Source organism: Trichomycterus rosablanca, chromosome 7, assembly GCF_030014385.1.
Source record: "Trichomycterus rosablanca isolate fTriRos1 chromosome 7, fTriRos1.hap1, whole genome shotgun sequence".
Classification (NCBI taxonomy): domain Eukaryota; kingdom Metazoa; phylum Chordata; class Actinopteri; order Siluriformes; family Trichomycteridae; genus Trichomycterus; species Trichomycterus rosablanca.
In genome coordinates, this window is record NC_085994.1 from 33,883,117 (window position 1) to 33,995,070 (window position 111,954).

Below are 111,954 nucleotides of genomic sequence, written 5' to 3' on the forward strand. Positions count from 1 at the left end.
TACTTGGTTTTATAGTGGATTTTGGAATAACTTAGGAGAATAGCCTGTAGCAATACTTTAAGAGCATAGCCTTTAGCAAAATGTATGTTTGCATGTCCAACTGCTCTGGTGTGCACTGCTGTCAAATTAGAAAGAATATCTTCATAAAAGTATTAATTCGATCAGTTCAATAGTGCTCCAGGACCAGGGCTGGAAAGCACTGCATTATCTCACTCATGCATCCCTAATTTTGTAATTGATATTAAATAGTTTATTATATTTCAGAATTCAGCACTACATTCTTTTGGCTGCACCTGTTTTTTTAGGGGTTGCTAGCACAGATTGTTCTGGTTCACATACTTGATTTGGCACAGTTTTACGCTGGATTCTCTTCCTGATGCAATCTTTCTTTCCAGTACTGAAAGCGCACTGACAAGTGCACCTCTCAATGGCTAGGCTGTTCCGCCGCCCCCTGCCCCCATGCTCCAGACATAGCTACGTCATGTCTGTGAAGATATCTGACCAGCATTAACAGGCTAGCATATTTTACATGCCAGCCAAGCGCCCCAGTTGCTGTCATTCTAATTGTTCTAATCGATCATTCTAATAAGTGTGTTAACTTGGTTCGAGCCAGGGGCCTGGTATTGTTGTGCTGGGGGCCCTTAAACTGTATCTTTCATTCCAATATGAAGAAAACTCAGAGACACTGGCAGCTGAGACACTAGCATCAGTCTCACTTACCTCAGAATTTGAGTTTTTGTCTTTGGACATAAGGAAAGAAAAAGGAGACCGTTGGAATTCACTGGGCAAGCAATAGTTGGGCTGAACAAAATTCAACGTTGGTATGCCTGACAAAGACTTAGCATCGTAGGACGTAGTGTCTACCTCGCACTGCCACATACTCTTTGCCATTACTTGATCAGAACTGTTGCCCGACTCACTACTTAGCTCTTGCCTGTCTGTCGTACTTTCTGTCTCATTCTTTTTATCCCTTTGTCTGCTTCTCAGTTTTTCCCTTTTGTTTTTCTCATGAGAAAACAGCCTGTCCTTCTGTATTTCCAACTCTTCATCACTTTTCTTTCCTTCTCCTTCCCAACCCTGACTCTGGGTCTGTTTAGGGATGGGCAAATTTGTATTCTCTCTCTCCCAAGCTCCATGTTGCTTCCTCTCCACTGTCACATTCTCTCTCTCTCTTTCACTCTTTTGTTGTACTTTTCTTTCCTCGCTTTTACTCCTTCTCTCCTTTTCCTCTTTTTTTCCCCTCTGCCTGTGTCTTCCATTGGCTGCTGGTTCAGTGTCATCCTCTTCCTCGCTGTGTCCTTTGTGCCTGTTTTTGGGTAAACTGTTGAATCCTTGGCTTCTCCTCCTGTCCTTTGACCTTTGATCTGTACCCTGTGTGCGGTTAGGACTCTCCTCCGATCCCTGATGCTCTGTATTTGCTCTCTGGCTGCGGGTTCTACCCGCTCTTGAAGGGTTGGATGTGGTGTCCAAACGGTGGTGCTGGTGTCGGAGATTTATTGCAGCCAGATGCGACTGCAGGGCTGAGGGCAAGGAAGAGGTGAAGGTTGCTCTGTGATCATTGTCTAGAGATGGTCAAAGATTGAAAAACACAGTTAGAAACGGCTAACACAGTACCACACTAACTTTGTTTGTTAACGTTTGTTTAACGTCATGTTTTACACTTTGGTTACATTCATGACAGAAACGGTAGTTACTCATTACACAAGGTTCATCAGTTCACACGGTTATATCGAACACGGTCCTGGACAATTTAGTGTCTCCAATTCACCTCACTTGCACGTCTTTGGACTGTGGGAGGAAACCAGAGCACCTGAAGTAATCCCACACAGACACGCAAGAGAACATGCAAACTCCACACAGAAAGGACCCGGACCGAACCCAGGACCTTCTTGCTGTGAGAGACAGTGCTACCCACTGAGCCACTGTGACTAACTTAAACTTACTAACACTAACTTAAAGACAGCAAAAAAGTTGTAACCTTAGATTGATGAAAAAGAGTTAGATTGATACACAAACAAATTCTGTCTTTTCATGTTTTTGTTAATAGCAAACACATCAATGGATATGATTATTTGTTTCCTTACAAATGACAATGCTTCCTTAGCTTTATACATAGCCTGGCAAAAAAAATCCCAGTTTGAATTTAAATACGGAAGCATTTAATAGCCTCTCATCATTAAATCAAGAGCTTTGCCAGAAATTAATGGAACTTTGGATGGAAATAAATGGTGTAATATCCCATAAGGTTGTTGAAACAATGCCAAGACAAATGGCAGCAGTAATTAAAGCTAAAGGTGGTCCAAAAACATAAGAAGGTACAACTATTTTTTGGCCAGCTTGTGTGGTTAATGAGTTTTTTTATAGATAGGGTTGGTGATGATGTTGGTGTCTATGAGCAATGCTTATTCTCTTTAAGCAACGCATTGTAATCTTCTTATAAAAAGTACACATTTTGACTATCCACAAAACACTGTCGCAAAGCCTTTCTAGAACATCTTTGTGGTCTTTTGCAAACTTAAGACATGGAGTAATGCGTTCTAGACAGAACACCATGTAACAGATCTAAAATTTATGTATAAACTGGGCTCCTCTACAACCAACACTTTTAATCCTGTTGCATTTATTGGAGCAACTGATATGAACAGGGTTTGTTAGCCGGAAGGTTATGTACCGTGAGACCTTTGTGTATTTTACATCCTCTGTTATAGACACTTCATTTAATATATTCTCAAGCATTTAGAATCATGTCAATCTAGAATCAGGTATATAACACTAAACAATTTTCAGCATTTATTCATTATACTTTTATCCACTTTACCTACAGTGTGCCACTACCTTAATCTAACGTAGCTATAACGCAACATCCCAGTATACAACACTACTCTGGATTTTTTTAACTTTTTCTTAATGACATCCACATATTTAAAAGTTGTGGATAAGTTGAAGATCGCTGTACCACTGTATAACTCAGGTATCCAAAAATGTGACTCTAACTGGAAGACATGCAAGCACAAGAGGAAAATTACAGTACAAAGAAAAAAAAGCTGTAGATAGAAAACAGAAAAAGGGAAAACTAACAGGAATGACTACCAACCGCGTGTTCTCGGTCCGCCCGATCACATAGAAGCAAGGCTCGCCCAACTTGGAGTTGGTCATACAGAGAGAAAGACTGGAAAGCTCCACTGAGACATAGAAGAAGAGAAAGAAATTGGATAGAAAGAAACAAGATAAGGAAGATTATTAAAGGGTTAAAAGATGTAAGTAATGTTTTTTAAAAGTCCAAGAATCCAAGAAACAGAAAAAGAAAAGGAAACAGTGCAGGATGAAAAGTATATGGAGCTGAAGATAAAATAAAATAAATACAAGATCTGACGTGAATATAAATCATGAAGTACAAATGGAATGTGTAATAGCTACATATTAATAATTTAGAAATGAACAAAAATGATGTATATAAGAGAACTGGGGTTAGTATGTTGTTATTAAAGAGAATAAGAAATACACCCAGAATATAAAAACCCATTAAAGAAATGTTTTAGTTATATCAAGCAAAATATGCTTACACCATTCTAACATTGTAAACACTTAATTTGGGCTTAATGAGCCCGGGGGATTCGAACTGTAGATCCCAGTCTAGTGTATTATTCATAAATTAATTGTTTATTTATAATCTGAATGATCCAGGACTAATAAGACGTTGAAACGGTGGCTCATGGCTAATAATGTAGGTAAGCCTTACCATAGTCAGGAACATATCCGTTGCCTTTTTTCAGCACAAGCTGAATCTTGTGGCCTGAATTTCTGATTTGTTCTACGGCTTGACTGTGGCTCATTCCTGCTGTGCTGTTCCCATTGATTTCCACCAGCTGGTCACTCACCTGCAACATTTATCAGTAATCCAAAGTGTTAGGAATAGTAAACAAGGCCCACAAGTAATGAAGCAAATTTATTGTAAGACAAATAGTGAAGTTTTTATTTACGTTATTTTTGTAATTATTTAGTGCATACAGAAACACCCACAGCGCCACCAACCTGCATCTTGCGACTTAATGAGGCTGGTCCTCCTTCCATCAGGCCAAGAACATAAAGATCCATGTTATATTCACTGCCCCCTCTGAGACTAAACCCAAATCCAGTGGATCCTCTCTCCAGCTCCACACTGTAGTACTTAGATGTGTCCTGCTGTGTGTCGATGTGTGTTTGAATGAGAGAAACAGAGAGAGCGAGAGACATTAAGTCGGTTTCAGATAGTCATATGTTTACAAGCTACAAGTTCATAAAAAAACAGTAGAACAGAGTTTTGTTTACCTTTGGTTTGGACCTGTGAGGCTTTCTGCTTCTGTGATTAGCATCATTGTCTGAGTGCTCAGTGGAGTCTTAATAAAAGATAAAGGACAGGGAAAAGTGAGCAGAGTAGCAAGGATAGTTCAAATAACAAAACGTTATTTACAGAAAAAGAACCTGCTGTAAAACTATAACAAAGTATGATTTAATGCTATTAATAACCTTTTTTAATATTTAATATCAAGGGTGGTGGAGTGGTGCAGCACTCTGTTATGCTAGCCCACCACCACTGAGGTCTGGCTTTAAATCTTAGCAGCGTTATCGGCTGGCCGGGTGTCTGATTGATTAGCCGAAGCCCTGCAGTAGATTGGCGCCCTGTCTCAGTATTCCTGTGAAACTAGACCCTTGTAAATTTGCATTAACTGTTTTTCACTACAAATTATTTACTGACTAATCTTTCCACCTTAAATAAACAGAATGTTTACAGTGTGTTTGTACCAGTATTTATCTGATACAAAAGGTTGCAATGGCAAAAAAAGATGACCAACCCTGTGCATTTTGTACCAATGTTAATTTTAAAATGATAAAAAAATTTAAAATCTTGCATTAGCCTAAAAAAAGAAGAAAAAAAGAAAAGTTCTACAACTGATGATTGTTAGTTTTTTTAATTGTTTTATACCTAGGCAAGTACAAAGGTCAGTGTATTATGTTCAGTTAAAATTTTTTTATATTTTTATATTTACATATTTATTTTTATATTTATTTTTATTTTACCGACGTGCATTTCACATCTGCAGTATTGTTTACAAGGTTATTGTATTGTGAAAACGTCGTACTGTATCACTTCTGTTCAAGAGAAAGTGCACTTTATATGAGGCAAAACAAAACTCAAAGTAAAAAAAACCCACTAAACCAACAGAAACTAAAATCAGCTACATTACAACTTTGTCAGAACCCTTCAAGACACCATTTAAGGCATGAAAATATTTGTGTAATACATCACTGATTATAAGAACTCACGAGCACTGGAGCGTGGGACAATGGTCAGACGCAGTGTGTTGCCTGCCCTCCTCAGTATCTGTGCCAGCTCCCTGTGGGGCAGGTTGACCACGCTGCGTCCCTCCACTGACTCCAACCGATCCCCGGGTCGAATCAGACCGCTCCGAGCTGCAGGACTGCCACGGCGTACTGTCACAAACCGGTGAGGAAGCAGGGACGTAGCTAAAGAGACGGAATAAATGTATTAAGTTCAAAATTAAGTTCTGTTTATTTTGTTAAACCTTTGTTCAGCTAAAAACTTTCATGATTTGGCAGCATTGCAGAGCAATTTAATAACGTAACTATAGTGACCACTGTTGGACCTCTCTTTGTTGATAAAGGCTGATACTGGACAATTACACATGTCTTTCAGGTCATAACCGCAAAAGGTAGTGCTCATGTACCTAATTATAAGTATTGTAAGCAACTGTTGAAAAAGATGTGTTGGCCAACTACAAGTGTAATGAAGGAAGGAGACTATTTTAAGGTTCATGTTCATTTAGATTAAAGCAAAGTGTTATATATGTTTCTTTTATGGTGGGTATCACTGCATACTTTCATTTTTTACTTCACAAGTTAAAAGAAATATTTCTATTTATAATGTTCACTACACATATTATTTAGTGAATTAATGATTCCACCCAAACAGAATGTTTATTACATGTGTTTACATCGTTTTTGTAATAAGCTAAATATTCCACTGGCAAATATTTAGCTTTTCTTTACTACTGATAAATAATTTGTAAGTGTTTAACCCCAGAAAGTAGACAGGCTAAAACAAATGATGGATGTGCTAGAAGTATAAAAAAGTGTGGAGCATTTGAAGGGAATGGGGGAGCAAATATGTAAGTGCAATCATTCATCAGCATTGCCAAAAATCTTTCTCTCTCTGTCTACAAATCTTTCCTTAAGCCAGACTCATTCTGGGGTGACCTTCAGAATCAAATCAGCGCACCTGCCAACCACTTTACAAAATGATTTACATTTATAACTGATATTTCCAGCAATAGTTTATACTTTTTTGCTGCGGAGCAACAAGCCACTTGTAGTGAAAGATTTCTGTCCCAAGACAATGTCCATATTAAAATATTTTAAGTTATTTTGTTATAAAATCATTAAGTTTACAAATCTATTGTCTTACAATCGTCAAAACAACACAAAGCAAGACACATGCCTAAATGATGCAGACCCCACGTTCATCTATTGAGCTCAGGTGATTCTGCCACACCTATTGCTAACAGGTGTATGAAATTGATTATATAAAACGTGGACGAACAAAAGTGGTCTGCACAGAGCCTTAATCTCAAACACATTGAATTAAAACATCAATTGCAAGCCAGACCTTCCAGTTCAACATCAGTGCTTGACCTTATAAATCTTTTAACTAAATGGACACATGTTCACAAACATAATTTTGTGGAAAGCCTTTCTAAATAGTAAAGACTGTTATGGCTGCAAAATGAGTTAACTTTTAATTTATTGGAATTGGAGCTTACTGTCAGGTGTCCACATAGTTTTGGCCATATAGTGTATTATACAATATATCTCAGCTGAAAAAGAAATCATAGGTTAGTGGTACATACTATGGTAGCGAATGCAAATGTTACTGCAGACACTCTGCAGGCCCCATTGGATCCACACTTCTGTCCCTAAATACTAGTCATTATTATACTCCATTACCTAAAACAGCCTTGTCTTCTTCTGACCTACCTAAATACACACACACACAATTACCTGCTTAGTCTCTCAGCCCAAGCTCTAAGAGGGCAAAGATCTTCATTGATATTTAATGCACCATACAAGGGGATGTTAATGTTAAACTCTTACTATGCTGCAGTACCTCTGTATACACTGATAAGCAAAACATTATGACCAGAGTCTTAATATGCTGTCAGAAAGCCCCACTAAGACACAGACTCCACAAGACATCTGAAAAAAAAACCTGTGGTATCCAATAGCAGAACAGTACCAGCAGATCGGATCAGTCAATCTTCTTTCATTGTACCAATATTTCGTTTATGCTTTTGATGCTGGACTGGAGTCAGCATGAGCACTCTGGTCTGCAACTACGCAGTCCCATACACAGAAGGGTGATGCACTGTGTGTTATGACACATTCATCTCATCACAATCTGAGCCACAGTAGCCCTTTCTGTTGGTCTGTACACCAAGCACTATATCATCATGTTCTCTAGCATTAGCGGCTCTTGGCTACCCAACAACCTCTCGGTAGTTCGTGGCTTGTCCCTTCACCACATGATTTGGCCCTTACTAAAGTCACTGAGATATTTACGCAGCCCATATCAGCTGCAATTAACAAATATACTACACGTAACTACCATGAGCCCAACATTTAATATATTCCTGACTGTGACATACATAACTGTTACAAAATAGGCATTGAACATTTTTAAGGACACAATTAAAATGTTTGTACTTGTTTGCCATCACCCCTCTCTCCAGGGGTGTAACTACTTTCTTCCCTTCATCAATTTTCTTACAATTACTATATTTATTCCTTTCCCCTGTCATTTCCTTTCGTAACCTATCATCTTTCTGTTGCTTATCACTCAGCTTGCTGTCATTTTCATTTTCCTTTACTGTTCCCTCAGTATGCAAATCATTTGTGAGATAGAATCAGTCATTATACAAACCAACAAACCCAGTAAACGCCACAGGCGTTCTAAATGCAACTCATCTGAACTGACATTTAAACTCACATGCCATCCTCTGAGCTGTCTCAAAGGATACACTCAGCAATTAGCTCTTCACACATTGTCAGAAGATTGCTGTTTATCATTACACTGAATAAAACAGTGTAAAGCTGTAACATATTTAAAATGTCATAATGTTTATTCCACAGCCTCATTTTAATTGTTCGGTAATTAGATGTTAGACAGTTCACAGTTTAAACTGTAAGTGTGAGCATTACTAAACCAACACAGTCATTGCACAGTTAACTGCTGTTTTGGCTTAATAAGATAAAACATAAACTATTGTTTTTGACCTTTTTTGAAATATAAACCGTACAAAGGTCATTTATAAATCTGTGTTTTTTTTAATTATCATTTTTATATACTGCCCTAACTTTTTTTAAATTGGGGTTTGTATTTAACCTTTCCTTATTTTTAAGCATTGCAAGATGTTATACTACAATTCTCATTTTGTGCTGTTGTTCTACTAAAGCATTTTAGCGTTTTTTATCAACTTTAAAATAGAATGCATTTTATTTTACCTCAAGAAATGTAGGCTTTCAAATAGTGTAGGCACATTTTTCATTTATCTTTCAAACCAGACACAGTGCAGGCTGTACTCTCAGGGCTTAGAACACACTGACCCATAAACACAGCTAATGCTTTCTAAAGCCTTCACAAAGAAAAAAGCTGACCTGGAACTGTGAAAGCACCAAAAAATTATTTTTCTTTTAGGCTTACTATTGTAAAGACTATGTGACTGTAAAGATTTAGACAATATGGGTCAAAAAGCAATATTATATGGAACAGAAATAAAATCTAAAGATTTTAATAAAGAGTCCAGGGCATCCAGTTTCACTGGGAAACAGCGGGAACAAGGCAGAAATACCCTGGACAGGCCACCAATTTAAAGGAGGGCTTTATCCGACCCCCTCCCTCGGACACAGCCAATCATGACTGTACAGACGCCCAGCCTACCGCTAGCACCGTTGAGATTCTAACCTTAATCCCGCTAGTGTAACAGACCACTGCGCCAACCAAGCACACAATCAGCAACATAAATATACATGATAATCTTCAAAGAAATACATCAGCATTAGTGTTAACTAAACCAGGAAGCTTCTCTTACTAATTCCTATTAAGCTGAATTTTTGTTCCCCAGTTTTTAAACAGTTCTAAGTTTCCCACAGTTTCACTGTAGTTAGTACAGTTTTAGTCCAATAACACCAAAGTCACTCTTCAGAAGGAACCTATGATTTCCCTAAGCACTGAAAATATATTACACATGACCAAATCCCTCCTCACCAATGCTGAGAATAGCTAGAAGGGACACTGCTGTTAACATAGCTTTAATAATTAATAACATGGTTCATATAACTTTCCAGCCTGAACTCTGGAATTGTGTTTAATAAAGGAAATACAATTCTTGAAGCTTGCTTGTTTTTTACTATGACCCAAGCTATACTGACTTTACACATTCAAACAAAATAAAGTGGCAAAATTCTGAGTTACAATTTTTGGAGCTACACTCTTAATTATCCTCTAATGTCCTATTGTCCTCTATAGTATGAGACATTTATTCTGGGAAACATTTAGAGCTCAAGGACTAAAGAAGTCAGTGCTATATATCAGCTGTCCTTTATGGTAGGTCAGCAGTATGCTACACTCAGACCATTACAGGTACAAACACCATGTTTTATTTCTGAACTGTTGTATCAGTGAGTGTATATTAAACTGTTTAGCTTGCTGGACACCTTGCCTTTATAATGCTTGTGTGTTTGTGAATGTGAATATGTATGTGTGTGTAAAATATAGCTAGTGAACCCTTACTCTCATCAGTGAAAACAGTAAAAATCACAATCAGCTCTGCTACTACAGTTGTCCAAAAAAATCAACATTTTGGTATTCAATCCTAATACGCCAGATGAGCATGTTGCCAAGTGTTTAATCATTAAATAGAAATTACACTGGGTTATTACAGGAATATGTCATCTTCATCCTTAAACACAGCCTTTAGCTAACATCCAGCATAATGAGCTATGCCCACAACTAAGAGTTCATTGAAAGTAATGGGCTACTAAGTAGCATAAAAAGTTGCAGTGTTTGTTAGAATTCTGCTATATAGAATAGCAAATAATAAACAGTGTTTAGCTTAAGGACTACTACTACTACTTCTCTCATACCTCAATTTGAAGTAATCAGTCACTCAATTAAAGCTCATTCACAGACACTACAAACATGACCAAACTTAATTGGTGTTTTTCGGTTCTTTATTTTGTGTCAGTAAGATATGATTGAACTATGCTAAGTAGGGCTGTACGATATGGCTAAAATTTATATCACGATATAACTCCTAATTTCGGTCGATACGATATAATTCCGATATCGATATGAATAATACAAATGTCAGAAAAACACCAAAATTGGATGGCTGTACCTGCAAACCTCTTTTCTGGTTTCTGGCAAGAAATACAAGCTGAATACACGACTGAATTAGTCCTTCATCTCTTATCAGCTATTTCATCTGCTTCTTTTTCAACTGTGGACAGTGGTGGAGCCAGACAATTTTCATAGGGGTGGCCAGACTGAGACCACTGCTCACACAGGGGTGGCACAGAAACTGTCTGATACCTTATTTTTTTATGTGGATCTAGTAATGTTTTGGTCACTCACTCGTTTACCTATACAGGCAGTGAGTGCCATGTAGAATTACATCAAGCCTAGCATAATAAGCTTTTTATTTTTTCTCATTTTCCCTGACAAGTAAAAAACTAAAATATAACCTATAACCTTAACATTACGAGGAAGAATTTCAAAGATATTCCTTTGCAATACTTGATCATTTGACTGCAAACTTGTGTGTACTGGTGAGACTCATTTGAACCCCAGAACATGCTAGCGTGAATGCATGGAAAACAAATTTTAATTTTCTTTCAAGAATATGATACAGACTGACCAACACTATCAAGCCAAATCAGCATTGAAAATTGACTTTACTTTTAATAGCCTTCTACAATGCTGGGGCTTCTTAAAACAGAATATTTTCTTTTAAATAGAAGTGTTATTTAACTGCTATTATTATTTTTTTTTAAACGTCCAATTTAGACGAAAATTGCCCAATCTGGCAACACTGGATAAACCCCTATTTTTAAATGAGGTTTTAGTGTAAAAGAAGGTCTGGTGTGTATATTTTGCTAAAGAGTTGCAATCGGTTTAGCTTGCCAGCCACTTCTGGGTAGATTTGTCCATTTGGATATAATAATTCTAGCTAGGAGAGTGCTAGATTGTTATAAATATGATTACGCAATGCTGACTGATTTATTTTATGATTATAGCTCTCAGCTCTTTGATTTTTTTAAGTCCTAGCATAGTTCTCCTTTAGAAACTTTAAGGTGACTGCTTGATTGTGATGATAAGGTTTAAGATGAGTACGGTTTAAATTCTACATGGTTGGCTGAAATTACATGTTCAATCAGCTAAACTGGCTTACCATAAAAGTAAAAGAAAAACTGACACTGATGCACTGATACTGCAGTGTCTTGGTTAATTTGAACTAGCTAATTTGTCAACTGCCAAAAATGTCAGCTAATTCCTATACCCCCAGCATTAGTAAACAGTGGTAGCACTGTGTGTGTATGCGCTGCTGATATTGATTAAGCCACGTTGCAGTCAAAAGAATGAGGTAGTGAATGCAGTGGGGATTCTGTGTGAACAAACAGAGGAGGAAATCCCCCCATGACCGGTCCTGCGAGAGCACTTTGTGTGCTGTGTGTGTGTGTGTAAGAGAGACAGAGAGGATTTCATAGCGCTTTAGTTCCCTCCAATCATGAAACATTAAATCAGAAAATCTCATAAATCATGATGAACTAGAAACACTGCAACCCAACCAACATATAATTACATCCAGTAATACAAGTAGTCTATACACACATATATACACAATAAAATACATATAAATCTTTATACCAAAAACTTCTGATCAATTCACATTCACCATAAAAACCACAAGTGATGAACCCATCATTGCTGCGCAGTTAAGCAAGCCTGCAGACTGTAAAGCTTTACGGCATGTTGCTCTCATTACAGCAATCTGCCCAAAATTCTGATTTACTACACCAGGAGATGACATCTGCTCAAGACCAGCACAAGCAATAAAAGAGAGAGATGAAACAGAAATAGTTACGTTTGGTTTCCTTTACACTTTTAAGAGCCGACTGCAGTCTCTCCAACATGGCTTACTGTGCGTATGTGTGTGTGTGGCAGCAGGGTCCTGATGCTGATCACACGCCTCTTAAATCCCAGCACGTGCAGGACTAGTTACACCAAAAAATTCTGCTCACGACATGGACAAAAATGTGAAAAAAATAAGAAAAAAAATAAAAGCACGTCTGCATGTTTCGCGGTGAGAGAGCTTTATCCGATAGCGCACTCATTTTTAACTTCAGCATCCAGGAGCAAAGAGTGAGAGAGACAGAAAAGAGAGAGAAAAGAGAGGTAGATAGAGTGTAAAGCCACCGATTTGTGGGAAGGAGAGAGAATCGACAGTGAGGTAGCGAGGAAGAGTGATTGGGAGGAGCGAAGGAGGGAGAAAGGAAAGAAATTGCTGCAGAGCAACTGAGAGGGTGGTGGGACAACAGAGGTACATTGAAATATGACATGGAGAAAGAAGGATGAATGAACGTTTGTGCAAGTGGCTGATGGAGTGATGCAGGCGATGCAGCAAGCGACTGTAACTGAGACGATGAGATGCTTAGATGCAAATTAGCTTGCAGTGGTGAGAGTATAAGACACATGATCCCTTATTATAGTGTCTGTGCTTATTTATAAAGGTAGCAGATTAGGTAAGATAAGAGCATTTCACAGATCAGCCTTGAATACCATAAAAAGATTAAAATGCAAACTACACTGATCAGTCATAATATTGAAATGAGTGTAGGTCCCACTCGTGCCCCCAAAACAGCAGGTATGTAAATGCAATAAGGAAACACTTCATGTATTCCTCAGAATAACACTGCAGCCTAAACATGCAAGGTTTGGGCCACACAACCTCAATTAGGAACCCTTACAATGGGTGTGTTTGAAAACCTAGTGAGCGCTCTACATAAACAGCATTTTATATGTCATCCTACGCACGCTCCCGAGAAGGAGGCTGTTCGAAATCCTAGATGCCTTAATATGCTCACTAGTTAGGTATCTTAAAATTCAAACGGTATTTTGACTCAAGAACAAGTGAGCATCCGATGCTGCCTTAGCAGTGGAGGCAATCCCAGCATTCAGTGCGGCACAACTTTTCTCACAGAAAAATACAAAATATGCCGGACGGTGCGGAGAAACAGAGTTATTTTCAAACGTAAATAAATTATTATTGATCTTTAATTTGTATAAACTTGCACAAGTGTATTTATTTGCAAATTCTGGCTTTTCGGTACATGGAGGGAGATGTTAGTTGACATGCTAGCGCATTGTGCCACCCCATCCCATTGGTTTGAATGGCATGAGGCTAACTGTGTAAGCTTAATTAGCGAAAACTGATGGAATCGCTGTCTAATGCCAAGTTCACACTACACGACTTTCCAAGTGGTCAGGTCGCTGTACAGTTCACACTACACGACTTTCCAAGTGGTCAGGTCGCTGTACAGTTCACACTACACGACTTTCCAAGTGGTCAGGTCGCTGTACAGTTCACACTACACGACTTTCCAAGTGGTCAGGTCGCTGTACAGTTCACACTACACGACTTTCCAAGTGGTCAGGTCGCTGTACAGTTCACACTACACGACTGAATCTCTTGCACTTGGGAGTCTTTCAGTCGGTGTATATTTCACAATACACGACTGATCGGCGATAGGGGGTTTCACACTACACGATCCATCACCAACTGGAATCACAGGCGAGCTTCTCTGGTCTCCTTTTTTTCTTCTTTTAAACAAAAACACACGTGAGAAGTGACGAGGGTTTTAATGACACCACGTCCAAAAATGCACGTCAACAAGTAGCGAGAGATCAAAGCTGTTTGTGGTCTGATGTGCAGCGTAAAATCAAAGAGGAAAAATAAATGAATCTGAGTGGATTTGGCAACACGAACAGTATATGGCTTGTTCTGCAGTAAAGTGGATGTTAATTAATAATTTTGTAATGCAGCGTGGGTGTTATGTTTTGTAGAGGACGATCAAATCAGAAATACTACGTGTGTGTGCCGGTGTATCCTGATATAAACTATATCCTCTCCTGCATTTCCCCTCACGCTGTATCCTGTGTTCTCATTGGCTGTTCGACATGTCACTCATTCCCAGTTGCCCATCTGAGATCAGATATCTGACATGCTAGAAAACTCAATCTAGTCGCCGAGCGGTCGGTGAGCCGGTCGGGTCGAATTGTTGGATAGTTCACACTTAGCGACTGAGAGCCGAGTTTTGATCGCCGAGTGAACGCTGAGTTGCTCCCGACCCGGAAAATCAATCGCCGACCAGTCGCCGGGCGAAAATCAGGGCAAAAATCGTGTAGTGTGAACCAGGCATACGTAGCGCGTTCAAATAACCTGCCTTAAATGAATCCGCTCTACTGAGGCAGCTGCCTATGTAGGCAGTAAGACAGCAAGGCAGCTCCCTAGGTGTTTCAACACACCCTATATAACACCCTATATTTTATGTATGTGAGAAACATGTTAATTTACACTAAAAGTATTAATACATAATCAATTACTACTTAAAACATGTAGATATGCTTAGAGCATGATTGCCAGTAGTCATTTTCCAATATTCCAGGAATACGGCTACTACAGACTTGCCTTGAATACCATAAAAAAAAACATTAAAATGCAAACTACACGAATCAGCCACAATATTAAAACCAACTGTCTAACATTGTGTAGGTCCCACTCATGTCCCCAAAAATGCAATAAGAAGACACTTTGTTTGTCTTTATGATGCCTCAGAATAACACTGCAGCCTAAACATGCAAGGTTTGGGCCACACACCTTTCAATAGGCAGCCATTATGTTATTACACATAATTACTTTTCTTTTTATGATGTGTGGGAGAAAAATCAATCAATTAGTACTTAAAACATGTAGATCTGCTTAGAGCATAACTGCCAGTAGTCATATTCCAATATTCCATGAATACTGCTACAATGGAATGTTACTGGAAAGTGGTGTACGTGACAAGAAGTGCGTCAATTACATTGTATGACCTTTAAAACCCAGTTCTAGCATGTTTAGACCAGTTCCTATGTTCTAGCTATGAAATCTCTGTGGAAACGATGGACTTATCAACTGTCCTGCAAGGTCATTGATGGGAGTATAATGGAAGATTATTTTCTTTCTCTTTATTGCACTCTTCGAGCTTCAATGTAAGACTTTGTAAGTGCAATCCTTCTCTGCAGACAACAATAAAACTCATAATCCAGTCTCTGAGGTATTTCATTAGGAGTTTTCCACCATGATTTGAACAGTAAAACATATTTTGCCAGCTCTAACTGAAGTGTTATGCAGAAAGTGCTAAGAAAGTGCTGGGCAGTGCTAACAAAACCAGTCAGGCTAAATTATTAATTTACACACCATTAGTTCTGGACAACATGCTAACTCTCTCTCAAGGGGACACTGGTGCTTAACTGGCAAAGCACAGCCTTTTACCCAACATTAATCGTGTGTGGTTTATAGATTAGGTAAATATATAGCCTGTGTATGCAATGCAGCAGAGCGTATAATGATGTTAAGTGACAGAAGTGCAGTGATGTGTGAAAAACACAGTCAATAGGACCCTTAAGTCACATGCATAAAAGCTTCAGCCACACTTCCTTCCTAAAGACGTGATGCTTCAGCCTGGATTGCATTAAAGGTTCTAGTAATTAGTAGTTAATCAATTTGTATCTCAGTTAATTAATTAATCTCTTGTGCACACATTGCACTTAATGTTTCTTTCCTTTTGTTCAAACATTTCCAGCGCCAGTAAACTATTAAAAAAGTCTGAAAAAAAGTCTGAAAAAACACAGTGCTGTATTTCGGTCTGGACATTCCACAAAAATATGTCTCCAAGTTTACAGTATTCACACATTATGTAATTATATATGCATTACCCATCTCTTAAGGTTTTAGTCCTTGTAATATTCCTGTCCTTATTTCACATGAACACTATACTGTCAGCTCTTCCTACTGATCTAAAGTGACCCTGAAAAATACAGTTCCCTTTAATAACATGTTCTTTCATAGTAAGCACTAAAACTGAGAAGGGGGCATCTTAGGAGCTTGTGCACTTTAAGATGCAATGGCCTGATTAAAAATCAAAAGAGGACAGTAAATTTAGGTCATTGTGAGCTTATGTAAAGGAGAGAGGTAGAAGGGTGATATGTGTAGTAATATAATAGCAGAATAATTGAATATTGTGAAAATAGGACAGTATTTTGTTCAGATCCTATATCCAAAGTACTTGCTGTTCTACATGGCAATGCAAATGTGTTTAAGAATCACTGTAAGAGTAAAGAACAGTAAACTGGGGGTTATTAAGCCATAATCACATATTAAAGAACATAAAATCATAAGAATTTTGGCTCTAATAAGTTTCTCAAAATAAAATCACTCATAATCAAGGAGCTCCGGACTTTGCATATATCAAAGCATATACAGTATGTTGTCACTGATTCACTAAATGTCATTTAGTCTTCGCAAATTAAAATGTATGTCACCTAATGTACTGTATATGTTATTTCATAAACATTTTGATAAATAAGAAATACATTACAACCAATACATTTAAGTTACTAATTTACACTTCATAATTGTACAATAATATAAACTATAGGTGGTGCAGGAAAAACAACCCCCCCCCCCTCTCTTATATAAATACACCAATATCATAACAATATGACCACCTTATATGACCATTGTGTTGGTCCCTCTTTTGCAGTCCCATACGCAACAAACTGTGATGCACTGTGTATTCTGACACCTTTCTATCAGAACCAGCTTTAACTTCAGCAATTTGTGCTACAGTAGCTCGTCTGTTGGATCGGACCACACGGGCCAGCCTTCACTCACCACGTGCATCATTGAGCCTTGGCCGCCCATGACCCTGTTCCTTCCTTGGACCACTTTTGATAGATTCTGACCACTGCAGACCGGGAACACCCCACAAATGCTGCAGTTTTGGAGATGCTCTGACCCAGTCGTCTAGCCATCACAATTTGGTCAAACTCACTCAAATCCTTACGCTCGCCCATTTTTCCTGCTTCTAACACATCAGCATTAAAGATGAAATGTTCACTTGATGCATAATATATCCCCCCACTAACAGGTGCTGTGATGAAGAGATAATCAGTGTTATTCACTTCACCTGTCAGTGGTCATAATGTTATGCCTATGTATGTCTGTCTGTATGTGTGTGTGTGTGTATATGTGTATATACAGTATGTATGTACAGTGAAGCCCGAAATTATTCATACCCCTGGCAAATTTTGACTTAAAGTTACTTTTATTCAACCAGCAATTTTTTTTTTGACCAGAAATGACACAGGTGTCTTCCAGAAGATAATAAGACGATGTACAAGAGGCATCATTATGGAAAAAAATATTTCCCAGCTTTTATTTACATTTGAACAAAAAGTGGCATGTCCAAAATTATTCATACCCTTTGCAAACTGTCACAGTCTATGGGAAAATCCAAAGTTCTATACCATTCCAAATAGTCCAAGCTGTTCTAAAGCATCCTAATTACCCTGATTCATTGGGAACAGCTGTTTTAATCAACTCAACAGGTAAAAAACAGCAACTCTCTGCAGTTGGTTTGTGGACAGTCATGGCTAAGACAAAGGAGCTCACTAAGGACCTGTGGCTGTGCATTGTGGCAGCTCACAAGTCAGGAAAGGGCTATAAGGCCATATCTAAATGTTTTCAAGTTCCAGTGGCTACAGTGCAAAGTATTATTAAAAAATACAAGACATTCCGCACTGTGGAAAATCTCAGAGGACGTGGTCGGAAGCCAAAAGTGACACCTGTGCTGGCCAGGAGGATAGTGAGAGAGGTGAAAAAGAATCCAAGGATCACCACCAAGGCCATACTGGTGAATCTGGGCTCTGCTGGTGGCAACGTCTCAAGGCAGACAGTCCAACGGACACTGCACACTGCTGGGTTCCACGGACGCAGACCAAGGAGGACGCCACTTCTTCATACCCCTGGCCACTTCTCCAGAAAAGGCACACAAAAGCTCGCTTGGCCTTTGCAAATGCTCATCTGGACAAAGAAGAAGACTTCTGGTCTTCTGTTTTATGGTCAGATGAAACAAAAATTGAATTGTTTGGCCACAATGATGTATCCTTCATTTGGCGTAAAAAAGGAGAAGCCTTCAACCCTAAGAACACCATCCCCACTGTCAAACATGGTGGTGGGAACCTAATGATTTGGGGGTGTTTTTCAGCCAATGGACCAGGGAACCTAATCACAGTAAACGGCATCATGAAAAAAGATCAATACATCAAGATTCTCAACAACAACATCAGGCAGTCTGCAGAGAAACTTGGCCTTGGGCACCAGTGGACATTTCAGCACGACAACGACCCAAAACACACAGCAAAAGTGGTGAAGAAATGGTTAGCGGACAAAAACATTAACATTTTGCAGTGGCCCAGCCAGAGTCCTGACTTGAATCCAATTGAGAATCTGTGGAGGGAGCTAAAGATCAGGGTGATGGCAAGGAGACCCTCCAACCTGAAAGAGTTGGAGCTCATCGCTAAAGATGAATGGGCAAAAATACCAGTGGAGACATGCAAAAAGCTGGTCAGCAATTATAGGAAGCGTTTGATTGCTGTAATAGCCAATAAAGGCTTTTCTATTAATTATTGAGAAGGGTATGAATAATTTTGGACATGCCACTTTTTGTTCAAATGTAAATAAAAGCTGAGAAATATTTTTTTCCATAATGATGCCTCTTGTACATCGTCTTATTATCTTCTGGGAGACGCCTGTGTCATTTCCGGTCCAAAAAAAAAATTGCTGGTTGAATAAAAGTAACTTTAAGTCAAAATTTGCCAGGGGTATGAATAATTTCGGGCTTCACTGTATATAACTAGAGACACTAATTCTTTCCATTCTTGCTTGATATGACACTTTAGCTGCTCAACAGTCCATGTCACTGTTGTGTAATTTTACTTTTCCTAGGTGATTTTGTGTGGTAATGCAAACAAATATGTTTTATTTTGCTTTGCATACATGATACTGCACATTTTCCCAAGCAGAAGACTAAAATATAGAGGTATTTGTGAGATTAATTATTGCCTTTCCTCTTTCCACTTCCTGCACTGAATATCTATGTACTATAGCTCATCTACCTCTCTTCAATAAAAACTGCATTTTTTATTTTTTTACTTCAAATTCACTGAGAGGTTTATATTGGTTTCCTTCTAGTACATCCCAAAACATGCGGCAGATGTACTGGTTGCTTTAAATTACCACTGGGTGTCAGCAACTGAGCGAATGGCTTAGTGTATTCCCTGAAAAGGACTGCTGCTCTGTCCAGGTTGTATTTCTGCCTTTTGCAGAAACACATTGTTACAGACAATTTGTTAAAAAACACTTCCACCAATTTGAGCTCTTTAAAACGTTTGTTTTGGGTTTTCCAAAGATTGGACAAAATCTGCTGGGTCATCAAAATGTACAATTACACCCAATACTGGGATATATTTGGTTATATTCCTTTGATCTTTCCACCTTAATCAGCTAAATTCGAAAGCCATCAAAAGGCTGCTGGTACAACTCTGGTTGGATCTTTGATATATGATGCATAATGCAATAGCACCTTCACAAACTTGACCTGAGCTTGTTTGTTCATTTAAATGCAGCCATATCAATCACAACACAGTATAATGCAGCTTCATACCATGACCCTACCATTTTCTTTTTCATATTTGGCAGAGACAACCTGACATCTGTTTCAGACAAAACAAAGCTTAAATGTGAACTCACCTGACAACAAAACTCATTTTAACAGTGGAACAGTGGTAGCCTAGTGGAAAGAGCTTTGGACTATCAATTGAAACATTGAGAGAATATAATCCTAGCTCTGCCTTGCAGCCACTATTGGGCCCTTGAGCAAGGCCCTTAATCGTCTCGGCTCTGTACAACGGCTGAAAGAATTTCGTTGTACTGTACACCTGTATATGTATATATAATTTGAAGTCTATATGAGTCCATGTGGCTTTATTTATCACAGTAGCATGATTTTCTAATACAATGCAGTCTGGGGGTTTGCTTTTATACCAAATCATGATACCCTCAGGAATTTCACCTGCTTATTGTGAATTGTTTCAAAATGGTGACACTTGAACATGTTATAAACTTTTCAGTCTTAATTTGCTCTGTCCCAACTTATTAATGTGTTGTGGGGATTACATTTTTTTTAATGGTTTATATTTATAAAATACAGTTAAAACAGTAAAAGTATTTTTTGTCTTATTGTTAGTTAAATACAGTAATAAGTGAAAAGTGAAATCAATGAAATCCTAAAGTGTAAACTTTAAGTACACTAAAATCACTAAATTCACTGTGTAAGCCTTACACACAAGAAGCACGTGTGTATGTCAATTAGCCAAGTCGTTAAAAAAAAAGATCTGTAATTTTTCATAACTCAACCCATCCAAGCATCATAAAAATGACCATAAGCAGCAAGTAGAGTAAAGTCAGAGAACAGTAAAGAACTCACCTCTGCCATTTTCCACATCCTGCGATGCTATTACAAATCCAAATCCTTCTCCCGGCCGCCTCTTGAGCTCCACCTCAAACCCTCCTGAAGAAGGTGGCTGGATTTTCTCCTCAGTGTTCACTCTGGGACTGAGTGTAGTCCCACCCTCTTTAGTACTTATCCAATCGCGAGGCTCCAGTGTTAACGTGACGGGTACAGAATCCAGAAAGCTGGTGCTCTGAACCAATGAGGAACGCACTAGTGATTGAGGGGGTGGCGTTATGGAGTTCCGTGGCAGAGGTGGAGTGTGGTTGAAGGGGATCTGAGAGGCAGAGTTTGAACGTGGTCGAGAGGGGCTGTGTTGACGGTGTGTCGAGTTCTGAGAGATGGTAGAATATATGGGTCCTGCAGGGAAAAGATAGTTATGTGAAATTCTACATTGTTTTAGAGAATTATTTATCCAACAGAAAAAAACTATTCAGTCTGTCACTTGCCTCCTCTCTGAACTAGAAGGATAACCTCTCCATTCTTGGTGTGCTCTTCCAGGACCCGCTGGACCTAAAATAGTATTTAAACTTTCAATTGTTTTGCTGCATTTTAGTAAAGTATAAACTCCTTTAAAAGGGACATTTTGGTGCTGGTGAGTAACTGTTAATGAACCAGCCATGTTGTCATGTATTGTCAAGTATTGCTCCAAAAAAAAGTTAGTATATACTCTACAGTTAAAGTATGTCTGTCGCCTTGGGACAATTTCTTTACGCATCATGGTGATTCTACTCTACTAATGTACTTGCTAGAAGTTTGTGATTGCATCAATCACTTATGAATGCTATCTATAGTATTTTTTAAATGCTATTTAATATAGTATGCATACAAGCACTATTGATAAAAATGGTGACTGCTGGGATTGTTCGTACCTGAGTGAGGCTGAGGCTTTGCACATCCGCTCCGTTGATCTTAACGATAGCGTCTCCAGGCTGGAGGCCGCTGCACAGCTGTCGGTCCCACACTCTCTTCACCAGTGCCATCCTACCTCCCTGACCACCCAACATCAAGCTGAACCCTAAACCTTCCTCTGACTGTGCCACGGAAACAGGCACCAGCTCCCCGGCCCTGCCCCCGCCACCGCTTATCTGCCCCGGTGATGCGACGCTGCTGCTGGGGCTGGCGCTGTTAGCACTGCCGAAGGTAAAGTACGGACCGTCCGACTGGGCGCTGATAGGGGGGGTGAGCAGGGGGCGCTGGCCATTACGGAACTGGGAGTAGCGCCGTCCTCCACCAGGAGAGGAAGAGACAGAGTTATGGCCCGACTCTGTGTGGGGTAGAGGCAAGCGTGACAGGGGCGGGCTTGGGGCGTAGGAGGAGAGGTCACTCTCCGAGGACTTGGCAGAGTAATAGCGTATAGGTGACGGTGGGTAGAGGGAGTTGTTGTTGTGGTTTCGAATGTAGGAGGCCCTAATAGGACAGAAGAGAAGAAGTTTAAAAAACACAAAGTGACTTAAGCAAAAAGCATGCCGCATACATTTTAGTGTAATGTTACCTGTGTGATCCTATAGCTGATACCACCTCACTGTCGCTTTGGCTTGCCAGGTCTGCACTCTGTAGTCTCCTGATCCCTCTCGGGGAGTAGTACGGCCTCTGAAAGTCACTGTCACCCCCACTAGGGTATGGATAAGAAGATGGAGTCCTTGGAGGTGGCGAAAAATGTGATGCGTTTCCGTTAGCATCCAGGCTCAATCTGGATGCTCTTCCCCTGAGGGCTCCGGGATACCTCCCCTCTGCACGGTACATGAGCTCGTTCCGGTGTATTTCAGCTTGAGGGCGTAGATGCTGGGCTTTGGGCTGGGTGGTGGTGGGCAGAGACGGAGATTTCGAAGTGGGATCACGGAACAGTCTGGGGCTGCCATCAGGGTCATAGAGAATGGGGTAGCCTCTGCGGACCACGATGTCCACGCTCTGGCCAACAGGCACGGCTTTTAGCATCTCCACCACCTCTTTATAAGAGGTGCCCAGCACACAGGAGTCGTTAATGTACACCAGGATGTCCCCTAGAGCAAAAGACAGAAAATGATTGACGTGAATGGTTGTAATCAAACCAAGAATTTGTGATTTGTTGATCCTCTTAAACCTGATGAAAGTACAAATCCTATTATTAAAAAGGTTGGGATATTTTGTAAACTGTCAATTTTGATACCCTTCCCTGTTACATTTGCACCTGCTTATTATGGAATACTTCAAAGTAGTGTTAAATGTTTATACTTTATAGAATATAAAATATTTTTTATAAAACGGATAGTTCCGGTCCTAAAATCTGATTGGCTGAGCCGCGTTCTAAGCCGTTGTAAAATCCCAGATAAACGCACACCTATGACCACCTCACATCATTCCATATTAATACGCCACTGAATAGAAAAAGTTAATGTTATTTTCGCCCTCATGTTGCCTAGCAACACTGTTATCGAACTACCTGTGGTCGCGGAAGAATGCTTTATTGTAAGTTTATACACAATAAATACATTTATGAATTAAACATTGTTGTATTTATTATATTTTATGTTGACCGCCGTTTTATAAAAGCAATAAGCCACTCGAGACCGTGCGTTACTGCTATGATACTGCTAAAAACGTCATCCCCGTGCTAAAATCACAGTAACGCACGGCCTCTCGTGGCTTATTGCTTTAATAAACTCTCATTTTGCCCCTGTCCCAACTTTTTGGAACATGTTGCAGGCATAACATTTCTAATTTGTTAATATTTACAAAATACAGTCAAACTGGACAGCCAAAAGTCATTTCTTTGCACCTTTGTTGGTTAAATAAACGTTTTAGAGAATTAAAAATCCCACATTCTTTGTTTTTTTGCATTTTACAAAATGACCCAACTATTCAGAAGATGAGCTTTGTGATCAGGGAATAAACTATTTATTTTTTACTACAACTTTTAGATGAGATCGGAACACTGGTAGCTTAGTGGGTAGAGCTGTAGACTATCAATCGAAAGGTTGAGAGTTTGATTCCCAGCTCTGCCATGCAGTCACTGTAGGGCATTTGAGCATGGCCCTTAAACCTTTCGGCTCCAATGGCGCCGTACAGGGGCTGACCCTGCGCTCTGACCCCAGCTTCCAAACAAGCTGGGATATGTGGAAAAAGAAATTCGTTGTACTGCACACATGTACATGCATATATGACAAACAAAGGCATTCTATTGTTAGGTACCTGTGTTAAGTGTGGATGGCCCTTCAGATGTGACGCTGTATATCTGTAGGAACTCGGTGGGTCGGCTGCCCCCGACAATGTTAAAGCCGAAGCCCTGAGGCCCTTTACGCAGCCGAGTGTGGATGGAGTATCCTCTTAACTCGCTAGGCTGGTCTGTAAACTCTCCCACTATCAGAAAAAGAGAGCGACATTTGAATAAAAGAAAAACACCTAGTTTGCATTTGCTTAATGTACATTTAATATTGTTCATTTCATAACAGAAACATGTATTTCACTTATTGTTATTAATGTAGCCGGTTGGTACTTTAAAATAGAATCATAACAGATTTAAATATAACAGAGAATTAAGTTAGTGCTTACGTTCAGTTGTGCAAACAGTCTCTCTGCTGGATGTGCGCCGACTGTGCCAGGAAACCGGCTTGGGCTGATGACTGTAAAAACAACATGACAACACAAGATGTCAGTGTTTGTATTGAAAACAAACCGGGCAACCCTGGATGAAATTCTACAGGACTGTATTGTGCACTACTTCATAAAATAAAGTAGAATGATCCATAATGATTTTTTATTAAACATAAATATTACAACACCAACACCATACAGCAGTATAGATAAACATCGATATATTGCCTTACTCTGTATAGAAAGGATCCCCTGAATCATTGTAGGTCATTTCCCAGGTTTCGAGTCCCGCCCTTCTCCGTCTTCTTCTGTGCCCAATTCCATTGTCAAAGGCACTGCTATCCCCTTCGTTAGAATCACGAGACCGGCTGGGGGATGACATGGGTGCAGGGACACTGCTAGCACCTCCTGACCCGCCTAAAACATTTACAACAGGTAAAAAAATCAGAATAAATAGAATAAAATACTGATACTGTAATCTTGAAACAGACACCAACCTTCTGATTAATAGTCCAGTACCTTAACAGTTAAGCTACCCCTGTGTAGCTAGTGTTTACTGTATCTCAGAGCTTTCTTCATCTGACCCAGTTTACCCCATTCACAGGTGAGTTATAACATCCAGTGGCTAGTCACGTAAAGGTGTTCAGAAAAAAAAAATGTGGCAATAGTGATACTATTATCTTTTCTTTCATGTGTCTAAGAACCCTCCCATTGTTCTGATAAACAATAAAAGTTTAGGTTTCTCCTAAGGTTGTTTTGGGTGGCTCATAGTAGCTCCTGATTCAAAGTGTCTCAGGCTAAAATTCATGAACAATGGTGAATGTGTAAAACAGGTTTATGTTACAACCAGCAAAAACCTTCTACCTCAAATTAAAATCCGGTCTGTGTGAGAACAGGAGGAGGTTCAGTTCCCTGATCTAATATACAGCTGAACTCAGTAGTGTGTCAATATCTACATCAGAGCAAGGTCAGGATCTCACCCCCACACTTTGATTGAGGGGAAAGCGCATATAATCCATAGAGACAGATCACTATGCAAGCCTCCGCTGCCGATTGGCTGCCATAGGATGGCTTGATCAATGTCTTTGGAAAGTCTATGCCACCTCCCTTGGGACAACAGGGCCAATGCAGTAAAAGTGCACAGCCAAACAAAACTAAAGTGAACTTATGAAATAGATGAATGGACAGTTTTAGTGGACTGTGGGCTAAAGCGACACCCATTTACACAAAATAGCTTTGAGAAAAAAACAGCAGTGAGAAAATAATTGATTAGTTAAATGAGAAGAAGAAATATTTATTCACTGACTTGGTTAGTGCTTCTAAAAAGAGGCTGATTTGCTAGATAATGTGCTACAAAAATGTCCATTGAATAAATTTGAGTCTAACATTATTTGTGGCAAAATTTGTTTATTTTTGGGGTGGGCATCAAGTAGCACAACAGAAAAGCATTTGCTGCAGAAGTCACAGGTTTGTGTGCCAGCTATCACGAAAGCCAAGAAGCTGGGAGTTTATCGTCCTGTCTTTTGGGTGGAAGAAACAACCCTTCTTTCTTTAGACAGTCTTGGGTGTCTATCAGGTAGACAGTAAGGGCCTCCACCAGGCTTATTAATCTGCCTAAGGGCACTTAACAGGAAGCTAAGGAAACTAGCAAAATAAAGTAAGACATTGCTGTGATTCTTCATTTAATGCTCTGTGGTAAAAAATAAGAGTAAATGTTTGCTTGTGGTCCACAGTGTTGTGAAACATTCTGCCCTGGCTTTTATGTGAAATGTTACATGGGAGATATGATAACTATCATTAATAATTATCATCAGTTATGATTGGCTGTATACTTACAATAAATGAAAAAGCATTTATGGCCAATTTTTTATGTTTAGTGCTGAAATAAGGTGACAAAAGAACAACTGTGAAGCCTGTAAATATTGTGACTATTGGTTGAATTTGCACATTCTTTGAGTAACTATGTAATCACAAGTAAATACATTATTTTCTGGCATAACACTATATCTCATTTTCCTTTACAGTTATAAATTATATTTATTCTACAGAAGGGTTCTGAATATGGAGTTTGTTCAACTGTGGTCATGTCCCTATATTTCTTAAAATTCATCTCTTGTATTGTGGTTAAGTCTAATTACATCTGAAACCATAAAATTTATGTTAATTAAAACAACTGTTCAAAGACCCTGCAATGTAGCATTTAATAAAGCCTGGTTGTAGCGTATATATTTTAAATTCATTCATTTAGACCATAAGCATCCCCAGCTGGGACCAGGAACAGCTGCAAGCTGCTCTTTCTATGCTAAGCTAATAAACATGCTCCCAGTACAGACATTTACTAAACACACACACACACATATGCATGTGACCGTGGGGATAGTATTCTTCTGGTCATAAGCCACGCCTTTTTTGCACCAGACAATTTACCGATCCATATGGCTAAATGATTCCTCTTTTAAATCTTTACTTCAAAGAACTTGGTCCCACAACTCTGTAGGCCTATCCTCATTCCTCCTGGAGTATTCCAGTCAACCAATCATTACTGTGCTTCTTGCTCAGGAGTGGTGTGTCAAAATATAGTGATGCCAGCATCATGCTATGGGAGTGCTTTACAGATACAGGGACAGTGAAACTGTTAAAAATTATACTGTAGTATGGATAACAGCATCAAGCTTTCTATATTAAATTTCTGCCATACGTAAATGTGATATTAATGTTATTAACACTTTTTTGTGTTCCAATAATTTTGGATACTAAATTGTATTAGTCTAAATACCTTAAATACGACTGCATCTAATTTTACATCTCATCCCCCTTCCTACCTGATAGCCCTGAGTCTCCTTCACTGTTGTAACCCTCTTCTGCTGCTTTCTCCAGGTTGCTGAGGGATTTGCTGCGTGTGCGGAAGTTTCTCAGGAGCTTGCGGTGTTCCTGGTATGTTATGGGAGGGCTGTCGGGACCGATGTGGATTGGCCGAGGGGTTCCATAATAGTTACCTGAAGAGATGAAGTAAAAGAAGAAGAGTTAATTAATTAAGAGTTCATTAGTTAATTAATTAATTAATGTAGTTTGTTTATTGCTCAAAATGCAATTTCTGCTTTTAACCCTTTAATGCTTGAGCTTACTTAGAGTCTAAATACTTAAAATAAGCTGTAAAAATAAGCTGTATTCAAATACGGGCCGTATCTTCTCCTTGGTTGACGTGATAAACTACAAAATATTGGTAGATGACACTGTGGTTTAAAAGAAAACAGCCTTTCTTACATTTATGTCAACTTGAAGCTAGCAGCTGAAAAATCCTTCATGAAAAGATGCATAATTTTTGGATCATATCAACTGTTTGGAAGAGGCTCATTAAAAAACTGTGTGCACTAGTAATAAAATATAATTTTTTTGTTGTTGGTATAGTCCCAAGGTCTTGGTGAGACCATTAAAGGGTTAAGCTTTTGTGTAAGGTTTAACTTTGGTGTAAATGTGAGAGATTGCACCTGAGTGCTAGAGTTGCCATGGTGATGGTGGACGCTGGCGCATTTGGCTGCCGCTACCGTTACCGTATTTTACCGTATTTTACCGTATTTTATTGTATTTTTATCGTTTTTCGTTTTCATCTTTTTACACACCTTGTGGATCTATTTCTTTTATGTTACTTTTGATACTTTTATTTGTGCTTTTGATACTTTTTGTTCTTTCTACTGTACATCGCGTCTGCGGCCGGTGGTGAACGGTGGATGAGTTTTCCTGGGATCGGCACGATGTTGAACTATTCCGTTGACCAGCTGAGGAAGTTCAACAACTGCACTACTCCATCGTGTATTTCAGTCATCAAACAGCTTGGACTCCTTCGCCGGCCTCGTTATATTCACAGGGGCTCCCGGAGAAAGCTTGTTTATCTTCGAAACGGTAACGCTATTCCATTCTTCTGGTCAGCCGTGCGCACTGTCGCTCCGCAAACACGTCATCAGAGCGCTGCTGCCTTGCACACCAGTAGCGGTGTAGTCTCCATGACAACGCTGTCCACGGAGTGGGATGGGAAACGCGGAGTGGACTTAGCAAATCTCCGTTCTCTTCCTCGTTCATCACAGCCAACTACACAACAATACCACTTGAAAATGGCATTGCTTAATGTTCGTTCACTCAACACAAAAAGTACTGTACTCAGTGAATTTATATCTGACAGTGAACTAGACTTTTTCTGTCTCACTGAAACTTGGCATAAACCCTTGGATTATTTTACGTTAAATCAGACCACGCCAATGGGATACTCGTATATTGATGAACCTCGTATGGAAGGGCGAGGTGGTGGTGTTGCTGCAGTCTATAGGGATGATATTAAAATAACCACTTTGTCTTTTCCTGCTGCTCTTTCTTTTGAACACCTGGCTTTCAAGTTGTCAGGGCCTACTCCTCTGGTCACTGCTGTAGTTTATCGTCCGCCAAAGCCAAACGCTTCCTTTCTCTCTGATTTTTCAGATTTTTTAACCCAGCTTAGTGCCCTCTCATCCTCTGTACTGCTTATGGGTGATTTTAACATCCATATTGATGACAACAACTGTAAATTTGCCAGGGAATTTTTGGAATTGTTACAGTGTTTTAATTTCACACAACATATACATTTTCCAACTCATAAAAAAGGTCATACTCTTGACCTTGTCTGCTCTACTGGTGTCCTAGTTCATCAGCCGTCCAGCCATGACCTTACTGTCTCTGATCATTTGACAATCATCATGGACATTGAGGTCACTAGGCCCATCACTAGAGCTAAACGTAAAATATCCTTCAGGAATCTTCAATATATCTCTCCCTCTCCCTTCTCAGATTCTCTTGTTAAAAAGTTGTCTGTCTGTCCTGTACTGTCTAGTAATTCATCTGACCTTGTCGATTACTATAATGACATACTCGCCTCATGTCTTGATGAGCTGGCTCCTTTGAGAACCAAATTTGTTTCATTTAGTCATTCTGCACCATGGTATACAATTGAGCTTCACCAAATGAAATCCCGTAAACGCCAGCTTGAAAGACTTTATAAGAAAACCGGTCTAACAGTACATTATCAGATTTATTCTGATTATCTTCAACATTACAAAGACGCTCTTACGGCAGCCCGATCCACTTACTATTCCGAACTCATACATGCTGGATCAACAAATCCTAAGACTCTCTTTTCCACAATAAATAAACTTCTCAAACCAGTTGACAATACTACCAATTCCTTTACAGTTGACAAGTGTAACTCTTACCTCTCATTTTTTCAAACAAAAGTTGAGAATATCCACAATTTTCTGACAGTTTCCCCTGTCATCTCTGTTTCTCCGCCTATCTCATCTCAATTTATTACCCAGCCTCTGTCTCAGTTCTCACCTGTGTCTCTTTTGGACCTATCTGAGATCTTAACAGGGATGCGAAGCTCCACTTGTGTTTTGGATCCTGCTCCATCAAAACTTGTTAAGGGTTGTTTTCCAGTTATCTCATCACTTATCACAGAGATAATCAATTCCTCTCTTAGTTCTGGCTCAGTCCCTCAATCACTCAAATTGGCTGCTGTTACTCCCATACTTAAAAAACCTGGACTTGACTCTAACATTATGAGTAACTTTCGGCCCATTTCCAATCTTCCATTTCTGTCGAAAATACTGGAACGTGTTGTTGCCTCACAGCTCAAAGATCACCTAAATTCCAATAATCTATTTGAATCATTTCAGTCTGGTTTCCGCCCCCAGCACAGCACTGAGTCAGCCCTCCTCAAAGTCACAAATGACCTTCTTCTTTCCTCAGACTCTGGACAAATTAATATTCTCGTCCTCCTTGATCTTACTGCAGCTTTTGACACCATTAATCACTCCATTCTTCTGTCCCGCCTTGAATCCTCTGTCAACATCACTGGTACTGCCCTTTTGTGGTTAAGGTCATATCTCGTAAACAGACAACAGTTTGTTAATATCAACAATTGTAGTTCTGCCATTGCTCCACTGTCCCAAGGCGTTCCCCAAGGCTCAGTGTTAGGTCCCCTTTTGTTTATTCTTTATATGCTCCCCCTTGGTGACATCATACGTCGGCATGGTTTACATTTCCACTGCTATGCTGATGATATTCAGCTTTACATCTCCTCCAAATCCATTAATACTGAACTTCACTCCACTCTGACAAATTGCATCACTGAAATGAAATTGTGGATGAAAGCTAATTTCCTCAAATTAAACTGTGAAAAATCTGATATGATCATCGTAGGTCCTACAACCCTGGCAAAAACCACAAAAAATTTTCAAATTACCATTGATAATGACACTTTGTCTCCGTCTTCTAACATCCGAAATCTTGGTGTAATTTTTGATAGCAACCTCTCTTTTGACCGCCATGTAAATCACATCACCAAAACTGCTTTCTTTCATCTAAAAAACATAGCACGTCTACGTCCATCACTCTCCTTTTCTGCCGCCGAAACCTTGATTCATGCTTTTATTACATCCAGAATTGATTATTGCAATAGCATCCTTTATGGTACATCTAACAAAATCCTAAAAAAACTTCAGTATATCCAGAATTCAGCTGCTCGCCTCCTTACTCATACTCGCTCCCGTGATCATATTACACCTGTTCTACAAAAACTTCATTGGCTTCCCGTTGCTCAACGCATTCAATTCAAAATTCTTCTATTCACTCACAAAGCTCTCCATAATCAGGCCCCATCCTACCTCACCGACCTGCTCCATCAGCACATTCCCTCCCGTAGCCTTCGCTCTTCTGAGGCTAACCTACTGTCCATACCCTCTAGGACCAAGCACCGGACCTGGGGTGACAGGGCCTTTTCCATAGCTGCTCCATCTTTATGGAATGCTCTCCCCAAACACCTACGAGATTGTCCTGACCTGTCCAAATTCAAGTCACTTCTCAAAACTCATCTATTCAATATGGCATTTAACTTGTAACAACACGAAATAAATGCTTTTATTTTTGCTATTCTTTTTAATAGTTTTTATACTTAGATCACGACAGAAATGTGAAGTCCTAGATCCTAAAACTTGTAAAGTTTTCAGTTTCCTGATTGCATGTAAATCTGTCCTGTTTCTGTCTAATTTTAAGAAATTGTTCTATATTTGTTGTTCTCTCTCATAATTTAGCTAATTTTTAATGAACTGTCTTATGCTGCTCTCTTTGTTTTTATCTTAATTATTCTTGATGTTGATGTACTATTTTGATTTTGTACTATGATTTGATTTGTATGGTGTATGTACGTATTTGTTTTGATTATTTGTCTTATGTAAAGCGTCTTTGAGTATCTTGAAAAGCGCTATATAAATAAAATGTATTATTATTATTATTATTAGATGTATAGTGCCATAATGGCTTCCAGGTAACCCAAACTACATTATTTTTAATGTACGATTAAGATTAAGATTAAGAGCGTTTATCTGGGTAGATGTGCTGAGACTACAGGGTTATTATATAATATAGTGCTAATACGAAGCTGGTATGTGATAATCAATAACACATAAATGCTGAACCCACAAAACCCTATAATACTATAGAATCATAGATGTATACTCAAGGGGTTTTAACCACACATAATACTGTGCTTAGTGCCATTACTTCTTTTTTTCAATTTTACAGAAATGGGAGATTGAACATATGATCTACTTGACATTTATAGCACTGGTTAATCAATACAAGAAAACAAAGCTGCAGCATTTTTAAGGCCATTCTATTCCAGAAAAAAATAAAACATTAAGTCCATACTGTTTTACTGTACATCCTGAACTGCATATTCACCTTTTAAAGTCTTGCATCATGTTCACAACGCTGGCTGAGTAGATTGCTAGCAGGTCATAAATCAGAGCCCTCATCGGTCTGACAAGGTGAGAACGACGTTTATGGTGCTAGGTAAATGCTGCAACATCTTTTATGCTAATACTTCTCTCTCTCTTAATCAGGAAAAGGGAGGTGATCCTGCCCCAGAGAGCCGTAACTCACATGTGCTCCCCGCGAGCATTACAAGGCCGAGAACACCGGTGCTGAATATTAACGGCGTGCTTAAAGGCATGAGGATTATTTGCTATATTTTTTCCTCAATATTGCAATACTGTATGGTGTGGTAGTACAAGCGTACAGTGATATTAGTTTATCTGCTGTTTTGCATAGATGGTAAAACATACAGCTTTAGATACATGCAACATTCTGATTATCTTGGATTAATGCTCTAGGGTTAGAGGAGGAATTTTATTGCTAAAACAAATTACAATAACAAATGACAAATTATCAAATGGTGTTATAATAGAAAATTAATGCTGGGAAGGATTTTCTATTTTATTTATACATTTTCTCCCATTTTCTCCCAATGTAATGTAGTCAATTTATCTTCCGCTGCTGGGGGATCCCTGAATGCAGTCGAGGTGGGTATATTGCTGCTCACGCCTCCTCTGACCTGTGTGCACCCTTTTTCACCCATGCACTCTGCACAGGCACCTCTCTATCTGCTAATCAGGGTTCTTACACAGCGTTTGAAGACCCCACCCACATAGTACGGTCATCCCGCCCTAGCAGAACCGTGTCTGCTACAGGCACTGCCAATTATGCCCGTTAGATGGCGCCCAGCCGACCGGTGGCAACGCCGAGTTTCAAACCGAGGAGTTCAGAATCTCGGTGTTGGTGTGCTAGCAAAATATCCCGCTGCACCACCTGGGTCCTGGGTGTCTAATCATTAAAGATTATTATATATATACTGTTATTACCTAAATATTTTTTATTATTATTGATTAATAAGTTCTATTTATGATTCTTGTAAACGGTCATTTATTATCGGGCCGTTCCTCTTGATGCGTTTGACACGTACCTATTTCAGTCACGTGATACCAAAAAATTAAGCCCACAAGCTAGCTAAAAGCAGGGTTCCCACTGACTTTCCATCATTGGTGAGTAGTATCGTTATGCACTTTGTGTTTTTTATTATGCTCGTTTTTTGCACCTGTTCATGGTGCCGAAAAGGTTGGGGACTGCTGTTATAAACAGTGTATTTATTTTTACATTACATATGTCAATGGCTGCTGACAATGTGGTCTCCATGTGTGCTGTTTCACATCAGTAACAAGCTGGTTATGCGATATATTTGTTACCGAACTGTTTCTAGTTTAAACCTACAGATATTGGCATCAGATCATACAGAATATTATTGGCTCTTAGTACAGCTGATGATGTTTTTAAATTCTATCTATTATTCATGACAAAAAATACAATCCTCTGTTTGGATCATGTTGGCTGCATGTAAGTACAAGGCAAAACAATCCTACTGTAACTGACCTTTGAACTTGCCACTTTCCAGCAGAGCTCCTGATTCCTCTAGAGAAAAGAACTCCTCAATGGACACAAAGTTATAATCCACTCCTGAGATTTCCCCATCGCGAGGCTGTCTGGTCGTACCTACAATATATATCAGAGCACAGTAGATGTTAAATAATAAACCTCTGTGTGTGCTGCTGCTTTTATTAAAACACGATTCTCTAAAGACTCCCAAGTGTCTATAGTTGAAGTGAATGCATATTGTAGATGAATAAATTATTATATGATGTTTAAGTGTAGGAGCGCTGTTCACACCACCTTGCTAATGGTAATTGAGTGAATACATTTACTAGACAAAGACAAAGAATTTCTGCAGTAAAACAAGCATACAAAATAATGCTGATGCCAAAAGCTTGTTAACAGTTATCAAAAGGAGCTAATTGAAGTAAACAGAGCTATAGGACATTGTATCAGAATAAGTCGCATCTCACTACTCACACAAGGTGAAGCTCCAAAACTGCAAGAATAAAAAGAATCCAAAGATGTTTGAACCAAGGTAGAACAGCACTGTGGCTAAAAACCAAATAACAAGAAAGGGGAGAATCGCAAATAAATAAGGTGGCCAAAATAACAGAAACAAAGTAACAAATGAAAGACACAAAAGCATCCGCAGCCTGCAATGGAGACGGGGGGTAGAACAGGGACTGCTCCGGCCGTCTGTAACAACTCAGTTCTCAGCAAAAAGGAAAAATAGAAAACCCTCAGAACCAACCAGCACCCCAAGCACACCAACTGCCACACTAATTACATGGATTTATGGGATGTCACGCTGCCTCCAGGGCAATCCAATCTCCCAGGGCCGTTCTCTCGTAAGGCCCGAAAATGCCCAAAAATAAAAAACTGGACAGGCTTTAGAGAAACGGCAGGTTTGCCAACAGAGGAGCTGGCAAGTGTGGAATAAAGAAATGTATAGAACTGTATCCACCTGGAGTGAATTAACGCTAACAGCTGCAGGTGATTGTCAATTAAGAGAAGCTGACACATTAATCATCTGTGCGTCCGTGCCTAAAAATAGCAATGTGGAAGGACATGACTCTCAACATGACTCACAACATGACTCTCAACATGACTCACTGCCGAACTCATTCTCTTGACAGTAAATTTTGGCATATTATTTAAAAATCCCACAAAAAACTATTAAATATCTTATTTTCTGTTGGGTTTCTTAGTTTTTTTTATTGAAATGATTGAAATCCTAACAAGACTGTTGGTCTGCAACAGAAAAGTCAGGCAGAATATTGTACATTTGGTTTAGGGGTGACCCCTTACATTGTCAGGTTAGCAGGCCTACAATGACAAAACCTCTAACACCCCAGACTAATCATGTTGTTTAACTACATGCTGTCATGGAAATCCTATTAAGGCTTAAGTACAAAGCTGTCTAATTTCTCTCCCTTCCAGAGTGATCCCTGTAGCCATTTGCCATTATACTGTATATTTATAAAGCTGCTAAATAATATTTAGAGATGTTTAAGAGATTATCTTGAATTCTATAAATCAATATTAAATCTGAGAGTGGGCATCTGTGTGCTTATCTGTCATCCTGTGTATGAGATGCCTTTCACGGTCCTACAGAAAAACATGCACACACTTAACACCCCTGGGGTCACCCATCTTATTGGGCAGGCGACCCATTATAGGCCCTTTCCCCTTCCCTAACAGCTTCTGGTCGTGCGGTGATTGATGTGTGGTGGGTGTGGTAAAAAGCAGTTTGGTCTTGGCCTCTGGTCATGTGAGCCGAATATGCCGCTGCCCACACACCCACAATCTAATAAAGCTCAGAATGCAGCACCTCGGGGGGGGTTGAGGACAAATAAAGCTGAGATGATCATGGGACTTTAGAATCAGATTCTCAATTCGATTATAAATTGTGTAAGAGAGTGAGGAGGATAAAGAAACCAGAGATTGATGGAGCGACAGTCTTTAACCATTTGGAGCCTGGAGAACCCCACTGAGAGATGACAGGACATGGCAGAATGTAGGAGTTTAAAACAATCAATCACTGACAGTACAGTGGAAATAAAGTCCCATTTGTGAACACATTTTAATTTACTACAATACTGAAGAATTCATTACATCACTCTATAAATGCAGAAAGAAATTTATAACATCCTTCTCAATCCTAATTGTGTTAGGTTATAACAATCTATTATGGCTTTATATAATCAGAGTTTAATTCCTCATGTGTGTTTCTGTCTGCATTTTATAGAAGTATTTTAATCTTACTGCCCATCTCTATGTATTTCAATGTCATGCCCTCACAATATATATTGTTCTCTGCAATGGAACATGGACAAAAATACCTGTATCTAGGTTGTGAATGTATGTGATGACAAACAACTAAGGAACTGCAAGTCCCACTTTTTTGAAAAAAGTGAGGTTTCTGAATCCAGCATTGGATAAAATCTGGGGGAAAACAGTGTAATAATTAAAAGCCATCCAGTGTGGCTGATATTAAGCAACTTAGCGAAGAAAAGAGGGTCAAAAATTCTACTCACAATAAAGTTAAATCAGTTTAAGCTTTGATTAAATATATAATTAATGCTTGGTTAATTCTTTCAAAAATGGCACAAGTTATTTAGTGCAGGGGACAATTACATTTTTACATGGGTGATATACGTAGGTGTTTTATAACTTTTTTAACTAATTAAGATAACTGTTTAAAACTGCATTTTGTGTTTACACACACATTTGTTTAACTAACAAACTGTTTAAAGATTTATAACAATAAAGTGGGACAAATATGCAAATATGCATGACCTTGACCAGGACAAAGCAGTGGTAAAAACATAAAATTAAATTTAAAATAATTAATATGCAAAAAAATTGAAAGGGGGCAAATATAGTTTTCATGGCAATAAATGTATTCAAACAATATATTTTTTTACACAAAGTGTTTAATAAAACGGAATAATTGTAGGATTAATAACTAATAACTGTCCTCTGGCCTTGTTTGTTTGACAGTTAGGCTGTTTTTAAGGTGATTTATGTGTATTTTTAATGTATTGTGAATGTGTTACTTAGAATATAATACAAATATGCAAATATAAAGCATTTTAAATCAGCTTTACCCACCACTGGTTAATGAGGAACCATGCAAAACCATTTGAACAGAAAATGTAATCCATTCTTGAGTAATTTTGTCCATTTTACTAAATCATTGGACTACAATTGCATACCACTGCATATATTAGTGATAAATGTTACACACCTTTAGATGCTTTAAGTGGTATATTATATTATGCCCTACTTTCAAGCAGCGTGTCACATGTGACGTATTTTCTCTCTCTCTTTTATTCATTAAAATATTTCATTGTTGGGTCTAATGGATGAACAGTAATAACAGCAGACAAATGCAGCCACTTCTCATGCATTGTGAAGCCACATTTGAATACATTACAGTTTGACAGCATGCAGAGAGATGGGGGATAGACTTAAAGAATTACCCATTAACCCACCACTTCACTGTATATCAGTCTAATTTTGTTGTGCATAACTGCAGTGATAACTGCTGACAAACTTCAAAGCGTACACCCTCGACACATGTGAAGCTGAAGTCCTGACTGTGATGTGTGATGCCTCAAAAAGCCCTTTTCCACCAACAAACACAAGGAACAGAGTTTCCTTCTACGTCTTCCTATAACCAAAAACGAACATCTTTAACAACAGCACAAATGCTCGCAGGTAGGGTAGTAACAAGGTCCGTCACCTTGTTACTACTCTTTACTTTCGTTGTGCAATGCCCACCATTGATGACGCATCCTTGGCTCTCTGGTGGAAACGCAAGCCGGTTCTCTAAACAGCACCAAGGTTCAAAGAAGCCTGAACAGAACCGGTTCAAGAACCAAAGTTCTTTTGGTCGAAAAGCACTATGTGTGTGTTTAAAAAACATGCTTCTTGAGTCTTTTAGGCATTAAAACATAATTATTAACCTTACAAAAACACAATATGTAACACTAAGCTCATCAAATGTGTACTTTTCCATACATACACCGATCAGGCATAACATTATGACCAATTATGACTAATATTGTGTTGGTCCCCCTTTTGCTGCCAAAACAGCCCTGACCCATCAAGGCATGGACTAGACCCCTAAAGGTGTGCTGTGGTATCTGGCCCCAATTTGTTAGCAGCAGATCCTTTAACTCCTGTAAGTTGTGAGGTGGGGCCTCCATGGATTGGACTTGTTTGTCCAGCACATCCCACAGATGCTCGACTGGATTGAGATCTGGGGAATTTGGAGGCCAAGTCAACACCTCAAACTCGTTGTTGTGCTCCTCAAACCATTCCTGAAGCATTTTTGCTTTGTGGCAGGGCGCATTGTAATTATTGAAGTTAGGTTGTAATTATTGAATTCATGTGGTTTCAGCCACAACAATTAATAATATGCCTCCGACAGTTTAGGGAAGGTCCTTTTCTGTTCCAGCATGACTGTGCCTAAAGCAAGGTCTATAAGGACATGAAGCTGGGCCAGCATGAGTGCATGGCCATACGAATGCTCTTCTGAATGTAATTGGCTTTTTTGAATCTTTGTGATTGGTTAAAGTCAAAAGGTCATTTTTTTGTCCATACACTATATGGACAAATGTATTTGGACACATTTGTAATTATTGAATTCATGTGTTTTAGCCACAACAATTAACAGTATGCTGTCAACAGTTTAGGGAGGACCATTTTTTGTTTCAGCATGACTGTGCCCCTGTGCCCAAAGCAAGGTCTATAAAGACATGAAGAGAAGTTTGACCAGCATGAGTGCCTGGCTATACAAATGCTCTTTTGAATCTTTGTGTTTGGCTCTTTTGAATCTTTGTGTTTGGCTCTTTTGAATCTTTGTGTTTGGCTCTTTTGAATCTTTGTGTTTGGCTCTTTTGAATCTTTGTGATTGGTTAATAACTGAACAGTTATTATATAAGAAGTGCCATACCCTTTCATTAGACATACATTTTTAAATAAATGTATTTTTTGTTTAGGAAACGTACAACGCTGCCAAACCTATGGTCAGCTGGAACTGCACACAGGCTGGATAGAGATTCACAGTATAGTGCAGCACAAAAATGTTCTCATACGCAAACTGCTGCCATGCTTACTCAGGCTTTATACATGCATTTTGTATTGACATCCCATAGATTAATGACAGTACAGTATGGCGCCTAAAGACTTCAAGGCAACGTAATTCAGATTGCTTACTGGTATCATATATGCTATGCAACAACCTGCAATATACAATGAAACCTAATATCTAAAACTGCTTATATACTCCAAAACAACCTGACCACAAAGAAAATCCAGTGAATATCACACACACAATCAACACACAAGCTTGTTCATGGCCAATGAACACACACATGTGTAGCAGCATGATAAATATTTGGAGAGTAATATCCCAGGGGTTTGTACTGTACAGCCACATGACCTCTGTCTCCATGGATACGACCTAACAAAGAGCAGTCTCATCTATCTGTTTATTTTACAGTGCAAGCATTCACAGCTATTATGACCCATTACTAAAGTTCATTCTGCTTAATTAAAGAAATGCTTATTTGCACTTTAATAGCCAACGATGAATTTCATAATTGTTTAGCTCCAGTCACAGTTGTTGTTACTGCAACACGTTTTGAACTGTATCCAAATAGTTTGCACTCATCTTCCCCAGGCATATTAAGTCAAACTAATGAAGCCACCCTAAGGCATCTATATCCATCCTGTCTGCTCGGTTTAGTGTTAACAAACAGATTGCAAAAAAAAACAGTACAATGATTACTGTGTTTAGAAGACCATGCACACACACACACACACACACACACTTGTTTTAAAGTTAAACTAATTGAAACAAACCATGAAAAGTCTGGTACTGATGCAGATTTTTTAAATACATACTGTGAAGTGAAAAGTTTACATACACTAGTACGGGACATAAACAGTGGGGGTCTCAAATCTGAGACCACTGGTGAACATGCATGTAATTTGCGTTTTTCTTAAATTTATAGCAATTAACTTTTAAATTTATGGCCGCTCAGGTGGCCGTTCAGGTAAAACACGCTAGCACACCAGAGCCGAGATTTCGAACACATCGTTTCGAATCTCAGCTCTGCCATCCGGCTGGGCTGGACGGTTACATGAACAATGATTGGCTGTTGTTCATACAGGGTGGAAAAGCCGGACCAGGGTTCCTCATAAATGATGCCGGCTGATTGAAGGCTCCGTACACAAAGCTGATACGCATATGAACTTGCCTCATGCAGGTGAAAAGATGCAGTCGGTACTGCACACGTGTCGACGGGGGCGTGTGTCAGTAACGATGCTCCTCAGTCAGCAGTGGAGGATAGTATCGGTACAGAGGAAGTGTAATGCAATCAGGGCAATTGGATACGACTAGATTAGGAAGAAAATTGGGGTTTTCCAAAAAACTAATTATGAATCAGCATAACAATTTGGGTGAAAAGTTAGCTTAAAAGAAAACATTAAATACATTTGAGAATATCTTAGTATTTGGCACTTAATGAAAAGTAAGTATACATAATTGTGAAACCGACATGTCAATTCCATATCAATACTTAATTAAACACTTTGTAGAAGCCCCTCTGGCAGAAAGAACAGCTGCAGATATTTCACTATAAGCTTTGCACATTTGGATTTGAGTAGTTTATTCTATCCTTTATAGCAGATTCTCTCAAGCTCCATCTAATTAGATGGCAAGCATCTGTAAACTGTCATCGTCGGGTCTCTCCACAGATGTTCGATGGGCTTTAAGTCTGGATTTTGACTGGGCTACTCTACGGCATTTAGAGATTCATTCTAAAGCCCTGATGGTAAAAGGTGAACTGAGTTTTACTAGTGGTTTCAGACTTTAGGAGTATGTCCAATGATTCAGTTACAGGAAAAAAAACAATTGCATAATTTTTTTAAATCACTAGGCTGTCATGAGTTGGGATGAGTAGGATGCTACTACTACTACTATCTACTACTACAATTTCTCTGTTTAAACATTAAACTTGTTGTGTTTGTTGAACGTAAGCTTATCCATCTGTGCCATCAAGCCCAAGGCGTGGCAAATGGCATGTCAGAAGTGATTTTATGAGTGTGTGAGTGTGTGTGTCTGTTGATGGCAAATATAGTAAGAAGGCTTGGCAAGCTATGGGTAACATCAAACTTGACATGACCTATTTTACATTAGAAAGTCATTACACAGTCCTGTCCCTGTAACCCTACACACACACACATGCACATACAAACACACTTACACACACACACACACACACACACACACACACACAAAATGAACCTGAATAAACTGTAAGGGTGCTGTTATTTTTGTACCAAAAATAAATACATGAATGAATTAAAAAAAGACCAGACTTTATTTCAAACATTTTAAATTTTAAATGTAATAAAAACATATTTAGGACTGACACCACCAGGATATGGTATATATATATATATAAAACAGCAAAACACATTAAAATACTGTATAATCATATATATATAAACCTAACCCTAACCCTAAATGAATTCCACATAGTAAAGCAACTAAATAAATAACTCTTAATAAGGGTTATAATGACACTGGCATTATTTCTCCTGGTATCAGTTCACTTTCTCAGTAACGTACAGCAACATTAGGTATTCTGTAAGTATTCTGGTTTAATTTGTCTCTTTAATGTCCCTAGATGTAAATAGGTAAGTGGATGTGTAAGTGTGTGTTGCACTGTGATTAACTGGTGCTCAATTTAGGGTGCATTTCTGCTCTCAGGGTAGTGCCAACCCCACCATGGCCCAAACCAAGGTGAAGCAGTTATTGAAGAAATAATGACATTAAACACACAGTAAAATTAGCTAAAAAATACTTAGATGGCAATGAAGTGAATTACAGATAAACTTTTACAATAATTTTAAACTACTACTTTTCATTCCAATTTTGACATTTTGAGTCATTTAAATAATTAAAGTTCATTAATTTCATTCCTGATTGGTCTGTAGAAACATAAAAACATTAAGAACACAGTAAGAATATCCTGAACAAGGCATCAGGTTTGTTAAAATAATACATGTTAAAATATTTTTATTCCCAAGTTACTAATAAAATCACCTTTGCCTAATAAAGAATGCGAGAATATCAGGTCATGAATAAGCATGATATGAAAATTATAACAGCCCCAGCATAAAGGCACAATTTGACACACCGGGGAGAGCTGTTATTACTCTTTTATCCTTGGTTACATGGCTAGGTCTATATTTTTTATGTGCAACTAACCATATGTTTACACACATGCTCTGCATGTAAATGTAGCAGTTTCTCTGGGACTGTAATTAGATTAGTTTAAATTATATCTCAGGATTTCATGAACCATGCTGCATAAAAACATACAAATGAAAAATATGAAAGCAAAGCTTTGCATTTTTATATGTACTGTACAATAATAATCAGATATTATTATTATAAATAATTATCTATTTAGTCAATATATGTAAATACTCATGTATAGAGTACAGCAATTCCACGTTTACAAGAAATCTGATTAAACTGGCTAGAATTTTAGAATAATCTTATTAAGAGCATGTAACCTTCATTCTCTTATTTCTTTCATTTCCTCACTTCACTAAGCTCCCTACCAGAAGCATTTTAAGATCATAAATCAAGTCCCTAAATAGTTTGTATAATAAAATAAATAATGTAGTTGCTATGCTGGCATAAATACATTAGTATGTGATTTGGGAAGTTGCCATGATAAATCTACAAAGCATTTACATAAGTAAACACTTGTACTTATTTACTAACATTTTGTTCCATTCTTTTCCATTTAAAAAAAAAAAAAAAAAAAAAAAAAAAAAGCAGCACTTTGGTTCTAACAGGTTTTAGCAGATTTGTGTTCTTTGACTGTTGTTTTCCTAAACTTGAGAAATGAAATGTTCACTATAGAAGCACTTCTGTAAGTCGCTCTGGATAAGAGCGTCTGCTAAATGCTAAAAATGTAAATGTAAATGTAAACAACAGCTTTACTACATAGTAAATATGCTATTCAGAATAACTGAGTGAATAAAGTACATAGACATAAAATCAATTGCAAGTTAGGTTAATAAAATAAATAACACCTCCTGTTTACTGAGAAAAGCTTCCAACAGGTTGTCACACTACCTCTCCGAGAAATCCAATTAGTCACTGAAGTTTCTAATTTTCAGAACACTAATGTACATGTAATTTTAATAATTGTGTTATTTCAAAGTCTGAATCTGATTACTTTGTCATGATAAAGCAGATATTTTTTAATATGTTCTTCTTTATAAATGACCAGAACCCCTATTAAAGATTTTCTAAAACTAAATCCAATTTTGTCTCTGATCAGAATGTGAGTATTTGAGAGTCATGCTGCTCCTGTGCTTGTGTGGCATAATGGTAAGAGTTGGAGCCCACAGACTGGGCTCACAAATGCCATTGAATATATGCATATCAGTGCGTCCTGATGCCAGTCCCAAAGCGTTGATAAACAGGAGTGTCCCATCAGGAACAGTAAAAACTGCCAAATCAAATATGCGGGCGAATAATCCGCTGTGGCGACCCCTAACGGGAGCAGCCTGAGAGAATCACGAATCCTAATGCGAGTATTTAAAAGTCAAAATATTACACAGAAGAAAATTAAGTTAAAGCCATACAGGAGCAGAGGGAGCACCAAAAGCAAAAAGCAAGGAGCAAAGGAATATTAATAAAAAAAAACATTATTATTATTATAAGTAAGTAAGTAAGTAAGTAAGTAAGTAAGTAAAGTTTATTTATATAGCGCTTTTCTAGGACCAAGCCACAAAGTGCTTTACAATGCGGTCAAGTATAATACAATAAAAAACACAAAAATTAATAATCATAAAAGCTACACAGTGACATAAAAACATTAATACAATAGCACAAATAAAATTTTTAAAGAAATAAAAGCTCTCACTTCATATTCTTCTGTCTTTTGCACACTATTCCCACAAAGGTGTCAGTGGCATATTTTAGAAGAACAGATCTCACACCAATTAAAATCAACTTGCGACAATCTTGAAGTTGGTTTGTAGACTCCATGTGTTAGACATGAGATAGCAAAGCACTGCTAATATCATTTAACTTCAAGGTCCTGGTTTTGGTAAAGAGGATTCTTTTTGTCCAACAGCCTCTATGCTTATGGAGTTGTAAAGCTTGCTTGACTATGAACTGTGATCTCTGTGTTGTAGAAGCTTCTAAATTATGCAGACCAGTTGTTGGTAGCTCTTGATTTATCGCTGACCATTCAGATAAATGTGCTCAATACAGTAAGTTGCTAGTTCTTTTTTAAAATAAAAAGAAATCACTGTTCAGCTTACCTTTTAATGAATGTAGTCAACTGGCCATGATTATGTAAGTATATAGTAAATCGTAATCACCAGCAATTAGATCGCCATTCAACAACATTTAATAACATTTCACCCAATTTCTAATCTAAGAATATTATTTGATGAATTTATCAATGCTTTATTAGGACAGTTGACATCTAAAGGGTATATCTACTTGTAAGGAACATTTATAACTTTGAACTGTATATACTGAAGTGTGTGTGTGTGTGTGTGTGTGTGTGTGTGTGTGTGTAAAAAGAGACAAATAAGACCAGTACTCACATGGTACAGCACGTAGATATAGATTTTCTCGTATGACTTGTTGAAGCTGACTGTCCATTGAACCAGGAGTGAAACATTTACTCAGATATAACCTCAGATCTTTACACAGAGTGGAACCTGTACGCAAATAAAACAACAACAACAACAAAAGTTTCAGAAATATAAATATTTATTCATCTTAGGAGCTATCTTGATGAGGATCATAATCCCATGATGCAACACTAATTAAGGGCTGCTTTATGCTACTGATTGTACAGTCGTGCAATGTGTGAGGCATTTTGAAAAAGTCAAACTCTCCATCCACCTCTGCACTGATAGATTAGAAAAGATGTGTAAACAGCTGCAGGTGAAGATTTACCTCCACTTTTGCATGAATCTGTGCATGAATGTGTTGGAAGTTGATGTAAGCTGCATACTACTGTACTAAATAGTACACTAAAGTACATAGTAGTGTAGTTATATTGTTATACTTGTTAGTACAGTAGTATGTTGTTTGGAACAGAGGTAGGTACTGGGTTCGATCCCCAGGTGGGGCAATCCAGGTCCTTTGTGTGTGGAGTTTGTGTCCTTTGTGTTCTCCCCGTGTCTGTGTGGGTTTCCTCCTGGGCTCTGGTTTCCTCCCACAGTCCAAAGACATGCGAGTGAGGTGAACTGGAGACACTAAATTGTCCATGACTGTGTTTGACGTTAAACTTGTGAACTGATGAATCTTGTGTAATGAGTAACTACCGTTTCTGTCATGAATGTAACCAAAGTGAGTAAAACATGACATTAAAATGCTAATAAATTAATAAATAAATTTGGAACAGAGCCTCTGTTTTGGAAATTTTGGAAATGGATTACTTTTTAAAAAAATTAAAAACGGTTGTAAAATTAAACGGTTGTAAAATTGTAAAAATGAAGTTGTAAAAATATGATAAATCATTTTGTCCATTTCTGGCCAAAGGAACATAACTACTGTTTACTGTCAAAATAATAATATAACTTTATTCTATTGCTTTATTCCAGAGAACCTGACTGACTTGACTTGATTATAAACTCATCATAAAGAAAACAGACACTAACTATTAATCAATACTGTTTAGAAGGAATACTTCAGGCAGTTCATAGTTTTTGACTTGGGTATATTAGGCCATGTTTATTCTTTTTATTCACACTGTGTTTAGAATGTCTTGTAAGGTAAAACAGTACAAGCTATGGGTTTTTCATTTTCTTACCAGCTGCTCTCTAACTCATATTGCAGTCTTAACTGTTCTCTCACATATATTTGGAAATAGTCAACCAGAGCCAGAATATACATTGAATGTCTATAGTCAGTGTAATAGGAATGCTAATTTATGTACATTGGTCTGTGGTGGCATTTCTGGATATGGAACAACACCATCCTCCACTCAGCTCGATTTATCTGCTGTGGAGTGTTTTATAGACTCTGATGACAAACCACTTGGTTGTTATAGATGAGGCGCATCCCTCTTCTACTTGTCAAAATAACAGACAGCCCCCAGGATGAGATGACCCAGCCCCTCACTGGCATAGCATAAGCTCCGCTAATAAAACATATTTTCAGAGCTATACGAGAACATAATTACTGGCACCAGTCAGACATGCCTGGAACACACCAGCTTATTGTAATGGATTAGAGAGGGGAAAGGTAACAAAAACCGTACTCAAATAAAAGTGCTGATCAGAAAAAATAAATACTAATCACCCAACATAGCTATTTAAGTAAGCAATAAAATATTACCACATTACTCCTTTCCCAATTTAACATATTTAACAAAAATAAATTAAAACAAAAATATTATAATGTGCATGTATGGCATGAATTACATCGAACTGATGGCTGCATTATGTGCTCACCACATGTCCGAAATAAACATGCAGTTTACTAAGGCACCTGGCATTACCTACTAACTGTGCTGTGCTTGGAGTGCAGGGTTTAAAAGTTGTGTTAGGTAACAAATAGGTACGCTGGCTACTTAGAGTTCTTTTTAAATAAAGTCACTCATATCAGAAGAAGTAACAGTGTAAACTGCATTTATAAAATGCATAGTGTTAGCAGATTGCATTGTCACAGATAAATGCAAGTTTCAGTTGTTTAAAATGTTAGGGATTCAGTGAATCTTTTCACAATATAATGCATGGTAGATGGTGAAAGACCTAATTATTTGTAATCTTGCGTTTAGAAATGTTTTTGTTGAACTAGTTGAACTAGACCTCGGAGACATTTTCACTGGACGACTCAAAAAGAAAGCCAGCTGCATTTTAAAAGACCCCACTCACCCTGGACATAATCTGTTCTCCCCCTTGCCCTCTGGAAAGAGACACAGATCAATCAGAGCCAAAACAGATTAAAAATAGCTTTTACCCACAAGCAATCAAATGCATAGCCCCTCTACCCCACACATGAGTCTGGTGTTATGTATTTATTTTTTTATTTATGTACTTATGTACTTATTGCTGGCTTTATTTATTATCTGCCTTCCCTGTGTGTGTCCTTGTGACTCAATGTATACATGCACCTGCTGCCAATCCAGAGCTGCTAAATGGTTTTCCGTTGTGTTGAACAATGACAATAAAGATCTAGTCTATTCTATTCTTTTTTAGTTGACAATTCTCTCTTTAAATTTGGCACAAAGTGGTGACCAATTAAAGCCACGACCAATCTCTAGATATTTTTATATCTAAATTCTACACCCTCTATATTAATGCTAATTCGAATAAAACTGCAGTGGGAGGAACCTAGGCCAGTGTAAAAAAGAAAAAGCACATAATGATCTACTGTATATAAATTTACTAGAGCAAACATTGTGCCCAGTTAAAATTACTCATACAGGTACAGGTTATTCAAAAGTTACCTCAAGTCAATGTAGCTACAAGTAATTACAAGACATTACTATCCCTTCAAATAAATATAATGTCTATTGTCAAGTTCTACAGATACATTTCAGTAGAGACAACACACACTAAACTACACTCCAAAATAACAAAAACAATTATAATAAACTGATATCCCAAAGACCGGGGACATAAGCCTGCAAACATACTCAATGTCAAATTATATACGCTCACCCAGATACACAACACAGCAATTTGTGGTATCAACAGCTTGCATAAAACTCAATCTAGTAGTAAACTCTGGACCAGAGGTTGCAGAGGTGAGAGATGGTGACAGATTTATTCAGAAAGAAAGAAAGAAAGATGAAGAAGGCGCTGAGGAAGCGCTAGTAATCAATCTAAGCTGTGAGGGCAGTGGGAGTCACGGTCAGGTGTGACATATTGTTCTGAACTAACACATCTATTACAGCAGTGGTTATCAGAGCTGCAGACAATTTTAGAGTGAGATGCACACAAAATCAACCCCTCTTAAATATTTGAAGCTTTAGCTTGATAAAGGTTAAGCATAAAAATTGGCTTAGCATGAGTTATTTTAAATAAAAACAAACTATAAAAGGCCTACCTGCCATGGTTATTGGCGGTAGGGCTTGGTTAAAAAATCATGTCCTCCTGCCTTGTCAAATATGGCTGGCAGAGGGGGCTGATGATTGACTTGTCAGTTTCTTTTACCTGACAGTCACCTGAGCCTCAATAGGCATTAATTTGCTTCTGGGGAAGTGTTTCTATTCATCACCGGTTCTTCCTTACAGATATGCAAGCTCCTCTGTTGGAAAACCCGCATCTTTCTCAAATCTGTGATGTCGGGCTCAGCCTGGTCTAGTAACTGATATTCCTTTTACCAAGTTTGGCACAACGTGGTGAGCCATAACCCATCTTTGCTTGTAAAGACTGTTCCTTTTGTGGATACTCCTTTTGTACTCAGTCATGATGCACCAACTGGTACCAATTCACCTGCTTATTGTTGCAAAATCAGTATTATGTAAACGTTTTATGCTTAGTTTGTCCCTATCCTAATTTTGTGTTGCACAAATCAGATTCAAAATTGTATCTATTTACATTTACATAATAAAATCACATTAGTAAAAACATCATAAATAAAGTGGGTGGTAACTGATGTTTTTATTTTTTTTAAATGACCATAAAAGACAATTTTAGACTTTTAGATTAGTTATTTTGAGTTATGTAACTTCCAAAACGAAAGGAGTAGCTATTCAACTGATTTGCATAGGCACTGATTGTAGTGTACTACCTGATGGAACAGTTTTCATGCGAATGGGGTGTGGGCATGAGTTGAGCACCCCACGTACATCGCCTAAGGTCATCCCCAAAACAGGTGTTCCACCGATCTCCAAGATGATATCGCCAACTGTGATCCCACCTCCAGGTGCAGCAGTGACGAATGGGAACTCGCCATAATCAGCTCCGCCTCCAATGGCTACGCCCAGTTCACCAGAACTGCCCAGCAATGGCACAAAGCTCTCCTGGACTTTAGAGCGCCAGTGCAGCTTTTTCACAGCCACCTTAGACATTGCAACCGACCTAAAAGAGAAAATGAGAAAGACAGCAAGAAAGCGAGAAGGAATAAAAAAAGAAAATAATTTGTTTAAAATTCCAGTAAATGAAATGTAGAATATATTGTTTTAGACAATGGAGTATAAACAAGAACGGACCTTATCAGGTAATATCATTAACCCCAGAGCAGAGAAAGCTAGCCTTAAAAACAGTATAGGATCCGTAAGTCATGAAGTCAATGTCAGCTCCGAACAGCACTATATTGAGCTCCTTCTCATTTGCATGCATTTTGTGAGGTACATTTGGGACTCGGCAGACGAGTCGGCAGATGCACACTCCGTAGGAGGTAGAATTAACACTGCATGCACTGTAGTTATGGTAAGATGTGTAATTTATTATTTAAGAATACTACTGAGAATGAATATACAGAACATGTGTATATTATTTACTCTTTGGTTGCTAATTAGTGGTGCTACAGTGCCAAGTGTTGACCTTGAAGTCAATAACATAGAGCAACTTAAAGCAGTGTGCAAAAACACTAGTAACTAAAAACACTTATTGTGTAATGCACAATAACAGCAGAAATAAATTAAAACAGGCAATGTATCCACGATTCAAATAAAGAATTTTTATTTTATTATTAAGTAATGTATTGCACAAAAAATAGAACAATTAAATAAGGCTAATTGAAGACTATTTTAATTTAAAATGGCTTTTACTTTACTTTGTTAACTTTATAACTGTCATCATCATTTTTTCTGGATTCTCCCCCTTTTATCTTAAATCTTGTCATTTCCAATTCCCGACTGTGAATCCGCTGCCACTTGCACAACCCTTGACCTCATCGAGAAGAGCTGGATCACCATATGCTCCCTCCGACGCGAGTCCAATCTGCGGCAGCTTCTTATCACCTGACAGTGCCGAGTTCCCACATAGAGCCGTATCATGTACGCATTGCTCACTGTAAATAAAACGTGCACTAAAATGCAGGAACAATTTTACCCCTAAACACCTTCTGATTTTAATTACTTCATCAAGACCAAACTAGATTGAGACAGTACAAGCCAACCATAAAGTGACATATTTATCCCTCCCTACACACATGTATCAAATAAAATCTGCAAGTGTCCCAAACCACAAACTACATACAAAAAGGATCCCTGAACAGACATAATGTGAATGCTGTTTAGTACAGTAGTAGCAGTTTTGGACATAGCTATTATTGTTTTTTAATACCTATATAAATTAACCCTTAATAAACAATTTTTTAAGCATTTTAACCAATTTCTCTCCCAATGTAGCATAGCCAATCCTCTGCTGGGGACCCGATGGCATCCAAGGAGGGTGTATATTCACCTGACACACAACTTCCTCCCATGTGTGCGCACTTTACCAATCCCTTCTTATTCACCCATATTTCGGTGGATTGGCGCACAAGGTCGGCTTCGCATATAGAGATCTCTGATGTTTGATCTCCGCCACTTTCTGTACAGTCACCCTGGGCAACCAAGGTCCTTAAACAGTGTTGAGAACGCCACTCATTAGTCCGGTCTTTCCCACACAGCAGACTGGACGCCAAGATTGTCTGCCCAGCCGACCGGTAGCAGAGCCGAGATTTGAACCCAGGAGCTCAGAACCTCGGTGCTGCTGTGCTAGCAAATTATCCCACTACACTGCCTGGGCCTTAATAAACAATTATAAACAGTATATACAATGTGACTTCTTAAGTTACTGAGTACTGAGTGAAAAAGCAAAATCCTGTCTTTTCTCACGCCCACCCAAATACCAAATTTCCCCATCACTGTGGTGGGTCCAGTTTCCCCAGTATCACTGGGCTCAATGTATTAAATCCTAAATCCCAAAATTAGGTCTATATAGGTGTGAAGGAACTTCAATAGCCTGCACAGAGCCCTGACCCTAGTCCTACTGACCACCATTGAGATAAATTGTAACTTTGATGGCACAAATGCTATTTTGTATAAATAGACACAAATTCTCACAGACACACTTTCAAATCTTATTGAAAGCCTTTCCAGGATAGTAAAAGTAAGAGAATGTTAAAGTTGCAAATAGGTGTGTGAGTGTGGCTTCAAATAAATTGCCATGATTTTGGTATGAAATGTCCTATAAAACCAGACACTTTAAAAATATCTGACACCCAAACCATAAGCCTGTCCCTGCCACACAATTACACAGAAAACACTTCAAGTAACTATCAAACGTGTGAAGCATCCATTTCTTTCCATGAGACAGATCCTTAAACAGGTTGACAGACAATGCTGGAGGACTTTTGGCTTGAGAAACGCCTTTGTGATTAAAAGAATCTCAGCTGTGTGACAACCGGTGTGAGGGGCTGGTGTATTTGGAATTAGAGGATCAAAAGACATGACAGTATGAGAACAGTGCTGTCAGTTCAAGCCCTCAAGAACAAGGAGGGGTGGCCAGCTTCACTGTGGTAAACAACAAAAGGAAAATAAAAAAAGAGATAAAGAGAAAACATATGGTGAGGCTCACAAAATGTGAGAGCAGAGGACATACATGTAAAGAAACTATTTAGAGTTGCATATGGGTGTCAGATAGGAAAAGAAACAGTGGTAGAATGCCTAAAGCGGATTTGCAATTTTTTCCCCTTTTCTCCCGATTTTAGCGTAACCAATTAGCCTTCCAATGCTGGAAATCCCAATAGAGTCCGAGGAGGGTAAATTCGCCTGCCCCACGCTCCCTTCGACACGTGCACAGCCCCTTGACCCCTTCTTATTTGCCCATACTTCAGTGTATTCGCATGTGAGGCCGCATATACAGTGCCTTGCAAAAGTATTCGGCCCCCTTGAACTTTTCAACCTTTTGCCACATTTCAGGCTTCAAACATAACGATATGAAATTGTAATTTTTTGTGAAGAATCAACAACAAGTGCGACACAATCGTGAAGTGGAACGAAATTTATTGGATATTTTAAACTTTTTTTAGAAATAAAAAACTAAAAAGTGGGGCGTGCAATATTATTCAGCCCCTTTACTTTCAGTGCAGCAAACTCACTCCAGAAGTTCAGTGAGGATCTCTGAATGATCCAATGTTGACCTAAATGACTGATGGTGATAAATAGAATCCACCTGTGTGTAATCAAGTCTCCGTATAAATGCACCTGCTCTGTGACAGTCTCAGAGTTCTGTTTAAAGCGCAGAGAGCATCATGAAGACCAAGGAACACACCAGGCAGGTCCGAGATACTGTTGTGGAGAAGTTTAAAGCCGGATTTGGATACAAAAAGATTTCCCAAGCTTTAAACATCTCAAGGAGCACTGTGCAAGCGATCATATTGAAATGGAAGGAGTATCAGACCACTGCAAATCTACCAAGACCCGGCCGTCCCTCTAAACTTTCAGCTCAAACAAGGAGAAGACTGATCAGAGATGCAGCCAAGAGGCCCATGATCACTCTGAATGAACTGCAGAGATCTACAGCTGAGGTGGGAGACTCTGTCCATAGGACACAATCAGTCGTACACTGCACAAATCTGGCCTTTATGGAAGAGTGGCAAGAAGAAAGCCATTTCTCAAAGATATCTATAAAAAGTCACCTGGGAGACACACCAAACATGTGGAAGAAGGTGCTCTGGTCAGATGAAACCAAAATCGAACTTTTTGGCCACAATGCAAAACGTTATGTTTGGCGTAAAAGCAACACAGCTCATCACCCTGAACACACCATCCCCACTGTCAAACATGGTGGTGGCAGCATCATGGTTTGGGCCTGCTTTTCTTCAGCAGGGACAGGGAAGATGGTTAAAATTGATGGGAAGATGGATGGAGCCAAATACAGGACCATTCTGGAAGAAAACCTGTTGCAGTCTGCAAAAGACCTGAGACTGGGACGGAGATTTATCTTCCAACAAGACAATGAACCAAAACATAAAGCAAAATCTACAATGGAATGGTTCACAAATAAACATATCCAGGTGTTAGAATGGCCAAGTCAAAGTCCAGACCTGAATCCCATCGAGAATCTGTGGAAAGAGCTGAAAACTGCTGTTCACAAACGCTCTCCATCCAACCTCACTGAGCTCGAGCTGTTTTGCAAGGAAGAATGGGCAAAAATTTCTGTCTCTCGATGTGCAAAACTGATAGAGACATACCCCAAGCGACTTGCAGCTGTAATCGCAGCAAAAGGTGGCGCTACAAAGTATTAACGCAAGGGGGCTGAATAATATTGCACGCCCCACTTTTCAGTTTTTTATTTCTAAAAAAAGTTTAAAATATCCAATAAATTTCGTTCCACTTCACGATTGTGTCCCACTTGTTGTTGATTCTTCACAAAAAATTACAATTTCATATCGTTATGTTTGAAGCCTGAAATGTGGCAAAAGGTTGAAAAGTTCAAGGGGGCCGAATACTTTTGCAAGGCACTGTATATGCTCCTCCACTCCTGTGCCTCAAGCTGCTAACCAGACCCCGTCCAATTATTAGTCTGGTCTTTCCCATTCAGCAGACTGTTAGCCAATTTGTCTGCTGCATTCACTGCCAATTGTGTAAAATGTGCCCAGAAGACCGGTAGCAGAGCTGAGGTTCGAAATCGGGGATATCTCGCTGCGCCACCTGGGTGCTTTAATTCTTATTTACTTTTTCAAATTCAGTTGGTTCAACCAGAAACTGCTTTAACACAACACTCATTTTCCCAAAAATACCAAATTAAGTAACTTTGCAATATTCTAGTGTATTTGAGTCTCTTTCCAATCAGTCCTGACCAGATTTACCAGTCTCTACTTCCAAAAAGCATTCTAATAAACTTCTGTTACCACAACCGTATTTTTAACCGTATTGGTGTGATGTTATCTGGCTGTTGTGCCTTTTTATATTTACACCACACATTCTTCTTAGGATTTAGACAGGATTTTTTTCTATTGTGATTGAAAAGCCTTATCATCGTACTGTCTGTGTTTCTTTATTTCCCTCCTCTTTGTTCAGCACACTTAGGTGGCCACCTCTTATTGTGTGTTTGTTGTGCGGTAACGGTTTAAACTGACAGCATGTTCTTATACTATCATGTCTTTAGAGACTCTAATCCCAAAAGTACCAGTGTCTTACACTGGTTTAACGAACTGTCATGTTTCTGGGTCTCTGTCACTCCCGTAGACGTTTCACAAGCCAGCGTCCTCCAGCGTTGACAATCACGCTCTATAGGGATCTGCCACATGGATAAAAGTTGACGCTTCACTGAGTTTGATCGAGTTTCCTGCAGTATTTTTTGTGTAATTGGGTGGCAGATGTAGGCGTACAGTAATGCCATATGTTTTACTTGTATTTCACATAAAACGGTGAGTCAGGAGATGGGTGTGTGGGTCTTGTAAGAAGCTTTGTTTGAATTTGCTTCAATCACTGTGGTCAGGTCTGCCTTATGTAAGCAAAGAAGCACCTTGAAGCATCTTATTAAAGGCCCTGTTGGTATAAAACCTTGGATATGGTTGATCCAGAAACATGACTTGTGCATGCAACTCAGTTAGTTGGTGTCACAGTAACCATTCTAACAACTGCCCTCTAAATCGTTGACTATATTTTATAGAAAGGCCTGACTTTGGCAATATGGCTGTAGTTTCATATTTTGTCCACTTCTTATTAATGGACTATTTTTTGCTTCTTATAACTACATTACTGTAACAGGCTTAGCACAGTTGACTGACAAGGCGGTTTCTCTTGACTGCACATCACTAATTCAAACCAGATATAAGAGTTTATATTTATCAGTGTCTGAAGCTTTCACACTGCTTTCTCTAAAACCATGATGCCAGGTTTAATCTGGTTTTTCGCTGGTGCATGATACCAGCACACTTTTTCTGGGAACTCAGCCAGCTACACAGTCCTTTTTCAGGCACCATAAGGGAACCGCCCTGCCCACATATTTGGACACACACTGAGCGCAGGTTGTGCCATTTGGTGGGGTGTGGTGCCGGCTTGTTCTTGGTTTTCTTTCCCTCCTCTTTTTCCAGAGAGTTTGGTTGTCGCAGACGCTCTGAGTAGCTTGCCATATTGTGAAGACAAGTTTCCAATTCTGCGCTCACCCTATGAAATCCCCTTTCTCCATTGTGGGCTGCAGATGTTTTTGTGGTTTACAATTGTTCATCTGTTCCCAATATTTTGGCCACTGTTTTTATTTTCCCTAGCCACAGTATTGCTCTGTCACATTGGGTTCATTTTCAATTCTTGCAGGTGCACAGCTACACCCGGCATCACAGTGGCGAGGCACAACCTACCCCATTACAATTATTGTTTTGAATGGTCTTTGTCTTCTGATTTGTCCTGTGTAGGACTTTACAAAGACACTGGTAATTGTCCTTGCAGAGGAATTGAAACCTTTATAAAAATCCAGTGTTTTCGTTTACATAAACTGTGTAAATGCAAATTAAAAATTTAATTTACTGGGACAAGTTCTCGGGTAAAATCTTAGCACACCACACTATAACCCTAAGAAAAATAGCCAGATTAGAACAGTTGGTTGGCCACATGACAACACTGTTATTATAGCCTTCAGCACAATCTTAGACTTTCTTCTTGTTGACACTATCAGTAGGAGAAAAAACAATATAATACTTTTAAAATTGTGAGTCACACAGGAAATAAATACATTTGGCTGGAGAATAAAATAAATAAACATACAATGGCTGTACAATCAGTCGATCTGATGCTGGGACAGTGGAAGAAATGACAGTAGTGCATGTGCCTGCAAACCACCTTAGGCAAGACTACCCACCAGGCTTAACTAGGCTAATTACACAGCATGATGAGCGACCAAGAAGACATGACTAATTATTTCCACCTGAAAAGTTGCCCGATTGGTCATCCTCTCAGCCCCACCTACTATAGATAAGGCACCTGATAGGAGGAGAGGTTTTTTTTCTACAAAGACTACAGAGACAGAGATAGATTGAGCCATGCACCATACCGACTGCTGCTGGCACAGGAAGAGAAGTCCTGTGCATGACCTTGGAAGCTTGGGTGTTTAAAACTAGATAAGCAGGATGAGAGATGCGTGAATGTCTACACATTTGAAACACACATAGCTCTGAAAAGGCATTTAGCTTGATTTTATATTGAGCAAAGCACAGTCAATAGGGTAAATGATACAGTGATGGAGCTGAAAGTCATAGGGATATTGATATATTTACACACAGATGCACACACAGACAGACTATTACTCATGCCCCATGTATCCTTCTCATTCACTGTCCCACCGTGAAGCCTTTTGTGTGTAGAATACTCTAACATTTGCAGATACACACATTTGTTTACACAGCAAACCCACACAGCAACCTATATTCATATGCATTCTGCTGACAGACCCCTTGGTCTCAATGCACTTTATTCACAATGCAGAATGCACTTTATAGCAAGTCTTTCAAGTGGTGGGTCGCAACCCAAAGGTGGGTTGAGGTACCATTATGAATAGGTCACAGACATTCAATAGGAAAACTGATAACCAAGGAGTGTAAGTCCTGCTCAAATCAATAGTTTCTAAACATCTGTTAGGGGCCTAGAGTGGGGGCCAAAAGTCTGTGACCACTAGTGAGCATCTAGCTTACGTCATGTTTACATTGTTTTTCCTTACGAAACATAATGACAGCAATTTTCATTTACATTTTCCGCATTTAGCAGACGTCTTTTCTTTATCCAAAGCGACTTACATTACAGATACAGTATACAGTCTGAGCAACTGAGGGTTAAGGGCCTTGCTCAAGGGCCGAACAGCAGCAACCTAGCAGTGGTGGGGCTTGAACCAGCAACCTTTGGATTACTAGTCCTGTGCTTTAACCACCAGGCTACGGCTTGCAATTAAAGTACATATAAATAAAATACATTAAAAGTATTTATTGTGACCGTATTTATAATAGGTGATCACTGGATGCAAATTACATTAAATAGGCTTCTGATAAGAAGATTTAATCAACACACTCACATGTCATATAGCTTGGCAGGGTGACACAAATTACAGTATCATGCCCACCTGCTATGCTAGAATGAGAGACTGGCAGGGCCATTCCTCAAATCAGCAGTCTCTGCACCTCATTAAGCATTGAATCACTACTGCTGAAGAAGTCTCTTTATAATCCTGGTCTTGGGTCAGATCCTAGCTGGCTTTCCTGTTTTATCTTGACTTCTCTCTGAGGCTGTGATGCTGGATTCAGTCAGGTCCAGTTTTGTATTCTTTATCTTCTTTCTAGGAAACTCAGCTGGTGTTGCAGTGTCATTTGACTCTTTTTATGAGTAGCTGGAACATTTGTGACTACCGGCTTTCATTCTGTCTCTATCTCTTTCCTGTCCTCTTTCTCCACTTCAGGCTGCAGGTTCTCATTTGGTTCTCTTTTTATACTGCTATAATTTGGCCATAAAGTATTTTTATTATTAATTACTTTTTATTGTGACTCTTTAGCCAGTGGTGTTTAAGCATCCTGCAAGTTAGGTTCATTTCTTATAGTGTTGCAGGTGCACTGCATACAGTGCATCTAGATAAATTGAAAACACACTAATTAAATGTCTGTTAAATGTGAGCACACATGAGAAAATAGGCAAGATGGTAAAGATGAATGTTCTCTGGGATTAGTAGAACCCAGCCTGACTCACAACCCCCTCTGAACACATATTGTCCCAGTTGTGGTGCAGAGACTCTTGACAAAATAGATAAATAAAAAAAACAAACCTAAAGCTGCCAGTTCACCTTGTGGCATACGAATTTTACAATCTTTTATCTTATTTTGATTAATTAAGATGAATTATGCAACTGCAGACATAGATAAAATGACATGCATTCATATAAACCTTATAACCCTCAAAGGTCATTTGGCTGAAATGTTTAAAGGTAATAGTGAGAACGAATCCAAAGTGTGTATAATATTTGACAAATCTCAGGTGTTAACTCCATGTACTGATAAACACACAGGGGTACACATCTGTAGAGATTAGTGTCAAATCTCAAACACATTATAATGATTATCTTAACAGCTCAAAAAATCAGATTTGAGCATAAACTCAGAATTAAGGACTAAATCTTGCACTGTGATCATAACAGACTGTTTACCATATGCAGAGTTTGCTTGGTATAATTCCGCTCATATGCCTGGCAAACAAAGGTATTAGGCTGTGACACCCCCTTCTGTGTTTGTACCAGTACATCCAACAATCTAGAAACGCCCCTGCCTGGCCATCTGGACAACGTTTCTCTCAGCATAAAGTGACAGGTTGTGTTTTCTTATTAACCAGCAAGAGACCACTGTTCCATGTACTGTATAATAAAGGTAGTCAAACAAGCCCCCTTTATATGGGCACAGAGAATTTACCAAATTTTGCCAATCCAGAGCCATGCCAAAAAGTCAGTTTTAAACATTTCAACTTTCAACATTGCAGTTTGTATATTTTTGACCTAGCATGTTATTTTTTTGGACAAAGATGAATGTATTACAATTACACAGAAAAGAAAGAAAGAAGAAAACAATTGTTCTTAGATGACATGTTAATTCTGTTTTGAACACTACCCCAAATGTTGTGTCATTCGCGTTTCCTCTATAACAATACAACATCAGTGTGATAGTAAACCTGTGAAGATTAGTGAGTAGTAGGGAATAAATAAAAATATTTTTAAATAGTGGTTAGCAACAATATTAACCTCAAATCATTCACAGAGAGCTACAGTGATCCATTTGACTTAGTTGCCCATGCAATAAAATACAATGAAAACCCAGAAGATCAAAAAAACTGATCAACCTAGCAATTGTTATGAATCACTCACTCACTCATTCACTTTCTTAACTGCTTATCCAATTAGGGTCACAGGGGTTTTCAATGAGCGCAAGGCACACAGTAACACCCTGGACGAGGCACCAGTCCATTGTAGGACAGACACACATACACACACACGTACACTCACCCATTCACCTATAGGGCAATTCAGTGTCTCCAATTAACCTGACTGCATGTTTTTGGACTGTGGGAGGAAACCGGAGCTCCCGGAGGAAACCCACGCAGACACGGGGAGAACATGCACAGAAAGGACCCTGAGCCACCGTACAGCCCTGTTATGAATAATTTAGTCAGTAATTCTGTGATTTACTGGAATGAGCTACAACCAACGTGTGTAATTTTTCACCAAAAAATAGTCAAGGTTTATTCAGTCTTTCTCTACAACAGCACAACATCCTGCTTATAATGAAATGTATCACAGTTTGCAATGACTGGTCTTACTGTGCTGTGTATTTTTCTCCAGTGTCCAATGTTCTACATTCACTTCAATCTGTACTGAATAACAATCAGTACAGTTCTAATCATTTAAAACATGGAGGAAAAACCATACAATACATACTGTGGAAATAACACAGTTCTGCAGAGAATTTCTATACCTTTAGAAAATGTTCCAAAGGGCACTGTACTGTACATTCTGACCCTTAAGGCCAGGAAAGAGCTGACCCATCTGTATCCAATTCCACATACTTTCTCTTGTGATTTGTTTTCTTGGCCCAATCCGCACAGCCAGCTTTATAGTGAAATGTCATACCCATACCAAGAACAATAAAAGATGGTGTTGGTGTTGCGGTAAAAAGGTATAATTCTGGAATATGCCTTTTTTTGTGTGCATGAACTGCTGATATAACCTATAAATCACTTGTATTTGTATTTGTGAGCTTTATAATATTTCTAAACACAGCTGTGTGGAAAATGGCAGATTACATTGGGTAAATATATAAAATAAATATTAGGAAGCACTTGGGTGGTGCACTGCTGGGATTCATTGATGGGTTTCACATCAGAAATAGTGGTGCTATCACCCGGGCAGGCGTCTACATACAGACCTGATTTGCTATGTCTGAGGGGGTGGCCGAGGACCCGAGATGAATTGGCGTTCTGTCCAGGGTGTGTTACTGCATTGCACTAAGTGATTCCAGGAAACTGAACCCACCACGATCCAGATAAAGAGGTAGTAAAAGATAAAATGAAATTAAATAAAAATGCATCTGAAGGCAATGAATGTCCCTTTCTATGATTATTAGTAATGTTTATGCTAATGTTATAAGCTAATATTTGCTCAGTCACATATTACTATTGATGAGCCTAGAATGGGGGCTTAAAATAATTCAATGTATTTAAATACCAAATCATTTAGATAGCATAACTGTTCAATTTTTCACCCTGTGTCCATATAAAAGTTCTGTTGTTTTACATTTTACACTAAACTTTTTATAATCAAATCCTGTAGCGCTTAAGGACATTTTTCACAATATAATTGTGAAACAATTAGTTACTCTACCCACCCCAGGTGGCATGAGACATTTAGCTGAATTTGCTCTGTGGTTTAACCATTGCTGATTTATGGCTTTTAAAGTGCCAGATTTCTATTAAAGTTATTATTCAAGCAGCCACACTTCAGTGAGAATGAAAGCTTATTATAAATAAAACCAATTACTTTTTATTTTTGGGTGCTAATTAAGCTTCCCAGCATTTATTAGCTCTGCGAGCAGGCCCATTAATTGGAAAAAGATAAGGAGATGCCCCTGTCCCTGAAATATAATTGAACAAAATGAAGAAGATTGCTGATAAATGCAGCATCACGGACAAAACTAATTTGAAAGTTGTGCACCACTTACAAACTTTAATGATGCACTGATATCAGGACATGTTAATCTGAAGGGACAAAAGTGTTTAATCTGTGCTTCAAGGGGTCTTTGATTTATTTATTTCACACAATTCCACTGTGTCTAGATTTTAAGTTCTGGAAAGGGGGAGTTAATGTGCATAATCCTCTCAACAGGAGCTGAATGGATCGCAAATTATCCCCTTTTACAGCAGCTAATGAGTTCATTTAAGCACTCTAAAAAGCAATGCCAGGCCAAAGTGTTAAAAATGACAAACACTACCTACTTTTACAACACAGCCGGTGTGCAAATCATTAAGATTCATAGTGTAATCATGGTATTAAAGGGTAACAAATAAAAAGCATGCCTATTTGAATTCCACTTTTTGCTAGCCCACATTACTTTTGTAATTCATTGTTAATTAAACCGTGTTTGTGTCTATACATTTGTTTAAATATGTTTACAGTACGTTTGTTTCTGGATGGTAAACTGGATGGATATACACTGCTCGAAAAATTAAGAGAACGGTATAGATATCAATCTGATGAGTTAGGAACCATAACAATAAAATGGTTTTCGTAAAAAGCTTCCACTGCATTTTTACAGCACCACTGGATTGAATCAAACTTGCATGACATATGCTAGACCTGTCACATTCATGAAACGTTATCCTTCATTAAAGATAACCTAAGATCAGTGATTAATAACAGTCTGGCTGAATTCTCTTCCTTGCTCTGACCGTGATCATCCTCCAGCCGAGACGCTTGGAAGTCAGCCAAACTGTCTTCAGTTACCAATGACCTCCAATCTGTCGCAGACGCCCAGGCACTTGCATGCTCCTCATGTGAGCTTGTCATAAAGTTGCACAATAATAACCAAAACTATAACATAAATCGTGATTGTTTAGCTAAGATTTGGAATCACACAATCATTTATCCCAGTGAGGGAACAAAACAGTTTGTTTTATTTTAATGAATGGTTTACATTATAAGCCTATGTTATCATATGGTCTGTTATATGCAGTGATTTTGGAGAACTATAAGCCATAGCTAAATTGCTTTTTAATCTTAAAATTACAACTTTCCTTTTTTTGCTTTAGTTTAAGTTTACATTTTAAATATTTATAAATAATTTATTTGGCCAAAACATAATTTGAGGTATATAGTGTACAGCAAACAAATAATAAATAATAAATAATAAATACAGAGACCTTGGCTTTTTAACAATGAAACAGCGTTTTTGTGTCTGGTCATCTGACAGTACTATATTGGTCATAGGGGTATGCTGGAAAATCCCTGTTGAATAAGGCTAGTGTTAAGGTCAATACACAAGAAACTGCAATGACCTATAAAAAAAACCCAGAAAATTTAATTTTAATGGACAGCAAAGCATAGACCAAGAAGTCTTTCCCAAATGCTAAAACATGCAGATGTTCACATTCTGGCATAAATACAGCTGACAAAAGCCCCAATCAATGTGTTGCCCTTACATGTAATATACATGAGCTGCAACATAAGCTTCTAATCACAGTGCTATCCTTCATGGCAATTCTTTGCTTCCTGCTTGTGAAGACGCAGCATTCATAGACGCATCCTTATTAGAATGGATTTGTAATAACTATGCAACTGCATCACCCACTATGCAACTGACAAGGTGTGATTACCACATTGGAGGCTTTTCCTTTATCAGGATTTTACACAAGCTTCAGTTAAACAGCACCAGTTATGGAGACATATTAAAGGTTATGGAGTCAGTCATCTATGATAAACAGCCAGAGCAAGATAAAGATGGATAGTGACACTAAAATGCTGCAAAATGGTTCTAAAATGCTACAAAATGACTGAGGTAGCTTAAGAAAGAAAAAAGAAAAGCCTGAAAAAGGTGAGGAAACAGAAATAACTAGAGATTTGTGCACAAGAGAACATCTGAGTACTAGCTGCCAACTCAGGTTTGAAAAATCAGAGATGAGGTGTAAATGAGAAACAAGTAATACAGAGAAATGGTACAGAAGAAACAATAAAACAGTATCAAGTTGTAGTGCAATAAATGTATTCAAAGTTTATTTTTTGCTGTGTGATTATGAAGACCAACACTTCTTTACTGTAAATCTGGTGAATTGAAAGAGATGAGAGGACAGATCCGCTCTGAAGCCATACATTGATGAATGGATACGTGAATGAAGGAATACACTGTACTCATTCCAAACAGCATAATAAATATTGGTCTACATCAAATTATTTTACTTAGGGTTGCAGTTGTCTACAGTTTAGCATACAGCTTTTCTCAAATACAGAAAACCTTTTCTTATCATTGTAAATGTTCACAATTATTGTGACAAGTGTTGTATTTCTCTTAGATGTTTAGTGTCAACCTTTTACCCATCTTTACTAAGGGTGCCAGAAATTCTGAAGCTCACTGCACTTGTATTTCACCGTAGCTCAGAACTAAACTACAATGCCATTGGGCTTTAATCTCATTATTTTGATTCAGTGTAAGATGTACAGCAATATGATAATAAAGTAACGTTACATATGCAGTACAATGTATATGCAAACTCTTGGGGCCTCTGAAGGACTTTTTCAGAGCAGATCAGGACCAAACCTTCTCAAATCTGATAATCTGGCAATGCAAATCAGGTGTCCAAACTTCACAAAAAATAGACAAAATGTCAAGGTAGTGGCTACCAATACTAAATACTAATATAAATCTGTTTATTTAGTACTATGTGGTCTAGGAGATGTAGCATAGCATGTAGTCCCACAGATGAATATATGTCTATTAAACAGCATATTCATATGAATACAGAATAAGCTGTTTGTTTTACATTCCTTCATGTAAAACATTCACATAAGATGTCACACTGGACAAGTTAAATCATATTATCTCATTTATGTTTGCATTTTTATGACATTCTATATTTTATTGAATTTGAACCTATTGAAAGATGTATTGTGATAACATATTCACCATATTGTCTAGCTTTATGGCTGAAAGATGTGTAAAGAGCTGGGTAGAGATGGAGAAATAAAACAAAAAAAGGCTGGGTCCATGAGCCCCCAGCATGCACTGCTAGGTCACAGTATAGTAACCTGAGTGGGAAAGAGAATATGCTGAATCAGTCCCCATCACTGAAGGTGACCCTCTCTGCTTTCCTTCTATCCCCCCTTCTCTTTTCTCCCTCCCACACAGTTTCTCACTATCCTTTACCTTTATCAGCTCTTGCTCTCCTTCTCCCTCACTTATCTCCTACATACTTCTGCTTACTTTGCTCTTTCAGCACCACACCTTAGTCTTTTTTCTGCCAATGTGTTTGTCTCTCCCCATCTCTCTTTCCATCATACCCTCTTTTTCTTGTCACCTGATATTGATCCTGACCCCCTCCTTTTCTAGGCCACCATGCTAGCTAGCCTCCAGCTCAAGGCTATGAGTGGGTCTTGCTTGTAACAATTTTATCAGAGTCGCTTTGCTATAAATAGCTGCCTGGCCCGTACTATCCATCAGCCCTCTGATTTATAATCGTAGTTGTTCCATGTAAGTTGTACCACTTCAAGGCTTATTTAAACAGGCTTTTAAAGGAAGCAAATTGTCTCCACAAAGTTCAGGCAATACACATTTGTCAATCTTGGCCTAAGTAGAAAAGTAATGAATAAATTCCTAAGTGGTTTGACTAATATGAGCCATATTCAGTGTTTACATTTGAAGTTCATAATCTACAGCATTTATGTAAAGCTTTCTGAGAACCAACTACCTAAACAATGGTCTGAAACAAAAAGTAAAATATAATATAGCAGCTTTGAACAGGCTTTAATAGATTAATACAGCATAAGGGAGTTATTTATTAGCTATTCCTACAACTGTTGCTACATATATACAGAGGAGAAATAGAGACTTTAGGGCCATTATGTTGACAATTTATTCACATGACCTGAACACATATAGCACTGAATCAAGTAATGTAAAACCTTATTATGTGACGCTCCCATACGATCCAAGTGTATTGCAAGTGTAATGTGTGAAAAATATCTATCATGCAAGACATATTTTATATGCATTAATCAATTAGTCATCTATGTTTGTAAACTAAGTTTTTCTGTATAACTAATTCTTTTTGCAAAACATAATAAATTACCACAGTTCCTACCATTTAAATATACAGCAGCTACAGTATATAAGTTTAGATCTTTTTAAGTTTCAACAGAAATAAATGACATTAATTTCATATTAATTACAATGACATATTAATAACATAATAATTAAAGTTATGTTAAAATAAGATTTTCAAGCCGCTCAGGTGGCGCAGCGGTAAAAAGAAACGCGCTGCAACCAGGGCTGGATTCTGAGAGCGTGGTATCGAATCCAGCCTTGCTTTACCGGTTCGAAGCTGAGTGGCTATATGAGCAACGATTGGCCGGTTGCTCATGTGGGGGGTGGGACAAAGAACCGGATGTGGGTCTCTCTCTGTCAGAATGCGATTGCGTTCTCTGCCGGCTGATTGGAGGCGCTTACACAGAGATGGGAGAGGGTGCCCTTAGGGTGTGTCTCTCCGCATGCAACGCTAGGTGGCGCCAAACTCGTCAATGTGTGGGTGGCAAAGATGCATCTGGCTGCTGCTCGTGTTTCGGAGGGGATACGGGTTAGCTTCAATCACCTCCGTCAGGGCAGGGTTCGGCATAGACAGAGAGGAAGCACGATGCTAATTGAACAATTGGATGCGCTAAAAAGGGGAGAAAAAGGGGTAAAAATAAAATAAAAATAAAAAAAATAAGATTTTCAAATTGGTCTATTAAATATGTGTTTTTAAATGCAGATGTTACTGTAAAATGTAACAATAAGACAGAACCTAATTCACCAGTTCTGTCTGGAACTTTCTTAACTTCTTAAGATTAAAAAACTTCTTAAGATTAGAATTAGAAGATTGTAATTTTTTGTCACTTAATCTGCCTTGTTGCTTTTTACTGTTGATTCCAGAGGAAGATGCATTTGCATCTGCAACTACTTTTTACTATATTGTTCCAATGTCTAAAATGTAAATAAACTAAATAATAAATATTCTTAAGACTTAAACTCATATCTGTCTAATGCTATGACATGTATTGCCAGAATATGATGCTTGTACTTTGTAGTCTAAATATGCATTGTTGTGTAATATTAGTAAGATAATGACTGTTATTATTATGTATGTTTACAGTGAATGGATCCCTGTCCTATTCTGCCAAGGTAATCTTTAGTCTGCTACTACACCATCTCTCATTCTCCTCCCTCTCTCCCCATCAAGCCCCATCACCACATCTCCTTGAATATGTATGAAGGTGAGACATGCATCCTGCATATAATCAAACAATTAATACATAGGCACAACAGATAAACTCTGTAGCATTAACTGAACATCACACGCTATGATTAATTACAACCTAAGAGGTAATTGAAGTAAGAGGTAATTGAAGTGGCAGAATTGTACATGAATATAAATGGCTACAGGCATACAAGCACACACAGTACCAGATATGGTGATTACAGTTGTGTAATAGCTTGTCCTGGGTGTCCAGAGCCAATTCCTCCCTCATCTATTCGCCTATCGTCCTCTGCTTTTAGTGTCATGCCAAATGAATAATTGATAACCGAAGTGTAACCTTCACCACACTTACAGCCTGCCTATATGCAAAGAAATGTCAGGGTAACAGAATTCATCACTTTAATTACTTTACGACTGAGACACACCATCCATTAATTTGCCGACAAATACAGACAGAAACACAAAATACATTCACACACAGAAAAGTAAAAATTGCTCTAAAATAATTCTTCTGTCAGAAACAATTATATGTATGCTCCAGACACACAGCACAAACCAGATATACACTGGAAAACAGGGGCTGTTAGAACTAACTCTCCCATGAAGACTTTTATTATATACTTGTAAATTACACACAAGTTATGTAAGATTATGCAGGCAATGTTGATGGTAACACATTCTGACATATGTGACCAGAACTACAGTGGTTTACGCATATCAAACAAACCATTCGGTATAAAAAATAGATTTTTTATTTTAGAAAAATACTAGGATTTGATGTGCTCTCCAAACAGTCTTAAGTCTTTAAAGCAAAGATTCCACAAGGTGTTGGAAACAATCCTTTAAGATTGGTTCATGTTGACATTACGTATTTACTGCAGATGTGTCAGCTGCACATTTATGCTGCAACTCTAATGTTCCACATCCTATAAGCACTCGATTTGATTTAAATCTAGTGTCTGTGTGAGGCACTTAAGTACACAGCACCTACTGCCATGATAATAAAAACATATTAACATTACATGGAAGTCGCAATTATAAAATGGTTATAACTTGTAGCATTCAAACAATTGTCAGTGTGTGCCAAAAAACGGATTTATGTGACCTAGGACAAGCTACTACCTTGCCTTAAATGACTAAAACTACTACTAAAACAAACTAAAAGCATGTCTAGTATGTTTTATATGACATACAGCTGTTGATTGTCTGTAGTTAGGTAGCACTATGAATTTCACAAAATGATTTACATTATCTGTGTATTACAAAACAGTTTTTTTAACTCTAGTCATGTTGTCAGCATTTTCAAAGAGTTGTCAGACAGACAAAAATCCTTATCTTCAGTGAAAAACATTCAGTCCCATTCACACAGGTGTATAAAATCAAGCACCTGCTTTAAAGCAGCGGAACCATGTTTTATAGAGGGACAAATCAAATTTCAGGAAAACGTTACCTGCCTGACTGGATTGTGACAACTTTCAAGTTTGGTGGAGGACTGATAATGCTATGGGGTTGCTTTACAGGGGTTGCCCTATGCCCCTCAGTTCCAGTGAAGCGAAGTTGTATTGCTTCAGCATACCAAGACGTTTTGGACAATTGTACGTTTCCAACATTGGGAATTGTTAGGGGAGGGCCCTGTTTCTGATTCAGCATGATTATGATCCAGTGCACAAAGCAAGGTCTATAAACGCATGGTTAGGTGAGTTTGGTGTGAAAGAACCCCATCAAACACTTCTGGGATGAACTAAAACAGAGATTGTGAGTCCAGCATCAGTGTCCGATCTCACAAATGCTCTTTAGGATAAATGGGCAAATATTAAAAGAATGCGTGTGTGTGTGTGTGTGTGTGTGTGTGTGTGTGTATCATATAGTGTATCTTCCACACATTTTAAACTGCTGAATTTTACATCTGTCTTGTATGGAACATAAACTTTGATATACTGGAAATATTTACGCATATTACAAACAAAGCCAATGATTTAAAAAAGGTAGAATTCCTGAATACAGGCTAATATAACACTATTAATTAATTAAAATAGTTAATTAAAATAATACATTGTCTGACTTCAATTTTTATATAAAAAGGGTTCCACTTTAATAGTGTAACATAAAATAGGGATTGGCAAACAGGTCACCATTACGTTTTTATTCTTTTTAATATTTTGTTTTTGAGTAAAATATACTAAATAAGCTGTTGGTCGTTCCATAAATGTATGATGCTGACAGATTATTCCACTTTAATCAATAATAATGATGTACGGAACACTGTGACCTTATAGCCTTGGCTACCACACCTGCTCACAGTTCACCTATCTATTTCTACCATCTCCTATCTCTACACACACACACACACACACACACACACACACACACACACACACACACGTTTATCAGCAATATTTAGTATAAATAATCTTGACTCACCCGCATTGTCGACGACATACACACATTTTCCTCAGGCAGTTCAGCCGTTGGTAAACGAGTCGTTTGAACGCGTCTATATACATTGACCCGGAGTAAACACCAAACGGTTCAAAAAAACAAAACACCCGATATAAAATAGCCACAAAAATAAGAAAATAAAGTCGGTTTTAAAACCCCGTTGAAATACTTTAGCACTTTTCGGCGACATACAGAGGAACAGTGTAACGGTCGTCGTCAGTTTGAAGCCAGAGCCAGAGCGCACGTGAGGCGCGCGCGCACCGGACTCTTCATTTAAACACTGTTGCAGCTAGAGGGACGGTAGTCACACTGAGCACCGACCGACACCGGGAGGAGAAAGAGGGGCAGGACCACACAATATGGCTTAAAACACACTAAACTAACCTGAAATCGGTGTACACCAACACTACCGGTCAGAATGTGTCAGGAACAGGACAGCAGGGCGCGTCCTGAACACAAGGAAACGCGGAAAGTGACAGTGTATCATCAGGGGTCCCACAGTCTAAAACAATGACTGTTTTATTTTCATTCGTTCATTTTAAAAATGAAGAGTTGTAGCCTAGTGGTTAAGGTACTGGGGCAGTTGTAGCCTAGTGGTTAAGGTACTGTACTAGTAAGCTGAAGGTCGCTGGTTCAAACCCCACCACTGCCGGGTTGCCACTGCTGGGCCCTTGAGCAAGGCCCTTAACCCTCAGTTGCTTAAACTGTACACTGTACGTCGCTTTGGATAAAAGCGTCTGCTAAATGCCGAAAATGTAAATGTACTGGACCAGTAACTGGAAGGTCGCTGGTTCAAGCCCCACCACTCCCAGGTTGCCACTGTTGGGCCCTTCAGCAAGGCCCTTAACCCTCAATTGCTTAGACAATATACTGTCAGAGTACTGTAAGTCACTTTGAATAAAAAAAAAAAAGCGTCTGCTTAATGCCATGAATGTAAATGTAAAAACTCCTGATCACTGTTGCAGTGGGTATGATGCCACCTGAAAACACTCTGAGCAATGCAGGAATCCACCTGGGACGGGGCGTTAATCCATCACAGGATGACACACTCAACCACTCACCTATTCACTCACACTTATGGCCAGTTTACTGTAGCCAGATTGGCCTATTGCATATTTTTGATAGGTATAGGAGGTAGGAGTACACATAGGAAAACCATGAGAAGATAAAAAAAGATGTGAAACAAGGACCAAGGACAGGTCCCCAGGACCCGAGTTTCTGTGTATCACCCGCTGTACCAGCTGCAACACTTCGCCCATTGTAAACTGAATAATTATTCTGGGTTTAATAGTCCGCTGAGTTGCAGAATAATCTAATAGGTACTATCACTGATTATGTGTCCATGTCCATCACTAGATGTATCATGCAAACAAATATTGGAGAAATACAAACATTTTACATTTGCAGATCATGTGGTGATCATTGTGTTTTTTAGAGACATGTCTGAATAGCTTTGGTATTTTATAACATTATACCCAACATTATACCCAATTTACTGTTACATTAAACAGATGTGCTAGTATCAACACTAAACTACATATAATAAAAATATAGCAAACACTTAATCCTGGACAGGCTCCTTAAGCATATTTCATTAACACTGGCAACAAAATGGGACTGCACCCTTAACTGGACACTAATACATTGCAGGTTATCACAGATAGTGATTTATATTTACGAATTTAAACTTAGAGACGTCAGTCCAACTACAAATAGGCAGAACAGTGGTGTAACATGTAGTACTGATGGTTCTCAACCCTGGGGACTATGACTGGTCCCAACACAAAACTGCTTTAGTGCCAATAGCTTCCCCTTGTGGAGAAACTTCAAATTGTAAGTAAGTAATATAGTATAAAAAAAATTAGTACACAATTTAATTTGTTCTTAAGCTGGCATAATAGTGAGCCAGTGTGATATAAATGTAAGAGCCACACTGCTGGTACCTGAGCCTGGGCTGGGGTTCAAATCCTGGGCTGAGCCATGTTTGGTTGAAGTCTTGTTTAAGGAAAATTTTAACTGTTTTGCCTTGTTATTGTTATAAATATACATCTATTCTGCTCAGTTGATTCCATACAAGTTGTTAGTGACAGTGTATCACATAGCTGATGATCTAGCAATGTTATCATATTCTATACACACATATGTATGACCAAATGAAATGTGTATCGCCATGCTTCAACACAGAACTTTGTTATATAAAGTTTATTTTGTGGAAGGCATTGTTAAATGCAATATGGATGGAAAATAAACATGGTATGGGTGCAGAAATTATTATTTGCTAAACTACTAAGTGCAAGGCATTCAAGGAGGTCAATGAAGATCAGCAATAAATGCCACTCCCCACAAAAGTAAAGATGTTAATGTAAATATGACTGTGTTTACACACTACGTTACATTGATGACAGAAACAGTAGTTACTCATTACATAAGATTCATCAGTTCACAAGTTTCATCTCAAACACAGTCATGGACAATTTTGTATCACCAATTCACCTCACTTGCATGTCTTTGGACTGTGGGAGAAAACCAGAGCTCCCGGAGGAAACCCGTGCAGACAAGGGGAGAACATGCAAACTCCAAACAGAAAGGACCCGGAAGAATCCCCCACCTGGGGATTGAACCCAGGACCTTCTTGCTGTGAGGCGACAGTGCTACCCACTGAGCCACCGTGCCACCCCAGCAATGTGGTTCACTGGGTAGCCCTGTGTTCGCATGGATTTTTTTCTGGGTGCTCTGGTCTCTTCACAAGTCCAAAGACATCCAGTCAGGCCAATTGAAGCCTTAGAAATTCCCCTAGGTGTTTAAGCTTGCATGTGTGTCTGCTCTGTGATTGACAGGCGAATAGATCCGTCTGGGGTGTTTCTTACCTTTGGCACAATGAATCAGACCTACAGTGACCCTAATCAGGATATAGTGGTGGAATGTGTTCTAAAGATATATGTATATCTTATTTGCCAATTGAAAATAATTCAACATTGTTGCAACTTTGAAGCAATTAAGTAATACTAATAACTGTATAATCACAATATTTAATCAGCCATGAAATCATACTGAACATTTGACTTATAATGGGGGAAAAACTTAATGTAAATCATTTTATTCATGTTCAGTTTGTGTAATATGAACAATACAGTGTAAGACATTTAGTAAGCTGTTCCTAGGTTGTTCCCTGGTACATCCAGCATTTTTTATTACTGCTCTATATGGAACAGAAAAAGATACACCTGAAGTTATTTTCCTTTTTGATCAGTCTATTGCTTTGTTCCTTGGGTAGGATATGCTGTTCATAAGGTAAATGTTATTGGTGTAAGCTGTTCCATGTTAAGCATAATCATGTGTCCCACACAGACTCACTGACATTGTACTGGACTTTAAATCCTTACCTTCGGTTCGTTTTGCCTCCTGAGCATGACTCCCCTTGATCCGCGGTTTTCAAGCCTGTAACCAGCCGGTTATCTTTGATCTGATGGCGGTGAACGGAACAGGCTACATCACGTTACAGGGCTGAGGTTGGGGGGTTGAGGGATTCCTCTCTCAGTAAGCCGCTCACGGCGCCGGTATTGATTTTGGAAAGTCTGGGATGGTCGGTGGCGCGGATGTCCGGCGGGTCCCGCGGCTTTAACTGCATGCTGTGCGGGAGACAGGCACACACAGTCCCGATCCCGAACCCAGGTTCAGTCCCGAACTCCCCGGCCGCATGGTGCAAAATACAGAGCCAATGTGAAGGAAACAAGACCAGTAAATGACTGAGGTAAGGAGGAGGGAGCTGAGGGTACAGCACAGGGAGAATGAATAAACCGGGAAGAACCGCCCCTATAATGTAAACGCGTCAGGTAACTAAACCAGTTTCACTTAAAAATCGTTGACCTGCGAAATATGAGAAGTACTGGCTGGAAAGGTAACTTTAAATAATTAAGGTAAAAGTTCACTTTGTGTTAGGAGGATTTATTTATTTATTTATTAGGATTTTAACGTATTTTTTACACACTTGGGTTACATTTATGACAGAAACGGTTACTCGTTACACAAGATTAATCAGTTCACAAGCTCCCTTGAGATCATTGACAAGCTCCTCCCGTGTAATTCTGGACTGACCTCACCTTTCTCAGAATCATTCTTACCCCACCAGGTGAGATCCTGCATGGAGCTCCAGAGCGAGGGTGATTGACTGTGATCTTGTATTTCTTCCATTTTCGAATTATCGCGCCAACAGTGGTCTCTTTCTCACCAAGCGTCTTGCTGATGGTCTTGTAGCCCATTCCAGCCGTGTGCAGGTCTACAATCTTGTCCCTGACGTCCTTTGATAGCTCTTTGGTCTTGCCCATGGTGGTCGAGAGATTTGAACGGAAGAAACTGATTCTGTGACAGGAGTCTTTTATACAGGGACAGGACTAATTTGTGTGCCTCATGGGCACATAACCGGTCTGTGGGGGTCAGAATTCTTGCTGGTTGGTAGGGGATCAAATACTTATTTCCCTTAATTAAATACAAATTAATTTATAACTTTTATTTAATGTTTTCTTTCTGGATTTTTTGTTGATATTCTGTCTCTCTCTGTTAAAATAAACCTTCCATAAAAATTATAGGCTGTTCAAGTCTTTGTAAGGGGGTAAACTTACAAAATCAGCAGGGGATCAAATTTCCCCCACTGTATAGGTGACATCTTTGACCTGTGAAAGTCTATGATGTGTTTGCTAAAACATGCACAGAGCTTGCTGGACTGTATTGCAAGTGAGGTCATAATATCTGTAGTACATGATGATCAATAACAAGGACTTAGGAGGCCATGCTACAAACCAGTGGCGGTTGTAGACCATGTGAGGTGTGTGTGGGGGGGGGGGGGCAAAGGCTATGTTAGAACTTTATACACCACCAGCCCAATGTCACACATGGAGCTGCAGAAAAAAATGTATGAGTTTATTAAAGCTTTTACAAACCATAACAAACTGAGTCATGTCTCAGGGAGTGACTGAGAAACCTGAGAGTGTGCATAACATTTTCTTCCCCGCTCATCAGCTTTTACGTCACTTATTTTTTACTTTTCTCCTCTTTTTCGTATAATGTGTTTTTAGTCTCCAAGTAAATATGTTTTTTAGTACCATTATTTGTCAGTCTCTCATTAAATTTGTTTGCTTTTTTGTACTATTGTCTGTTAGGCTCCAATTAAATATGTTTTTTTCCAGTTAACTATGACTTTTTTCCCCACATTATTCACTAGCTCCCTCATTTCTTACAGCGATGTTTTTTTTTTCTTCATTAAAGGTTTTATACAGAAATGGGGTCATAGACATATTGATTTCATAAGGAATACATTGTCAGAGCAGTAATATATATTCACAAATTTACCATCGTTTTATACTAGTCAATAGAGTTCAAATACATATTAATGAAAAATTACAGTAGATTTTTACTAAGTTTCCTACACAGTTTACATCTGCAGCATTTGGTAGACACTGTTATGCAAAGCGACTTACAATTATCACTAAATACAACTAAGGGCATTGCTCAGGGGCCCAACAGTGACAATTTGGGACTTGAACCAGCAACCTTATGATTACTAGACCAGTACCTTAACCACCGAGCTATCACTGCACACCAAAATAATAGGCCTAACCTTAGTGTGTGCAAGTATGTTCTGACCTAACATATTTTTTATAAAAGCAATAATAAATTTATAAAAATGCAACCTGCTAAAAAGGTAAAAAGTATACATTCCAATAATCCATTTCACATTCAAGTAAATTTAAACATTTGATCAGTTGTTTTCATAAATAAGCATTTACACCAATACACCAACAACTAATCCAATAAATGAGTCTCCTTTTAGAGAACATTTATCAAAACATAGCATTATACTGTAGATTGCTTTATTTAGCTCAACCCCAGTTTATCTGCGGTGGCTTGATGAAGCGCTGACGAGAGTTGCATTCTGGGAAGTGTAGTGCATTATGTCCCTTAGCCGTGTGCAGAACGTGTCAACTGAACTACATTAACCAGCATTACGCATAACTCGTCCATACACATCAAACATGGCGTCGCCGGAGCTGAAGCAAGATCTCGGCAACAGTGTAGAATTACTAAAACCAGAGAACGGAGAAATGAAAGCCGTCCCAATTTCTTTCGGGTTTAGTAAAACTTTAACCAAGGCGAAGTTTGAGAAACAAGAGGAGCGGGATTATTTAACTGGGGTCGAGGGGAAGGAGCTGAAAAGGTAGGCTAATGCTACAAGCTAAGTTAGCCTAGCTAGAAATGAAGTATCTATCTGGCTGTTTGATGGTTGGTTGTTAAATAGACGAAGTGATGTAACAGTGGTCCTTAAAGTTGGTTTTTTTTTTGTTTTTTGTTTTTTGTATTGATTAACACGTACAATGAGAAACAATTTGCCGTGTTTTATTTAGTTTCCTTGTTTATTATATTAAGTCATTGTTGTGCTGCCGTAATACACTGATCAGCCATAACATTAAAACCACCTCCTTGTTTCTACACTCGCTGTCCATTTTATCAGCTCCACTTACCATATAGAAGCACTTTGTAGTTCTACAATTACTGACTGTAGTCCATCTGTTTCTCTACATACTTTGTTATCCCCCTTTCATGCTGTTCTTCAATAGTCAGGACCACCACAGAGCAGGTATTATTTAGGTGGTGGATCATTCTCAGCACTGCAGTGACACTGACATGGTGGTCGTGTGTTAGTGTGCGTTGTGCTGGTATGAGTGGATCAGACACAGCAGCGCTGCTGGAGTTTTTAAATACCGTGTTCACTCTATTAGACACTCCTACCTAGTTGGTCCACCTTGTAGATGTAAAGTCAGAGACGATCGCTCATCTATTGCTGCTGTTTGAGTTGGTCATTTTCTAGACCTTCACCAGTCGTCACAGGACGCTGCCCATGGGGCGCTTTTGGCTGTATATATCTTTGGTTGGTGGACTATTCTCAGTCCGACAGTGAGGTGTTTAAAAACTCCAGCAGTTCTGCTGTGTCATATCCACTCATACCAGCACAACGCACACTAACACACCACCACCATGTCAGTGTCACTGCAGTGCTGAGAATGATCCACCACCCAAATAATACCTGCTCTGTATTTGTCCTGTTGGGGTCGTTACCACTGAAGAACAGCATGAAAGGGGGCTAACAAAGCATGCAGAGAAACAGATGGACTACAGTCAGTAATTGTAGAACTACAAAGTGCTTCTATATGGTAAGTGGAGCTGATAAAATGGACAGTGTGTGTAGAAACAAGGAGGTGGTTTTAATGTTATGGCTGATCGGTGTACGTTCTACTGAAATAGCAAAGCATTGGATGTCTTGTTAATGTTTTTTTATTTCAGTTTATATTAATAAAATTAACCTGACCGATAGGATTTAAAAATGTGACGTCACATTTTCCTGACATCCACATGTCCAGGATCACAGAGTGTGTTTACATGCACACAACTGTCTAATCACTGCTAGAAATCAGATAAAAATAACATCATTGTCAAATCAACATGCACTTTAGCAATCAAATTAATGGAAAACTCTGAGTTTACACGAATCAGTCAATATTCTCATTTCTAAGTAGAAGGACCTGTACTGAAGCTGTTTATTTTTTAGTGAGGTTGAATTCTTAAACACCACATTGTTTTATGGACCAGGCTGGTTTGCTGCTGCACCATAAGTTGGGAAGTTCCAGACTTCTGTACTTCTAATGATGTTTCTAGGAAAGTCTTAGTAATTTTGGTGCAATGAAATGATCTTTCAGCTTCTGTAACAGCTTTTTAATTTTTAATTGAAGTTAATGGTTTGGTTTGTATAATGAGTTTGAAAAACAGCTGGGCAAATATCGTTGGGGTGGTGAATTGTTCTTGCCACTGCAAATGCCTTTTACTTGAAACCACTCAAAACTACAGCCAACAGCATCCAGTGGTGACAAGACTAACACAAGTTGTGCATGGATGACAATAAGCTCTAATATTTAATATAACATCTTTAGGGTGTTAACATGTACATGTAGCTCAATAATTATTTGGTTTATTCTAAAAAATAGATTTAATTAATTATTATATTTAATTAAAATAAGTTTATCTAAGCCCTGTTTTACACTTTATGTTGCAAATTACCATCTGTGGTCCTTTTTGTTTTTCCATTCTAACCATACATTGTAAAAGGAGGCAAAATACACACACATCAATTACAGATCTGTTTGCTGGTGCTGGGGTGGTTCAGTGGTAAAATATGTCACAAATGTTTGACTGGCTGATGGCACCACTAAGATTTGAACCCTGGGTCTCAGTCTGGCATTTATACATACATGATTGGCTGTGTCTGAGAAAGGCCTGAAGAGGACATTTGCAATTAAAATACAGGACTTTTCTGAAATACAAGTACTGTATGTCTAACACCCAACTTCTCATTGTCAAAATCTGCCTGTAGCCATGGCATGCGAATATAGTTCTTTTTCTAAAAACCCAACAACTAAGGAAAATTTTTCTTATATATTTTTTTATTTTTTATATATTTAAGATGTCTCGAACCACAAAACCACAAACTGTTTGGTTAAATATGTCTATTACACAATTCTAACATTTAATTTCTTATTACTTTTGTGTGCAGCACAAAACCAGAGGAGAAACCCAAAGAGCTTATCATTCCCCTGATCCAGAAGAACCGCTGGCACAGAGGAGCGACTAAGCCGACTGACAGTAATGACACTTCGTCTACAGAGCAGGACTCTGTGGAATCTCAGGCCATCAAAGAGCTTATAGAAGGTGTGGATTTGTTCTCTTATGATTATTTACTTTATTTATATCACACTGTGGAGGTTTGGTTTATATATGAAAGAGGTAGACATTCCCAATCTGGGTGACTGGAATTGGCAGATTTTCAAAATTGTATAAAAGTAAGAAAATGCAAGAAAATGTAATCAATGTTTTTGAGTTTTGTTTTTATTACGAATAAAGTTCTATTTCAGTGTAGGACTTCAATCATAAAAACAATATTACTTCCCCTTTAAGTCATGTTGTTATGTCCTGTAAATGTTTCCTAATTAGTTTTTCTCTCAATCGCCCTCAGAGTCTCAGAAGCAACAAGAAAGATGGAAAAATGGCCCCCAGAGCGATCCCAACATGACCATCCCTCTGCTCATGCAGAACCAGGTGCCACAGGGCTTTGAAGATGGTGACCAAATTAAAGTGGACCTGCGACCTGAGTCGGTAAGTCAGTACAGACTGAAAATGACAGATGATGCATTACAGGGCTTACAACATGGACAACTGATTCTCGCCTCCAGTCACGGTTTGTGAGGAGATTTATGCTCTTGCTGTGTCCATGCTGGTTTCTTCTTCTGGTTACTTTGCTACATTAATTTTACCCTTCCAACACATGCACAAGTAAATAGGTCACTCCGATTTGCCCCAGGTGTGAGTCTGTTGCCTTGCAATGAATTGACACCTTGCCAAAGAAGTATTTCTTTCTTGCTCTCATTGCCATCAGAGCCACTACGATTCTGATCAGAATGAAATGTATGCATCTCATTGATCATCTTAAAGATTTTCATCAAGCTTGAGCCTAATGCTCTATATATTTAAACTAAATTAGCACAAAGTCTTCAAGAAAAGCTCTGTAATTAATACATATATACATGCAGTATGACCAAAGGTGTGTAGACACCTGACCATAAGTTGTTGAAGGTGCAGCACAGTGGCTCGGTGGGTAGCACTGTCGCCTCACAGCAAAAATGTCCTGGGTTTAATTCCCAGGTGGAGCTGTACGGGTCCTTTCTGTGTGACGTTTGCCTGTTCTCGTGTCTTTGTGGGTTTCCTCCCACAGTCCAAAGCCACGCAAGTGAGGTGAACTGGAGATACAAAATTGTTCATTATGGTGTTTGACATAAAAAAATACTTGAACTGATGAATCTTGTGTACCAAGTAACTATCTGTCCTGTCATGAATGTAACTAAAGTGTGTGAAACATGACGTTAAAATCCTAACAAATAAATATGTTGTTGGACATCCCATTCTAAAATCATAAGCTTTCATTTGGAGTTGCACTTCTCTCTTTACTTTTCTGGCAATCAGAATCTATTTATTAAAAATAGCATTGTAAGGTCAGGCGCTATAGGAACTATAGGTTCTATAGGAAGTCCTGGCTCACAACCGAGAAACAGCTTTATGATAAATTGAAATATGAATTAAGTTCAGGACTCCAAATCACTAGATTTCCTTTACACCAAATTTTCCAAACCATGGCTGTGTCCGAAATCACATACTTATAAAGTATGTACTAAATTTGAGGCAGTGCGGACTGCTCGGCTGGTAAAACATCCGCCATTTTTCCAATGTCACGTGAGGCACAACATCACATCGCCACAGTTAAAGCCCCACTAGTCATTACAATCAGACAAAATTAATTCTGTTGTTCTCCACAAAGCGTTATTCAGGGTTGTACACAATTTTTGTCTTACTTACACTTGTAAGCAGCTGAGACTCTGTCATCTTTCATCTTTTACTTTGAAGGCCTTTGTAGCTCCGGTTGAATTATGGGATAGATTATTGGACCGTAAGTGTGCTGTGTTTGAATACTCAAAAATGGCTGCCCATGCAGTAGGTCATCCGGGTACTTTTCGTGTACTGTTTAATGAATACTTTGTATGCAGACACACTAACCCGCTCTTGCATACTGCTTTCACGCACTGTTCAGTATGGAAGTATGCTATTTCGGATGCAGCTCATGTATATCTTGGTTCAGCTGTTGATTTTATACACCTGTTAACAAAGGATGTGGCTGAAACACCTGAACTAAATTATTGGAAGTGTTGTCCACTTACTGTTGGCTGTATATTGCACATCTCTCCCATGTGTATGTTAACTTCAAAAATTAACTGTAAATACAACAAATGCTAAAAACAAAATTTAAAACATTCTATGATTGTAATAAAAAGCCTTTAATGATGGATTATGTATTAGCCAGCGCATCAACATTAAGACATTTATTTCTTCTGCACATGTAATTATATGTTGACTGGTGTTAACTCAGCCTGCAATTACATCTTGTTTATAGACAAATCTGTCAGTGAAGCAGTGACGAGCGATACAGCTGTACAGCAAGTCATCAATTAGTGACATTGCTTTGAAGCTTGAGTGAGCAAGGACGTCTCATTTAGAAAATGTACGGCATTAACTCCTCCATTCCTGCATCTTTAATCTTTACAGCCTCAGATAGAGAAGCAAAGACATGAGAATAGGATGCATGGACAGAATTAGACGGGGTAAATTAGGAATTCTTAGAGCAATATATTTAAGAAAGTGTGTACTCTGAAGCATGATTAATTAAGTCAAGCACTACATTGGATGCTAAATAGTGTAAAGCATTTAGTGCAAAAATAAATTCAAATGGATGTAATTTGCAATTTGTACCCAGACAGGGCTGTTCAGCTCAGCCACATCTATTAGATTAGTAGTGGTGTGTCTGAGTGTAAGTAAGTTATGCTGAATACAGCATCTTACCACCCACTGTGTGTGTGTGTGTGTGTGTGTGTGTGTGTGTGTGTGTGTGTGTGTGTGTGTGTAAAATGTAAATGCATGTGTGGCTCATTGAGAGCAAATGGTACACTGTATATTAAAAGTGCTACGTTTTATACGGGAGTAATAAGCTTGACTGGGAGTTAAGGAAACTAAATAAGAAAATAATAAAAAGATAAATCATTGGACATTCACTTCAAGGCAAAATGTTGAAGCCAAAACAGTCAAAATCAAATTTGCTAAGCATTTATCAAAGTCTTTAAATTTTTGGAGCTTTATTCTGTACACTGTTGCCTCACAGCAAGAATGTGGGTTCGATTCCTAAGTGGGATGGTCTGGGTCCTTTGTGTGTAGCGTTTGCATGTTTCTTCCTGTGTCTGTGTGGGTTTTCCTTCCACAGTCCAAAGAACTGATGTATCTTATGTAATCAGTAACTACCTGTCCTGTTATGAATGTAACCAAAGTAATTCTAATAAAATATAGAATCAGGTACAAGTCACTCATATTCATGCTAGAAAGTGAGAGGAAACCATCTGTTTTTAGGGGTTATGTCGAATCATGAAGTAGAACCTCCATTCTAGCAATAGCAGCAAGCGACTCAGAGAAAACGACATTTGAATTAAGTGGCGCAGCAGGCTATTATGACCGCCTGTCCGACCAAAGTTCGAGTCTTAGCAGTGCCACCAGCCTGGGTGCTCTACAGACACACTTGTTCCTGTCTGAGTAAAGAAAGCAGGATGGGTAATCATCTTGTTTCCAGCTGCAGATCCTCTTACTGTTTGGTCACGGTGCCAGGCCCTATTGATGCCCTCTTTCTCTATGTGTTTTAGCTCTGTGTTGGAGTTTGGTTCTAGTTGGTAAAAAGTAGAAGCTGATGGCGTTTTATATGTCAGAGAGAGCGTGCTAGTCTGTCGTCCTCACTTAGCATGGATGTTGTGCAGAGGTGAAGTAGTGACTGGGTAGTATGACATGTCTGTTAATAATAGGTCTGAAGAAAAAAATTCCATTGTGTCAAAATGATGGTAACATATCCTGTATGGCAAAAGACACCCATCAATGTAACAATTGGCTTAACAGGTCTTTAAACTGTCATCAACATCTAAATCGGTAAGGACTTACAGAAAGAATCACTGGTGCAAGTCATTGTTCAGTGCCACGTCTTGCTGCAGCATTACACACTCAGTGGCAGAGAACTGATTTCTAACAAGAGTGAAATTACCACAAGCAGTTATTAAAGAACGGCTCCGTGGGGAGAACTGCATGCCTGGGCTTTTGCAACAAAAAATATTAATCTGAGACACACACAACAACTTGGCTTCAGTGGTCTAAATGGTTTAGTCTCTGGTCTATAGATAACTGAAACCTGTACTCTTATGATGAAAGATGGCAAATCCAACAAAAGTGTAATAAAGTCTGAATTGTCTTCTCTTCCACAATCCTCTGGTCACATTTTAATATTCCAGTTTTAGAGTGTTTCTGATATAATAAGCCAGATTTAATAATGGGAACATTTCTCTGCCCAGTAAACTTGCGTTCATGGACCTCAATCTATTGGAGAACTACACTACATTTACATTTTCTGCATTTGGCAGACGCCTTTATCCAAAGCGACTTACAGTGCTGTTACAGTATATAGTCTAAGCAATTTAGGGTCAAGGGCCTTGCTCAAGGGACCAACAGCAGCAACTTCATAGTAGTGGGGCTTGAACCAGTGACCTTCTGATTACTAGTCCAGTACCTTAACCACTAGGCTACAATGTCCCTAAATGACCTAAATGGTCAAAAGTATGTATTTATGTCGCCCAGGTGGCACAGCGGAATATTCGGCTAGCACACCGGCTTTGCCACCGGTCAGCAGATAATAATTGGCTACTGTATCTGCTAGGGCGGGACACCCTGTTTGGGTGGAATTTTCATACGCTTTGTAAGGACCCTGATTGGCGGAAGAGACATCTGTGCAGAATGCAGGAGTGAGAAGAGGAAAATGTGGAGAAAATGCATTTAAAAAAAGTATGTATTTATTCGGGTTAGGGTTAGTTATTAAACCATGAGGATGAATAGGAAGTGGCCAGTCCTCTTATGGCTTTAACAGCCTCCAGTCTTTTAAAAATGCTTTCCACAAGATTTCAGAGTCTGTCTGTGGTCATTTGTGGGTATTTAGTCAAAGAAACAATTATGTGGTCTGGCATTGAAGTTGAATGAGAAGCTATTTCAACAGAAAGTGGGCCATGTTCTGTTTATTGGGTCAGGGATCGGTGCAAGTTACTGGAGGTTCATCAGACCAAACTTAAGAAAAACCATGACTACAAAGGCACAGTGTGCTGGAATTGAAAGGGTCTTCCACAAATGGTTGAAAGCTTTTCTTTTATAAAATTAAAAAGCAATGGGTGCCCATCCAAAGTGGTGTCTACATACTTTTGGCCATATGGTGTAAAAATGGATAAGCAATTAAATGAACTTGCTCTTAAGCTCTTCTCCAGTTATTACTGTGTGCTTCCCTCCCCATCAGGTGGTTGTTTCTGGCCGAGTTGGTGTTATTGATGGTATCATTGTTGTCGTATATAGCAATTGCTCTCTGATCCAGCTCGTTCCGGTCGGATCTGGTCATCTGCATACGGCTGTGTCAGCAGGGAGGTTTCTGAGTTTGTGTACTCATGCAGCAGTTCCCACTAGTACACTGCGGTTTACACAGGTACATGCGGGTATGTGGGCTAATCATGGTAGGACGTTTGGTGGAAAAGGGTGTGTGTTTAATAAGAAAGAGTGCTGGTGCGCTCCCCTGGTCTGTGCTGTGTGTTCTGCTTGTTTTCTTCTCATATATAATCATTTGTCTGTGAGATGTCGTGCTGCAGTGTTAGATTTGTGGCTATGCAGTGGGAAGTCAGTGACGGAGCATATTTCAGTGAAGGGAAACAAATATTCAACCTTTGTATATTTTGGGTAAAGTATCCACGGTAAATGACTTGAAATTTTCCTCACAGGGAAAAAAATATAACAATATAATTTTCTTTTAAACCGATGGTGTGGATTTACAGTGCCTATAGAAACCCATCATATACCTTTATTATATTTTTATTTTATTAGGATTGTAACGTCATGTTTACACACTTTGGTTGCATTCATGACAGGACAGGTAGTTACTGGTTACACAAGATTCATCAGTCAACATGCAAACTCCACACAGAAAGGCCCGGACCGCCCCACCAGGGGATCGAACCCAGGACCATCTTGCTGTGAGGCGACAGTGCTACCCCATATACCTTTAAAATAGTAACACAGTATCTGCCACATTCTTTTAACTCAGGGTTTTCAAAATATGCCAAAATATGGGTCACAGTAAAATAATAATAATTAAATGTATTAATTTTAACAGGCACATAAACACAAAATGAACTTTTACATGAATGCCCCCTTGTGGAGGCTTTACATCACAGATTGTAAACCCCGGAGGGATCAGATTGCCACCATTTTTATTATTAAGGTATTTTGTTTTGTGTTAGTCCACAGTGGCAGATTATGAGCAGGTGCCAGTGGAGGCGTATGGCCTGGCCATGCTGAAGGGAATGGGCTGGAAGCAGGAAGAGGGCATCGGCCGTACCTTCAAACAGTAAGACATTTCTTTGTCTCTCTTTCTTTCTTTGTCTTTCTCTGACCCTATCAGTGCTGTGACATTTACTTTTTGACAGTGCTTTGAATACTAAACAAATATTGACTTTTTAGTACAGTCCACAAATTTCACACAAGTGGACTGCAATGCACCATCTGCTCTTCTAGTCACATAGAGCCAGTGGTCCTTACTGTCCAGTGACCACGCCTTATGTCCTTTGAAGTAATAATAACCATAAACATGAAATCATCATCCATACCTGTGATGAAGTATGACCTGTTCTTCCGGTGTTCCTGGGTTTCCTGCGTGTTGTGTGGTCTACCCACACCTCTCGTACACATTTTTCATTTTTATGTACTGCTTTACCTGATCAGAGTCAAAACGGTTCTGGTTTCAAAACAATAAGCGCAAGGCAGGAATACTAGTCTGGACAGGGCGCCAATTGTTCTCGTCATAGCCACTCATGTCTGTGTCAAAGACCTAGCTGACCAATAGCATTGATATGTTGAATATTAAAACCCAGATCTTAGCAGTGGTGGCCTAGTGTAATCGACTGCTGTGCCACTCAGGCACCTTTGTCATTTAAATACACTGATCAGCCATAACATTTAAACCACCTCCTTCTTTTTACACACACTGTCCATTTTATCAGCTCCACTTACCATATAGAAGCACTTTGTAGTTCTACAATTACTGACTGTAGTCCATCAATTTTTCTGCATGATTTGTTAGCCCCCTTTCATGCTGTTCTTCAATGGTCAGGACCCCCACAGAGCAGGTATTATTTAGGTGGTGGGTCATTCTCAGCACTGTAGTGACACTGACATGGTGGTGGTGTGTTAGTGTGTGTTGTGCTGGTATGAGTGGATCAGACACAGAAGTGCTGCTGGAGTTTTTAAATACCATGTCCACTCACTGTCCACTCTATTAGACACTCCTACCTAGTTGGTCCACCTTGTAGATGTAAAGTCAGAGATGATCGCTCATCTATTGCTGCTGTTTGAGTTGGTCATCTTCTAGACCTTCATCAGTGGTCACAGGACGCTGCCCACGGGGCGCTGTTGGCTGGATATTTTTGGTTGGTGGACTATTCTCAGTCCAGCAGTGACGGTGAGGTGTTTAAAAACTCCATCAGCATTGCTGTGTCTGATCCACTCATACCAGCACAACACACACTAACACACCACCACCATGTCAGTGTCACTGCAGTGCTGAGAATGATCCACCACCTAAATACCTACTCTGTAGTGGTCCTGTGGTGGTCCTGACCATTAAGGAACAGGGTAAAAGCAGGCTAAAAAGGTATGTAGAGAAACAGATGGACTACAGTCAGTAATTGAAGAACTACAAAGTGCTTCTATATGGTAAGTGGAGCTGATAAAATGGACAGTGTGTGTAGAAACAAGGAGGTAGTTTTATTTTATGGCTGGTCAGTGTATTTAAATGAATGTAGCTTTTACTATTCAAATGAGTTATTTGATACTATTTATAACTATAAAGTTTCTATATTTGCTTAATTGCAGCAAAAATGTTTGAACAGAAGTTTTTTTCCCCCACAGAGATGTTAAGCCTATAGAACACCAGTTAAGACCCAAAGGCCTGGGTCTGGGTGCTGACCGCTCTGCCATTAAGGATCTGCAGCCCTCAGGGCCCCAGAGGCCTCCTAAGCCTGGAGAAGAGAGGGAAAAAGATGAGAAGTTGGTGCTGGGGCCTGGAGGATGTGTGCTGATTCAGAGTGGAGCTCACAAAGAACTCTATGGGAAAGTAAGAATGACCAGTGAAATGATGATGATGTTTATGGATTTCATTTGATTTGAACATTGTTGGTATTTAGAATTAAAGACAGAAACAACAAGGTCCGTTTAGTTTAGTTAATATATCAGTTATTTCTGCATAATGTTTACAAGCTAGTAGCATGAATAAAATTTTTATGGTTTAATGTGGTCAATTCCATATTAAACAGATTCCACTTGGTATTGGTTCAGCCATACCTGTCTTTTTCTCCACACCCCCTGAGAAAAGGATTTGTAGGCAGTTGTAGCCCAGTGGTTAAGGTACTGGACTAGTAATCAGATGGTCGCTGGTTCAAGTCCCACCACTGCCAGGTTGCTGATGTTGCTTGCTTGAGCAAGGCCCTTAACCCTCAATTGCTCAGACTGTATACTGTAAATGTAATGTAAGTTTCTTTGGATAAAGGTGTCTGCTAAATGCAGAAATGCCGAAAATGATGATTTAGTCCTGTCCAGATAATCAGCTTTCTGATTGGCTGGTAGAGTTTGTTTCCTCTGAATGTGAAACATTAGTGGACAAATGTCCTACAGGCTGACAAACTCTGCTTTACGCTTAGCCAGCGCTGGCCGACTTGCAGACTAGCAGTCGCCGCCTCTTTACTCCAGCCAGCAGTGAATTCTCCGGAGAGCCGTATCGCATAGAGTTACACTATGTGAGTCCTTCATTACTTATGCTGTCTCCTCCAACAGACAGCAGAGTTTACAATTTACTGAGGTTCATACTTAGGAGCTCAAGCTCTTCACAGTGGTATCTAGTTTATTAGACTATCTAATGGGTTTATTAAAATAAGAGCTACAACTATAATTTCTTATTTATATTTATGCCACAAGCTTTAACTTTTTTATAAAGTAAACAGCTGTCAGATGATGCCAGATGAATAAATAGAACAGAAAATAATCCAACACTGATATCTATATTTAATCAGTACTGTAGGCAACACAACACACAAAAGGTAACGTTAAAGTAGTGTGGTTGTGTAGAGCAAAATGTGAGGGGTCCTTTGATTTAATCATTTCACTATTTCTATCTCAGATAGAAGGAATGGACACGGACAACGCCAGAGTTGTGGTGAAGCTCGCCATTGGAGGAAAGTCTGTGACCATTAGCCAGTACTCGCTACATCTGGTTCCTCAAAAAGAATACGACAAAAACAGCAAAGACCTCAGTGAGTCTTTATGTCTGGTTCCTCCATTCTAAAAGATCTTTTAATGTAAGCTAAGAATATATTGCTCCCTTTAATAATGCTGACATTCCTTTTTATCAGGCCGTCTCAGCAAAGCACATAAAGAAAAGGAGAAAGAAAAAGAACGTGAAAAGGAGCGAGAGCGAGAAAAGGAGAGAGCGAGGACAAACGGCAAAGACAAGAGGGAAGAAGATCGGCACTCGGAGAGAGGGAGGGACCGGGAGAAAGACAGAGACCGAGAACAGAAGAAGAGGAAGTACAAGGATACGGATGCAGACAGGTAGCATCGCCTGGTGGTCGATGTCTTACTAACTGCTAAAAACTAAATTTAATTGGTCAGGAATATATTTCATTTTAGTGATTTATTTATTAGTAGCTGAATGTTTGGAATTGCACATTAATATAGCCAAAGGTATGTGGAGACCTTTCCTAATTACTGAGTTCAGGTTTTTCAGCCACACCCATTTCTAACAGCCCATTAGAAAAAAATGAATAGGACAATATACTGTAGAAAAGTATAGATTAAAATGACATCAGTAGCTTCCATAAGTCTTTTTTTTTTTTTTTTTTCCCCCCATTTTTCTTCCAATTTAGTCATATCCAATTACCCGATTGCATTATGCTTCCCCTCTACTGAAGTTCCCCTTTTGACCTGTGACTAACACCCCTTCCGACACGTGTGCAGTAGCCGACTGCTTCTTTTCACCTACATGAGGCGAGTTCATGGGTGTGTTCGAAAACTTAGGGAGCTGCCTTGCTGTCTACACAGGCAGCTGCCTTAGTAGAGAGGATTCTAATAAATCAGTGACTTATAAGGCAGGTTATTCGAACGCACTACTTAGATAGCGATTCCATCGGGTTTCGCATTTCGCGTTTAGCATTTAGCGTCTTGCCATTAAAACCAATAAACTGAGGTAGCACAGCACGCTAACGTCAATATAACATCTTCCTTCATGTACCGATAACGGTTAAATTTCCTGACGAGCCCGAACTTGCAAATAAAAACACTCAATCAAAAAAATCAGTAATATTTTATTTACGTTTGAAAATAACTCCATTCGTTTCTCCGCCCTGTCAGCCATGTTTAGTTTTCTGTGAGAGAAGAGCACCCGACCCGCAATGAATTCTGGGATTGCCTTGATCACTAAGGCAGCGTCGGATGCTCACTCGTTCTTGAGTCAAAATAACATTGAAATATTAAGATGCCTCAGTAGTGAGGATATTAAGACATCTAGGATTTCGAACAGCCTCCTTCTCGGGAGCGCGCACAGGATGACGTAAAATGCTGCCTATGTAGACAGCACACTAGCTTTTCGAACACACCCCATATGTGGATCAGCTTTGTGTAAGGAGAGACACACCCTGGTCACATTATTTCCCGCCTCTGTGCAGGCGCCATGAATCAACCAGCAGAGGTCGTAATTGCATCACTGCTTTGGAATCTGCTTTGGCACCCTCCCTACAAATGAGCCAATAATTGTTCGTGTAGGCGCCCAACCTGCCGGTAGCAGAGCTGAGATTTGAACTGACAAGTTTAAGATGTCAGCTCTGGTGTGCTAGTGTATTTTACCTCTGCGTCGTAATGCATTTGGCTAGAATGCAGATCAGAATCGTTGTTGTGACACCTAGAAAAATAAAGATGAATGAAAACAATGACACCACAGATGATCAAATTATCCTTTGTCACCATGCCATTATAGATTGACCTGTGGAAAGGCCTAAAATAGGGGTATTTAATTATTTTACAAACTTGTGTTGCTCTGTATTATTACAGATAGTTTTGAAATGCAGTGTCCGTCATGCTCATGGCAGGAGTCCAAATTGTTTTGGTCGTGTTGTGTATTATAATCACAATGCCATGTTATTGTTACATTCTAAATGAACATGTCTGTTTCAGAAAGTATCCTCCTCCTTTAAAAGAGTCTCGCTCCTCTCCTCCTGCACCTTCTTGGCTTCAGAGAGATCTCCGTGTGCGCTTCGTAGATAAAACCTTTAAAGGGGGCAAATACTACAACTCTAAGGTATCATCACACTTCTTGCTAGCACTGCCAACTGTACTGTTTACATAGTGGAAACCTTTGTACATGATCAGTCCTGCCCAGTTCATCTTAAAGCCAAACTGTACCCACTGTGAGCAGCGTAGAATGACATTATGATTCTCCTGTGTGTAGATGAGAATTGAGGATGTTCTTACTCCGCACTTGTGTGTGTGTCGCACGGATGAAGGGCGACTGCTGGATGGTAAAAAGCACCACGGTTCATATAACACTAAACACATTCACAATCAACAAATCAAGTCACATCTGAGCTGTCGCTTCTCTGTCCGTCTGTCAGATGTTAAACAGACGATGCTTGAGACCATTGTGCCCAAAGGTGATGCCGACTCCATCATGGTGGTACTGGGTGAACAACGAGGACTGGTATGTAAACTGTCTAGTTGCCTAACACACTTTAACTGGTTACAGTATATTAAACAATGGAATTCTCATTCTTTCTGGGTGTTTACCATGCACAGTAGGCTTTCGTATTCAGCTCTCCTGACGCTTACTGTCAGGTTAAGGTTCCCTGCTTTGCCAGGGCTTAGCAGAAAGCACAGGAAAACTGGACTACGATGCTATCTGCCATTATGTGGGTGATCAAACCTACAGAAGCAGCCCGTTCCAAACATCACGTTCACTTTGCAGTGAACAGTACAACTACTGCATATCCAAAATGCAAAAAAATTTTGCATTCCCCCCCAATTTTCCTTCCAAGCTAGTCATATCCAATTACCTGATTGCATTACTCTTCCTCTCTACTGATGTTGACCTCCACTACTGACTGAGGAGAGCCAGGACTAACACACGCCCCCTCCGACACGTGTGCATTATCCGACTGCATCTTTTCACCTGCACGAGGCGAGTTCATATGTGGATCAGCTTTGTGTACAGAGAGCCACACCCTGATCAACGCATTATTCCTCAACTCTGTGCAGGTGCCATCAATCAGCCATCAGAGGTCATAATTGCATCAGTTATGAGGACTCCCCTCCGGCACCCTCCCTGAACAACATGCCAATCATTGTTCATTTAGGCACCCAGCCTGCTGGTAGCGGAGCTAAGATTCGAATCGACGAGTTTGAAATGTCAGCCAGTGTGTGCTGCATGTTTTAAACAGAAGGACCTAGCTTCCCAACAATATCAGTCACTGTTTGGAAATGTAACCTGTAAAAGACAAGCAGAATATAAACAAACAGTTTTCTACATCAGTTCAAAACACGGTCCCAAAGGTTAGAGGGTCAGGTTTTATATGTTGTATATGTGTACAACTAACCTAAAATGTAACAAAGCACATGCATTCACATTTCCAACCACTTTTCAAGCAGTGTAGTTGATCTCAACTTATTTTAGTGATTTTGGTGGGTAATCTGTTTTTCCATTATGCATATGCTGGTAATTGATTACCTGTTTAATTAGAAAGGATCAAGATTGTAAAACAGCTAAGTGCAAAACTCTTTTCTTGCACAGAATGAGACTGAATTTGTGTGTGTGTAGGTGGGGCGCATTCTAAAGCGAGACAGGGATAAGTGCAGAGCCATGGTCCAGCTAGAGCGCTATGAGGAAAAGATCTTCACTCTGGACTACGATGCTATCTGCCATTATGTGGGTGATCACTGACAAACCTCCTACAGAAGCAGCCCGTTACTAACATCACATCCACCTCTCAGTGAACAATACAACTACTGCCATGCAGTAAAGTGGAATTATGTTTCATTATTCAAATAGATGCAGCTGAACTGGGACAGGATGTTAAAGGCCACATTTTCGGTGGCTTGAGAAACCGTGCTTAGCTCTGTCCTGTGGCAGACAAGGACATTTTTAGGGTTTTTTTAGCCACTTGTGCATATTGGCTACACCTTATTCAGATCCTAAAATCAAACTGTTTGTAGTTGGAATTTTGTATATGTGCCATAATATCTGCATCATCTAATGTTTTTATAATAAAAATGATAAACAGAATTATTCCTGGTCATGTGAAATATATGCAAGTATTTATTGAAAAATAGTGTTTGCATAAAATGTTGCATTTAGAAAAATTAGGGCTATAAATGAGAATGGGAATTTGTGTGATCTTGGCACTTTATTGGTAGGCCAGTATAGATGTGCACATATGAAATTAAAGCTGTAGTACTCCACAGTGGGAGATTTGGAGACATCACGTGTGCCTGGCGTTCTGTATTGTGCAGCTGTGCTGCATCCACGTATCTGCAAGTGTCAAGTGAAAATGCAAAGAGCATTCTAGTAGTGGCATGATGTACAAGTGAAAGTGAAATTTAGGTTTTTTGGTGTTAATTACAGCATTTCATGCTCATATTTTCACTACTGACCTATTTATTTATTATCTACTATACTTATTTATTATCTACCATTTATAGTTTTACACACTTAGTCAAACACAGTCATGGACAATCTTGTATCTCCAGTTCACCTCACTTGCACGTCTTCGGACTGTGGGAGGAAACCGGAGCTCCTGGAGGAAACCCACCCAGACATGGGGAGAACATGCAAACTCCACACAGAAAGGACCCGGACAGCCCCACCCGGAAATCGAACCCAGGACCTTGCTACCCACTAAGCACTACTAACCTAATGATTCTATTTTTTACTTTTTATTTTAAAACACTGATTAAAGTGGCATACTTTTATCAGAAAGTTAAAAATAAAATAATGACTCATGCCGACCCAAAGTTAAACTATTAAAATCTTTTTGTGCAGGTTTCAGGTAAAAAGTATACTTTATTTTTGATCTTGTTAGTTTGTCCTAGTGTGCATTATTTCTTACTTACTTTTACAATGACTAGGGTTTCTGCAGGTATTCTCAAGTCACATGTAATTATCTGTTTTTAAGAGGAAAAGTGGAACTGTTTTGAAAACTGGGTGCAATCAATCTAGTTTTTGGTGGTGTGTGCATTTATTTGTGGTAATTACCAGGTGTAAACAGGTATAAATACATTTAAAAACATGTCATTTGCCAATAAGAATAACGAAGGAAAAAAACAGTATTCAAAGAAAACAAGTCAAGCTGCTCAGACAACGTGGGGGCAGCACAGCATTATAGGTCACTTCTGGTCACTACTACCTGCACCACCATACCACACACAAAATTAAAAATTGTAATTTACAGAGTAAAGTTCACAAATGGCTTAAAATGACGAATTTTATATGAATGTAAAACAATTAAACTGGTCAAACATTTCACAATTAAAAGCAGCTGTGGTTTACTACAAAATGTATAATACAATCGTTATATTTACAACTGCACTGAACGTCAAACTGCCATACAAAGTATGCCAAAAATGTAAATACAGACAATAAAACTGGATTTATTTATAAAGGGGTGGTAGGAAAGCACATTGAGCCTATAATGTTTATAGTTTTGAGAATGGTGGTGTTGATGTTTATTACTGTAGGTTGTTATAAAGGCTCTATAAATGCTTTATTCATGCTCAGTCAGAATCCTCCTCTTCCACGTGTCTGGTGTTTTCAGCATTAGCTCTAAGAACAGCTCCAGGACTGGGGTACGGCCGTTGCTGGAACAGAGGACCCGCTGCTGTTGTATCTGCCCCAGTTTTAGCCTCGTTACGCTTGGGCAGGCCAGCAGACCAAGAGCCCCTAGACACACAAATGCAAGACAAACTTTATTACTTCAGTGTATGTTTCACTTAAAATATACAGTCTACGATCTACAGCGAAGGTCATCAAATAGTGGATTGCAATACAGATCAAGCACTAGGATCGAGTCCATTCGGACTACAGAACAGTTCTCAAAAATCAATATCATTATCCACTAAGAATTTCATTTCCTTTATTTAACAGAGCCACTAGAGTCTGATTTGATTTTATACTTACACTACTCAGCTGAGCAAAGTGATTTAACACGTATGAAAACGGACACTGATCTTTGAACAGAGGAAATAACAAAGTGGGATATGTAAGGGCAAGCTGTTATATTATTTAGCCATAAGCATGCATTTTCCTTTTTTAGTGTTAATTTACTACACAGCCTTGTTTGACAGCTAAGAACATCCTACTGATTTTGTTCCTGGACTTCCCCCTCCCCCCTTTATCTCCAAATCGAATCATTTCCAGTTCCTGATTGTGAATCTGCTGCTACGATCTAATCAAGGACAACCGGATCACTAAACGTATCGTCTGACGTGTGTCTAATCTGCAGCCGCTTCTTATCACCCGCCAGTGTTGAGTTTCCACACAGAGCCATATCACAATTGTACTCTATGTGACTCCCCACCACCACTCGGACCAGTCTCAGAGATCACATATAGGACTGGGCAGAGACCCCATTTGTGTTAAAGTGGACGTCAGGCCAGGTCTGTGGCTCTGCTGAGATTCCACCCTCCCTATCACCTGTTTAAACAACAAAACATCAGATCGTTTCCATTTCTATTTTAGGCTGTTCTCAGACACCCTTTAAGAAGCATGTCACAATCTAGTCCACCTAATATGTTCGGAAAGCACTGTTCAATCATTTTCAAGAAACTCAATACCCTAAGTAAGAGTACAAAAGAAATAATAGCTGTATGTTTAATTCCACATGCCATTTAAGATTCCTTATTTAGGGTTTTATAACCCTTATAAAACTGTTGTATATAAAAGAGAGACACTGTGTGATAAAACACTCAAGCTTAAACTAACAGTCTAGATATCCTACAATTTGTACATAAATACTCATTCTATAGTATTTTATTGTGAGATATTCGTTTGTGAAATGGTACCAATAATAGTACAGAGTCTGTAGCATGCAGGGAGAGACCTGTCTCTTGAACTCACTCTTTAATAAGTAATATAGTGGCATTAATTGTAAAGCCCATTGAGTATCAGTGAAAGGCAGACTAGACTAGCCTTTATTTGTCATATACATATTCAGATGTACAGAACAACGAAATTCTTTCTTCGCATATCCCAGCTTGTTTGGAAGCTGGAGTCAGAGCGGTCAGAGGGTCAAGCCAGTGCACGGCACCCCTGGAGCAGAGCGGGCCAAGGGCCTTGCTCGAGGGCCCAACAGTGGCTGCATGGCAGAGCTAGGATTCGAACTCTCAACCTTTCAGTTGATAGCCCAAAGCTCTAGCCACCAGGCTACCACTGTCCCCCTGACTAACTTGGAAATCTTGTTGAGTTCTTCATCTGCATGATGTGAACCTGATGGTGCAATTGGTCCAGGTTTCTCTGGCTTCTTTTTCTTGCAAATGGTTTAGAGATACATTTTTTTGTTCAAAGCTTCAACATAAAAGCTTTTTCTAATCAACCCTGTAACAATGCGATTTATCCTTTTTCAGTATTAGTATTTAGTTTTCAGTCATCTTTTAGACAGATGTACAGGATAAATGTGAGTAAACTGTGTACCTTGGTGCATCTGAGTAAGCACTGGGATCCATAGGATCCATCTCCTCCTGCTGCTTTCGACTTCCACCTGTATAAAGAAAATAAACACGTTAACAGTCCATTCCTACATTTTATATAGTAGCAAAAACATACACTTGATAAAAGTTATAGCTTGGACAGTTGTAGCCTAGCGATTAAGGTACTGGCCTAGTAAGCAGAAGGTTGCTGGTTCAAACCCCACCACTGCCAGGTTGCCACTCTTGGGCCCTTGAGCAAGGCCCTTAACCCTCACTTAACCCTTATTATAATGTAAGTCGCTTTGGATAAAAGCATCTGCTAAATGCTAAAAATGTAAATGTTATAGAAAAGTTTAATTCCCAGCATACTAAGATAGACAATACTTAATAAAATAGCTACATTTACATGGTCTCGAAAGCTAAAACAGTGGCATTTTGCTCCACCTACCTCTCTTTGATTTGCTGTATGGGCCGCTGTCTTCTCTCCTCACTCGTCTGTCTCTTTCACGGTCCCTATCCCGATCCCTGTCTCGGTCTCTGTCTTTCCCGTCGTCTCGGTCTCTGCCTCTGTCTCGCTCCCTGTCCCGATCCCGGTCTCTGTCCCTGTCTCGCTCCTTCTCTTTCTCGCGCTCTCGTTCTCTATCCAACTTCTCCCGGTGGCCATCAGCTCGGTCTTCTGCAATCTCCACTGGAACTATAAGAAAAAATGTGTGAAGAAGCCTCCGTGCAGCATTATCAACAATATCCTATAAAGTGTTGTTATACTGCTGTAGATGGCTGTACATTTTCTCTGAGTCCAGACTATTATTTCTTTGGTTTTATATAAAATTTAATTAAAATTTAAAATGATTGGCAAAGGTGGATTTTAGCCAGCAAGATCCAAAACTACTAAATATAAACTGTTTATAATGTTGATTTAATTTGTACCAATATGATCGCATGTTTGTACACGTATATTTCTTTGACTAAAAACTTAAATTTTAGGCGCTAAATTTTGCTAGCCTGCTACTTGAGTTTAAATCTCAGCAGTGTTATCAGCCGGTCAGGCGTCTAGACAGATATTGGTTATGTCTGAGAGTTTGAGCTGGCCGAAGTCCTGTAATGCATTGGCGACCTGTCAAGGGTATTCTTCCCTTGCACCCAGTGTCTCCCAATGCATCCAGGCCCATTGTAACCCTAACCGGGATTAAGTGACAAAAATCATATAAAAATCATCTGTCTCTCATATCTGTCTCTTTTTTAGTACTACAAAAATATCACAGATGTTCTATTTGTGGCTACAGCAATATGGTGCCATTTGTTATCCTTTTAATTTAGGCCTTTACCTCTTTGCTTCTTTGCAGCTTTAGTAACGACTGCAGCAGGGTCACTGGGGGACAGCCAAGACACCAAATCTGTTTCCACGTTCCAATAGTAGGGAAGTCCACTGAGAACAAGAACAAATAACTTTTGTTATGAGACTACAAGCATCATTTCAAAATAATACAAAAAGAGAAACAGTCAGGACATGGAGGTCATGTCCTGGACTGAATGTGTTCCTTGACCAAAGAGATACAAAGAATCTGTAACATCATCCAGGTTGTGCTTTTGAGTTGAGTGTAAGACTAGACGTTACAAATCAAGTACTGATGCTTTTAAAATCGCAGCAGGTTTTTTAGTGTAAAATAGGGATGAGCTCCCATGGGCCCTTTACTGTGTGCACACCAACTGTTCTGTTAAAAACAGCACAAAGACAAAATATCTGATGATAGAACTAAACTATTATATTTCCAAAGAAATAGTAATAATAATAATGTTCAACATCTATTTGCTGTCTTGTTGTATTTTTATACACTGTCATACATATTCCCCTGTTCATATTTGCTTATAGAAATTACATTTACGATGGCTTATATTCCAAGTTTGAAAGGTAAACAGATAAAAATACACACAACTAAATAGCACAACTAAATAAGAATGGTAACCTAATGTAAAATACAGCAATAAAACAATATAATGTAGAACTTACCAGATGGCATCAAACACTTTGTACCAGTTGGTGGGTAAATTTTCAAGTTTTGTGGCTTCATAGTCTACGTTGTTGTCATCATAGTCCTCGGCGATGATTTCTTCGTCAGCTTCTTAAATTAGAGATGAGATATATAGAGTAAGATATATGGTCAGTATAAAAGTTGATAATGAAAAAGCCAAAGAAAAGCCTAGAAGTGCACTTCATTTGTGAATCGGGTTTTAAAGATCCAAAGCATACGTATTATTGCACTAAGAGAAAAATATATAAATATATTATTTTACAAAAAGTATACTGCACTAAAAGAGATAAAAAGATATTGCACTGCAAAAAATTAATCAACACTGTTCGGGTGGCATGAGATCCGTAGTGTTTCTGGAATGAGGAGAATCATTGTAGGGCTCTTTTAAAAATATGAAATGGTTTAATAAAATCAATCAATCATTCAATTAACTATGCCCATCTGTTTTTATGAGTGGGGTAATTGAGGCAGGGACAGTGGTAGCCTAGTGAGTAGAATCCCAGCTCTGTTGGGCCCTTGAGCAAGGCCCTTAACCCTTTCTGCTCCAGGGGCGCTGTACGATGGCTGACCCTGCACTCTGACCCAAGCTTCCAAACAAGCTGGGATACGCTAAGAAAGAATTTTGTGGTACTGTCTGTCTGTATATGTATATATGACAAATAAAGGCATTCTATTCTGTTCTGTGGAGGCTTTGCAGTTAAAGTACAGTACTAAACTACTGATCAGTAGGTGCAGAATTGCTGCCACTGATGGGCCCTTGAGCAAGGCCCTTAACTCTCTGTTGTTCTTTGGACTACAATCCTATGTACTGTATATTCCTTACATTTGAATGTAAACAGAAGAACATTCCTTATAGAAATCTAGTATTATAAAAATAAATGATGTTCAGCTATAGGGAACATGGTGACCTTACTGCAAATGGCGAATAAACCTGATTTAATGTGTGTGAAGGGGGGCTTACCGTGGTCTGCCTGCTTAACTATTCCTCTTTTGGCCAAACGAGCTAGTAGAGCTGGTGGCAGAGGCATCTGGAGGAAAAAAGAGGTCAAACATAAGCGTGCTGTTTCGAATTTGCTGTAATTTATGGCCTCAGTTTGATGTTACACTGTAAGTCAATAGTGCAGTTTGTACAGCTAGTTAGCCATGAGTTAGCTTAGCGTTAGCTTAGCGTAGATATCTGTTACAGTTTAGTTATCACTTTGCTATTTAACTTGTTAAAAGCATGTTGCTCGGACTGGTGCGTAAATACTGCAAAATAGAGAGATATTATGCGGAATTATTTACACTTAATAATTAACAGTAGATAAAATTTTACCTTTATGTTTACACACTTTAGCGTCTCATTCAACTGAAACAACCAGCTTCACTCGCGCACTAATACGACGTCACGCGCTCCGCCTTTGTTTTGGTGATTGTACTCAGTCAGTGTTCATTGTTTCATTTTAAACACGTTACAATGTTTAATGTATGATTTACAGTTAAGTACATAAATACAAACTTAATGTATTTTATCAAGCATTTCAAGAAAACCACTTAGTTAAACAATGAAGTGTTTTGATAAACAGCTTAAGCTAAATGCTAGGGCTGCATTCCAAATGTCTCTATGGTCCCTATATAAGGGCACTACATAGTGTAAAATGGATGTGTTCTAACCCTATCTAGTGCACTATCATTATAATTAGAAGATAATTTGAAATCCTACCCTAAAACGGTAGTTTATCATGGAGGAGTATGCCCGTGAACCCTGGTAAAGTACAACTTGTGTTCCAGCACTCTTAGCCCGTTCACTCGGCTTGTCATGTCAGCTTAAATTAAATACTATTATAAGTAAACTTTAATGTATTTTTTACAGTAGGTCCTGGGTGTTTTATTTAATTCGTTTTAGAGTGTTTGCTCTTTGTATGCGTACAGCTTATCTAACAATAATAAACATGTCAGGGTCGTGGTTTATTACCAGATATGCTTCACTGCATATTTCTTTTTTATTATTCATTTATTTTATTCTTTAATATAAAGTGAAAGACATAACTTAATATCACGTAGCCTTTATTATTGTATATTTTATATTATACTGCACTATAAATCAGCCACTGCATTATGAACGCCTGTGGTCTTGTTATATATCCTGCCTAAGGTTCAATTTGTTGTGCATTCTAAGATGTTTATGCTTAACACAGTTGTTAATTGTTGTTAAAAATAACAAACTGTTGTTTTTTGTTGTTTCATTAATTTACTGTAGCATTTATGACCTATCGAACCAGTTTGGGTTTCTGACTCCTTTCATCAACAAGGCATTTCTGCCTGCCACAGAACTTCTGCCTTACTGTAGTTTTCCTTTATTCTGTGTAAACTACAAAAATGTTGTTGATTATGCTTGAACCATCTCATACAACACCAATAACCATGCAACTCTATTTAGTCACACAGAAAACATTTTTTTCTCATACCTATGCTTGACTTCAACATTTACTGAAGGTCTTAACCAGTATTATGTTATACACTGTCTAGCAAGTACATAAACTGCTATATGGATAATAATTTAAATGAGAGAGTGTACAGGATTTGCTAAGTACAGTGGTGTTCAAAAAAATAGTGATTTTAAAAAAGTAAATAAAGCACAAAATCATTATAATAACTGTTATTTCCATAAATGCAAATGCACTGAAAATACTACACTTTCAATTCTAAATCAAAATATTAACAACATTTAGTCAGTTTGTGTTCATCCTTTACAGAAAATTAAGAAAAATGAATATTAGGCTGTTCAAAATAATAGCAGTGCCAGCATTTTTCTTTAAAAACAATGAACTGAAAATGTTTGAGGTTTCACTTTACTTTAAATTACTGAACTAATATTTAGTGGCAGAACAATTGTTTCCGAGATCTGTGTTGCATGGAGTCGATCAACTGGCACCTCTGAACAGGTATTCCAGTCCAGGATGATTAGACGGCATTCCACAGTTCTTCTGCAATTTTGGGTTTTGCCTCAAAAAAACACGTTTCAGATGTCAGCCCACCAGTTCTCTATGGGATTGAGGTCAGGGGATTGTGCTGGTCACTCTATTACCTCAATCTTGTTTGTCTGTAACCAAGATGTTTTGGGTCATTGTCATGTTGAAACACCCATTTTAAGGACATTTCTTCTTCGACATAGGGCAACATGATCTCCTCAAGTATTCTGATATATTTAAACTGATCCATGATCCCTCGTATGCGATAAATAGGCGTAACACCATGGTATGATAAACATCCCCATATCATAGTTTTGTACCACCATGCTTTACTTTCTTTACAGTGAACTTTGGCTTGAATTCAGTGCTCGAGGGTCGTCTGACATACTGTCTACGGCCACTAGACCCAAATAGAACAATTTTGCTTTCACCAGTCCACAAAATGTTGAGCTATTTCTCTTTGGACCAGTCAATGTGTTCCTTGGCAAATGTTAACCCATTCAGGAAACGTCTTTTTCTTAACAACGGGACTTTGCAAGGAGTTCTTGCTGGTAAATTGGCTTCATTTAATCATCTTCTGTACTCACTGGTAAATTTTGATGTTCCTTGATCTTTCTGGAGGTGATCATTGACTGAGTATTTGCTATTTTGGCTATTCTTCGATCCAATTGAACAGTAGTTCCACGCTTCCTTCTGCATCTTTCAGGTTTTGGTTGTCACTTCAAGGCATTTGAGATCATTTAGCTGAGCAGGCTATAATTTGCTGCACTTCTCTGTATGTTTTTTCTCTCTACAATCAACTTTTTAATCAAAGTACGCTGTTTATCAGAACAATGTCTGGAACAACCCATTTTCCCCAGTATTTCAAAAGGAAATGCGCTATGACCAACCTGTGCAACATTTGCCCCCTCCTACATTAAATAAGGGCCAAAATTGACACCCGTTCTTCTGCAGAATGAATGACTTCACCAACTGAACTCCTCACTGCTATTATTTTGAACAACCCCCTTTCAATCAATGCTTCGATTACTCAGAATGAGTGGGATGCATGTCTTAATTGTTGGGTTTGTTTTGTTTTCATTACTCTACTACACTTTCAAGTAAATTTTTTGCTATGTAGAAATAGCATTTCTACTAAAAACAGTGATTTATCAGGTTAATGGTGTTGGACTGCTATTATTTTGAACACTACTGTAAGTGCCTATGTGAATGTACACTTTATTTTAAACAGCAAAAAATTATAAATCATTATTGTCTCTGAAAAGGTTTCACATTAGTCCCATTCATATTTTGCCAGACAAGATTTGACAAATTAGAACAATGATTCAATTAAACAATGAGGTTTTTATTTGGCTTGTTATGTTTGAAAAAAAGAGCTTGTGAATAAGCTCGTCAACAACATACTGACAGTGAAGTGTGGCGGTGGTAGCATCACTGGACTGCTTCTTTGCAGTAGGTATTGGGGCATTACACAATAAGCCAAATTTTCAGGAAATGAGCTATTTCAACAAGATGTACTGAAACCTGAACTGTCATGCCATGTTCTTCATGTGTATTAAAAGCTTTACTTCAACTATGAAAAAAGTAACATAAAAAGCTAGCAATTAAAATGAGCATTTAGGGATCATTCATATAATTGTATATGCTTATTAATTTGTTGTTTTGTGCATGTTTTAGCCCATGGAGAATAGTAGATGACTGTGGGGGTGCATTTACTATGGGGGCCATCGGGGGTGGGATTTTTCAGCTTGTCAAAGGTTTCCGAAATGCACCTGTGGTGAGTTTCAAAACCAACATTAAATACATCTTATTGGTTTCAGTAGTTCTGGATTAAGAATGTTGGCTTTTATTATTCAGGGTGTCCGACATCGTCTGAGAGGCAGTGCAAATGCTGTGCGCATCAGAGCACCTCAGATTGGTGGTGAGCTTTGCTTTTTTTTTTTTATCTGTAATGTATTCTGCAATGGGCTTTGTGGTAAACAGATCAGATCTTTGCATTACTATTCATTTTTTATTATAATATCATTTTTTATTATAATAAGTCCAATATAATGCACTATATGACTAAAACTTTGGCTATTCCTGCCCATTCAGCAATTGACATAGGAAGGGCTAAAAATGACAAGGCTCTAGATGTGGATGGATGGATGGATGGATGGATGGATAGATAATGTAAAATATTATGCTTTAAGGCCTATCTTAATTAGCCTAACAAGACCTGTAATTATCACAGGTAGTTTTGCTGTGTGGGGAGGCCTTTTCTCCACCATAGACTGTGGCCTGGTACGACTCAGGGGAAAAGAGGACCCATGGAACTCCATTACTAGTGGAGCCATGACAGGAGCAATTCTGGCATCACGCAGTAAGTATAAAACAAAACGGGCATCCTCACTAAATTCTCCTAAATCTAATATAGACTTTTTGCCATAGGTACATGCTTGAGGAAATATCACTATGTTTTGTATTGGAGTTTTATCCAATGATGTTTAGTCTTAAGAAAACTACATGTATACATGCACCTTCAGACAAAAAAAAGGGATGGGTGCTTACACGGATACCCAGTACATGCATTACTGGTGAACACAATTTTACTCATATGCATTTGTATTTAATCTTATGTTAAACAGACTAGAAAATAGTCAGTTCATTCTGCTATATTTCGGCGTGTGTTTTTTTAGGTGGACCCTTGGCAATGGTGGGCTCTGCCATGATGGGGGGAATTCTGCTGGCCCTGATTGAAGGCTTTGGCATCTTGCTTACCAGATATACAGCACAGCAATTTCAAAATCGTGAGTTTTGAACCACAAATCTAATCCTTTTTCCAGATTTATGGGTATGGGGCTTAGGCTCAACAGACATAATTGGCTATCTGTGTAAAGAAAAGGCAAAATTGGGAGTCACTTCTTTGCCACTGCTACAGCGACCCTTACTCCTAAGTCAGGGTGCCAGTGTTAAAGCTCTCTGTGAGACAAAAAACCTTACTGTAGACATCAAATGTGTTGTGTTTGACTTTTGAGGTGATTGCTTAAGCATTGTTTTCATTTCTTTAACCAGTATAAACGTCTTTGTGACACCAACTTTTGGACTCATCATCTTTCTCCTGGTTATAAGCTTGACTGAAATGACTAAGTATTACTGTTACACTATGTATAACCTTAATTTTTAATATCAGTTTATTTCTCTTTTCTTCAGCAAATCCATTTTTAGAGGATCCCAGTCAACTTCCCTCAAAAGATGAAAGTCGGGGACAGTATCAGTAGAACTTTGTTGCCATGCTGACTGTGACAGTATTTATTCTTATTGAACAGGGAGGCTTTAGCACCTTATAAACTTTAAAATTTTATTATTACTATCATTATTATGTTGTTGTTGCAGTTTACATGGTTTAAAATGGTATGGCATAGTTACAAATGGAAATCATGCCGATTGATAACATTAGGGACCTCCTCCAACAGTCTATCAAGCGTACAGTACTGTTTCTAATACCACCCCAAAATTCACTTTCTGCAATGTTTTGCTCTATTTAAAAAATGTCTTTAAATGTTATTAGTTAAAATAAATGCCTGTGCATGATTTCTTAGGTCTTGATATGTATTATTTTTGTAGGTCTGTTCATGCACAATAATGTAATTGTACAAATAAAAGTATTTTATCAATTACTTGGTTGAATTGTTCATTTGTGCACGTCCACAGAGTGAACCACATTAAGAAACATTTACAAACTATTCTATGGCATTCAAGGGTGCTGCACAGCTCCAGGTTCCTGTATACCTGGGTTCAAATCTACAGTACATTTAATATTTACTATTATAAGTACTGTAAAATAATAGAATTGTAAAATCTAAAAGTTCTACAAGGTCTCAGTAATAACTGAGTTATAGCAATCCATAAAGTTGAAAGATCCTAGAAAACAAGAACTGCAGCCTAGTATATGCAAAGGACAGAGCTTATCACTGTACAGTGTGAAATAAACTAGTCAAACATGGTATTTAAAGAGATGTAGCAGAAACCAAAGTAGGTACTGCTAACCAAGAGAAACATCATTGTTTGAAAATAAAGGGTCTGGCTAAATAAATAAATAAAATCACAATAATACCACCACCAGCCCATGTTGCTGGTGTTTTACTGCTAACAACTTTTTGGCACCCAGGTGGCACACCTGTGCCGAGATTCTGAACTCCTCGATTCGAAACTCGGAGTTGCCACTGCTCAACTGGGCATCATCTAGCGGGAATTATTGGCAGTGCCTGCAGCAGAGATGTTTCTGCTAGGGCGGGATGACCGGACTATGTGGGTGTAAGGACCCTTATTAGCAGATAGAGAGGTGCCTGTGCAGAGTGCATGGGTGAAAAAGGGTTCCGCTTAGTGCTGTGCGGGTCGGAGGAGGCGTGAGCAGCAATATAAACTGCCAAGTTGCTACTGTTGGGCCCCTGAGCAAGGCCCTTAACCCTCAATTGCTTAAAATCGTGTTCAGTCATAACTGTAAGTCGCTTTGGATAAAAGCGTCTGCCAAATGCTAAAAATGTAAATGTAAATCAGTGATCCCCCAGCAGCAAAAGACAAATTAACTATGCTAAATTGGGAGAAAATGGTAGAAAATTTTACACTTTATCAGAAAATAGACTAAAAACGTTTACGTTTGAATGGGTGTGGGAAAAAAAACAGAATAAACATTCTAGTCAAGTGTTGTAGTTAAGTCCTGACCTACACTAAAACCTGACACAATCAGTTATTGTCTGTAAACCTAGCACTATGTCTACTCTGGTCCAAAGCAGTTTTGGGCTAAAATTCCTCCACATTTTTGCTTAAGGTCAAACCAGTATCGTTAAAGAAACAATGATTTTTTTAGAAGGCTTATGTTTATCACTTAACTAAACAAAATAGTCTTAAACGTCTTAAAGTGTTTTTATTTAATGTTCCCTTTGTTACCCTGACGAGGCGCCTGATCGCAGTGTATGCTGGGTAATGTAGTTTCACAACAACACCGAAAATGGCGGACGTTCAGCCTCCGCCTTTCCGAACACTAGATGATTTTATTTTGAGTTCAGCTCGATTCTCTGTGCCAGATGTTCGTAATTTAGAGAAGTGGAACAACCGGATCATTAATAACCTGCTGTATTACCAGAGCAACTATTTTGCATCCGTCGCGGCTTTTCTGCTGTTAGTGGGGTAAGAAAACGTGACGTGTTCACCCATTCACTATTTATAGCCTACTGAATGTAAGCATTTACACTGGTAACAATAGTAGTGCTGTATTCAGATACAAACTGCTTTATCTAGTGAGCACTTGTGGAAAATTATACAGGAAACAATACTGTCATTGTGCCTGTATATAGCATGGTAATAATGTACCTATATTTTCTAAATTAAATAATAAACTGAATAATCATCCATCCCTCTGTGTTAAAATCCCTCCAATTTGTGTTCAAATGTGGGAATTGCTTTCTTTTGCTTGATAAAGACACAAGTCACATTTTCAGTCCAGTATTGAAATGTTTTCGTGCGTTATATATGGCTAATTTCTTTTTAAAAATCTGCAATCTCGCCGCTCAGGCGCAGTGGTAAAGTACGCTAGCTCACTAGAGTTGGGGTTTCGAATACATCGTATCGAATCTCAGCTCTACCTCTCCGACTAGGCTGGACGGCTGCATGAACAACGATTGGCTGTTGTTCAGGGTCAGGGGGTAAGAAAGTCGGATCATAGGTCCTCATATCTGGTGCGACTGCGGCCCCTGCTGGCTGACTGATGGCGCCTGCACAGGGCTGAGGAATAATGCTGGTGGGGGTGTGGCCCTCCGTACACAGTCCGTCAAGTATATGAACTCGACTCATGCTGGTGAAAAATGCACTATCTGTACTGACTGTGCGTACCGGAGGGGGCGCATGTCAGTTGAGAGGCGTCCTCAGTCAGCGGTGAAGGGTCGAATCAGTATAGAGGATGCAATCAGGGTAATTGGACACGACTAGACTGGGGGATAAAAATTGGGGGAAAACGAGGGAAAAAAATCTGCAATCTCACAGCATGTTTGCTTTTTAAAATACTAAATGTAACTGTTCCCTTAAACGTCAGTTAAAAAGTAAACTAATTTACCCTACATGAATGATGTTTAATGTGCTTAGTTAAGAGATTTGAAAACTGGTTTATTTGGGACATTCCAAAATCAGTATGAGGAAATAGTCAAACAGCTAAAGTAACATTGTTCTTAAAAATTCACTATCTACAATCCATAACAGTATGAAAAGATTCAGATAATCTAGAGAACTACCAGTTTTGTGCCAAGGCCAAAATCCAGTAATAAATGTCAGCACTATTAAAAAACCAACCTGCATCTATGATCCAAGATGGAAATATATATATATATATATATATATATATACAGTATATATACTGTATATACAGGGGTTGGACAAAATAACTGAAACACCTGTCATTTTAGTGTGGGAGGTTTCATGGCTAAATTGGACCAGTCTGGTGGCCAATCTTCATTAATTGCACATTGCACCAGTAAGAGCAGAGTGTGAAGGTTCAATTAGCAGGGTAAGAGCACAGTTTTGCTCAAAATATTGCAATGCACACAACATTATGGGTGACATACCAGAGTTCAAAAGAGGACAAATTGTTGGTGCACGTCTTGCTGGTGCATCTGTGACCAAGACAGCAAGTCTTTGTGATCTATCAAGAGCCACGGTATCCAGGGTAATGTCAGCATACCACCAAGAAGGACAAACCACATCCAACAGGATTAACTGTGGACGCAAGAGGAAGCTGTCTGAAAGGGATGTTCGGGTGCTAACCCGGATTGTATCCAAAAAACATAAAACCACGGCTGCCCAAATCACGGCAGAATTAAATGTGCACCTCAACTCTCCTGTTTCCACCAGAACTGTCCGTCGGGAGCTCCACAGGGTCGATATACACGGCCGGGCTGCTATAGCCAAACCTTTGGTCACTCGTGCCAATGCCAAACGTCGGTTTCAATGGTGCAAGGAGCGCAAATCTTGGGCTGTGGACAATGTGAAACATGTATTGTTCTCTGATGAGTCCACCTTTACTGTTTTCCCCACATCCGGGAGAGTTACGGTGTGGAGAAGCCCCAAAGAAGCGTACCACCCAGACTGTTGCATGCCCAGAGTGAAGCATGGGGGTGGATCAGTGATGGTTTGGGCTGCCATATCATGGCATTCCCTTGGCCCAATACTTGTGCTAGATGGGCGCGTCACTGCCAAGGACTACCGAACCATTCTGGAGGACCATGTGCATCCAATGGCGGTGCCGTGTATCAGGATGACAATGCACCAATACACACAGCAAGACTGGTGAAAGATTGGTTTGATGAACATGAAAGTGAAGTTGAACATCTCCCATGGCCTGCACAGTCACCAGATCTAAATATTATTGAGCCACTTTGGGGTGTTTTGGAGAAGCGAGTCAGAAAACGTTTTCCTCCACCAGCATCACGTAGTGACCTGGCCACTATCCTGCAAGAAGAATGGCTTAAAATCCCTCTGACCACTGTGCAGGACTTGTATATGTCATTTCCAAGACGAATTGACGCTGTATTGGCCGCAAAAGGAGGCCCTACACCATACTAATAAATGATTGTGGTCTAAAACCAGGTGTTTCAGTTATTTTGTCCAACCCCTGTATATATACATTATGCATTTTCTCCCAATGTAGCGTAGTCAATTTGTCTTCCGCTGCTGGGGATCCCTGATTTTTTGCGATCAGGGTCCTTACATAGTGTTTGAAGACCCCACCCATATATTCTGCTCATCCCTTTCAGCAGGCACTGGCAATTATGCCCGCTAGATGGCACCCAGCCGACCGGTGGCAATGCCAAGTTTCGAACCGAGGAGTTCAGAATCTCAGCGCTGGTGTGCTAGCGGTATATCCCGCTGTGCCACCTGGGCGCCCGCAAGCATTTTAATGTTCATTGTTTCAGAATGTTTCATTAGTTACATCAAAAGTCTTCTATAGTTTATTAGTTGTGACCAATAAACTGTACCCACATTTTTTCATCAAATGCTGCTGTCCTTACGTTATTTCATGTTTGCCATATAAATTCATGTTTCTCACCATGTTCCATGTATTTTTAGTTACGTGTTCTGTCTTTCTTATATTTTCACTTTGTCCTGCTTCCCTCCCCTTTTGCTTACTTCTATACCTCTTGCTTCTACCCAGGTATTTCCAGCCTTTACAGCTTTTTCTTGGAGCAAGTGTGGTGACCCTGGTGTTTGTAGGCTTTGTTTGGGCTGCAGAGAACAAACCAGTTGTGAGACGCTTCCGGAGGAACCATCCTTCGCTTTGTCTGATTTTCATCATGGGCTCCAGCTACTTTCTGTTTTCTGTCATAGGAGAAGTGGCCGTCTTCTTTTTTGGAATCACCTTCCCCATTTTAAGTTAGTATCTTTAGTGATTTTACTGTTTTTTGTGTTATTTTTGTTGTATTTAACTGATGCCTTTCAGTATGGTCAGAAGTGTTTGGAAGTCTTTTTGTAATAGTAGTCCAAGTTCAACAAAATAAATGCTTAGATCAAAACTTGGGTATCTGTGGCATCTAATGCTATGTTAATTGGAAAGCACACAAATTAGGTAGACCCAGAGATGTTCATTCATGGCATTCTTCGGCAACATCTCTGGATGTTTTTGGAACTATGATGGTAGAAATGGAATGCAGTTTCCTTCTGTTTAAAACAAAAATGAATTTAGACACTAATGTGCTATGTGTTTGTGTTCTAATTTTTTCTCCAATCTCTTTTTTCAGTGGTCCTGGTCCATGCCTCAGTGAGACTACGAAGCTTTAAAAACAAAGTGGAGAACAAGCTCGAGAGTATTGGGCTGAAGAGGACACCCATGGGCCTTCTGCTGGAGGCTCTGGGACAAGAACAAGAGGCAGGCTCATAGTTTACATGCCAAACCATATAACAGTCTTTCTTCTACATCCTGCCAGGGTGAACACTATTAGCAGTTTGCCTTATGATGGTTTCAACATTTCCAAATATGTGCAGAAAGTGATGATGGGGATGGACATTAGGTTGACAGGAGGTAGAGTGTACATACAAAGAACGCATTTACTCTGATCTCTGTCTGCTGCAACAATAGCATACAAGTGATTACAATTGGCAAGAATTTTAACGTATTTCCTTGTACTGGTAAAAAAGAATGGGAAAAAAACGTACAACTTTATCAGAGCACTATTAATGAAAACCTTATGCTGAATTATAAATATCTCAAATTATGACCAAAGTATAGCAAATTTAACAGTACAACTCTTAACTTTCACAGTTTGATTTTCTTCAAATTACCTATAAGTTTACTGTCTGGGACACAGCTGCAAACTTTTTACTGATCAAATAAATGCTCTTAAACGTACATTTAAAGGAAAATTTGAGAAAGTTGTCTTTAATACAGTAAAAATTGGTGATATGTGTTAAAATTATTGTTCATGATAATCACTGTATTTGAAGTGTAAATGAACAGCTAGGGTGTCAGTAGAAAATCATCATACTTCATAATAGCATAAAAACAAAATCTATAAAAGTAATGTAGTGGAATTCTCAAGGAACAGCTGATTTTATTCTAAAGTAATTAAAATCATTAAAATTGGTGTCAAGTGGGGACCAGTTAACCTAGTGTGTGATATGGATGGTGATTGGTTGTATCCGAGCAAGTATAAGATCTTACTTTAAGGGGCTAATCACTTGTTTGAACATATTTACTAGTCAAGTATTTGTTGTTTTTACTTTATGTTGAGGGTTATACACCTTAAATAGATTTAATTTATTACAATTTAAAGAGTGTAATGTAAGGCAAAGATTTTGACAAGATATGATGATTTTCTATTTGCTCTGTACAGTACATATGTAATATGTAGGTTTAACACTAGTGATTTTAATGTAGAGTAAAACTACAATTTAAATGATTTGCCATGCATTTAACAATTCGTTTTTAGAATTATTTTTGCATTATTTTTGTTTTTTTGCACAAATATACATTGGTGACACAATTTGCCAAATAATTAAGCCTTTATTACCATTTTTTCACTTGTCAACCCTGAACAAACAGTGCATTATTACCACTGTATTACCAAGTATTACCACACTTCTTTTTAGAAAATGATGTTTTTATGACAATTATGTTTTGTTTATATGCTGTTAAGCTGTTAGGCTAATACACTACAAGTGTTATTGCTTTGAGCCAAAATGCTTGAAGTTTTCACAAACTTCAGTGATTATTTTGAAGGAATTAAGGTTCAGTACTGTTTTTCTTTTCTAACATTCCAGCAGCCTTTAATAAAATATATGTTTAGAGAAAACTGTTCCATGATGTGGACGTCCACAGTACAAGCAGTAAGGGAAAGGTTGCATCCTCACTCCTGACTTTAACTTTTGTCCTTAATTGTATTAATTATTTTCACTGAATGTGATCTCAGTGGGCCAATGTATTATTGAAGGTTATGTAGTTAGTTTTGTCAATAAAATGTGCTTTTCATTATTTTAATATACTGTATGTTGTGGATTTTTAAAAATGATCCGTGGAGATCTTTTTGTGGTGTTTGCATGTTTTCTCTAGGAAATATCTGTCCTTCCATTCATGTAACCAAGGTCTAAACATGATGTTAAAGTCCTAATATATAAATAAATTAAAAACTAACTAAATAAATCAATAATCAATCTGTGGAAGAGATTACTTTGACACTTAAAAGATAATCGCGTCTCATATTCATATTGATGCTTTGGCACATTGTATTGATTATATAGCATTAGTAGAATTAGTAGTATTTTTTTACATTCTGGTTGTGATAAAGAAAAGTAATAAAGATTAAATATAGGTAGTTAAATGCTAAAAATTCTCTAAAACCTTTATTTAATTACCTACTTTAGCCTCCCTATTAGCTTAAACTCTTTTGTTGTATTTTCTCTGACTTCTCAATTTGCCAGCAGAACTGCCTCTCATTGGATGTTTTTTGTTCCATTTTGTGTAAACTCATAAAAACATAAAAACTTCTATCACTAAATCTAATGAACATTTAGAAATTGTATGTTGTGCTACTCAGGTTGTCTTGGATTTATATTAAACCTAGCTTAAAGATCTGGAACAATGAATTGTAAGTAATATGCACAAATTTTAAATATGCAACAAGCTCAAGGTTTGGTGTCCACATACTTTTGACCATAAAGTGCAGCTTTTAATCACTGTTTTCCATACATTTTATAAAGTTTTATTTAAAAAAAAAACCATGTTTATCTGCAAACTTTAATGCACAATTTCTGAATGCCACTGAAAAAATAAAACATTGACTGTGCCAGCCGTTTTCCACAGGCTTAACTTTTGTTTTATGTATAATATATATATATATATATATGTTAACACTAGTAAACAGGTAGCAACTGCTCATTAAAATGTACAGAAATTAGGTCCCCAGGAAAAAATTTACTGTGAAGTAAAACTGTTAAGTTTACAGTTGAACCATAATAGTTCATAGTTCTACTGTCACCTTTACAGTTCGACCATGAGTACAACTGTGAACTCTCATGTTACTATGAAGTTCATGGTCACCTCTTCCAGTGTTGAATAATATTGACTGTGAAGTTTACAGTGGAACTGTTAAATGTCATAGTAAAATAATCAATCTCGTTTACAATTTTACTATAAAATTGCTTATAGTAGAACTGTGAAATAATTCATGGTTAAACTGTGAAAGTTCACAGTGAAACTGTCAACTAGATTACTATGAAATGTCACAGTAGAACCATGAAGTGGCCAAATTACCATCAATTCATAGTAGAACTCTTAAATAATTCAGTTTTACTATGAAATGTTTTTTATAGTAGAACTGTAAAATAATTCATGGTTTTTCTGTGAAAGTTTATATTGGAATTGTCAAATAGATTACTATGAAATTTTACAGTAGAACCATGAAGTGGCCAAATTACCATCAAAAATTCATAGTAGAACTGTAAAATAATACACAGTTTTACTATGAAATTTCAAACTACATTTTTTCCTGGGTCTAGCTTATAACATGAAAAAGAGAAGTGTTTAGGTGTTTCTAATAAAGTGACAGGTAAATGTATACCTCCCCCCATATTTAAACCTTTTATAAGTATTTACATGTATTGTTTATATATATTAAGGTTTAAAACAGTAAACAGTAAGAGTATTAAATGTGTGTGAGTAAGAAAGTCTAGCAGTTTCTTCCTCAGTAGCGCGTGCACCTGCTTTAAATCTATTGACCGTTAACCGGCTCAGCGAGGCTAATCCTGTCACAGCTTTTACTGCAACATGTAAACTCACTGCAGCTCCAAGAAACCTTGTATAAAAGCATTTACACGAGGAATATAGAATATATTTTAGTCCAATTTTAGTCCAATTTAGTTTAATTTAAATTGGGTTAATTATGTAAATCTGCTTGTGCAGTTGTGTGACCTGGAAAAAATGCTAATGATACTTTACCTCAGGTAAAGCTGGTACCATGAAGAACATACTGATGGATTAGTGTGCTTTACTGCCTTTAAAGTAGTTTTAACATATTTCTGTATGAAAAAGAACGAGCTTTTACTTAACTAAAAGGTGAATATTTCACTGAAGTGAGGAAATGGACGTGGCGAATAAAGGTAAGAAAACTGTATGTATTTACATTATTGAAATGCATAGTGCTTGTGCCACTATTAAAAACACAAACATTATATTTTCAAATAAAAACGTTTATTATACAGATATTATACATGGTACTCCAGGAATCTCAATTATTTTAGCAAATTTTGTGACTTTTTTTTTGTTGTTGCAAATTTGGCTTTTTTTACAAGTTAACTGTGGATTAAAAACAAAACACCAAATTAAAACAAATTCTAGAATATGATAGTTTTATCAGTTAATTTGTGGCAGGGCCTTTCAAATAAACATTGTGGCATTGTCCCATATCAATAGGGCTAGTTTTACCTTATCCATCACACTGAGCCACAAACACATGTGTCTGAATACTCACATGTAATCCCAAACCCAACAATAATACATCTGTCACACTTTATTATTATGGGCGTGGACAAGGCCTTGCTTCAAAATTTTCATCTTAATGCTTAACTCAAGGTTGTTGCTGATCACACAGGACCAAGACAAAAGCCTACATAAATTAGGCTACATAGAGTCTTATGCAAAAGTTTGGTCACCTCTGATCAAATTCCATGTTTTGTTGATTATCTGTGTGTAAATAAATATAAATTTTTCTTAAAACATTAGTGCAGAATTTCTATATATTTGCCATTAGAATAACAAAACAAAACATGTATTCATTCTACAGTATTCTGTTTTAGCACTGCTTTACCTTGGTCAGGGTTGCAGTGGGTCCGTTTCACTGGGCCAATGGCAGGAAACACACACACTGGCCAATATTTTAGTAGCTCCACCTGGCCTGACTGCATGTCTTTACACTTGTAGGAGGAAACCAGATTACCAAAAGGCAACCCATATGGACACAGGGAGAACGTGCA

General features: G+C 38.6%; 5 protein-coding genes across 7 annotated transcripts; 3 read left to right on the forward strand and 2 right to left on the reverse strand.

Annotated features, from left to right (window-relative positions):
* Positions 1–313: 313 nt before the first annotated feature.
* Positions 314–68,065, reverse strand: LOC134318379 (membrane-associated guanylate kinase, WW and PDZ domain-containing protein 2). The gene is made up of 17 exons (XM_062999267.1): positions 67,983–68,065; positions 48,398–48,687; positions 44,251–44,367; positions 33,589–33,708; positions 27,123–27,296; positions 24,534–24,717; positions 24,259–24,329; positions 23,899–24,066; positions 22,223–22,730; positions 21,600–22,137; positions 21,177–21,240; positions 20,704–21,087; positions 5,305–5,505; positions 4,309–4,376; positions 4,033–4,179; positions 3,740–3,878; positions 314–1,562 (listed from the first exon to the last, which is right to left on the reverse strand). Exons 1-17 carry the CDS (start codon positions 68,063–68,065, stop codon positions 595–597), a joined length of 4,224 nt encoding a protein of 1,407 aa, XP_062855337.1. The 3' UTR covers positions 314–594.
* A 5,964-nt stretch (positions 68,066–74,029) lies between these two features.
* On the forward strand, positions 74,030–90,084 carry gpkow (G patch domain and KOW motifs). Its single transcript, XM_062998601.1, has 11 exons — positions 74,030–74,211; positions 76,600–76,754; positions 77,059–77,198; positions 83,006–83,112; positions 84,672–84,876; positions 85,936–86,068; positions 86,168–86,366; positions 87,984–88,107; positions 88,258–88,327; positions 88,421–88,506; positions 89,620–90,084. Exons 1-11 carry the CDS (start codon positions 74,030–74,032, stop codon positions 89,740–89,742), a joined length of 1,524 nt encoding a protein of 507 aa, XP_062854671.1. The 3' UTR covers positions 89,743–90,084.
* A 928-nt stretch (positions 90,085–91,012) lies between these two features.
* On the reverse strand, positions 91,013–96,893 carry pqbp1 (polyglutamine binding protein 1). Of its 2 annotated transcripts, none has more exons than XM_062998603.1 (7): positions 96,828–96,893; positions 96,474–96,540; positions 95,491–95,599; positions 94,808–94,908; positions 93,931–94,176; positions 93,487–93,553; positions 91,013–91,737 (listed from the first exon to the last, which is right to left on the reverse strand). In XM_062998603.1, the coding sequence occupies exons 2-7, from the start codon at positions 96,538–96,540 to the stop codon at positions 91,572–91,574; spliced, it is 756 nt and encodes a 251-aa protein (XP_062854673.1). In that variant the 5' UTR covers positions 96,828–96,893; the 3' UTR covers positions 91,013–91,571. The 2 variants fall into 2 exon arrangements, with proteins under 2 accessions (XP_062854673.1, XP_062854672.1); XM_062998602.1 differs by having other exon boundaries at positions 95,491–95,602.
* A 325-nt stretch (positions 96,894–97,218) lies between these two features.
* On the forward strand, positions 97,219–102,122 carry timm17b (translocase of inner mitochondrial membrane 17 homolog B (yeast)). 2 transcript variants are annotated; one of them, XM_062998605.1, is made up of 6 exons: positions 97,219–97,259; positions 100,141–100,240; positions 100,321–100,384; positions 100,697–100,825; positions 101,142–101,252; positions 101,656–102,122. In XM_062998605.1, the coding sequence occupies exons 1-6, from the start codon at positions 97,234–97,236 to the stop codon at positions 101,721–101,723; spliced, it is 498 nt and encodes a 165-aa protein (XP_062854675.1). In that variant the 5' UTR covers positions 97,219–97,233; the 3' UTR covers positions 101,724–102,122. The 2 variants fall into 2 exon arrangements, with proteins under 2 accessions (XP_062854675.1, XP_062854674.1); XM_062998604.1 differs by lacking the exon at positions 97,219–97,259 and having other exon boundaries at positions 99,801–100,240.
* Positions 102,123–103,453: 1,331 nt separating this feature from the next.
* On the forward strand, positions 103,454–108,964 carry praf2 (PRA1 domain family, member 2). The gene is made up of 3 exons (XM_062998606.1): positions 103,454–103,632; positions 106,646–106,863; positions 107,229–108,964. The coding sequence occupies exons 1-3, from the start codon at positions 103,454–103,456 to the stop codon at positions 107,366–107,368; spliced, it is 537 nt and encodes a 178-aa protein (XP_062854676.1). The 3' UTR covers positions 107,369–108,964.
* Positions 108,965–111,954: the final 2,990 nt, after the last annotated feature.

Bases quoted from the DNA above. Each gene is read 5' to 3' on its own strand.
- LOC134318379 (XM_062999267.1), bottom strand. From the start codon at position 68,065: ATGTATATAGACGCGTTCAAACGACTCGTTTACCAACGGCTGAACTGC. The intron at 21,088-21,176 runs GCAAGTGACAGA...TTTTCCCTGCAG, and splicing joins CCTTCTAGTTCAGAGAGGAG to GACCCATATATTCTACCATC. The intron at 4,180-4,308 runs GTAAACAAAACT...GACACACAGCAG, and splicing joins CTCACAGGTCCAAACCAAAG to GACACATCTAAGTACTACAG.
- gpkow (XM_062998601.1), top strand. From the start codon at position 74,030: ATGGCGTCGCCGGAGCTGAAGCAAGATCTCGGCAACAGTGTAGAATTA. The intron at 77,199-83,005 runs GTAAGTCAGTAC...GTTTTGTGTTAG, and splicing joins TGGACCTGCGACCTGAGTCG to TCCACAGTGGCAGATTATGA. The intron at 83,113-84,671 runs GTAAGACATTTC...TTTCCCCCACAG, and splicing joins ATCGGCCGTACCTTCAAACA to AGATGTTAAGCCTATAGAAC.
- pqbp1 (XM_062998602.1), bottom strand. From the start codon at position 96,540: ATGCCTCTGCCACCAGCTCTACTAGCTCGTTTGGCCAAAAGAGGAATA. The intron at 94,909-95,490 runs GTAAGTTCTACA...TCTTGTTCTCAG, and splicing joins AAAGTGTTTGATGCCATCTG to TGGACTTCCCTACTATTGGA. The intron at 94,177-94,807 runs GTAAAGGCCTAA...TTTTTCTTATAG, and splicing joins AGCTGCAAAGAAGCAAAGAG to TTCCAGTGGAGATTGCAGAA.
- timm17b (XM_062998604.1), top strand. From the start codon at position 100,106: ATGCTTATTAATTTGTTGTTTTGTGCATGTTTTAGCCCATGGAGAATA. The intron at 100,385-100,696 runs GTGAGCTTTGCT...TAATTATCACAG, and splicing joins CAGAGCACCTCAGATTGGTG to GTAGTTTTGCTGTGTGGGGA. The intron at 100,826-101,141 runs GTAAGTATAAAA...GTGTTTTTTTAG, and splicing joins AGCAATTCTGGCATCACGCA to GTGGACCCTTGGCAATGGTG.
- praf2 (XM_062998606.1), top strand. From the start codon at position 103,454: ATGGCGGACGTTCAGCCTCCGCCTTTCCGAACACTAGATGATTTTATT. The intron at 103,633-106,645 runs GTAAGAAAACGT...GCTTCTACCCAG, and splicing joins GCTTTTCTGCTGTTAGTGGG to GTATTTCCAGCCTTTACAGC. The intron at 106,864-107,228 runs GTTAGTATCTTT...CTCTTTTTTCAG, and splicing joins AATCACCTTCCCCATTTTAA to TGGTCCTGGTCCATGCCTCA.